Source organism: Megascapheus bottae, chromosome 31, assembly GCF_031878675.1.
Source record: "Megascapheus bottae isolate mThoBot1 chromosome 31, mThoBot2.hap1, whole genome shotgun sequence".
Taxonomy (NCBI): Eukaryota; Metazoa; Chordata; class Mammalia; order Rodentia; family Geomyidae; genus Megascapheus; species Megascapheus bottae.
In genome coordinates this window covers 8,583,036-8,713,858 of record NC_143539.1, presented here as the reverse complement: position 1 = coordinate 8,713,858, position 130,823 = coordinate 8,583,036, and the positions used below count along the sequence as shown (strand labels likewise).

The following is a 130,823-nucleotide window of genomic DNA, read 5'->3' as shown; positions in this document are numbered from 1 at the left end:
CAAGTGGTGTTATGGCTCAAGTGGTAGAGCTTTAGCCTTGAGAAAGCCCAAGGACAGTGCCCAGGCTCTGAGTTCAAGATCCAGGACTGGCAAGAAAAAACAAAAGCTGAATGTAATCCTAGCTACTCAGTTTTAAAGCCACCCCAGGCAGGAAAGGCCACGGTGTCTCTGTATAGTTGAGTTTGAAGTTTCCATCATTTGTGAGGGGGGCCTGGCCCTGTCAGGTGCCTGTGCAGAGTCTGGTATCTGCGTTCTGTTTCTGATAGGGAATGCTCTCTCTGCAAGGATTTATCCCAAGCCTGCTACACTTACTGCTGAGCCTCTGGAGAGAAATGTGTAGTTTCTCTTTCCTTGGTAATTACATTGTAAATAGGAACAACCACTGTGATTAACCAGGGGTGTGAAAACCATTAATTTTATATGCGGGAATAATCGTGGAGTTATGTTCAAATAGCAGTGTAGGCAAGGAGATGGATTGTAATTCCTGCATAAAAAAGCAGTCCTGTTTTAATAATGCACTTAACTAAATGAACCAGGCTTCTACCCTATGGCGACCAAACAAACCGCCCCAGATTCCAGCAGTGTAAAATAACAGCCATTTTATTAGTGCTTAATGGAGTCTGTGACCTTAGACAGTCCAACAGGGCTTGTATGCCTAGCCCATGGTGCCCAGTCTTCTTGAAGCCAAAAGGAGTGGTATCAAGAATCTAATACCTCAAGCCTGGCACCAGTGGCTCACACCTGTCATTCTAGCTACTCAAAAGGCTGAGATCATGGTTCAAAGGCAGCTCCAGCAGGAAAGGCCATGAGATTCCTATCTTAGTTAATCACCAGAAAACTAGAATGGGAGCTGTGGCTCACAGTGGTAGAAGGCCAGCGTTGAGGGAAAGTGCCCAGGGATGTGCCCAGCTGAGCCCCCGGGGGTCCCCAGCTCATCTGTGGGCTGAGTGACTCGATCTTCCTCCCTGAGCCTCCATCACAGCCACCCCAGGACTCCACAGCCAGTGTTCTGCACTCTCCACTGTGCCTTTCTCTCTCCCAGACTTAGCTTCTGCCAAGCAGTGCCTCTGTTTCTCCATCTGCTGATGGTGTGACTCAGGCACAGCCTGTGAGCCGGAGGGAGGAGACGGGGCAGGAACTGAGATCCTCATAGGCTCAGGGCACTTGGTACAATGTGGCCCACTGGGGAAGCTCGTAAGGCCATGTCACCTCCCTCCCTCCTCATCCCGCTTTTCACCCCCAGGCCTGGTCCAGGCTCAGCCAGATGGAATGGAACCAGATGGGGGGGAGGGAGAGGGCTCCCAGGACCCCTGACCCAGCATCAGTTCCAGGCAAATTCCAGCCTCCACCTTGTCCCTTTCTTTGAAGGGACACAGTCCACCCTGGGGCAAGTCCAGGGTCCATGGCTACCCCTGTAGAATTCAGGATGATCACCCTAGCAGGGCCAGGGGCATGGTCTCTACAGTATTGTTAAGGGGCGTGGCCTCCCCAGCAGGGTCAGGGGCGTGGCCTCTACAGTATTCTTAAGGGGCGTGGCTTCCCCAGCAAGCAGGGGCGTGGCCTCTACAGTATTGTTAAGGGGCGTGGCTACCCAGCAGGGTCAGGGGCGTGGCCACCCCAGCAAGGCCAGGGGCGTGGCCTCTACAATATTCTTAAGGGGCGTGGCATACCCAGCAAGGCCAGGGGCGTGGCCTCCCCAGCAGGGTCAGGGGCGTGGCCTCCCCAGCAAGGCCAGGGCCTTGGCCTCCCCAGCATCCTGGGAGACCGCCCCCCCCCCCCCCCCCCCCCCCGGCCTGGTCCTTCCCCTGCGCACCGCCCTCCCCCCAGCTTTCTTTTTTTTTTTTAATTTTTTTTATTTTTTTATTGTAATTAGTAAAAGGGTTACATGATATTTGCCAGATAGAAGGTGCATTAATTCACATACATTGATACCCTTTCACATGTCTTGGTACCCGTTTCCCTCCCCCCATCCCCCCAGCTTTCTTTTATTTGCTACTTACGGAAAACTTCGTCAGCCTGGAGCCTTCTTACATAATTAATATGATCAGAGTAGGTGTCTTGGCCCGGCTCCCTCAGTCGGGCCTCCGTTCCTGCGAGCCCCCCATCCCTCTGGGATGCTCCCCAAGGCTGGCTCCGCATCCAGACAGCAGGAGCGGCAGGTCACACCCACAGCCGCTCGGGGTTCTGGGCGGAAGGCCTTTGATCCGCTCTGTCTTCAGCCATGTCTGGCTGTGTCATCAGTGGGCAGTGTCATTCTACAACTGGCTCGCCTGATCCCGGCTCAGCCCCTGGGGACACTGCCTGGCAGAGGTTGCGGTGTCGTTTGCTGTGGCAATAGTACTGTCTGGTGCCCAAGGGACTAATGTCCACGTCCCCTGTCCTTGTCCTGCTGCCAGGCAGTCTGCCAAGAGCACAGGCAGTCTCCAACTCGTTTTTTTGTTTTTGTTCTGTATGTATGTGCGGGTCCTGAGGCTTGAACTTAGAGCTTGGGCACTGTCGCGAAGCTTTTTGCTCAAGGCTAGCGCTCTACAGTGCTACTTCCAGTCTTCTGGTAGTTCACTGGAGACTTTATGAGTCTCACAGACATTCCTACTTGCGCTGGTTTTGAACCAGGATCCTCAGATCTCAGCCTCCTGAGTGGCTAGGATGATAGGCCTGCGTCTCCAGACAGCACCTGGCTGACCACAGGGGGTTTTATTTTATTTACTTATTTATTTTTGTCAGCTGTGGGGCTTGAACTCTGCACAAGGTGTTCAAATGAAGTGTTACCAGCCTCGATGCCACATATGGCTCCCCAGGCATGGGTGCCCCTTTCAAGGCTGGTGGCTCGTGATCATTATTACCCGATGACAGATTTAAAGGCCTGGTCTCAGGGACAGAGCTGGGATTTGAAGCCAAGCAGCTGAGTCCCTGACCCATGAATGAATTCATGGCTTCCCTGTGCTAAGTGGCAGGCTAAAAACCATCTCTAACACTGTGCCAGGAGGTGGCCGGGATCGGGGAGAAGGGCTGGCTTGGAAAGATGCCGGAAGCCAGGCGCTGGTGGCTCACGCCTGTCATCCTAGCTACCCAGGAGACTGAGATCTGAGGATCGGGGTTCACAGCCACCCCAAACAGGAAAGTCTGTGAGATTCTGATCTCCAGCCAAACACCAGAAAACCAGAAGTGGCATGGTGGCTCAAAGGAAGAATGCTAGTCTTGAGCAAAAGAGCTCAGGGACAGTGCCCAGGCTTTGAGTTCAAACCCTACAACCTATCCAAAAAAGAAAAGAAAAGAAAAGGAAAAAAAAAATGAGGGCCAGGAGTTTGGCCTAGTGGTTAAAGTGCTTGCCTACCATGCATGAAGACCAGGGTTCGATTCCTCGATACCACATACATAGAAAAAAGCCGGAAGTGGTGCTGAGGCTCAAGTGGTAGAGCTCTAGCCTTGAGAAAGTCCAAGGACAGTGCTCAGGCCCTGAGCTCAAACCCAGGACTGGCAAAAAAAAAAAGAAAAAAGAAAAAAGAAAAGAAAAATGAGTGTGGAGACTCTGACATTGAGTCTGCCAGGGCAAGTCTTCGTGCAGAGCGCCGTTTACTTTGATGAGCAGCTCCAGGCTCTTCTCCAATGCCCCTGGCACAGGCATCACATGTCCTCTGTCCAGACTTACATCTGCAACCTCTGCAGGGCATGAGCCATTGTGTGCTAGGTGCCAGGCTGGCTGGTAGCCAGCTCTGCCTTACCCGGTGTCTGCCTGGCAGAATGGCAAAGCCAGCTGGGGTACAGAAGAGGCCTGTGCCTGCCTTCTCTCATGCCAGCTCCAACGAAGGACCCCATCCCTTGGCACGCTGAGATGCTCATCCTTTCTGGATGATCAGAACCCCTTCTTGCCCTGAAATTGTACTTACTTTGGAGGCAGAAATTGGAGGGTCATAGTTTGAGGTCACTGGGGGGAGAGGGGCGGGGATTTTTTTTTTTTTGCAAGACTCTATCTCAACTAATGGCTGTGCATGGTAGTGCATGCCTGTTACCCCAGCTCTGTGGGAAGCACCATGTGTGGGTACAATGACTTGCATCTGCTAGCCCCAGAGACACAGGAGGATCGTGGTCCAGGCGGACTCACAGGCACAGAGTGAGCTCTTACCTCCAATATAAATAATGCAAAAAATAAAAAAGCTGGACGCATGGCTCAGGTAGTACAATACCTGCCTAGAACGTGAAAGGCCCTGAGTTCAACGTGCCCCCCAACCAAGCAATCACAATCTCTCATTGCTAGGGGCACCTGGAGTCCTGCTTTGGGGTGGTGACCCCGGACTCGAGCTGGAATCAGGACCCTCATGAATCCCCTTATCCAGCCTCCCTGAATTTGGTCCTGAAATGCCTGCATTTCTGGTCCTGCACCTCCATGTACGTGTGGGTGATCAGTAGTGAGGCTTGAACTCAGAGTCACTGTCCCTTAGCTCTCCCTCTGCTCGAGGTTGGTGCTTTACCACTTGTGCCACACCTCCACTTCTAGCTTTTTGGTGGATAAGAATCTCATAGACTTAGCCGGGTATGGGCAGGATGGCTCTGTAATCCTAACTGCTCAGGAGGCTGAGATCTGAGGATCAAGGTTCAAAGCCTATCTCCAATTAACCTCTAGAAAACAGAAGTGGGGCTTGACTCAAGGGTAGGGCAGTTGCCTTGAGCTGAAGAGCTCAGGGACAATGCCTAGGCTGAGTTCAAGCCCCAAGACTCACAAAAAAGGAAGAAGAAGAAAAGAATCTCATAGGCTTTCCTGCTTCGGCCGGCTTTGCGTTGGGATCCTCAGATCTCAGCCTCCTGAGTAGCTGCTATTACAGGCACACCCCACTAATACTGACCATTAAGCAACATGTGTATCCTTTCCTCTCCGTGGGCCCCCAGCCACCACTCACTGGGACCCGGAAGTGGTCTTTCATTCCTCTTTTTCAAGAGCCATAAATAGATGACTTCCCTCTGGCCAATGCTCATAGCTGCCAAGCAGGGGGAGAGAGGATAAAATGGGGGCCCCCATCTCCTTTCTACTCTCCACCAGTATTTCTAATTACAACAATCTCCAAAGAATGTATCAGCCGTGATAAACTTCTGGGATGAGAACTTTTATTTCAGGGGTTGATCTATGGTGGTCACCCAAGAGCCCAGCTCACAAGAGTTCCTTTGTTACTTGTTAGAAAACACCCGCCCCCGCCCCTTCCATTCCACCCCCTTCCAGTAAGGGGAGCAGATCCCCAGTTAGTCACCCACACAATACTTCCCCACTGAATCTGAAGGCCCGCCCTGCCCTGCAATGGCTAATTATTACTATTATCATTATGTGCTGGTTGGTGTTGGAGCAGCCTGGGCGACGCTGTCCCTGAGCTTTTGCTCATGGCTGGGTCTTCTCTACCACTTGAGTCACAGCTCCGCTTCCAGCTTTTTGGTAGTTCACTGGAGATAAGAGTCTCACAGACTTTCCAGCTTGAGCTGGCCCCAAACTGAGATCCTCAGATCTCAGCCTCCCCAGGAGCTGAGATGGCCGGCTCGAGCCACCAGGCTTAATGGCTGGCTAATTGCTATGATTGCTCCTTTGCACAGACTGGAGAAACTGAGGCCCAGGAAAGGAACCTTGTGTGTTTGGAAAGGGGGGACGGTCACACACACAAACCCTCAATGGGGTCCCAGTGCCTTCTCTTCCCATCTGTGGACTATGTCCCTCAGCCACAGCGTAAGGACGAGCTGGCTGACCCAGGAGTTACAACACCTGTGGTTAAACGTTTCGAGCCCGGCACCTGTGGCTCGTGCCTGTCATTCTAGCTACTCAGGAGGCTGAGGTATGAAGGTCACAGTCCATGAGACTCTTATCTGCAATTTACCAGCCAAAAGCTGGAAGTGGAGCTGTGGTTCAAATGGTAAAACACCAGCCTTAGCAGCCTAGGAAGGAAAGGCCAAGAGGCTGCGCTGCAGTTCCAGGTTGCTCCAACAGAGGGCAGCAGCACACCACTGCTCCCAAGACCCCCCCTACTTGGGGTGGGGGGCCCCTAGGACATTCAAGCTTGAGCTGTCTGGCCAGGCACAAAGACCCCTTTTAAGCTGACTTGGGGTCCTCCCCTTCTTTCTTTCCCCACCCTTCCCAGGGTTTTTCCTTCCTGTGTTTTGATCTCCTTGGAGAGGGACTGACCCGTTCTTAAAGGGGGCAACTACAGGCCCTGTTCTTGTCTAGGGATGGGGTTGAGAAATTGCCTGCGGGTGGTTACAAAATAGAACCCAGTGGAAATGGAGGGGGGGGACAGGGGTGAGCTGTGCCTGCTTCGCCCTCCCTCCCTGCCAGGCAGTCTTCACCCCACCCAACCCCCTCTTCCAGCAACACTCACCCTCTCCTTGGCTGGGCTGCCCATGGCTGTTTCTCTGCCCCCACAATGCTTTTGGGGGGTCGTCTGGAATCCAGCTGGTGGCCAGCCCGGAGAGCTGCCCCTTTCTTGCCCCTGTCCCTCCCCGTGACCCCAGTGCTTGCCAGCCATTCAATGAGGCCTTGTTCTCCATCCAGCCCCAGGGACAAAAGCCCCTCTGTCTGAGAGGGCGAGATTGGGGGAAGCACCCTCAGTGGGGACACGCAGGGGCCAGCACAGACCCTGGCAGGAAGGAATGCCATGAGCAGGGCCCCACAAGGAGTCGGGCAGGGGCCTGGGGGCTCATCCAGAGTGAGGAGGCAGCCCCCACACAGCACCCCCCACCTTCCTTCCCCCCAACTCCTCCCCCCACAACCCCAGGAGCAGCAGCAGGCTGGGGATTCCTGCCTGGACCCTGGAACCAGTCCCGATCTCCACAGAACAAAATCGGGGCCGTGGAGGGGTCAGCGGACGCCCCCCCCCCCCCCGGCCGGCATTGACCCAGCCCTATTCAAGACCTACAGGCCCTGTCCCTCAGCTTTTTTTGTTCAAAGCTGGTGCTCTACCACTCTAGCCACAGCTCCACTTCTGGCTTTTTGGTGGTTCTGTGATGATGAGAGCCTCGTGAACTTTTCCTGTCCGGAGTTGGATTTGAACTGTGATCCTCTGGATCTCAGCCTCCCTGAGAAGCTGGGATGGCAGGCGGAAGCCAACATGCTGCTTATGGTTTTAGAGATCCAGATCTCATGTCCGGATCCCATTGCTGTCTTCTACCGGCTTTAAAAGAGTCTCAGCTTGCTGGAGGCAAACTACTCAGGAGACCGAGATCTGAGGATCACAGTTCAAAGTCAGGCCTTGAGTTCCAGCCCCAGAACTGGCACAAAGGAAAAAAACAAAAACCCCACAGAGGAAGTCAAAGAGGCTGGATCTCTACAGGGCGGCATTGGGCCCCGCTGCCAGGCAGAAGCCTGGCCCCCACAATCGGCCCAGGACCATGGAGGAAGCTGGTACTGTCTCATGGAGGCTGCCTGCTGAGCCTGTGGCTGGGGATGGGGGCGGGGGAGAGGCAATTGTCTCTATTTTTTTTGGCTCGTCCTGAGACTTGAACTCAGGGCGTGAGCACTGCCCTTGGGCTTTCTCAAGACTAGAGCTCTGCCACTTGAGCTGCAGCTTTTTCTGTGTATGTGATTCCTAGGAATTGAACCCAGGGCTTCATACATACTAGGTAAGCACTCTACCACTAGGCAAAACTCCTGGCTCTTGTCTCTTTTTTTTTTTTGGTGTCAGTCCTGGGACTTGAACTCAGGGCCTAAGAACTGTCTCTGAGCTTTTGTGCTCAAAGCTGATACTCTACTGTCGGGCCCGACGGTGGGGTCAGTGACCTTGGACCTGCACAGTTGAGTACACTAGGAAGTAAGCGGTTATCATGATGACTTTGGGCTATGTCAATTGCTTCTCATTTAACTTATTTGCCACTTGATGGCTGTTTTGTAGGAATGTAACCCCTGGAGGTGTCCTGGTTTTAAGAAAGGTATTTAAGGTTGGAACTTGAAATAAACTAGGCCACGGCCTTAGGCTATAGTCTTAAGCTCGCCTTAGGCTGGAGTCTTGGGCTCCCGACCCCATCTATTTTGTCTTCTTCTTCTCCCAAGGTCTGGAATCCCGGTTCGCTGCAGGCTGCCTCTGGCACTCTACCACTTGAGTCACAGCTCCATTTCTGGCTTTTTGCTGATTCATTGAAGATAAGAGCCTCTTGGGCTTTCCTGTTCCAGTTGGCTTTGACCCAGGATCCTGAGTAGCTGGACTGCTGGTGTGAGCTCCCTGTTCTCTCCCCCTTTCCTGGGAGCTGTCTCTTTAAGACAGGAATGGGGTGGGGGAGGCCCCGGACCTGCCCTTTACCTGCCCGGGTTTGCTTAGGGTGTGGCTGAGGGTAGTCTGGTCTAGGCCCGGGGTGACTCAGTCTCTCCAGAAGCAGCGGTCCGGCCTGGGAAGCCCCCATAGGTGAGCCCTCCCGCCAGCCCCCCTCAGCTCTCCCCACCCATCTCCCCCATCCGTGCACCCCACCAACCTCTCCACACAGAAGGCCTTTGGTTCAAGACTCTAGAACGTTCCAGCCTCAAGGTTCTGTGCTTCTCGAGGCTGAGGCTGGAGGAGGAGGGCCCGCAGTGCTGGGGGCCCAGGCCAGACATTGGGGGTGAGCCCTGAGCAGGCTGATGTGTGAGAGTGGCCAGGGGTGTCTGGATGTGGGGGGCTGTCTGGATGATGAGGGTATCAAGCGGACTTGGGGTATTTCAGGGCATTTGGGGGTGTGTGACTGGGTGAGAGGTAAAATTGGGTGTCTAGGGAGTGGGGATACCGGCGCTGGAGACTGCTAGGAAAAAGGGGTTCTGCCTGAGGGCCCTACGCTCGGGTGTGGGTTAGAATTTGGGGGTACAGAAGCAGCTCACCTCTGCTTATCCAGCACGAGGTGCCCGGGCACCGGGGCAGCCGGGACAGAAGAAGTGAAGTCTGATGGTGCTCACGCCTGCCGGCCTCGCTGAGTTCTGAGGACCGCGGTTCTAAGCCAGCCTGGCAGGGGGGCATCCTGGAGTCTCAGATCTCTAGTTCAAGCAGCAGAAAGTTGGACCTGGAGTTGTGGCTCACACAGTAGAGCGCCAGCCTTGAGCAGAAAAGAAGCACGGGGACAGCGCCCAAGGCTCCGAGTTCAAACCCCAGTATGGGCAGTGCGCGGGCGAGTGCGTGCACACACACACCCTTCAAGGATGAACAGGCCGAGGGAGGTTGAGGTGGCTGAGGGGCGCACACAGGGCACCCCAAGTGTGTGGCAAATGGGGGGCAAGATCTGAGCATGCCCAGGCTTTGCACACGGCCCAGCTGGCCCGGTGTCCTGCTTATCACGGGGCCCTGGCGGCAGCTGGGCAGACCCAGTGCCAGGCCCGGCTGGGAAGCAGGGAGGGGACCATCCAGGTGGACCTTGGGGGGCCTGGGTGGGGTGGAAGGGGGTTCAGCCTAGGCCCACCCCGGCCCCAGGCCTGAGGCACCAGTCAGACCCCAGCCAGAAGTTGTGCAAAGCCAGGCAGGCTCCAAGCTGTCTGTGGGAGACACACACACACACCCCAGAATCTGGGCCTCCTGCCACCTGGCTCCTTCCCTTCCCCCCAAAAAACACCCTGAGGCCCTGCTGGTCCTGAGCTAGCAGCTACCATTGGGGAGCCAGGCATGATAGAATCCCCCCATACACACCCCTTCCGGGCTCCCTGACGTGGGACAGCGCCCAGCTTCCCAGCCTTTGGGAAAAAGGGCGAGTGGATTCCTCTGGATTCCATTCCCAGAACCTTCCCACCACCCCGCCAGCTGTGCCAGCCGTTGCCTCAATGCCCCATCACCTACCAGCACCCCTCCACTACATGTTGGGGTTCCTCGTTATCTCTCAGCCCAGCGAGGCTGGTAAGGGAAGCGAGCCCCCCCCCCATGCTGCCAGCTCTGCGAAGGCTTAAGCTTGCGTTCTGGGTTCCTTTAGATCCACACTCTGCCATGCAGGAGGCCGCCCTGAGCTTGCTCTGCATCCTGGCAGGTGAGTGACGCCCACACCCCGTACCCCCCCCCAAAACAAAGCTGTCTTACCCCACCCCCCAGAGGGGAGGGAGGGGAATCTTCTCCATTTTCTGAGGCCACACAGAAGGTTTGCCCCACTCCAGTTCTACCTTATGTTTGTATGCCAAGGCCTCACCCTCCTGGTGCTCTTGCCAAGCGCGGTGGCTCTCAATCCTAGCTACTCCATGCTAGGCAAGCACTGTACCACTAGGCCAAACTCCTGGCCCCCCACTTCTCGTTTTCTAGAGGTTAATTGGAAATAAGAGTCTCAGGTCCTTTTGTGCCCGGGGTTTGAACCTTGATCTTCAGATCTCAGCCTCCTGAGTAGCCCACTTGTTTGTGTTTTTAATATAATTCCATGGAGGTAAACAAGATCACATCTTGCATACGAGGGGACTGAGGGTCAGGAGAGTGACTCATTTTGGAGGGGCCCAGCTAGCCTAAGCGAGAACAGGTGGGGTGTCTGTGAAGGTGGGGAAGGGAACAGATTCCCTAAGAATGGGAGCCATCTGTCCCCTGGAACCAAGCAGCAGGCTCAGATTGGCCGTGGGACTAGGAACAAATGGAACAAACTCACTACCTATTCCAGGTAGCAAAAAGCTGAGGTGACTCACCAGTATAGGGCTGGGGGGCATGTTGGGTGGCGCTGTGGCAGCTACTCTGTGCCCTGGAGGTAGTATCTATCCTGCTCTCCCCTCCTTCCGGGAGGCTCTCTGTGGAGGCTCTGCAGAGGCTGGCCTCCTCATTTCCCCTCCTTCTGCTTGTGGTCCATCCCTAGGTTTGCCTGCCCTGGATGCTAATGATCCTGAAGGTGAGTTTGAATAGTTTTCCTTTCTCTGGAATTTTCCCTTGGAGTTCCCCTCCCCCCCACCCCCATCACCCCCACCCCAGCTGCTGGATTCATGAGTTTTACTCATTTCTTTTCCTTGCAGATAAAAACAGCCCTTTCTACTATGGTGAGAATTTGTGCCCCTCCTGCCTCTTCCAAACCACATATTGTTTTTGTCTCAAGGGCTGTGGGTTGGCTGGGCTGGGCTGGGCTGGGCTGGGACTTGGGGTTGCCAGGGCCCTGGGAATGGGATTACTCACCAGAGGCCCAACGGGCCTTGAGGGAGAATGGATGAGTAGACACAGACTGGCAGGATGGGAGGCCAGGCCAGCAATAGCTGCGAGGTTCAAGTCTACAGCTAGGAGAACCGTAGACTTCAAGCTTCCGGTGGCCGGTGGCCTTGAGGAGCTTGCCAACTCCGCTTCTGCTCCCCACCCCAGGTTCCACTGATCAGCTCCTGAGGTTCCTCAGTCCCCACCCCCTCCCATGACCTCTGACCCGTGCTCCAGCCACCAGGACCTCCTGTGGGTCCAGCCCTCCACCGCTGACCTCAGGGCCTTTGTACATGCCAGTCTTCCTGCTTGAACTTTCTCCCCAATCTACCCAGGGTTCGTTTCCCGACCTCTGGCAGAAAGCCTCAAAGACTTCTTTCCAGAAGCCTCTGTCTTTACCTTTCCCCTCAAGCCTATTCCTTATCTGTACCTGACTGGACATGAAATACTTTTGTTTGTTTGAGGTGTAAACTTGCGTGTAAGCCCGGCTGGAGTTCGCGCCTGTGCTCTTCCTGCTGTGTTTCCCAGCAGGCCCTGGAGATTTTGTGTGTGTGTGGGGGGGGGGTTGTGGGGACTGGATTGACCTTGAAGTGTCCCCTCTGCCTGTTGTTTCTTTCTAGACTGGCACAGTCTCCGAGTGGGCGGGCTCATCTGTGCAGGGCTCCTCTGTGCCCTGGGCATCATCGTTCTCTTGAGTGAGTACAGCCGGGGTTCACGCCTGTCATCCCAGCTACTGGGGGCTGGGGGGGCTGAGAGCTGAGGATCGCAGTTCAAAGCCAGCCTGGGCACTAACGTCTGGGAGACTGTTATTACCACTAGAAAAGGAGAAGTGGGGCTGTGGCTCCAGGGGTAGGGCCCAGAGTCCAAGCCCCACCACCAACCCAAACCAAAGAAAACCCACGAACAAAACAAAAAACCCCAAAACAGAAGGGGTGCACGGGTGGTGGGGAGGGAGCCCCTCTCATGATCGCCCTTCCTTTCCCAACAGGTGGAAAATGCAAATGCAAATTCAGACAGAAGCCCAGGTAAGGTGGATTGTGGGTATGAAAGCTTTGCGCAAAATAACACTTCCTCCAAGTCCTGCACCACAGAGGGCTAAGAAAGACGGGGCCAGGAATGTGGCTTAGTGGTAGAGCACTTGCCTAGGATGCACAAGACCCTGGGTTCTGTCCCTCGGTACCACATTTACAGAAAAAGCCGGAAGTGGTGCTGTGGCTCAAGTGGTAGAGCTCTAGCCGTGAGAAAGCTCAAGCACAGTGCCTAGGCCCTGAGTTCAAGCCCAAGGACTGGCAAAAAAAAAAAAGAAAAATTAAGAGACAGCCCTGAGTTTAAGTCCCAGTTTAAAAAAAAAAAAAATGCCCAGAGGCTCCAACCCCGGAACTGCTTCCATCCCAACTCTGGGCAGCAGCAGTGGAAAAATAGCCTGTATGTAGATCCACTGAAAACCGCCTAGCCTTGAAGCAGCCAGGACAGGGACAGGACAGACAGACACATGGGGACGGAGATGGATTTGAACCTCTTTGATTTGATTTCCCCAGTCCTGGCACAGGAGATGCCCCACCCCTCATCACCCCAGGTAAGACAGCTTGGTGCTGACCGAAGCCGGAAGTGAGGAGCATGGCACTCATTTGCATGTGTGTACATGAGTGTGAGCTCATTTGCATATACGCTTGAGGATCTGCATGTGGCAGAGCACACGTGTGTGTGCTCATTTGCATACGGGTTGCGGCTGTGCTGTACGTGGTGTGTGTTCATTTGCATATGCATGAGCTCATTTGCATGTGTGCCCCGGGGGAGGTGGGATTCCACACACACCCTCCATCTCCTCCCCCAGGCTCCGCCCACAGCTGCTGAGGCTGGCCCACCAGAAACGTGTGCAGGGCCTCTGTCCCTGGTCCTGGCCTCACCCGGAAGTCCCCCCCCATCCAGGCTGGCGTGTCCCCTCCCCTCAGCTCTCCTGGGAGGGAGCTGTCTGTTGAATTTTTAATAAAACGTGATCTTGCTTTCTACACAGACTTTGTGTGCACTGGGGTGAGGCTGGGGTCCCACCACACCCCTTGACGGTGGCCACAGGGGATAGGAGACCACGGAACCTCAAGGCTCCTTGAGACTCCCCAATACGCAATGAAGACACCCCAATGTTCCCATGACCCACCTGCCCCTAGCCCCCCAATCTTTCAAAACAACTTCATTCCCAAAATATTCCCAACGATACCAGGAGACAGACAGACAAGACTTCAGAAAAAGGACGCACAGCCAGGCGCCAGTGGCTTTGGCCTGTCACCCCCAGCTACTCCGGAGGCTGAGATCTAGAGGGTGGCGGTTCAAAGCCAGTCCAAGCACGAAAATCTGTAAGTTTATCTCCGATGAACCATTCACAAGATAACCATTCACAAGACCCTCTGCCCCAGGGGTCCCTCCCAGAACTCCACAACCATGGGCAAGGTGATTCATTAAGTCTACACACCCTCTGTCCTTTCCCCCATATCTGGGAGGGGGTACCCAAGGCTCCATTCCCCAAGAGGCTTCTCTCTCTTCCTGCTGGGCCTGAGCCCCCAGAATGGTGACGTCATGAAGGCTCCTTGAAGGCCATTGGCCAGAACGAGTTCAGAGGCAAGGAATGCATTTGCTTTGTTGTGGTGGTTTTTGTGTCAATGGGTGCCAGTCCGGGGGCTTGAACTCCAGGCCTGGGCACGTTGTTCCTCAGCTTTTTCTGCTCAGCTGCTTGAGCCACAGCTCCACTCCTTCTGTTTTTTTTTTTCCTTTTTTCTTTTCTGGGTTCCTTGCAGAGAAGTCTTCATGGAGTTTCCTTGCCCTGGGATGGCTTCAAACCCCGATTCTTCAGATCTCAGCCTCCTGAGTAGCTAGGACTGCAGGCATGAACCGTGCCCCGCTGCCCTGCTGCTTTCACAGGGTAGAGCCCAGCTCCTGAGCGGAGCCTGGCAAATCCCCTGGCTGGCTGAGGCTGGATCTGTGGTTGATGATTGCTTCTGGCCTGCCAGGCCCCCCCTCCTGAGCTGCCTGCTCTCCTCACCAGCCCCCCCACACCAGCACTGTCCAGGTGTGTGGGGGGGACCTGCCGTGTCAGGCACTGAGGTCCAGCTCGTGGTGCTGGTAGATCTGTGTGGGGCCCTTGAAGCAGGCGGCGAAGAGGAAGCGCTTGCCGGCCAGGGCGACGTGGGCAAAGGCCCGGGGGGACAGCAAAGCGGGAGGGCCCAGCTCCTGCAGTGGCTCCAGGAGGCCCTTCTCAGGCTCGAGGCGGAAGACCTGGCTGAAGGCAAAGTCACTGCCCAGGATGGCCAGCTGGTCCTTGGCGATGAGCAAGGGCTGGAAGACATGGGCGCCTCGGGAAGGAAGATGCTGCAAGGGGCGGAACATGGCGCCGTCCCAGCGCATGACCTGCGGCGGCAGTGTGGCTGGGTCAGCTCCGGCCAGCCCGGGAGCCAGACAGAAGCCCCCCAATTCCCCTACATCCTTAGCTTTATACACATCACCATCCAGGGGCCGGGAGTGGGGCCTCGTGGTCGAGTGCTTGCCCAGCACGCAGGAAGCCCTGGGTTCAACTCCCCTGTACCCCATACCCAGAAAAGGCCGGAGGTGGTGCTGTGGTTCAAGTGGTAGAGCGCTAGCCTTGAGAAAGCTCAAGGACAGTGCTCAGGCCCTGAGTTCAAGCCTCACAATGGATTAAAAAATAATAATAATGTAATCCCGGGGGTCATATTTTAGACCCAACCAGGTTTGATGGGGTCACAGTGATGGAGGTGGGATAACAGTTCAGAGGCGACACTGGAAGGCCAGCACTGGTGGCTCACACCTGTCAGCCACTCAGGAGGCTGAGATGGGAGGATTGTGGTTTGAGGTCCAGCTGGGGCAGGAAAGTCAGATTCTGATCTCCAGTGAAAGCCCAGGGGCAGAAGAGCCAGGGAGCTCAGGGACAGCGTCCAGGCCTCGAGTTCAAATCCTCGGCCCAGCACCAGAAAGGGTGGGTGAGGGCGGCCAGCCGGCCAGCTCGCAGCCTTACCATGGAGTCCCCGATGAACCTGGTGAGGCAGAGGAACACCTGGCCGGCGGCGTGGAAGTGTCTCGCGGCGTACACGCCCTCGGCCTCGGGGATGTCCGTGCGGCGCTCGAAGCGGCCCCCGCGCCACTGGAAGAGGACGGGCCTCTGCGAGGCGGAGGCCAGCAGCAGGTGCGGCCGGCCGTCCAGCTGCAGGGCCTCGGCGTCCGTGTCCCGGCGCCAGGCGTGCAGGCTCTGGCGCGGGTAGAAGCCGGCGCCCTGGCGGCACAGCAGCGTGGTGGTGCCCGCCTTGGACGCGTCGGCCACCAGGAAGCACGGCTGGCCGTCCAGCCACAGCAGCTCCGCGTCGTTGGGCCGCAGCAGCCGCCCAGGGCCCAGGGCCTGCAGGGGGGCCAGGCGCAGCTCGGGGCCCGCGCGCCCCCACATCTGCGAGCCCCCCCACAGCCGGGCACACAGCACGAAGAGGCGGGGGCCCAGCACCAGCGGCTTGCAGGACACCACGGACGGCGCTGCGGGCGGCGGGCAGGGGGCGGTCAGCGGGGAGGGGTGGTCAGCAGGAAGGGAGAGGTCAACGGGGAGGGGGTGGTCAGCGGGGAGGGATGGTCAGCAGGGAGGGGGAGGTCAGAGGGAAGGGGGTGATCGGGGAGGAGGGGGTAATCAGGGAGGAGGGGGAGGTCAGCGGGGAGGGGGAGGTCAGCGGGCAGTGGGGTGGTCAGCGGGGAGGGGATGGTCAGCGGGCAGTGGGATGGTCAGCGGGGAGGGGGGCGCCAGCGTCAGGGGGGCAGGCAGGAGGCCTCAGAGCTCACCCGACACCTCTTCCTCAGGCCTGAAGCGCTGGAGGCTGTAGTCCCAGACCAGGATGAGGCAGCGTCCCACGAAGGGCTGTGCCAGGACCACGTGGGCTGCGCCCTGGTACGAGAAGGCCTCCACACTCAGGGCAGGGTCCTCGATCCTCTGGAACCAGGTCAGCTCTAAGAGGGGACAGGAGAGAGGCAGGCAGACCTGGGAGCTCCCCCCTCCACTCTCCCAAGGCCCAGCCGGGCACAGGGGGCTCACAGCCATCTACCTAGCTACTCAGGAGGCTGGGACGAGAGGATCACGGTTCGAGGCCAGTCCTGGCAGGGAGGGCGTCAGGACTCTTATTTCCCACGAACCACCATAGAGCCGGAAGTGGAGCGAGCTGTGGCTCAAGGCAGTAGAGTGAAATGAGCACAACCAACAATAACAACTGAAGAACAGGAACTTCTTTATTCCAACACCCCCGCTGCCTCAGTCAGCCTCCCGGAAGTCAGGTGCGGGCAGGTGAGGCTTAATGTTGGCCTTCTCCGAGTGTGTGGGAAAACAATTCATCTGGATTTTACTTCTTTCCTGGCCAACTCTAGATGGCCCCAGGGCCTTTGTCCCTCTCTGTGGAGTGCCCTTCCCTCTCTCTCACAGAGCTACATTCCCATCTGCCATCCCGTCTTCAGAGAAGTCTCCTGTGGCACCCCTGAAAAGAAGAGGGCGTGCTCTCAAAGTATCTCCCCACCTCATGTACTGACACCAGGCATAGAACATTATGCTAGTTTTGGGGCTTAAACTCAGGGTCTAGGCGCTGTCCTGCTTTTGCTCAAGGCACCACTGGCTTTTTGCTGGTCCATTGGAAATAAGACTTTCGTGGACTTTTCTGGCCTGGCTGACTTTGAACTGAAATCCCCAGATCTCAGCCTCCTGAGCAGCTAGGACGACAGGCGTGAGCCACCCGCATTCTCTTTAGAGCATTCTTCTTGGAGTCCTGTCTCTGTGTTTGCCTTTCTAATCCCCATAACTGTTTGTCCACGAGGATGGGGGGTGGAGTCACAGAGTAAAGTCCCCAGGCCTGGGGCCTGGCTGAGTGGCGGAGCACTTGACTGGGGGGTGGGGGTCCCGCAGGGCTCTGGCTTTACCACCTTGGCCTCAGAAGAAAACAAAATAAGGATGACCCCTTGTGCTTTGCCTCCTGTCCCCCAGAACCATCTGTGCACAGCTAGTGTGTGTGTGTGTGTGTGTGTGTGTGTGTATGTGTGTGTGTGTTCACCCTGGGACTCCAGTTCAAGACCTCAGCACACTGGCTCTTAGGTTTTTATTTATTTATTTTCACTCAAGGCTGGTGTTCTACCACTTGAGCCATACCTCCACTTCTGGCTTTTTGCTGGTTCATTGGCTATAAGAGTTTCCTGGACTTATCCTACCAGGGCTGGCTTTGAACCCTGATCCTCCGATCTCAGCCTCCTGAGTAGTTAGGATGCAGGGGTGAACCATGGGCCCCTGGCTTCATGTTCTTATTTTACAGGTAAGGAAACTGAGGCTGGGAGAGTGACACTGTGTGTTCAAGATCTCATAGGCTGGAAACACAGGACCAGAAATGAGAAATGAGGTCAGTGTCTCAGCCTGACTGCCAGTGTCTCTTACACCTCCAGCCCAGGGGCAGGGGGGAGACCCTGGCTCGGGTGGGGGGAGATCCTTACTTGGGGGGAGAAAAGCTGTAAGCTTTATTTTTCCTTTGGTCAGTCATGGGGTTTGAACTCTGGGCCTGGGCGTTGTCCCTGAGCGCTTCAGCTCAAGGCTACCACCCTAACCCTGGAGGCACAGTGCCACTTCCAGTTTTCTAATGGTTCATTGAAGATAAGTCTCAAGGTCTTTAGTGCCCAGGCTGGCTTTGAACTATGATCCTCAGATGTGGGGCTTGGGCTGTACCCCCTTTTATTTGTGCCAGTCTTGGGGCCTGACCTCGGCCACTTTTTGCTCAAGGCTAGCACTCTGCCACTCGAGCCACAGCACCACTCTGGCTTTTCCTGAGTATGTGGTACCAAGGAATGGAATGGAGGGCTTCGTGCATGCTAGGTGAACCCTCGACCACTAGGCCACGCTCCCAGCCCCGGGCCGTCCACGCTTACCTGCGGATCTGCACTTGAAGCTGGTGGGCTCCAGATGCTGCAGCTGCTTGCCGGCCAGGGCGGCGGGGCCGGCGCAGGCCCCCGACCCCACGCTGGCGTTCACCGAGGCCATCCACTGCAGAAGCCCCAGCACCCGGCAGTCACACTGGAAAGGGTTTCCCCGCAGGTCCCTGGGACCAAATGAGGGTCAGGGGAGGAGGCTGGGACCCAGTTTCCAGCCTGGGGAGGGTGGGGCTCCCCGAGCCCTCCCCCCCTCCCTATCCTCACACGTGTGTCAAGGTGTCCAGGCCTCGGAACAGGAATCTGGGCAGGACCTCCAGGTGGTTGTTGGCCAGGCTCCTGGGGGTGAAGGGGAAGGAAGGGGACCCCATCAGCTGTCTTGGGGAGGGAATGGGGGGGTCTCAGTGGTCATGGAGGGCGGGGGGGCACGCACAGGTGAGTGAGGGAGCGAAGGCCTCTGAGGGCGTTCTTGGAGATGGAGCCGATCTTGTTGTCCTCGATGAAGCTGTGGGGGATGGGGAGGCAGGGTGAGGGGTCCCACCGGAAGTGTTACCTTCAGGCCCTCAGCTCAGTGACTGGGAGAACCTGAAAAACCTCTGTGTGTGGCCGGTGGTGCTCTACCACTTGAGCCACGCCTTTACTTCTGGCTTTTTTTTTTTAAACTGGTTCATTGGAGATAAGCCTCCCAGGCTGGCTTTGAACCCTGATTCTCAGGTCTCAGCCTCCTGAGTAGCTAGGATGGCAGGTGTGAGCCACTGGCACCTGCCCAAATCTGCCATTTGTACTGCCATCATCAGCTCCTCTTCTTCCTCGGATAGCTGCGGTGTACCGGGGCGTCTCCTCCCAGGCCCACCTGCCCCAGCCCTGGCGCTGACTCACAGGTACTGCAAATAGGACAGGCCAGCGAAGGCATCATCTTCAATCACCGAGAAGGAGTTGGACGTGAAGAGTCTGAGAGAGGAGCAGAGTGGACATTTCTTCCCTCCTCCCTCCCTCCCTCCCTCCCTCCCTCCCTCTCTTTTTCCTTTTTTGTCCCACTGCCGGGGCTTGAATTCAGGGCCTGAACGTTGGTTCATTGATTTAATTCTTGCTCAAGGCTAGCACTTTACCACTTGAGCCACAGATTCGCTTCCAGATTTTTACCCGTTTATTGGAGATGAGTCTCACAGACTGTACTGCCCTGGCTGGCTTTGAACTGTGATCCTCAGAGTTCCACCTCTTGAGAAGCTTGGGATTCTAATACTGGGACTTTGCTCTCCACTCCCTCCCCACCTCCACATGCCTTTTGGTGGGTGTGCATAGACACAGGTGAGTTCATACTCGCATGCATGGGCCTAACATCCCCATGGGTGTGTGCACGTGTGCACACACACACACACACACACACACACACGAACAGGAATTCCTGTGCCCCAGGGCCCAGGCCTCACTCACAGCAGGTGCAGAGTCGGCATCCTGAGGAAGCTGCCGGCCTTCAGCTGGGGAACCCCCAGCCTCACAAGGGAGCTGGAGACATGGAGGGGGTCGGGAGAAAGCCACCACAGTGTTCTCATCCCAAACCTGAGCCCCCCCCCGCCCCTCCTGGAAACCTCTGGCTTCTGCCCCACCCCTCTTGGCCCTTGTCATTTGCAAGGACCCCCCACCACACTCCTGACTGTCTCATCCCAGGGCCCCCCTAATTCCCCCCCCAATACTGCCTTCAGAGCCCTCTTAGCTCTCTTCTGAACATCCCAAGATGCCCTGCTGCCCAAGTTCCTGCCAAGGAGAGGAAATCTGGCCCCCCCCCAGCATTCTGCCTCCACCCTTGGGGTGCCAGCCCCCCCCCACTTCCCCAGGCACTCACAGAGACAGAAGTGTTGGGGTGAAGCTCTCAGGCAGCTCTGGGGAGCCCTCACACAGGGCACTGTCTTTGGAGCAGGAACAGCGAGCAGGGCATTTCCCTTTCGGGGGTCTCCAGGCCACCCCTAACCTGGCCCCTGCCAGCAGCAGCAGCAGCAGAAGCCTGGCCCCTCCCATCCCCCTGCTCTTCTCCCCCCAGCCCCCCACTAGAGCCCCCACTACTTCCACCTGGCCGGGGGCCCAGTACACACTACATGGTGCCAGCCAGGCACCCCTCCAGCCAGCACCCCAGCTGCTGCCAGCCAGCCCGGGCCCTGCCCGGAGAGCTCAGCCGTCTGACTTGCTATGGGGTCTCTTTTCCTGTCTTGGCTCTTCAGTGTGGATCTCGATGCCTGTTGTGTGTCTGTCCGTCTGTCCAGGGCTCAGTTTCTTTGGGCCTGTGTGTCTGTGTGTCCCTCTGCATTGCCTGTGTCTCCTCCGCCTGCGCCCGTGCTCCCAGATGGCCTGAGATGAGTTCAGCTGGGGAGAGTGAGCGGGCCAGGGAGGGGAGGGGAAGAGGAGGGAAGGGGGGAGGGGGGGCCAGCGGTTCTCAGAACAGCAGCCTGGGGACCCAGGGAAGGGACCCTTGTCCTGGGAGGGGGGACCAGGCCACTTCCAACCAACCTCCATCCCAGATGCATCCATCCTGATGGTGGTCCCCAGGGCCGGATCAGGTGGCTGTGCAGATGGGACCGGGTGGGGGACACTGGCCACGCCCAGCTGGGGCCCCTTCTCCTGCAGGGTGTGGTGGGCGCGGTCACAGGGGATCTGAGGGGCCAGCGCAGGTCCGGCTGTGCCCTCTGGTGGCCGTACTGGGCACGGCCACTGCTCTGCTCCCCCACCCCCATTAACACTTAGAACCCCGCGGCCGTCCACTCTGGGTGAGGATTCCCCCCAAGGAGCTACAGACAAAAAAAAACAAAAAACTGTGGGCAGAGTTAGAATGACCAGTCTGAGGCAGAGGCAGGATGGGAACCCAGGCTGCTGGCTTCAAGACGTGTGTGTGTGTGTGTGTGTGTGTGTGTGTGTGTGTGCTGGTTCTGGAGCTTGAACTCAGGGCCCAGGCACTGTCCCTTGTATCTATTGCTCTACCACTTGAGCCACGCCTCCACTTTCAGCCTCTTGTTGGTTCAGTGGTGATAAGGATCTCACAGCCCTTTCTGCCCTGGCTGGCTTTGAACCAGGATTGTCAGACTCAGATCTCAGCCTCCTGAGTAGTTAGGAGGAGCAATTGAGACCGGAGAAATTAATTAATTAATTAATTAATTTACTTATTTACTTATTGTGGGTCATGAGGCTTGAACTCTGCGGCCTGGGTGTTGTCCCTGAGCTCTTCAGCTCAAGGTTACTGCCCTACTCCTGGAGCCTTATCCCCACTTCCTGTTTTCTAGTGGCTAAATGGAGATGAGAGTCTCAGGTTCTTTAGTGCCTGGACAGGCTTTGAACCAGGATCCTCCTGTCTCAGCGTCCTGGGTAGCTAGGATTCCAGGCGTGAGCCACCACGCCCAGCTGGGAAGTTGCATTATTTGCCCAGCATCCCACAGCTGGGGAATTCCCAGCTGCTCCACTAGGGGGCGGTTGAGGATCCCGAGTGAGAAGGGAGGAAGGGAGCTGGCCAGCTGCCCCCCTCCTGTTGGGGCCTTGGCTCCTCTGTCCTCCCCTTTGTGCTGTGTAAACATTAGGGTTATTATTAACCAGAAATGACTGGTGACCCTGGGGTGCAGGCCACCCAGGCCAGAGGCTGAGGGGGCTCAGAAATCAAGCACGAAGGGGCCTCAGAGCTACTGGCCTTCTCCAGGGCAAGGTGCATCGTGGTTGCCGGGCTATATTTGCCCCGGGTCCAAGTCTGGTCCCTACAGAGCAGTGCCTGACACGCAAGGCTGCGGCGATTTCTGTCCTTAATCACTACGGGGGAATCTCAGGAAAGTCAGCTGCCCTTGTCTGGAATTCAGTTTTCTCTTGAGACCCTATGCAGTGGCTCACACTTGTAATGCCAGCCGCTCAGGCGGCTGAGATCTGAGGATCATGCTTTTTCCCCCCGGCTATTGCTTAAGCCACACCTCCACTTCCAGCATTGTCATTGTCCTATTCTTCTTATTTGGTGGTTAATTGTGATTAAAAGTCTCATGGACTTTCCTGCCTGTGCTGGCTTTGAACCACGATTCTCAGATCCCAGCTTGCTTTCCTCCAGCACAGGAAATCCAGGGATGGAGATGTGCCAAGAGCTACCCAAAGTCACATAACTGGCAGGTAGAGTTTTGTCCTGTCCCGAGCTTCCATGTGACCAAGGCCTGTGAATTCAGATTATGTCCATGGAGGACACACACCCACGTCATCCGGGCCACATGCGCTCAGGGAAGGGAAAGTTCAAGGTTAAGTGTGTTGGTTGGTGGCTTTGTGCAGTATGATCACCTTGTGTCAGTCTGTGGCAATGTGGCCAGCCTTGTCCTTTTGTGTGTGTGTGTGTGTGTGTGTGTGTGTGTGTGTGTGTGCGCATGCATGTGTGTGTGCTAGCCCCTGGTGAATCTCACAGCAGCCACCACCAAGAGACAGCATATGCTCTCTCTCTCTCTCTCTCTCTCTCTCTCTCTCTCTCTCTCTCTCTCTCTCTCTCTCTCTCTCTCTCACACACACACACACACACACACTAAAAAATACCCTCCCCAAAAGAAACCAGCAGCTCCGGGGTTCTGACATGGGCTGCACAGAATGGTGCCGTCAGCCAGGCCCTGCAGCTCAGCCCTGTAATCCCAGCTACTGGCAGGCTGAGATCTGAGAATCAATGTTCAAAGCCAGCATGGACAGGAAAGTCCTGAGACTATTTCCAATGAAACAGCTGGACGTAGAGCTGTGATAAATGCTAGCCTTGAGCAAGAAAAAAAAAAAAAATAGGGACAGCTCCCAGGCTCTGAGTTCAAACCCCCCAAACCAGCACCAAAACAAACCAACAAGAAAACCTCCAAACCCCAAACCAAGAGAGAACATAGTGATCCGAAGTCGCTGGGCTTTCTCACCCTGGGCCTGCCTGCTCTTCAGACCCGGTGGGGCGCAGCGCCCCCCATCTTGGGGCAGAAGCTCCTCTCTGGGGCAGACCCCATGTGTACGACTGAGCCCTGCGTCTGCGGTGCAGGCCTTGAGCTGCGGCCTGTGGATCCCGTCTGAGCTGAGAGAGTTAACCCGAGTGGACAGGGGCGGTCTGGGCTGGGGGCCGCCCCCTGGCCCCCCTCCAACCCGGGCTCCAATTACAGCTGCTGGTTGGGGAGGGGAAGGGTGGGGCCAAGAGGGGAGCCTGCTAGGGGGTGCTTGTCTCCAGCACTGGACCAGGGGGTCTGAGGTGTCAGCCCCAGGGTCACAGCCCGGACATTTGGGGGACCTTCTTGCAGCAGGGAACAGCGAGATCAGGGTAAGTGTCTCCCCTGCTCCCCCCCATACGCCCTCTCCCCTGCCCTAGGCTGGGAGGCCTATTTTTGGGAACAGGAGTGGCCAATCCTGGCTCCCAGCAGGCCTGACCCACAGCGGGGAGGAAAAAACACAGACAGTGGGGTGCTGCAGGGTAGGGACAAGGGTGAGTCCGTGCTGTTGGGGTGTAGGTGTACACAGCTGCTCCTGTCACATGAAGACACCCCGTTCCCTCCAGCCAGCAGGGGGAGGGAGGGTGCTGTGGCCGCCCTTCGCCCCGCCCCGGGCTGGCAGCCCCGCCCAGCACATCTGTCTTGTGTCTCTAAGGCTCTCAGCTGGTGTTGACTTGCTTAGGAACGGGGAGTCACCCAGAGGTGGCCCCAGGGGCTTTTCTAGCAGAATCAGGGGTGGCTCAGCAGCTTGAGACCCATCAGGCTTTTCCCTCGTGGGCCTACGCGTGATCCCCCAAATCACACAAGGCGGCAAGGGAGAAAGGCTGTGGCTGGGTGGCCTGTGCAAATTCCTCTGGGGTGAAGTGGGAGATATTTATACCCCGGGTCAGGCAGAGACTGGCCAGCTGCCCAGAGCTAGAGAGCTGGGACTACAGGAGACACAGCAGAACCCTGGTGTGGGCCCGGGGGCCAGTGTTGTCTCTCACCCGAGGCATCGTGACCTCCTGCTGGGGTGGGGGTGGGAGAGGAGGGATCTCAACCTGCAGATGGGAGGTGGAGGCCCAGAGGGGGGGTGGGAGGTCCCTGTGTGCCCTCTGGTGCTTGCTGTCCCACAGTTGTGTGAGTTGTTTTGGTGACACAGCCCTATGAGACCAGCAGTGCCCCTGTTTCTTGGGCAACCAGGCTGAATGACTGACAATTGTGATTAAGCCCTGGCTGTGTAGGACTTAACCCCTTTGGGTTTGGGCCTCATTATGGGGGAGGGCCAGCGTTTCCTTCCTCTTTTTTTTTTTTGGTTGGTCATGGGGCTTGAACTCAAAGCCTGTCCTTGAGTTCTTTTTCTCAAGGCTAGTGCTCTACCACTTTGAGTCACAGTACTACTTCTGGTTTTCTGGTGGTTCATTGAAGATAAGAGTCTCAGGGCCGAGTAAGGTTGCTCACACCTGTAATCCTAGCTACTCAGAAGGCTGAGATCTGAGGATCAAGGTTCAAAGCCAACCCCAGCACCAAAGAATCTGAGATTCTTTTTTTTTGCCAGTCCTGGGCTTGAGCTCAGGGCCTGAGCACTGTCCTTGGACTTTCTCAAGGCTAGAGCTCTACCACTTGAGCCTCAGCACCACTTCTGGCTTTTTTTCTATATGTGGTACCGAGGAATCGAACCCGGGTCTTCATGCATGCTAGGCAAGCACTTTAACCACTAGGCCAAACTCCTGGCCCGAACCTGAGATTCTTATCCCCAGTTAACCTCTAGAAAACAGGAAGTGGGACTTGGCTCAAGGGTAGGGCCATAGCCTTGAGCTGAAGAGCACAGGGACAGTGCCCAGGCCAAGTTTATGCCTCGTGACCCACCAAAAGAAAAAAAGAAAAAAAAAATCTCGGGGCCTTTCCTGCCCAGGCTGGCTTTGAACTGCCATCCTCCAGATCTCAGCCTCCTGAGTAGCTAGGATGACAGACGTGAGCCACTGGTGCAGACCTTTCACTTACTGTTCTTGTTGCCTCAGGACAATGTCATCTGTCAGCCACACCCTGGTTCTCTGTGTTGGCCTCCTAGCCATGGCCAAGGCAGGTGAGTTGGAGAGGAAGGGAGGTAGGGAGACAGGACATTGGGGTCCCAATGACAGTTCCAGTCACTCAAAGGCTGGCATTTGGGAGGAGATCCTCTGGACCAGCTGGAGGTGGGAGTGGATGGTGGCTGGCTGGATGACACACTGTAAAATATCAGCATGGGGCATGGGGTTGCCCACTGGACTGCCCCCACCCCACCCCACGACAGGGCAGAGAGGGCAGTGAGGACCCAGAGCAGGTTGGGCAGTCTGCAGAGGGCCCCACAGTTCCCAGAAAGCCAGCCCAGGAGTATTAGTGGCCCCAAGAGGTCCTTCCCTGCTCCAGCAAGTCCAGGAGCCACAGCAGCAGCAGCCAAACTCTGGTCGCTCTCTGTCCCTCTCTGTCCATCTCTGTCTCTCTGTCTCTGTCTCTTACGTTTTTTTTGTTTTTGTTTTTTTTCCAGAAGCTCCACCGGAACACGACCCATTCACTTATGGTGAGGGAAGCTTCTACTTGGGGGAGGCCTTGTTTTCTTTCCCCTCTGCCTTTGTTCCTCTCTTTGACCCACACCCCCAACACTCCCCCTTTGACTCAAGCTCTCAAGTACCCCGTGGTCCATCTCCTGCTCCCCCCTCACGGGCTTATCCTCTCCCTCTGTCCCTCTCCCTCTCCCGAGTCTGCTCTCTGATCTCCTTTCTCCTCTCCCCCTGTCAATCCAGACTACCAATCCCTGAGGATTGGAGGCCTCACCATCGCGGGGATCCTCTTCATCCTGGGCATCCTCATCATCCTCAGTGAGTGTCTGCACCCACCCGGGCCCCACACCTCCCAGTCCCTGCCCTGCCCAGACCACGCCCATAGCCGTCATGACCACGCCCACCACTCCTTTCCCTGCCCTGCTTTCCAGCATGGACACAGCCGTGGCCCCGCCCAAATCCCGCCCCCAGCCTTAACCACGCCCAGACCACGCCCTCAAAATCAACGTGATCGTTAGGCCACGCCCCCGGTGCACAGTTCCACCGCCGCCGGCCTTCTTTACCTGCTCCCCTACCTCCAAACCCTGTCCTGGCCCCGCCTCACGTCCCACCCTGCCTCCTCCCCGTTCTGCCCCGCCCCTTCCAAACTCGCCCGGGCCACGTGCCCCCCGCCAGTCTAGCGTTGGCCCCGCCCACTTCGGCCCCGCCCACCTCGGGGCCTCCCAGGCCCCGCCCCGCCTCCCCTGGTCCTCGGCGGGAGCGGCCTGGCGGCACCCCTGGCCCGGCGGGGCGGGGCGCTCCCGGAGGGGACCTCAGCCTGGGCTCCCCCTCCTCACCCCACAGGCAAGAAATGCCGGTGCAAGTTCAACCAGCAGCAGAAGTAAGAGCTCCTCCGTCCTCGCCGGTTCCCCCGCTCCCCCCCCCCCGCACCCCGCAGTGCCAGGCGGGAGGCCACAGCCGCCGACCCCGCCGGGGTCCCGGGGGGTCCCGGAGCTGGGGAACGTGAGCTCACCGCACCTCGCGGCCCCGCTGGGATCCCAGCCCTGGGCCTCCCTCGGCTGTCCACGCGCGGGGGGACGAGCAGGAGCACCGCCTCCCGTGCGGTTCCGAGGCGGCACGCGGGCCCCCGGGCTCGGGCTCGAGGCCTGGCGCCGGCCCGCAGCCCGCTCCCCCGCGGCGGGGGCCCTGCCGCTGCAGCCGCGGCTCTGCTTCGGGCCCCGTCCCTGAGCTCTGTCCCCGGAGCCACGCAGACGAGCTCCACTGGCAGTTTTCTGGGGGTCTGTGGGCTTTCCCTGCCCGAGCCGGCTCGGAATCGCGATCCTCGGCTCTCAGCCTCCGGAGTCGTTAGGGTGACTGCCGGGCGTGATCCGGGTCTCCTGCGGCACCCCTAGGCTGCTTGAGGGGGTCCGCTTCCCGCGCCCCCGCCCCAGGCCCGCCTCTCCCCCCTCCCCCACGCGGAGGGGGACCCCCGCTCCGCCCCTGTCTTCCTTCGCAGAACCGGGGAGCCTGATGAAGAGGAGGGAACTTTCCGGAGCTCCATGCGTCGTGAGTGGGGGGGGCTGTGGGTGTTTCGGGGTGAAGGCTGGGTCTGAGAACCTTTGCCCGGCGCCCTGCCGTGGGCTCCCCGGCCTCTGACCCCCGGGCTGTGTGTCCCCCCCCTCCGCAGGTCTGTCCACCCGCATGCGGTAGAGAATCCCGACGCCCCGGAGCCCAGCGCAGCCCTGCGGCGCAGCCCGGGCTGGGGCGGGGGACGGAGCGGGGACGGAGGGCGGGGGCCCGAGTCGCCCTTCCACCCCTCCGGACCTGCCCGCCCGGCTGCCGTCCCCGAGCACCCCGGAACTCCAATAAAACGCGCTTTTCTCGCCAGCCGGTGTGGGTCTCGGTCCCTCTGCGTGCGGGAGGCCGGCGGCCCCCTCCTCCGCCCCGGCTTCGGGGAAGGGGCGGGGACGGCGGGGGGGCGGGGCGGGATCCCCGGGCTTCCATTGGCTGCAGCCCTCCCCCTCCCCACACACCAGGGCTCCCCCCGCCCCGCCGTGCCCCCCCCACATCGGTCTGTCCTGTCTCCAGCTGCTGCAGCCCTGTCTTCTTTGCCTCGACATTCTCAGCCCTGTTCCCCCCCTTTTGCTCGGGCTCAGCATCATGACCCCAACCCAGACCCCCACCATCGGTGAGTGTCACCCCCCTTAGAGAGTGGGTGCCGGCGTGCGCGGGGGTGCCGCATGGGAAAGAGGGCTGGCAACTGCGGGAAGGGAAGGGGTGAGGAGGGGATGTGGCTGATCTTGCCACGGGTGGAGACCTCTCTGCTGCATTCCTTGACACCCCCTCACCCCCTTTGGGTGGGGGGGGTCTCTAGAACATCTTCTCTTCTCCCCTCCCCCCGTACCTTCCTCCCCCACCACCACCGCGCTTCCATCCAGGTGCGGGACCTATGGTTAGAGAGGGCTGTCCCCGGGAGGAAGGATGCTCGGACAGGTTGCCATGGCAACAGGGGGGGAGGTTTGGTCCAGCACCGCAGCGCTAACCGAGAGGAAGGAAGCGAGATGGGAGCTAGAGGTTCTAGAGGATTTCAGCACCCTAAGGTGGGCCAGGGGGAAGGGTCCTCACGTCTTTTTATTTTATTTTATTCTGGTTCCCAGCACCCTTGTCTCTCGTGGTGGGTGTTTCCTGTAATCCCTGCCAGGCATGAGGGGAGAGGAGGGAGGCAGAGATGGATGTGGGGTGTGGCGACAGCCTGGGGCTGGGTGTGAACCACTGCAGCAAAGCCTCCTAGGGGTAGTGGGGTGCTGGGAACCCCCTTCCCTTTCCCTACCAGGTCCAATTCCAGACACCAGTTCTGGCAGGACCAGAGTCCCTTCTCCCCCACACCCAGCCACACAGCCACTTCCTCTCCACACTCATTAACCCACTTCTAGTGCCTGCTCCCTGCTGCCCTGAGCCCCAGACAGCCGGCTTGAATGGGGGGGGGGGCGAGGCCAGAGTCCCCCACCCTGCTGCCACCCCACTGAAGGCAGGAGCCTGGCAGAAGAAGGGGAGCCCCCCTCTGCACCCTGATCTCCCCTTCCCTTGCCTGCACTCCCCCAGCCCCAGCAGGCAGGGGCTGCGGCAGCAGCAGCAAGCCAAGCTTGTGCAGGGTGGGAAGCAGGGGTGGGGTTGGAGGGGGGGCTGCAGAGGTTGGAAACCACCCTAGGGAGGGGGGTTGGGAGGGCTGAGCCCGCAGGGTCTGGCTGGGGCCCAGGGCTTTTGCTTTTTCGCAGAGGTAGATGGGGAGCAGAATGGAGGAGGGCTGACAGGCAGAGGTGGTGGTGCAGGCGCCTCGACACCCTCCTCCCCAATTCCTCCAGACACACGAGGCAAGAAAGAGGGAGACCTCAGGTCTCAGGAAATCCCAGGAGGGTTGTGGGGATGGCTGGGTAGGGAGGGAAAAAAAAAGCCTGCTGTGTATTGAAGGAAGGGCATTAATGAATTATTGAGAGGGAGGTGAAGTGCCTTTTTTTTTGTCTCTCTGCAAAAAAAACCCCAAAACAAAAAACCAAGAAGGGAGAATTTAGGGGTGTACCAAAGACAGGTGCTTGAACACACTTGAAACCAGGGCTCTAAGAAGGACCCTGGGTTTGGTCAGAAGCCAGGTCTGCAGAGGGGGTGTGGGGAGGAGACTGGACCAAAGTCCAGAGAGAACCTGGGGCAGAGTGCTGGGGGGGGGGGAGCATCACCTTTCAAGATGCCCCGGTTGTCACAGCAACCCCCTCCTTGCTGAGCACTTCCTGGCAAGTGGCCAGGAGCTGGACACACATTCCTTCCTGGCCTCCTTGGCTCCTCCCTAGCCCAACCACACCCTAAAGCATCCAAATTTTTGCCAGCATAAAGCATCATGTGCACAGAACCCCAGTTCTGAGCCAGCAACTCCAGAGGATTTGGGGACAGGAGCTCACTGTAGGGGTCCTGAGAAAATTGGAGGAGGGTTTGCAGAAAACCAGATGTGAGAGAGAGAGTGAGAGAGTGAGACAGAGACACAGAGACACAGATAGTGTGTCAGTTCCAGTGCCTGTGACTCACATATGTCATTCTAGCTACTCAGGAGGCTGAGATGTAAGGACCAAAGCTCAAAGCCAGCCTGGATAGGAAAAATTCATCAGACTCTGATCTCCAATTTAGACACACACACACAAACACACACACACACACACACACACACACACACACACACACACACACACACACATACACAAGCCAGAGATGGAGCTGTAGCTCAAGTGGAAGAATTAAGGCCCCGAGTTCAAGCCTTGGGACTGACATCCAGCTCCCCGCCCTCAAGGCTAGTGCTCTACCACATGAGCCACAGCTCCACTTCCAGCTTTTAGGTGATTTACTGCAGATAAGAATCTTGCAAACACCCAGGCCCAGGAGTAGAGCTGTAGCCTTGAGCTGAGGAGCTCAGGAACAGTGCCCAGGCCAAGTTCAAGCCCCATGACCCACCAAAAAAAAAAAAAAAAAAAAAAAAAGAATCTTCCAGATGTTCCTCTCTGGATTGGCTCCAGGCTTTGATTCTCAGATCTCAGCCTCCTGCGTAGCTAAGGATGACAGGCTTGAGCCATGGCACACATCCATACTCAAAATGGTGAGCAAACAGTGCTGAAATCTTTTTCCTTCTCTCCATCTGTCTTCCTTCCCCAGGTCCTGAGGAGCCCGACCCATTTTACTATGGTGAGTGGTGGTGTTTTGGATAGATGAAGACGTGGCTGGGTGAGGGGGGTCATTACTGGAGTGGGGGGAGGGGTCAGACCTCCCTCTGAGCCTTAATATAAACTGAGAAGCCAGGCTGCTGGATTGGAGTCTTGCTTCCCCACTGTGTGGCTATGTGGCCTTAGACAAGCAACTTTGCCTTTCTGGTCCCTTCTATATTGAAGGGCAATGCTAATTCCCATTTGGGGGAATCTTCCTACTTGATATCCGACTATCAACTCATGGCATTCAAGCTCAACAAAGTTACCCCTAGGTCTGAGATCTGAGCCCAGTTTCCTGTGAAAGACACCTTTCCACCTCCCCCATCTTTGCTCAGTCATGCTGTTTCTCCAGTGGGCCAATTTCCTCCCTACCCCAGGGCCTTTGCTCTTGCTGTCCACTCTCCCTTCCCCCTCTCCTCGTAGTAGGCTGAGACTCCACTCCCTTCCTCTGGCTTCAGATCAAATATTGACTGTTCAGTGGCTAGCGGTGGCTCTGCCATGCTCTTCCCTCCACACTGCAGGCAGCCAGCCATGACTCAGATTTACTTAAGGTGAGCACTTTTTGTCACTACTAGCTGAAAGCCAGCTAGCAGCGGCAGAGCCCTGGCCCACTGTGGGTGATTACTGAGCTCCTGATTTGTGCCAAGCCATGTGGCAGGCACCCCAGTGACCCAGCCTGGAATCCTGCTTTCCTTGACTTGAGACCCAATGGAAGAGACTCCAGCGAACAAAATGAGATGTCTTAGGTGAGAATAATACTGCCAAGCCAGGCATCAGTGCTCACGCCTATAATCCTAACTACTCAGGAGGCTGAGATCTGAGGGAGCAGAAAAGTCTGGGAGACTTTTAGCTCTAATGAACCACCAAAACTGCTCAAAGCAGGAGCCGTGGCTCAAGTGGTAGAACACCAGCCTGATCCTAGGGTTCAAGCCTCAGTATTAGCACAAAACAAACAACATAATAAGTGTGTGTGTGTGTGTGAACATTCTAAACAGGACAGCCAGGGAAGACTGGTGAGGGAGGAGCTGTGTATTTAGAGGAAGAACTTTCAGGCAGCAGGAGCAGCATGTGCAAAGGCCTCGAGGCAGGTTAACATCTGGAAAGAATCCAGGAACTTGAGGGAGGTTGTGGGGCGGGCAGGAGGACTGCTGGGAAGGGTGGATGGGGTGAGGTCTAGGAAGGAAGGGAAGAAGGACAGCAGGCCAGACCACACATGGCCTCAAGGGCCTTGGTTCTCACGTGGCACGCACCAGCACCCCAGCAGGCTCTGAGGTGAGGCCCCAAAGTGGCTCCGACCTCTAGTCAGGAGAGGCAGCCATGGCGGACCACGACGGAGGAAGAGGCGTAGACGACGTTGATTCTTCGGAAAAGTGGGATCCAGAAGCACGGGGAGAGGAGCAGAGAGCAGAGGCCTGGGGAGTCCCGAGGAGCCCGTCCCCAGCGGGGCCCCTCACCCGCTGGACCTGGCTGGACTGGACGCGACTGCAGCAGGCCGCTGGGCTCCGCGGCGGGCGGGGGCGCAGGCCCGGGGTCACGTCCTGCCCTGTCGGCTTGTTTCCTAGACTACGCCACCGTGCAGACCGTGGGCATGACCCTGGCCACCGTCATGTTCCTGCTGGGCATCATCATCATCCTCAGTGAGTGCTCTGGCCATGCCGGGCCACGCCCTCCCACTGGGGCCTGGGCCCCGCCCCGCGCCGGGCCCGGGCCACGCCCTCCCAGTGGGCACCGCCTGGCCACGCCCCCACTGGGCCCGGGCCCCGCCCTCCCGCTGGGCCCCCGCCTGGCCACGCCCCCATCGGGCCCTGGCCCCGCCCTCTAGTTGGGCCCCGCCCTCCAGCCGGCCCCGCCCACCCCGCGCAGACGCTCCGCCCACCCATCCATTCAAGCAGTCATTCATTCTCCCCGTCTCTCTCAACAGGCAAGAAAGTCAAGTGCAGAAAAGCGGACTCCAGGTCTGAGAGGTCTGGAGGATGTGGGGAATGGAAAATGGGGGGGGGGTGTCGTGGAGGGCTCCTTTAACCCAGGGCCCAGGAAGAAAGTGGAACCTCTCTTATGTTCTCTGTCTCTCTCCTCTGCCTTCACAGCCCAACCTGTAAGTCCTGCAAGTCAGAACTCCCTTCCTCAGGTGAGGGCCGGAGCGCGTGTGTGGGGTTCTGGGGGGGGGGGGAGGCTGGGAGGTCTTAAAAGGGGAGTAGACTGCCCCAAACGGACCAGAGCGTATGGGGGATCCGGACGCATATTAGACAATTCCACAGGGGGCTGAGGGACACATCAACCCACAGCCAGCAGGGGAAAATGTCCTAAAGAGCCACAGAGGAACCCCCTGCCAACACCCTGCTCCCCAGCCTGGGGCTCACCCCTGTAATCTTAGCTAGGTTGAGATCTGAGAATTGAGGTTTCAAAGCCAGCTTGGGTAGGAAGGAAGGAAAATCTGTGACTTATTTATTGCCAATGGAGAGAGAGAGAGAGCGCGCAGGAGGGAGCGGGAGGGAAGGGAGAGAGATATCTGGGATTGGAGCTGTGGCTCAAGTGGTAGAGCACTAACTTTGAATGAAAAAAAAATAAAGGAGGGGCCGGGAGTTTGGCCTAGTGGTAGAGTGCTTGCCTAGCATGCACGAAGACCCAGATTCGATTCCTTGGTACCACATACATAGAAAAAAGCTGGAAGTGGTGCTGAGGCTCAAGTGGTAGAGCTCTAGCCTTGAGAAAGTCCAAGGACAGTGCTCAGGCCCTGAGCTCAAGGCCTAGGATTGGCAAAAAAAAAAAAAAAAAAAAAAATAGTCTCAGGTCTTCTGGAACCAGGAGTTTGACTTAGTGCTTGCCTAGCATGCACAAAGACCCAAAGACCCAGGCTCGATTCCTTGGTACCACATATACATAGAAAAAGCCAGAAATGGTGCGGTGGCTCAAGTGGTAGAGCTCTAGCCTTGAAAAAGCCCAAGGACAGTGCCCAGGCCCTGAGTTCAAGGCCCAGGACTGGAACACACACACACACACACACACACACACACACACACTCACACACACACAAATCAGAGGGAGGGAGGGGAAGAGCAATAAGGAGGGAGAAAAGGCTTAGGCTTTCGTACAACTATTCAAATACATAGCATAAATATTTTTAAAATTCACATTTAAAAGGCATCTGCGGAGGTTGCAAGTGTGGCTCAGGTGGTTAGAGCACCAATGAGGCCAAAAGCATCAGATATCAAGTTCAAGACCCAGTCCTGGATAAAAGAAAAAAAAGAAAGAAAAGAAAGGGACTATGTGGCTATGGGAGTGTGGGGATAGTGGTTCAAGACCAGCCTGAGCAAAAAAGGTCTCGAATCCCCTCATCTAGACAGTCTGTTTAATGTAGTGGTACACACCCGCCATCCCAGCTGTGGGACACATATACAGGAGGATCACAGTCCAGGCAAAACGTGAGACACTATCTCAAAAATGACCAGAGGGGGATGGGAAGCTGGCTTAGGGGTAGAGTGCTTGCCTAGCATGCCTGAAGCCCTGGGTTCCATTCCTCAGTACCACATAAAGAGGGGCTGTGGCTCAAATGGTAGAGTGCTAGCCTTGAGAAAAAAGATGTTCAAGGACAGTGTCCAGGCCCCGAGTTCAAGCCCCAGGACTGGAAAACAAAACGACCAGATCCTAAAGATGGTGTGGCTCATGTGGGTAGAGCACTTGCTTAGTAAATGCAAAGACCCGTGTTCAAACTCTGCCACCCTAAAAGCAGACTATGAGGGGCTGGGAGGAAGAAGGTGGGCAGTACAGAAGGTCTGAGGGTGAACGGGAGGTGGATAGGGGCGATGTCTTGCAGGGAGAGACATAGCTCAGTGCAGATGTGGGTGACGCAGGAGGGGTGGAGGGGGTGAAAGTTGCAGATGACACAGGAGGGGTGGGGGCAGGGTGGGGAGAGAGGGCTGGAGAGTGTGGTGCCTTGGGGTGTTCATGCTAATTATATAAAAATACCTTGACCTGATTTTAGTGGCTCTGCACCCTTCCCAGAGACTTGGGGGAGGGGGTCAGGGCTGGGGTTCTCTCTGCCTCTCACACAGTTATTCTGGGCCTTACCTGGGTTTGGACTCAGGGCCTGGACACTGTTCCTTCCATTTTTTTTTTTTTTTTCCTCCAAGACTGGCGCTCTATCACTTGAGTCTCAGCTCCACTCCTGGCTTTCTGGTGATTCACAGGAGAACAGAGTTTCCCAGACGTTTCTGCGGGGGTGGGGGTGGTTTTGAGCCGTGATCCCCGGATCTCAGCCTGGGGACCACGGGCGTGAGTCCCCAGGGCCCGGGTCTTTCACTGTCCCCCCCTTTCCCCAGCCCCTGGCGGCGGCGGCGGCGTCTAAGCTCGGCCCGGCAGCTTCCTCGGCTGTCCCTGCCCGGATCTGGGACCTGGACGACCCGGTGAAGGCGGTGGGGACCCCGGCCTGGTGCTGGGGAGCGCTCCCCGGAATGAGCCGCCCCACCCACCCCAAGGCTGGAGCCCCTGCACCCTGCTGTCCCTCCCCAGGCCTTGGCAGTACCCCGAAGAGCCCGTCTGCGCCCCAGACCCAGGGGCTGTGGCCTCCAGCTCCAGGCCCCCCGGGACCCGCACCTCACCGTCTCCTCCCGCGAGGCCCGCAGCCCCCTCGCCGCCCCGGCCTCCGCGTCCTGAGCTTAATAAACGTGCACTGGGTTCCCCGGCTGTGTGGTCTCATCTGTGGGCACGCAGGGAGGGGGAGCGGGGCCCCCTTCTCCTGCCCCGGGCCCCAGCGCCGCCCTCTGTCCCTCCCCTACCCCAGGGGCCGCCCCTCCTCCCAGCCCTGACCCCCAGATCCCCCACTCAGCCCCCCACTCCCTTCCCCCCTCCCCCTGCCCTCCTCTCCACCTGTCCCCCAGGTCCCTCGGTCCCCCTCCTCCCTCCCATCTCACCCTCTCCAGTCCCCGCTCCATCCCGCCCCCCAGGTCCCCTTCTCCTCCCGCCCCCACCCCGCCTTCTCGGGGTCCCCCACCCCACGCTGTCCTCCCCACGCCTCTCTCGCTCCCACCCCGCCCCACCTCCGGGCCAGGAAGCCGGAGAGGAAATGACTGACGAACGCACGCCGGACCCCACGCCCGCCGAGGCCCCGCCCACGCCGGGGCCACGCCCACCCGCTCGGTAGCCCGCCTATCAGGGACCCGCCCCGCGAGCCCCGCCCCTGGCCCCGCCCACGCGCCACGCCCCTTCGCGGCCACACCCTCGCCGCTCGCATCCTCCGACCCCTAGGCTGCGGCCCGGACCTATGCTCGGCTCCGAGGTAAACCCGGCCTCAGTCTCCCCTGCTGCCCTGCCCGCTCCGCCTCCCCTCCCCGTTCCTGGGCTCCCACCTGGGGGTCCTGGGAGGGTGGAACAACCAGGAACTTTTTGCTCCCAGGGGCCTTGTGTGCTGGACACTTTGGGGGGACCAGGTGGCCTGGCAGCTGCTTGGTGGCTTTTGGTCTTTGGGGGGACCCAGGTGGGAAAGGGGAAGCGGGGTGTTGGCTTGCTTGTCTGTCCCATTCTCCAGGACCCTCTTGCCTTGGCCCCAAAGGCCAAGGCTCCACCCTGGCTGGAGGTGGGGGGGGCCTTTGAAACTAGGGGTGTCTGCTTCAAGAAGGGATAAGCTGCAAGATCCCCCATCCTAGAGCTGCCCCAGGCTGCACCCCGCTGACCCGACCCCCTTGCCCCGCAGATGTGGTCCTCAGGTCGCCTGTGTGTCTTCATCCTGGTTGGCCTGGTTGTGCCCAGCAGAGGTAAGAGCCTGAACTGATGCTGCGCCTGCCTCCCCTCCTCCCTAGGCCCCACAGGAAGTGAGGACTGTTAGGCAGTTTCGGGGTGACACCCTGTTTGAACACCACAGAACCACAGTGGCGGTTCCAAAGAGTCTAGCCAGAATCTGGCCCACTGCAAGCCTTCTCCTTCCCCTCCAACCGGGATGAAGTTTGATTTGGCTCTGAGGTGTGGTGTCTATTTTCTACTTGGCAGCCAGGAGACTCAAAACTCCCAGCAAAATAATACTTGGTTCCTTAGACAAAGGGGGCTCACCTGGGACCAGGCCAAGTGGTTAAACCTGTTAAGCACTTTTCCAAGGTAGCAAGTGGTGGTGAGGGGGTGGATCTTTTCTTGTGGCTTCTCAAGTAGGTTCTGTACCCACATTTTGGATATGGAAACAGTGGCTCAGCCCTGTGGAAGAGCTCTGGCCAGAAGCTAGCGAGTTGGGAACTGGGATTGCTGTGGCTGTGTGTCCCCCTAGAGCCTCGAGCAGGCTCCCCGTCCACTCTGGTATTTCACAAGGGTGAACATGGAAAGACATCAGATCTTGGGCAAAGGCAGATAGACATCACGAGGCCAGTTCCTTGTAGACTATGCTAGATATTATCTGTGGCCAGGCGCCAGTGGCTCCAGCCTGCTACTCAGGAGGCTGAGATCTGAGGACTGCAGTTTCAAGTCAGTCAGGGCAGGAAAGTTTGTGAGTCTTATGTCCAGTCAGCCACACACACACCAGAATTGGAGTTGTGCCTCGAGAGGTAGAGCACCAGCCTTGGGGGGGTGGGGAAGGGAACCAAAAGATTGCAAGGCCCTAAGTTCAAGTACGGGTTTAAAAAAAAAAAGATTCAAGAAAGAAGCCAGAGACCCCCATCTTCTCATCGCTGTTTCTCCAGGACAGACATCGGACAATGCTGAATACACTGATGTGGTCGACCTGGCTGCCGAACACGCTTACACCACAGGTGGGGACAGAGAGGCAGATCTGCCAAGATCTCTCTGGCTACATAGCTAATCACACTGGGGTCAAAGGGAATGAAGGATTTGTGTAGTTATCAAGTCTTAGGGGAGAGCTTCAAGAATGGCTTGATCAAGGTGCTCAGTCTTGGCTTCCTGAGGAACAAGGGAATGCTGTTCCTAGGGGGAGATTCTGAGGGAGGGGATCCTGCCGGAACAAGTCCAGTTTGGAAGCTTTTGGAATGAGTAGCCAGGTGCATTTCTTTGGACAGGATCTCTCAGAGGGTTGGCAAGACCAGGGGGTACCCAGCCCTTCAGGAAGGAGGGCCTGTCCCATGTTTGGTGGAGGGGGGCTCCCTTGTGTGCGTGAACTCTGAAGCAGGAGCAAGCCAGTAACCCAACATCTCACACATCAGAACTGAGCTGCTTCGGGAAGCCCACCCCAAAATTGTCATCTGTGAGTCCTCTCTACCTCTCCCCTCTCTCCTCCTCTTGGTTTTTTTCTTGGTCAGTTGTGGGACTTGAACCCAGGGCCTGGATGGTGTACTACCATTTGAGCCACAGCTCCACGTCCAGTTTTTGACTGGTTAATTGGAGTTGAGAGTCTCCCAGGGACTTTCCTGCCCCACGTGGCTCTGAACAGCGATCCTCGGATCTCAGCCTCTTGAGTAGCTGGGATTACAGGCAGGAGCCACCACTGTCTGGTTTGTTTTGTTTTTTTTTAATGGTAGAAATTTTATTTTATTTTATTTTATTTTGCCAGTCCTGGGCTTGAGCTCAGGGCCTGAGCACTGTCCTTGGACTTTCTCAAGACTAGAGCTCTACCACTTGAGCCTCAGCACCACTTCCGGCTTTTTTCTATGTATGTGATACTGAGGAATCGAACCCGGGTCTTCGTGCATGCTAGGCAAGCACTTTAACTACTAGGCCAAACTCCCGGCCCCACTGTCTGTTTTATTTTAACACCTGATTTTCTCCCTACTCCAGATACAGCCTTTCTAGACGCTCCAACCATGAGTTACCCGTGGGTGAAGCAGACTGAAGGTGAAAGTCTAGGTAGCTGAGCCAGGCTGCAAGACTGACATTCCGTGTGTTGTCCCTCTTGTCTCTTGAGTTCTGGGGTGATGGCGCAGCCAAGACCTGACCCTTCTTCCCTTCCCTCCCTCCCTCCTCCTCCTCCTCCTCCTCCTCCTCCTCCTCCTCCTCCTCCTCCTCCTCCACATCCTGTGTTGGTTCTAGATCTTGAAATCGGGGTCACACCCTCTCTCTAAGCTTTATTGCTCCAAGACTGGTGCTCTACCACTTGAGCCACACCTCCTCTTCTAGCTTTTTGCTGGTTCTTTGGAGATAAGTATCTCACTGACTTTCCTGCCTGGGCTGGCTTTGAACTTGGATCCTCTAGGTATCAGCCTCTTTTGAGTAGCTAGGATTCCAGGTGTGAGCCCTGGTGTCTGGCCTCTCTCACTTCTCTCCCTTCTCCTCATTTCTCTCTTGCCCAAATAGAAATCACTACAAGCCAGTCAGAAACTGAGAGGGGGGAAATGGAGCCAGAGACTGAGACAGGGGTTGTCATGGAGACAGAGACGCAGGCACCTGCAGAGACCAATTCTCTCCCGGAGATGGAGTCAGAGAAGCTCCAGGGCAACCAGAGAGGTGAGACCCTGTGGCTGAGAACTGGAGTTTCCAGTTTCTGGGGAAGTCCTTCCCAGATCAGCCTTGCACTCCTAGGCACGTTTCTCCCTACACCTGTTTGCAGCCACGGAGGCCTCATGTTTCCAGGAAGTATTTGGTTTCTGGTGGAAGAAGCTTTGGAGAATGTAGCCGGGTGCTGTGGCTCAAGCCTGGAATCCCAGCTATTCAGGAGGCTGAGATCAGAGCCAGCCGGGCAGGAGAGCCTGTGAGACTCTTATCGCCAGTGAACCACAATGAAGACAGGAGAGCCTGCCTTGAGCAGACAAGCTCAGGGCCAAGGTCTTGAGTTCAAGCCCTAAGATTGACAAAACAAACAAAAAGTTGTATATGTGTGTGTAGTGTATCTTGAACTCAGGGTCTGGGCACTGGCCCTGCTCTTTTAGCTTTGTCCACTCAAGGTTAGTACTCTACCACTTGAGTCATGTCCCTAGTCTAAATTTCAACCTGTGGTCCTCAGATCTCAGCCTCTGAGTAGTTGGGATTCCAGGTGGGAGCCCCTGGCCTCCTCTGAAGGCCTCTGGGCCTGGGAGCTGTCCCTGAGCTCTTCTGCTCCAGGCCATGGCTCTACCCCTTGAGCCACAGCACCACTTCCAAAAGCCCTGTTTTGAATAAAGAGACTCTGACTCGAGTCCCTCCTCTCCCCCCTTCGACCCCCCCACCCCCGTGTGACATGGCAGGGTCCGGTTCCCCTTTGGCTCCTGGATTAGGAGTGGGGTAGCAGGGGAGGAGCCAGGCTGGGAGATGGGGCACTGCTGCCCGCCTCCTAAGTGCACAGATTTGGGGGAGAGCCTCCTCCCCCGCTGTTTGTCTACTCGGGGCTGGACCCCATCCTGCTGTCCCCATTCTCTGTCCATTTCCCCCACAGACACCCCGGCATTCTCAAAGGGAGACTCCCCAAGCAAACGTCCCTGGACTCCCAAGCCTTCAGGTCAGTCACACACACACACACACACACACACACACGCACACACACACGTGTTCTTCGGCTGGGCAGAGGAGATGGGATGGAATGGTGGGGACCTGTCTGTCACTCACTTATTCACTCAACAAACCTCTCCTGAACTCTGACCCCCCAAGTCCCCATTTGTGCCCAGCAGGTGAAGATGAGGCCAACCCCTTTTTTTATGGTGAGTGGCCCCCAGGAAGGCATGGGGGGAGGAATGGTGGAGGCCTGTGGACCTGACCCCCTGTGCCTGTCTGTCTGTCTGCCTGCCTGCCTGTAGATGAAAGCACACTGCGGAGACGGGGGCTGTTGGTGGCAGCTGTGTTGTTTGTCACAGGCATCATCATCCTCACCAGTAAGCCTGGGGGTCGGGTGCGTGGAGTCCCCGGAGGGGAGGCCTGGGTTGTGCATGGTGATTGAAGTGCCAGGCCTGGGACTCGAACTCAGGACCCAGGCGCTGTCCCTTAGCTTTTTTACTCCAGGCTGGTTGGTGCTCTACCCCTTGAGCCACAGCTCCACTTGAGGCTTTTCGCTGATTCCCTGGGAGAAGCGTCCCGGGGGTTCTCGGCCTCCGGACTGCGAGCCTCCAGGTCTCCCCTCCGCCACGCACCGTGGGTGCGCGCGCAGGGCCTCCGCGGGAGCGTTCTGCGCGTGCGCGTGTGTGTGTGTGTGGGGGGGGGAATCTCCGCGCGCTCGTTCTGCGCGTGCGCGGGGTCTCCGCGCATGCGCGGTTCTCAGTCACCGGCCAGTGGTGTCAGCCACGCGTGGAGCCCGAGGCTCACGCCCAGACATCCTGGCCACTCAGGAGGCTGAGAAATGAGGACCCGAGTCCAAGCCAGCCCAGAGGAGGAAAGGCTGTGACTCGTAGCTCCAGTTGACCAGCCAAAAGCAGGAAGTGGAGGTGTGGCTCGGGTGGTGCAGCGCCCGCCTGGGGCGTCCGGGCGCTGAGCTCCGGCCCGGACCAGCGCACGCGTGGGCTCGCGCGCATCCACACTCACTCGGGCACCCTTGGTTTCCTTCCTGCAGGCGGCAAGTGCAGGCAGCTGTCTCGGCTGTGCCGGCGTAGGTGAGTACACTGGAAGTGGGGGCAGTAACTGGACGGGTACCCCAGGCTGCAGCCCCTCCAGCTTCCCGCCGCCCCTCTTTGTCCCCACCAGAGCCTACAGGGTGGTCCGAACCAGAAGCCCCGAGCAGGAACAGACAGGTGCTGGAAGCCAGACCTGCAGCTGACAGCTGCGGCCTCCTCCTCCTCCTCCTCCACCTCCTCCTCTTTCTCCTCCTCCGCCCCTCCACCTTCCCAGTGCTGCCCCCCCTGTTCAGACAAAAAGATAATAAAGTTTGGTGGTTCATGCCTATAATCCCAGCTACTCGGGAGGCTGAGACAAGCACAGAGGCAGGCAGGCCTGTGCACCTTGATCAACCTCTACCTGAAGTACAACCAACCTCCCTATCCCATAAGCCAGGCCCCTGGTGAGCCATGGCTCAGGGAAAGTCCACCAGGCCCTTCATGTGTGTATGGAGGGGGGAGACACGTAGGCAGGTAGGGAGGCAGACAGGCTCCAGTGGGAACTTTGGGGTCACTCAACAGTCCACGGGGGGCCTGGGAGGGGCAGGTTAGTCTGATTCTTGCTAAACTCAAGAGAGAGGATCCTGGTCATGGCTGGTTGCATAACAAGTTACACAAACGTCACCCTGGGCTGTGGTGGCTGTGAGCCGCCCTAGTTGGTCAGGAAGCACAGGGGAAAACGGAACAAATCAGCAGAAGTAGAAGAAGAAAACATCCATGAATCATAAATAATATAATACATTAGCAGCTCGGTGCTGGTGGCTCACACCTGTAATCTCAGCCCCTCAGGGGGGTCGAGATCTGAGGATGGAGGTTCAGAGTCAGCCTGGGTAGGAAAGTCCTTGAGACTCTTATCTGCAATGAACCAGAAAACAGGCCCAAGTGGAGCTGTGGCTCAAGTGGTAGAGCACCAGCCTTGAGTAACAGAGCTCAGGGACAGCGCCCAGGTCTTGAGTTCAAGACCCAGGACTGGCACCCAAGCACACTCACACACAGAGATCAAATCCCTTTTTAAGTTAATTAATTGAACTGTAAGAGGTCCAGTCATGCATTGGAAATCAATACTGAGATACAAGCAGCAGGGAGCCATGGAAGGGAAAAAGAATCAGGAGTGGGCGTTAACCTCCCCCCCACCTACCACCCACGCAGGCCCTGGGCTCCCAGACCACCCCCACTCTGGCACCCATGATGACATGGAGGGTCCCTCAACGACATCAAATGGCTCAAAGCCAGGCTGAGCAGGAAAGTCCTTGAGATTCATATCTCCATTGAGCTTGCAAAAATCTAGAGTGGAGCTGTGGTTCAAGTGGTAGAGCACCAGCCCTGAGTGAAAGACAGCTTTGGGGCAGAGCCCAGGCCCTGAATTCAAGCCCCAGGGCCAGCTGCACATCCCTTTCCCATTCTCCCTCAGAAGCAGCCATTCTTCCTCCCAGGTTAGGCAATTTGGCCTAGATTGCACGTCTGCACACGTTATGTCCTGAATCCAGACCTGAGCCTGATATTGAAGACCAACGAGAGACGATGAATTGCAAACACAGTTTTCTATTGTAAGTTGCTGTTTTAGTAGCTGACTGGCTGAAGGGGCAAAAGATGTCTACCTTCAGAAGATGAAAATCCGTAAACACCCAACATCAGTATGAAGAAAAGCAAAGGGGTGTGTATGTGACAGAGACAGAGCCAGCACATTTTTTTCAGCACCTGGATTCAGCAATTCCTGAAATCCTCTCTCTCCTTGGACTGATAAGAACCAGTGAATCTCCTCTGTGCTTCAACATTTTTGCCACTTGGGACTGAAAGTTTGGTTGATAACAAAGATAGAGGCCAGAGGCTGAGTTCTGATGTCTTTCCTCCAGTGGGAGGCAGGCAGAGACCCCGCCCCCTCCAGAGGCCCCACCTGAGTTTCACTCTGCCAGCCAGGCACCAAAGCAGAATCAGGTCAGATTCAAACGGCTGCCAAGGCTGCGTGAGACTCCCCGGCACAGGAGCCGAGAGTTTGAATTATTGATAAGCAAATCCATTTTCTTTTACGCTGCTGTGTAGGCAGAGCCCTCATTTTATTAGTCTATTAACTGGGTGGGGGAAGCAGCCGCTGGTTGTGCATGATCTACACCTGCCATCCAGAGGATGGGCAAGGAGAGGTGGGGCGGGATGTGTAGGGGGAGGGGGTTCTGGGAGCTGCCTGGCAAATGAAAATGTCCTTCATCACAAGCAGCGCAGCTGAGTGCAGGTATGCATGCCTGTAATTCCAGCCACCACGGAGGCTGAGGGCTTCGTGTTGCAGTTGGAAGTCAGCCTGGGCAGATAAACCCTTTGATTGACCAGAAAAGAAGCAGAGTTGGCCAGGCACCCATGGCTCACGCCTGTCATCCCAGCTGTGCAGGAGGCTGAGATCCCAGGTTTCCAGTTCAAAGCCAACCCGGGTAGAAAAGTCTGTGAGACTCTCATCTCCAATGAACAAGCAAAAAACCAGAAGTGGAAACATGGCTCAAACTAGAGCATTAGCCTTGTGCAAATAAAGCTTACAGACAACACCAAGCCAGAGTTCAAGCCCCAGGATTCATACACACGCGCGTGTGTGTACACACACACACACACACACACACACAGCCAGAAGTGGAGGTGTGGCTCCTGAAATTATAGCACCAACCTTGAAGGGAAAAAGCTAAACAAATGCACAAGGCCTGAGTTGAAGCATTAATGCTGACACAATAAGGACTTTCCGCTCCAGGCTGGCTTCGAACCGCGATCCTCAGCTCTCAACCTCCTGAATAGATAGGATGACAGACGTGCTACTGGCTATGGGCTATTTTTTCTACCTCAAAAACAAACTGGAAGCTGGGCACTGGCGGCTCACAGTTTTCCATCTCAGTTGTCCAGGAGGCAGAGATCAGAAGGATCACAGCCCCAGACCAGCACTGGCAAAAAATGAACAAGTCCTCGAGACCTCATCGCAACAGAAAGAGTTGAGCTTGCCTGCACCTATCATCTCAGCCACGGCAGAGAGAGTGAAGAAGAGGATTACAGTCCCAATATGCCTGGGCAGAATGCAAGACCCATTTCAAAAATAACCAGGGTAGCTGGATGCCCGGTGCCTCAAGCCTGTCATCCCAGCAACTCAGGAGGCCGAGATTTGAGGATCACAGTTGAAACCCAAGCCAGGGCAGGAAAAGTCTGTGAGACTCATTTCCAATAAACTACCAAAAAAAAAAAAGGAAAAATCCAGAAGTAGAAGCGTGACTCACATGGTAGAGTGCCAGCCTTGAGTGAAAGAGCGCAGGAGCAGCACCCAGGCCCCAAGTTCAAGTCCCAGGACTGGCAGGAACAAGCAGACAAGCCCAGATGCAGCTGCCTGCAGCTGTGGTTGGAAGGCGGCTACTCTGTGGGATGGGGTTCCCCCAGTATTCACAGACAGTGACCCCCCCATGGCTGTGTCCCCCCCCCCCCCAGCAGCTCAGAGCACCAGGCCATGGGGCAGGCCAGGCCAGAAAAGCAAAGAAGAAATATATTTGGGCGTGCATGAATGACTGACATCGGGCCTCACCCCGGCCAGCCAGGTGGCACTGCCTTCCCCGGGGGCTCGGAAGTGGGTGGGCTGGGGGAGGAACCAGAGCTGTGTGCTCCGGAAAGGAGTCTGCTCAGGAATTCAGGCCTCCACTTCCTGGTGAGGAAGTGAGCCGAGAAAGGCATTGTGGGTAACCCCCAGGACACACACACACACACACACACACCCGTGGTACACACGTGAAAAGCCAGAGAAACCAAACTGCCCCAACCAAACCAAAATACGCCAGGCCCCAGATCACCTCCCAGCACAGTACAGGCCACTGCGGGCCTTGGAGGGGAGAAGGGGTGTCCAGGGAGGAGCTGGGGTGACAGGTGAGGATGGGAGGCTGGAATGGCGACCTTCTCTATCTCCCACTCTGTCTTCCATGTCCACAATCCCTAGAGGTAGAGATCTTCTCCTTGAGTTGAAGGATGTCGGTGGGGATTGGAAGTTCTGGAATATTCCACAGGATGCCATGCAGCCAGCCGTCCTAGCCACCCTTGAGCTCAGGCTTGAATCATCACAGCCCGGCAACAACAGGAAGCGCTGGGGTTGGTACCGCTGCTCTCAGAGTGACCTTTGCCCCTCCTCCAGACTGTAGCTGTGAGGGGTGCCAGGCACTCACCCCACTTCCCCTGGGGAGCTGGAGGCCCCCCGGAGGTACAAGCCACACACTTGTAACCCCAGCCAGTCAGGAGGCTAAGATCGGAGGATCACGGTTCCAGGCCAGCCCTGGAAAGCCTCTGTGATTCTTTATCTCCAGTGAACCAGGAATTGGAGCTAGCTTTGAGCAAAGAGGTCAGAGACAGCATCCAGGCCCCAAGTTCAAGCCCAGTGACTGACTAAAAAAAAAGAAACTAAGCCAAGAAAAGGTGTAAAAGCAAAGTGGTAACAGTGAAAGCATTGCTGGCCATATGCAGCCTTTGACTGGGAAAAGTCTTCCTGTGTTCAAACTCACCACACACCAGCTGTGAGGCTATTGTGCGGGTCCCCAGGCCTCTCCGAGCCTCAGTTTCCCCTCGGAGCCCTGCAGCTTAGCTCTTGTCGCCCTGGCCCAGCAGCAGGCGTGTACCCACCGCCCTTGGCAGGCAGATCAAAGGGTTATAAATAGCCATGTCTGGGTTTCTCATAAATGTGTTAAGTAGGCCCTGGCTCCAGCCCAAGCCTCCTTCCTTGAGGGGGGTGGGGGGGCGTTGGCATGGGGTCTATTGGGTAGTCAGTGGTGGCTGTATGCAAAAATGAGTGATGCCCGAGCCTCCTCCCTACTCCTTCCCTCTGCCTCCCCCCTTCCCAGGCAGAGGCTCTGGTCCCCAGCCAGCCCTGCTCAGTGACTCAGGCCTGGGGACACATTGGCCAGCTTGCCTGGCGTCACCCCACTCGCCTGGCCTGCATGAGGTCAGTCTTGTCTCCCAGGGATTTCTGGGAAGGCCATGCCAGGCAGCAGAGATGGGGAAGAGGAGGAGGAGGTAGACACATGGCTAGTTGCTTTGCCCACTGGCTCTTTCTGGAGGAACCCGCTCCTACCCTCCTTCTTGAAGTCCTCAGAAGCTGGCCCCTGGCACAGGACTGGGACTTCATGCAAATTTTAGAACCCAGGTGTCTTGTATTCGGCCTGATGCTTGCCAGCTACCTGTGAGGTTGGGAGGGCTGTGATTTGAGACTGAGCTGTTGAAAGATGCCTCATGCTCTCTGGAAAAGCATCTGCTTCAGGATGAAGGCCTTTGCTCAAGAAAGTGCAGTAGGGACATGTAGAAGGACTGGAGGGTTGGAGGGACTTGGCGTGAGCACCTGGATCAAACTGTGTCTGAAGCAGACAACATTCCTGAGATTCTCAATTCTAATAACCCCTGTATTCCTCCTGCTCCTAAACCCTGCAGAAAGTACACATTAATTTCCTCCTCCCCATACCTAAAATAAATGCCCATCTCTCACCAAGACATGGCATCTAGCCCAGGATAGTGTTTCATAGTTGGTGATCCCAGCTACTCAGAAAGCAGAAATCTGGAGGAACAAAGTTTGCAGCTAGTTGAGCAAAAGTTTAGGAAGACTCCCATCTGAACAAATAAGCTGAGCATGAAGATGTACTCAGCCACATCCCAGCCAGGCCACAGCTCCGGGCAGACCAAGCCCCTCCTAACAGACACACCCCAGTGACCCATTCCCTCCAGCCAAGTCCCGCTCTTAGTAGACCAGACTCCATTACCCACTTCCTCCAGTCAGGCCCTGCTTCCCAACAGATCAAACCCCCAGCCCCAGGGAGCCCACTTCCCAAAGTCAGGCCCCGCCTCCCAATAGACCACACCCTTAGTGACCCACTCCTCCAATCAGGCCCCGCCTCCTAATAGACCACACCCTTAGTGATCCACTCCTCCAATCAGGTCCCGCCTCCTAATAGACCACACCCTTAGTGATCCACTCCTCCAATCAGGCCCCGCCTCCTAATAGACCACACCCATAGTGACCCACTCCTCCAATCAGGCCCCGCCTCCTAATAGACCACACCCTTAGTGATCCACTCCTCCAATCAGGTCCCGCCTCCTAATAGACCACACCCTTAGTGATCCACTCCTCCAATCAGGCCCCGCCTCCTAATAGACCACACCCTTAGTGATCCACTCCTCCAATCAGGCCCCGCCTCCTAATAGACCACACCCTTAGTGATCCACTCCTCCAATCAGGCCCCGCCTCCTAATAGACCACACCCTTAGTGATCCACTCCTCCAATCAGGCCCCGCCTCCTAATAGACCACACCCATAGTGACCCACTTCCTCCAATCGGGCCATAGCTGCTAATAGACCACACCCTCAAGAAACCTACTTCTTCCAATCAGGACAAGCCGTCCAGTAGGCTACTTCCTCCAAGCAGGCCACACCTCCTGGTTGACTGCTTCCTCCAAAGGAAAGGAGGCCCGAGGCAGAAGCTGAAAAGTTTCCAGCATCTTCCAAAATGCCGTCAGACTGCAAATCCATCAGTGGCTGAACCTTTTGATTGGCTTCATGGCCTGAAGGTTGTAGAAAATGACATTTTGTATGCAAACCCCACCACCAGTTGAGGAAAGACCATGTACACTGATGTTATCTGAAACCACTGGTTTTGGGGTGCTTTGTATACAGCACTGGGTCATTGCCACATTGGATTCAACTATGCTTTGCACAAATCTGGGCCATGGAGGCCTCCCTAGCCCAGCCCCTGTCACAGTATGCTATTTCTTGGGCTGGCACTCCTGTAGCCTTGGCACTTGCTTATTGGGTCCCTTTGTGGACATGCCTGGGTTGTACCAGTCCTGGGGCTTGAACTCAGGGCCTGCGCACTGTTCCTGAGCAGCTTTTACTGCTCAAGGCTGGTCCTCTAGCACCTAAGCCACAGCTCTACTTCTGGTTTCTTGGTGCTAAATTGGAGATGAGAGTCTCAAGGACTTTCCTGCCCAGGATGCCTTTGAACTATAGGATTGCAGGTACGAGCCACCAGGCCTTTTTTGGGGGGGTGGGGTGTAGATATGGGCAGGCTTTTCAGTTTTTTAGCTGTAGGATCCATAGCTGAGATGTAAACCACACCAGAAAATCCAAAACTCTTGGCATTACTGCCTTAGTTATTTGTTGTCTTGACCTGCCAGGGTTTTAAGTGAGTTTAGGCGGAGTCTCCATCTCGGGGTACCCTGGAGTCCTAAGTGTTTGGTACAGGGAGCGGGCAGAATCCACCTTACTCTGCAGAGGCCTCTGTTTTGTGCTGGCGTCTTCACTGCTTCACATAGTGAAGTTTTAGGGTCACGAGTTTGAAAAGGTATTAATATTTCATTTGTCATTCTTGAATTCTGGGAACAGTGTGGCCTGGTGATTCCAAGCATAAGTCAAGGGTTGCTCTCTGCACCCCCCTGCCCCGCCCCCATGAGCCCCAGTGACCCTGGGGCTCAAGTGTGGTAAATTCTGTCTGGGCTCGCAGACCTGGAAACAACTGGGAGAGCAAAGGACAAATAGAGACTGCTTGGAGGGCACAGCCGAGCTTGGGTTCTCGGGTTTTGTCCTCTTGTGTCTTTCTTGTCCTTGAGACTGTTTTTTTTTTGTTTTTTTTTTTTTTTTGGTGGGTCATGAGTTTTGAACTCGGCCTGGGCGCTGTCCCTGAGCTCTTCAGCTCAAAGCTACCAACCCTAACCCTGGATCTGGATGTAGTCCTTGAGCTTTTCAGCTCAAGGCCACCACCCTACCCTTGAGCCAAGCCCCACTTCCCATTTTCTAGAGGTTAATTGGAGATAAGAGTCTCTGGTCCTTTTTGTCCCTGGGCTGGCTTTGAACCTTGATCCTCAGATCTCAGCCTCCTGAGTAGCTAATATTACAGGATGAGCCACCGTGCCTGGCTGACAGTGGGTTTAATAAAGAGGCTACACTCAGCTGGGTGCAGTGGCTCATGCCTGTCATCCTTGCTACTCAGGAGGCTAAGATATGAGGGCTGCAGTTTGAAGCCAGCCTGAGCAGGAAAGTCTGTGAGACTCTCCTTGCCAGTGAACCACCAGAAAACTAAAAGTGGCATTATAGTTCAAAACGGTAGAGTGCCAGCCTTGAGCAAAAGAGTTCAGGGACAGCACTCAGGCTCTGAGTTCAAGTCCCACCACTAACAAAATAAAACAAAACATAAAAACAACCATGAAGAACAGAGTGGTAGCCAGTGCTGAAGGCCCCAGGGCTCTCCGGCCCCTAGGGTTTATTTTATGTCACCAGCACAGCTGGATTGCTTCTTTGGCCCTGAGCAGGGCGAAGGATCTTGAACAGCAGACCCACTAAAGCCAGGATGGTCCCTGCACACAGGGCCAGCTTCAGCCCCTGGAGGACAGCATCTGCCTGCCCAGCCTGAGCCCCCACCTGGCCCAGCCTCCACCGCCCTGCCTCCTGGCTCAGCCTCCTGGCCTCCAGCCTCTCCAGACTGACGGGATTGAATTGGGCCACGAGTTCCTGCTCCACGAAGCACTTGTAGGTGGCCATTCGGAAGATCTGCAGCTGCTCGCCACCGGTGAGGGGGGACAGGAAGGTGAGGTTATTTTGGCCAGACAGCTGCTTCTGCCAAGTCACTGGACAGCCGTCCATCTCCCAGCGCACTGGCCTGCAGGAGGGAGGGAGATTAGCTCCACACTGTGAGGAGTAAATGGGGACTGCACAGGAGAGATAGCCCTCCCCCCACTTCTCTCTGGGGAAACAGCAAAGATAGGTCTCCCTCCATGGAGTGTGGGAGCAGGAGGGGAGCATGTGGTCAAATGGGGTGCTCTCAGGGCCCTGCCCTTTCTGGTTGGGTGGGGTAGGTTCTGATTTCCAGCTTATTTAGCATCACTGAAGTCCACCTCTGAGAAGGGAGACAGCAAGCCAGGTGAAGCCGCTCACTCCCGTCATCCCAGCTATTCACGAGGCTGAGACCTGAGGATCGCAGTTCAAAGCCCGCCCTGGCAGGAAAGTCTGTGACACTCATCTCCAATTAATCACCAGTAAACTGGAAGTGGAGCTGTGGCATAAAGCAGTATAGCACTAGTCTTGCTGCAGAAGCTCAGGGACAGCACCTAAGCCCCAGGTTCAAACCTCAGGACTGACAAGAAACAAAGAGACTAGCACCCAAGTTCAAGTCCCAGGACTGACTGGCACCAAGGAAAAGAAAAATTAAAAAAAAAAAAAAAAAAAAGAGAGAAGCAAGGAGCAGTGGGGGAGGAGGGAGGAGGGCCCGAGGTGGGGGGGGCTGCAGCCTGGCTGGTCACCTGTATATGGACGCCAAAGGGCAACTGAGCCACAGGTTCGAGGTCAGCTTGCCCAGTGGGTAAATGTCGAAGACGAAGAAGGGCTGGCCTGTTTCTTTGGGGAAGACACAGGGCGTGCGGCAGGCCTCCACCTGCAGCTCGGGCTGCGCGCGGCCGGGGGCCATCTTCTTGTCCCCCAGGTACAGCCCGCAGGCCGTGGGGGGGTCTTGGGGGTTCTTTATGTAGCAGTAGCCCAGGCGCTTGCGCTCCCCGGGCTCCCCGCACCGGTTGCAGTCCTGCCAGGGGCCCCACTGCGTGAACATCTCCACGGCCTGGTCCAGGACCAGCGTCTCGTTGGGGAGCGGGCTCTGGCCCAGGTTTTTGTGGGTGACGTGAAGATGGCTGACTTCCTGGAAATCGATCTCATATTCCACCAGCGGGGAGCCGTCCCCTTGCTGGCAACTGTAGAGCCCCGAGTGGAAAGCCTGGGGGTTTTTCAGCTGCAGGCTGCCCCCGGGGAGAGGGCTGAAATGGGACAGGGGGCTCAGCAGGGCCAGCTGCTCCCCCCAGATCGACGTGAAGAACCACTGGGTGACGTGGCCGTCACACTGGAGGACCACGTCGTTGCCGGACAGGAGCGCCCGCTGGCACAAGCTGGCCCGCGGGCATTTTATCAGAGTCTGCGTCCACACGGCGCCCGAGGAGAGGCTGAGCAGCCACAGCGCGGTGAGCTCGGCGAGCCAGGCCATAGCAGGTGAGGAGGCCCCGCCCCGCCGCTGTGACGCCACCCGCGGCCCCGCCCCGCCGCTGTGACGTCACCCGAGGCACCTGCGGCCCCGCCCGGCACGGTGGGCCAGGCCGCCGCAGGGGAGGAGGCCCCGCCCCGCCAGGGTGACGTCACCACGGCCCCGCCCAGGAGCTCAGAGGGGGCGGGGAGGGCTCCGGGACGGCGCGCGGGACCCGGGTTCCAGTCCCAGGGACAGGAAATTCCTGGAGACGCCACCTCCAGTTACGCAGCCAAAGCACGGGCTCGCGCCGGGGATGGGGTCCGAGCGAGTCCAGAGGCCGAGATCTGAGGATGGTGGTTGGAGGCCCGGGCGGTCCTGGGGCTCTGGTCTCCAGCGCACCCCCTGAAGCCCGAGTGATAGAGAGCCAGCCTAGAGCTGCAGAGCTCAGGGACAGCGCCCGGGCCCTGGTTCAAGATCCGCGATCGACCGAGAAATGAAAGTACGAAATTAAAAAAAAAAATGCCCTCCTCCTCCTCCTCCTCTTCTTCAGACCCCGGCAGGCTGCGGGCGTGGGGAGGAGGGCAGGGGCGCCGGGAGGGTCCCCGGGCGCGCTGGCCGGGCCGGACTCCGGTCCTGCACCCCCGCCCGCCGCCGCCGGGGGGCAGCCGCGCCTCGCCGCCGGCGTGGGGCGCGCAGGTGGAGCGGTCCTGGGAATGCGGGCGGAAGCGGATCCCGGGTCCGGAGGGGAGGGGGGAGGGGAGAGGGGGGAGGGCGAGGGCTCCCGGGCTCCGCGGGGACCGCGCGGTCTCGGAGGCCTGGGGGCGGGGAGGGAGGGGAGAAGTGGAGGCGGCCTTAGAGGAGGGGGGGGGGCTTCGGCCATTTACACCATCCAGTTAGGAGGACCGAAGTGAAGACCACAGCGCTCCCCCCGCCTCCCACCCTCCACCTCACCCCTCAATTAAAAGAATAAAAGTAGGAAATCCCGGCGCGCGGGCCCCGCCTCGCCGGGCGCGCACCTGGGCGGCTGCGGCACAGGTGTGCGGCCGAGCCCGCCCTCCCTGCACAGGTGAGCCTCGCCCGCTCCGTCCCCGATCGCGATCCCCTCCGCGGCCCCGGGACCCTGGGATGAACTAGGAGTGGCTGGGGGAGGCGGCCCGGGGCGGAGGGCGGGCCGGAGGGCGCGAGGGGCGGGCGCACCTGGGCAGACCCACTTCCGGGGCGGGGCCGAGAAGCCCGCCCCCCCTCCGCGCACCCCCCGGCCCAGCCCTTTTAGAGCCTTGTGTACCTGGGCCGGTCCATTTGCCCGGGAGGCGCAGGGGGTGCCGGCTCCTCCAGACCCCCCCCTCCCCGTTCCTTCCCCAACCCCCAAAACGATCTGGAAACTCGCGGTCGCCTGCGTCGTTTCCATTTGTTAAAAGTTTTTCCAGGGCGTCCAGAAGGGACGGGGGACCGGGACCAAGAAGGGAGGAGCTGGGCTCGCCTCTCCCAGCCTCGGTGCGCCCTTCCCGGGGCCCGGCCGGCCTTCCGCCCCCTAGCCGGCCGACCCCCCGCTTTCCTCCCGGTGCCCGGGACGCGTCCCGCAGGTGGCGATGGCGCCGCGGCCCGGCGCGCGCTCCTGGAGGCCCGGCTCCCGCCCGGCCGCCGCCGCCGCCCTGCTGTGGCTCCTGAGCACCTGCTGCCCAGGTACGGGGGTTCTGTGCCGGAGTGGGGGGCTCGGGGGGCGCGGGGACTTGGCACCTCGGATCTCCCCCCTCCGCCTCTCCCACGGTCCTCCCACAGGCTGCAGGAAGCTGGACGGTCCAGGGCTGTAACTCCGCATGCGGCCGGGCTTTGAGAAAGGGAAGTGGGGGGGGGGCTTTGTGGATAAGAAGTTGTGGGGTTCCCGGGGAGGGGGTTGGGGCGCACCCTGCTCCCAGCCTTCGTGCGCTGCGGTGGGAGGCCGCCAGCCCCACCCACCCGCGGCCTCCGCGGGCCTTCGCTGTGGTATCTGTGCGTCAGAGCCTCAGGACCTATGGACCTGAAACCCGCCCGCCCAGGCGGCTTGAGGGAGGGGGAGCAGGGGGAGCGGAGGGACATTTTTCTTTGTCTTCCAAAAATCACATCTAGGGGGGCGTTGGGGCTGACGTAGGGTCGGAAGAGGGGGGCAGAGGGAGAGGTTGGGGTGGGGTAAGGAACTCAGGAGCTGGGTTTGCCCGGATAGACCGAGGAGGAGAAGGCCCAGGGACTGGGTGTGTGTGTGTGTGTTAGATCCTGCTGTGTGCACTTGAGTGTGTGTGTGTGTATGTGTGCGTGTGTGCCAGTCTTGGGACTTGCACTCGGGACCTGGGCGTTGTCCTTGAGGTATTTTTTTTTTTCCTGCCTCTTGATCCACACTTTCACTTCCAGCTTTTTCCATGGTTCCTCGGAGATAAGATTCCCACACTTTCCTACTGGGCTGGTTTTGAACTGAGATCTTCGGATCTCAGCCTCCTACGTGGCTGGGATGACAGGCGTCAGCCACAGAGTCCAGACTTGACAGGCCATTTTTCAGCCCCCACGGGGACAATTGTGAGAACTGGGGATTAAGGAACAATGCGGTGCTGTGGAAAGTCATTCCCTCCTTAGTTGAGAGTCAGGGAGGTGACAGCAGCAGACAAGGTACCTTACTCACTGGTGATGAAGTAACTTCCTCTCAGTCTGCTTTGATGTTTTTCTTTCAGTTGGTCGTGGGACTTGAACTTGGGGCCTGGGCACTGTCTCTGAGCTCTTTTGCCCCAAAGCTAGTTCTCTACCACTTCCAGCCACAACTCCACTTGCAGTTTTTTTTTGTTGTTGTTGTTGTCGTCGGGTTTTTTTGTGGTTCTTTGGAGATCAGAATCTCATAGACTCTCCTGCTCTAGCTGGCTTTGAACCTCCATCCTCAGATCTCAGCTTCCTGAGCAGCTAGGATGACAGGCGCCATCACCAACGACGACCTGCCTGATATCTGTTTTGTTCTCAGCCCCCACCAGCGCCATCCAGGTGACCGTGTCGGACCCCTACCACGTGGTCATCCTCTTCCAGCCGGTGACGCTGCCCTGCAACTACCAGATGACCGCCTCTCTCACGGCGCCCATCGTGATGTGGAAATACAAATCTTTCTGCCGAGACCGCATCGCCGACGCCTTCTCCCCGGCCAGCGTGGACAACCAGCTCAACGCGCAGATCGCGGCAGGGAATCCCGGCTACAACCCCTACGTGGAGTGTCAGGACAGCGTGCGCACCGTCAGGGTGGTGGCCACAAAGCAGGGCAACGCGGTGACCCTGGGCGATTACTACCAGGGCCGCCGCATCACCATCACCGGAAGTAGGTGACACGGGGTGGGGTGCCGGCCTGCTGGACCCCAGCTCAGGGCTTGGAAATGGAGAGATCCCTTGTGTTCGTTTGATTGTTTGCTTGTCCTGGGCCTTGAACTCTGTCCCTAAGCTTTTATGTTCAAGGCTGGTGCTCTACCACTTGAGCCATACCTCCACTTCTGGCTTATTGCTGATTCATTAGGAAAAAAACAAACAAACAAAAAAACCAACCTCACAGATTTTCCCTACCCAGGCTGGCTTTGAACACTGGTCCGCACATCTCAGCTTCCTGAGTAGTTAGGATGACAGGGTGCCTGGCTCACCCATGCCAGAGGCCAATATGCTGGAGCCAACTCCCTGCTGAGCTTAAAACTGTAGCCTTGGGTTAAGGCTGGGTGCAAGCCGAGAGATAGGGGGTCCTGCGTTCTCTGGAGCCCTCAAAGGGCCTAGGTCTGCCTCACATGTGGGAGGGAGCAGCGCCAAAGGCCAGGCTAGGTAAACAGCCATTGTGTCTCTGCTCTTTCCGGAAACCCTGTGGCCATGATGCTTCCTCCTCTTCCACTTTGATTGTGGGGAGAGAGTCTGGGCTGCCTTCTCCCTGTTGTCCCTAGAATCGCCCACCATCCTGGCTTGAAGAGTGAAAGTTGCCCGTTATCCTAGCTATTCAGGGGACTGAGATGTGAGGATCACAGTTCAAAGCCAGCTTGGGTAGAAAGTCCGTGAGACTCTTATCACCAGTTAACCACCAGAAAACCAGAAGTGGTGCTGTGATTCAAAGTGATAGGCTTGAGCAGAAGAGCTCAGGGACAGCACTCTGGCCCTGAGTAGTTTGAGCCCCAGTATCATCCACTACAAAAAAGAAAATGCTCACCTAATTCCAGGAAAATCAAATAATGTCTTTCCACTCAGGGTGGGTCCTAGTCCCCCCACTTCTGTACTTGTGGGGTACTCAGGACATCAGAGGCGGTCGCTAGAGTAACCTTGGGACCTCTAAAATTATGGGGTCTGCCTTGCATGTGGAGGGAAGGAAACAGAGACTGGAGTTGAGAGGCCTTATTTCTTCTGTTCTTGCCTGGACCAGCATCTGTTCCCTGAGCTTAAAACAATTGCTTGTGAACTTCACAGGCTGCCGGGGGAGCGGGAACTGGGTGTCACCCTTGCAGGAAGGACGGGGGCCCAGGGCTCTGGGTGGAGAAATATTGTGTAGGCCAAACATCAATGGTGTGAGCCTTCCAAAACTATCACGAGGGGCCGGGAGTTTGGCCTAGTGGTAGAGTGCTTGCCTAGCATGCACAAAGACCCAGGTTTGATTCCTCCGTACCACATACATGGAAAAAAGCCGGAAGTGGTGCTGAGGCTCAAGTGGTAGAGCTCTAGCCTTGAGAAAGTCCAACGACAGTGCTCAGGCCCTGAGCTCAAGCCCAGGACTGGAAAAAACAGAAAACTATCACTTGACTTCCTTGCCTGGAGACTGGTTTCAGTCTGGCTTGTATCAGCTCTTACTGTCATGCTGGGGGGCAAGGCGAGGTGACCTTCTAAATCTCATTGTCACTCCTGCCTTAAGCTCCCCCCTTCCCCAGGGTGGGGGGGACAGAACAAGCTGTGGGCCTGTCGTGGCCCAGAAACTGGGCGATCCAGGCCATGGTGCCTGTGACAGACTGCAAGAGAACACAGATGGGCAATGAGGGGGCCGGGGGTGCTGCAGAAAATTCCGGAGTGTGGCAGGTGCCTGCGGCTCATGCCCACCATCCCAGCTACTCGGGAGGCTGAGGTCTGAGGATTGCTGTTCAAAGTCAGCCCGGGCACTAAAGACCATGAGACTTCTATTTCCAGTGAACCCCCATCAAGCTGGAAGCAGAGCTGTGTCTCAAGTAGGAGAACGCCAGCCTTGAGAGAAAACGCTCAGGGACAGCGCTCAGGCTCTGAGTTCAAGTCCCACCACTATCACCACCACCACCAACAAAAAAAGTTAAAAAAGAGAGTGATTATGACTTGGTGGAAATGGCTGGGGTAGTTTTGCGTCCTTCTGGAACCTGCCCCTGCCCCCTACTCCACCCTGGGCCTAAGGCAGAGTCACCAAGCTGATGCCCTCAGCCCTGGCTGGTGGGGTTGGTTTATCTGATTGGGGCGTGAGGCGTGGAAGGGAAGCGGATGTGCCGCAGGACTTCCATTAGCAGGGATAATGGGCAGGCTTGCCTGGCCTGGGGCTGCCGCAGCCCTGAGCGTCCCCCAAGCCCAGGATTGACCTAGAATGTGGGCACTGAAAGGGAGGGTGCAGCAGGAACTCGGAGAGACTCCCACGCTTCAACCCCCGCTGCCCTCTCCGCCCATCCTGGCATCTCCCTGTTATCTGGGATCTGACCTAGTTCATGCTGTCTCCTTGCTGGGAACTGCCTCCACCCCCCCCAAAAAAAAAATCAAAAAAACTAACTTGTCTGTGTGTGTGTGCCTGGGACTTGATCTCAGGGTCTGGGCACTGTCCCTAAGGTCTTCTGCTCAAGGCTAAGGCTCTACCACTTTGGGCTACTGTGCCACTTCTAGTTTTCACGTGGCTCAAAGGAGATGGGAATCTCATGGATTTCTCTGCACGGATTGGCTTTAAACTATGATCCTCAGATCTCAGCCTCTTGGGTAACTAGGTGTGAGCCACTGTCAAGTTCACTGTCTAGAAGCAAGCCTATTTGGTTCCCTATTTTTCATTTCCACGGGATTCATTTACTGTCAGGCCCCATCCTGCCTCTGTTTGTGTGTGTGCTGGGTGGGGGCTCAGGACCTGTTGGGGATTGTCGTTCCCCCCATCAGATGCCCTCACCCTGACTCCTTCCACCTCCAGATGCTGACCTCACCTTTGACCAGACGGCCTGGGGTGACAGCGGGGTGTATTACTGTTCAGTGGTCTCAGCCCACGACCTGATTGGGAACAACGAGGCCTACGCGGAGCTGATCGTTCTTGGTGAGTGGGGTGAGGGCCCTGGGGGGGGGTAGGGGGGTGGAGGCCTTCCTTCTGTCCATTCCTGTGTCCACTGTCCGTCCTGCAGCTCTCTCTCGCTTTGCTGCCCCTCGTAGCATTGCCAGTCACCAGGATTCTGTGTTAGCCAGCACTCCAGCCTGGCTCTGCCGCCGGCACTGTCATGGAGACTCTGGGGGAATCTCCCTGTCCCTTGCCATTTTATACAAACACATGATCAGAGTTGATCATTGGGTGGGGAGGGGGTTTGGCGTCCCAGATGCCTCAGTCCTCTGGATAAAATGGGGAAGGGTGTGGGTGCTGGGGGCTCATGCCTGTTATCAGCTACTCAGAAGCTGAGAATCTGAGGATGGTTGTTCAAAGCCAGCCAGGGCAGAATCCAGAAGATTCTTATCTCTCCAATTAAGCACAAAAAAGCCAGATGTGATGCTGTGGCTCAAGTGAAAGAGCGCTAGCCTTGGGCTATAAAAGCCCTAAATTCAAGCCTTGGCACAGAATAAGCAAAGAGGGATGGAGTAGGGCAGAGGAGCAGGGCATTTTTGTAGGACCTTGCAGAGATCCTTGGGGAACTTTGAGTCCCCTCTGTGGGTTCCTTTAATAGCCGATACAATGTAAATGCAAAGGAAGCTGGTATTACAATGTATTTCTGGAGGGGTGGGTGGAGCATGGCTCAGACAGGCAAGCCCTGCCTGGCAAGTATAAGGACCTGAGTTCCAATCCCACTACCCGCCCTGTCCCACCCAAGGAAAAGAAAAGCTAGGCCTAGTAGCTACTCAAGGCTGAGTTCTAGAAGACTGAAGTTCAAAGCTAGCCTAGGCAGGAAAGTCTGTAGGTCTACATCTCCGATGAACCAGCACTAATGCTGGACTAGAAGCATATCTCAAGTGGTAAAAGCACCAGATGTGAGGGAAAATGCTGAGTGCAAACATGAGGTCAGGCTCCTGTGCCAGAAAAGAAAGTTCGAGGCCAGCCTGGGCATAAGGAGACTCAGTGCTCCAAAAAGCCTGTGTGTGTGTGTGTGTGTCTGTGTGTGTACGCGCCTGTGCTGGGACTTGAACTCAACTTAGGGCTCTGTCCCTTAGCTTTTGTGCTCAAGGCTGGTGCTCTATCACTTGAGCCACAGCTCCATTCTGGCTTTTTGCTGATTTATTAGTCTTTATGGACTTTCCTCCTGGGGCTGGCCTTGAACTTCCATCCACTCGATCTCAGCCTCCTGAGTAGGATGAGAGGTGTGAGCCACCAGTGTGCAAAGTATTTTCATACACACACACACACACACAAACACACACACACACACCCCCGCACCTCCCCCAGCGGTGGAGGACTGAGGACAGGCCCCAGAAGAGGTGCACTGGCTTCTGCCCTGGCCCCAGAGGCACCAAGCACCCGGATGCATTCCGGGCCTACACACACAGCAGTTTTGTGTCTGTCTTCCCGGTCTGCTGCTGGATAGATTTTCAAATGCGTCTACAACAAGGCCACCTCAGGGTGGGGCGGGTGTCCTCCGCCACGGGTGAGGATGTGGGCCAGGGGCTCTGTGGTCAAGGGGTGAGCGCCATTCCCAGGTGTGAGTGAGGGGGGTAGTCCACGGCCACCATGGGGGTGGGGGACATGCTCCCCAGTGACCCTTGCCCCCAGAGCCTCCGAGGAAAAGGACAGTGCCCAGTAGTTTGTCCATTGAGGGAGTGTTTAGACCCCCAAAACCTTAGGCTTTCAGGTTTGGGTTCATAATTTTGGGGGGGTTGATTGTGCTGAAGGATTGACCCCCACCCTGCAATACCAGATATGTGCAGACTGCTTGACGCAGGCAGGGTGACTCCCTAAGCCTGGCTGTAAACATCTGGCTGGGGGCCCCACGAAAAGCCCCTCCCCCCCACACCTAATGACCTTTTTTTCCTCTCTTTTTTTGGCCAGTCCTGGGCCTTGAACTCTGGGCCTGGGCACTGTCCTTGGACACTTTTTGCTCAAGGCTAAGGGTCTGTCACTTGAGCCACAGTGCCACTTCCAACCTTTTCTGAGTGTGTGGTACCAAGGAATCAAACCCAGAGCTTCATGTGTGCTAGGCGAGCACTCTACCACCAGGCCATGTTCCCAGCCCTAATGGCCTTTTCAGTAACCTCTGCCTCCTTGCTCAGACCCCATGAAGCCTCCCATACACCCTCCCTTCCCTTCCCTTGGGAAGGCTGTGGTCCCTTACTGCTCCCCAAGAAACAGTCATCGCCTGCTTAGACTGAGTCCCACCTTTTCCTTTTTCCATTCTTCCCAATGTGTGCAAGTTGCCTAATATACTGGAAATCAAAAGAAGAGACCACGGGCATGGTGGCTCCGGCTGTCATCGTAGCTGCTCCGGAGGCTGAGCTCTGAGGATCCTGGTTCAGATCCAGTCTGAGCAAGAAAGTCCCTGAGACGCTTACTTAAAATTAAGCAGCAAAAAGCTGGAAGTGGAGCTGTGGGGGTAGAGCTCCAGCCTTGAGCAGAAGAGCTCTGGGACAGCACCCGGGTCCTCAGTGAAAGCCCCATAGCCGACAAAAAAGCATTCTTGATTTGGGACGGTGTTATTATTCTCGACACTTCATTATTTTATACTCATTTTTCCCCCTTCAGATTTTAAAACCAAAAAACGAACATGAGTGAGAGGGTTCCCTGCCATGCGTGTGTGCCCTCTGGGACAGGGCTGCCTCTGCCCCCTGGGGTAGAGCCTGTGGGAGAAGCCAGACCCAGCCAGACCCGGGGTCATACTATTGGGGATCCCCAGGGAATGTGTTCGGGGGCTGGGGGAGCAATGTGGTCTTTCCTCCCTGAGGCGGCCAGAGGAGGGGCGTGTCCCAGGGCGGGTCGCCGGGCTGGCTGTGGCCAGCATAATCTGTCTTTCTCTTTTGTCCCTCCAGGGAGGACCTCAGGGGTGGTGACTGAGCTCTTACCTGATTTTCAGGCGGGGCCCATGGAAGGTATGGGGGTGGGGGTGGGGTACGTGGCGTCTCCTAAAGTTGGATTTCTTTCTGGAGTCCCCAGAACATTCTATCTTTGGTATTCACCCCAGCTCCCATCATCTCTGCTCGCGGTGGACCCCCTCCCCCCTAACCACACCCCCATGTCTCCTGCCTGGCCGAGGCCCTGGGGTACTCACAGTTTCTTGAGTGACTGGCATTCCTCTACCTGCTGTGCACTCTTCTCCAGGGGTGGATGGGGCTGTGGCTCTCTGTCGCCCCCTGCAGGAGGGCTTCTCTTGTCTTCTGCTTTGTCCTCTAACATGCAGGCCCCTGGCCTGGGTTGGAAGGGGATGGGGTTTTAGTGGTGAGGGTAGCTTTGTAGTTAGTCCTGCTGGTCCTGTGTGTCTGTCCCTGGCCATTCCTGTCCCTTCTGCCCTGGTCCCTTTGCAGGATCTCTTGGATGAGGGCCCGCTCACTTCTCTCTACAGACTGGCTGTTTGTGGTTGTGGTGTGTCTGGGCGCCTTCCTCATCTTCCTCCTCCTGGCCATCTGCTGGTGTCAGTGCTGCCCACATACCTGCTGCTGTTACGTCAGATGCCCCTGTTGCCCGGACAAGTGCTGCTGCCCCGAAGCCTGTAAGTACCTGCCTCGCTGTCACCCTCTGTTTGGCCTTGGTGCCAGGTATCACGTCCCGCTCCTACTCCCTGCCTGGGGCTGGGTGGTAAGGTGAGTACAAGGAGGACCAGGCCCAGAGAAGGATCTCCTGGGCTTGGGGGGGCCATGGCTCAAGTGGTAGAGCACCTGCCTGGCAGGGGAAAAGTCCTGAGCTCAAATCCAAGGACTAAAAAATCTTCATTTTGGTTTTGAGTGTCTTTTTAAAATTTTTTTGGTCCTGGGGCTTGAACTCAGGGCCTGGACACTGTCACTGAGCTTTTGTGCTCAAGGCTAGTCTGCTACCACTTAAGCCACAGGCTCCACTTCTAGCTTTTCCTGTGATATATTGGAGATGAGAGTTCCAGCTGGGCATGGTGGCTTTTTTTTTTTTTTTTTTGCCAAGTCCTGGAGCTTGGATTCAAGGCCTAAGCACTGACCCTGAGCTTCTTTTGCTCAAGGCTAGCACTCTACCACTTGAGCCACAGCACCACTTCTGGCTTTTTCTGTGTATGTGGTACTGAGGAATTGAGCCCCAGGTTTCATGCATGCTACACACGCACTCGACCACTAAGCCACATTCCCAGTCAGGCCCTGTTCTTTTATTTTCTTTCCTTCCTTCCTCCTTTCCCTTCCTTTCCTTATCTTTCTTTCTTTCTTTCTTTTTTTTTTTTTTGTGGGTCATGGGGCTTGAACTTTGGGCCTGGGGACTGTCTCTGAGCTCTTCAGCTCAAGGCTACCACCCTACCCCCCTGAACCACAGCCCACTTCCCGTTCTCTAGTGAGTCTCAAGGTTTTGTTTTTGTTTTTGTTGTGCATGCCCAGGCTGGCTTTGAACCTCGATCCTCAGATCTCAGCCTCCTGAGCAGGTAGGATGACTGGTGTGAGCCACCAAGTCTAGTGTGTTCTTTTCTTTTTTTTTTTTTTTTTTTTTTGCCAGTCCTGGGCTTGAGCTCAGGGCCTGAGCACTGTCCTTGGACTTTTTCTCAAGGCTAGAGCTCTACCACTTGAGCCTCAGCACCACTTCCGGCTTTTTTCTATGTATGTGGTACCAAGGAATCGAACCCGGGTCTTCGTGCATGCTAGGCAGGCACTTTAACCACTAGGCCAAACTCCCGGTCTGTGTTCTTTTCTTTTAAGAGTATGATTTCAGCCAGGCACGGATGATGGCTCATCTCTTCCCCACGGAGAACACTAAATAAACAACAGCAGAGCACCTAGTACTGGTGGCTCACGCCTGTCGTCCTAGCTACTCAGGAGGCTGACCTCTTAGGATCATGATTCAAAGCCAGACTGGGCAGGAAAGTCCTGTGAGGCTCTTCTCTCCAATGAACCACCAGAAAACTGGAAGTGGAGCTGTAGCTCAAGGTGCACTAGGCTTGAGTACAAAAGTTCAAGGACAGTGCCCAGACCCTGAGTTCAAGCCCCATGACCACCACTACCACCAATAAAGACGGGTTGGAAAAGAATCTATCCAATGTGGCTTAGGAAGAGTGCTTGCTTAGCATGCATGAAACCCTGGGTTTGAGTCCTCAGTACCATGTGAACAGAAAAAGCTGGAACTGGTGCTGTGGCTCAGGTGGTTGAGTATTACACTGAGCAAAAAGAAGCTCAGCAACAGTTGTCCAGGCCCCGAGTTCAAGACCCAGGACTGGAGAAACCAACAAAAAAAAGCAACAGTGCTTGGGCCACAAGTGTAGCTTAGTGGTAGGGTTCTTGCCCAGCATGCATATGAAGCCTTGGGTTCAATTTCTCAGTACCACATACACAGAAAAAGCTGGAAGTGATGCTGTGGCTCAAGTGGTAGAGCACTAGCCTTGAGAAAGCCCAGGGACAGTGCTCAGGTCCTGAGTCCAAGCCCGAGGACTGGCAAAAAAAAAAAAAAAGTTTGCCAGCTGCCAATAGCTCACAACTGTAATCCTAGCCACACGGGAGGCTGAGATCTGAGGGCCATGGTTTGAAGCTAGTTTCTGAGCAGAAAGTATCTGTGAGACTTATCTCCAGCAACAAAGCTAGGCTAGAGGTGTGGCTCACGTGGGACAGCATGTGAGCCAAAGAGATGAGCAAGACTCATGAGTTCAAGTCCACACATACACAGTAATCTTTTTCCCAGGTAAGGAAGTTTATCGTCAAACCTAAGGCCAACTCTCACTTTTTTCACTCAGGGCTAGCACTCTGCCACTTGAGCCACAGCTCTACTTCTGGCTCCTTTGCTGGCTACTTGGAGATAAGAGGGTCTGCCTGGGCTGGTACTGCGATCCTCAGGTTCTCATCCTCCTGAGTGGCTGGGATCACAGACATAAGCCACCATCCCTCCCTGCTATTTCTAATACCCACAGGAAGTAGCAGCTATACCTCCTGTTAATTATACCATGAGATAATGAAGGTTTTCTCCTGGGTGGAGTTGGGCAACTCAGCTTCTAAATGAAACTATGGGTGCAGGGGAGTCTGGCTGAACCTCTAGAGAAAGTGACTTATGTAGGCCACTGGCCTTGTCAAAGTCCAGCCACCAGGAAAGACCCAACCTTGGGGAGGAAGGAACCAAGGCTTTGCCCTTGAGCTTGGGGAGGTTGAGGGGGAGGGCTGGGAGCTGATGGGTGCTTATGGGAGTGCAAAGGTTGACCTGAGAGCTTCCTTCCTGTCTCATGGCAGGGACCGAGGCCACCCCAGCAGGAGGACCCACAGGAGTGGGCGAGGCCACCTCTCAGATTCTTTAGATTGGGGTTCAGCTGCCCAGGAGGAATCCTGTTCCCAGTCTGTGGGGACAGTGTTGGTCCCAGCACAGGGGCGTTCACTGCAGAGGCAGCTGTGGCCTTGGTTCCCTAAAAGCATAGAGGCCGGGGACTCTGTCTTTTGATAATGTCTGGACAGTAGGAATTGCATGGAAAACTGTTTGACTAGCAAATGGCAGAAAGCCATCGGTGTCCAGCCGAAGTGTGTGAATCATACTGTGGGGGCTGTGGGCTCCTGGTAGGTACCCCACCCCCTTCTGAAAGCTCCAGGCATCACATAGGTGAGGGCTCTTAGCTTTAAGGGGTACTGCAGAAATCGGGGGCGAGAGCATATTCTCCAGATCACAGCACAGGACCTGAGCCAGTACTGTCGCTGCACCTCTCTGTGCTCAAGACCAGCACTCTACCACTTCCTTTTTTTTTTTTGGTGGGTCATGGGGCTTGAAGTAGGCCTAGGTGATGTCCCTGAGCTCTTCAGCTCAAGGCTACGATCCTACCCTTGAGCCAAACCCCACTTCCCATTTTCTAGAGGTTAAGAGTCTTATGGACTTTCCTGCCTGTCTGACTTCAAACTATGATCCTCAGATTTCAACCCTCTGAGTGGCTGGGATTATAGGCATGAGCCACCTGTCCCTAGCTAAGTTATTTTATTTTTGCCAGTCCTGGGGCTTGATCTTTGGGCCTGGGTGCTGTCCCTGAGCTTTTTGCTCAAGGTTGATGTTCTACCTTTTGAGCCACAGCTCCACTTGTGGCTTTTTAGTGATTCATTGGTCTTTCTTGCTCAGACTGGCTTTGAACCACAATCCTCAGATCTCAGCCTCTTAAGTAGTTAGGGTGACAGGCGTGAACCATGTGTGTCCAGCCTTCCTGGCCACCTCCCCATGCCCGTTGTGTGTCCTCAGTATACGCCGCCGGAAAAGCAGCCACATCAGGTGTCCCCAGCATCTATGCCCCCAGTATCTACACCCACCTCTCCCCGGCCAAGACCCCGCCCCCACCGCCAGCCATGATCCCCATGGGCCCCGTCTACAATGGCTACCCTGGAGAATTTGACCGCAACAGCTCAGGTGAGGCTTGGGGAGGGTGGTCGGGCCCTGGAAGGGGGCTGAGATTAAAGGGAGGAGAGGATGGAGGGAGGCTGGGCGTGGAAGGCTCTGCTGTGGCTGGAGCACCATCGGCAGCCATCCCCTCTCCCTGCAGTTGGCCATGGTTCCCACGTACCCTTGCTTCGAGACACAGACAGCAGCGTGAACTCTGGTGAGAAGCTGTGATCCTGAGCTCGTCTATGGGAAGGGGCTGGGACCCCAGCCACCCTCCCAAGCCAATCGTGTCACCCTCCCATCCCCAGAAGTCCGTAGTGGCTACAGGATCCAGGCTAACCAGCAAGATGACTCCATGCGTGTCCTGTACTACATGGAGAAAGAGCTGGCCAACTTCGACCCCTCCCGTCCTGGACCCCCCAATGGACGCGTGGAGCGGGGTGAGCAGCCCCTCAGCCCAGCCTGGGGTCTGGAGGAAAAAGGGGAGGGGTGTTTCTGTTACACACCTTGGGTAGAGCCCCTCCTTCCCTCCTGTGGTCCCAAGGGAGGACAGGAGGGGGGGCGGAGGAGAGGGAGGGGGAGTGTCATCCCTGCATAGTACCCCCCCCCCCCCCCCCCCCCCCGCCCCTTCAGTGACACCCACCCCTCCCTGACAGCCATGAGTGAAGTCACTTCCCTTCATGAAGACGACTGGAGATCCCGGCCTTCTAGGGGTCCTGCCCTCACCCCTATCCGGGATGAGGAGTGGGATCGCCACTCCCCACGGAGTCCCAGGAGATGGGAGCAGGACCCTCTCCCAGAGAGGGCAGGGCGGCCCCGGGCTCGGTCTGTGGACGCCCTGGATGACTACACCAGACCCGGCTCTGCCGAATCTGGGAGGAGGTCTCCCCCCAGTAGCGGGCGGAGAGGCCGGGCCTATGCCCCCCCCAGGAGCCGCAGCAGGGATGACCTCTATGACCCCGATGACCCGAGGGACTTTCCACCCTCGAGGGACCCTCATTATGACAATGCCAGGTCCAGGGATCGTCCTCAAGCAGACCTCAGGTCCCGTGGCCACCCCCGATCCCGGGAGGATGGCTCCAGGTCCGCTGACCCCCAGTACGATGGACGGCTAGTAGAAGACGCCTTGAGAAAAAAGGGGCCAGGGGAGAAGAGGAGGCCTTACAGGGAGGAGGAGGAGGAAGAGGAGGAAGGCTACTACCCTCCTGCTCCTCCTCCGTACTCGGAGACAGACTCTCAGGCTTCCAAGGAACGCAGGCTTAAGAAGGTGAGAGTTCCCCCCTCATCCCCCCCTCTGGCCCTTGGTGACACCCCCCATCCCCCTTCCCACCCAACTTACAACTTCTTTCTTTCTCCTTTGCAGAACTTGGCCCTGAGTCGGGAAAGTTTAGTCGTCTGATCTGATTTTTTTGTGTGTGCCAGTTCTGGGCCTGAACTCGGAGCCTGGGTGCTGTTCCTGAGCCTTTTTTCTCAGGTTGTGTTCCACCACTTTGAGCCACAGCTCCACCTCTGGCTTTCTGGTGGTTTATGGGTGTAGAGTCGCAGACGTGTTTTTGCTCAGGCTGGTTTTGAACTGTGACCCTCAGATTCCAGCCACCTGAGTAAGTTAGGATGACAGGTGTGAGCCATTGGTGCCTGGCACTTTTCTTTTTGTGTTACGTAGCTTTTGTATTTTTCTTTTTTTTGAGAACATTGATGAAATTCTTCACCTAAGTCAAATACAATTTATAAATCACAAGTCTCTTAAGTGTTGGTTTGATTGCACTGGGGGAGCCCCAACCCCTAGAAGCTGCTGTGAGTGTGCGATCCATGCCTGCCATGTCCAGTATTCTCTCCACAGGATATGGCGAGGGGGGGGGGTTCCCCAAAACAGGAGGACGACAAGCGCCTCCCCCCTCCCCCATTTGCTCTGCATGCATCCTGCCCCGGCTCTGCTCCGGCTCAGTGCGTACAGCGCTGCCCTGGTCCCGCCCCCCGGCGACGCCCGGGCCCCGCCCCAGCGTGCGCATGCGCAATAGCTTGCAAGCCCTCGGTGGCGCACGGGCACTTGGGTCATCGGGGGCGCGCAGGCGCGCTCCTCTCCTCCACCTAGTTCGCCCCTCCCCAGCCGACCTACTTTACTAGTTCCAAAACCCCGGATGTGCCGGCCACGGCTTTCCCGCCGGCACCTTTCCCTCCCCTCCCCCCCTGCGCTCCCCACTCGATTCTCGTCACCAACTCGAGGTGTCCCGGAGTTCCAGCCGGGCCCGCGTTCCAACAAGCAGGCAGCGCGCGCCGGACGGCAGGGGGGCAGGGGAGGGGGGGGGTGGAATAAGGCCCGGACGCGAGTCCTCGGGAGCCGCGACGGCGTGCGTGCGCGCTCCCGGAAGCAGCGGGGGGCCGCCCCGCCCCCGCCTGGCGCGCACGCGCGCACGTCCCGGCCCCGGGCTCGCGCCGCCGCCGCCGCCGCCGCCGCGCGCGCGCAGCTCCAGTCACAAGAAGGGAGGAAAAAAAAAAAAAAAAAAAAGAGAGAGAGAGAGGGGTGTAAAAAAAAATAGAAAAAAAAGAAAAAGAAAAAGGAGGAAAGGAAAGCGGCGGCGGCGGCGCAGGCTCTGCAGCGGCGATCGGCCCCGCGCGGCGCCGACCCGGGGCCGAGCCGGGGTGGGGGTTCGGGCGGTCGGTGCTCCCGGCGGCAGCGGCCATTCCAGGGCGGGCCGGGTGGAACACACACCGTGCGGCGGCGGCGGCGGCCTGGTGCGGGCGGCGGCGCGGGCGGCTCCGGGCCGTGCGCACGGGCGGCGGCGGCGGCGGCGGCGGCGGCGGGAGCGGCGGGAGCGGCGGCGCCTCACATGACCCCACTGTTTGTCCCCGTGATCAGCGCGAGCGGCTCCCGTGTCTCCTCCGTCCCCTCCTGCGGCGCGGCGTGAGCCGGGCTCCCCCCCCCGCCCGCCCCCTCCCCTCCCCTCCCTCCCCTCCCCCCGGGCCCCGCGCCCCCCCCGCCCCCACCCCCCCATGGACATGCTGGACCCGGGCTTGGACCCCGCAGCCTCGGCCACCGCCGCCGCCGCCGCCGCCGCCAGGTGAGGCCTCCCCCTCCCCGCCCTCCCCCCCGCGTCCCCCCCTCCGTGCCCGCCCCGGTCCCCCCCCCACACCCCCGCTTCACCCCGTGCAGGCTCGGGGCCGCCATGATCCCAAGCGGCGGGGCCCGGCTCAAAATGGAGGCCGCGAGGAAGGGGGGGGGGAGCCGCCCCCCTGCCCGCCCCCCCGCCGGTGCCTCCCGACCCCCCCCACCCCGGCTCCAGACAGGGCGGGGCCCCCGGGAAGAAGGCCGGGGGGGGGCGCCGCCGCGCCTGACCCCGGCGCCCCCCCGCCACCCCGCTTCCTGCCTCCTGTCCACCCCGCAGCCACGACAAGGGACCCGAGGCCGAGGAGGGCGTCGAGCTGCAGGAAGGTGAGGGCCGCTGCGGGGGGGCGCCGCGGAGGCCCCGGGGTCCCCCGACCTCCTGGCCTCCTCCGCCCCCCGCCGCCCCTCTCAACACTGTGCCCTCCGGGTCTCAGGCGGGGACGGTCCAGGGGCGGAGGAGCAGACGGCGGTGGCCATCGCCAGCGTCCAGCAGGCGGCGTTCAGTGACCACAACATCCAGTATCAGTTCCGCACAGAGAATAATGGAGGGCAGGTGAGCCGGAAATCGGGGTGCCAAGGTGGGCGCTCGGCCGGCCGCTCCCTCCCGGTTCTGAGCCCAGGGCCACCCCCCGCCCCCCAGCATCCCTCCTTGTCTCTCTACGGCCCCCTGCAGGTGACATACCGCGTAGTCCAGGTGACTGATGGTCAGCTGGACGGCCAGGGGGACACGGCTGGTGCTGTCAGCGTCGTGTCCACCGCTGCCTTTGCTGGGGGGCAGCAGGCTGTGGCCCAGGTGGGTGTAGATGGGGCCACCCAGCGTCCTGGCCCTACTGCTTCCTCTGTGCCCCCAGGTCCGGCAGCCCCCTTCCCCCTGGTAGGTGTCCAGTAATATCAGGGGTGGGCAAGAGGGAGGGGAAGGCATGGAGAAGGAGGCGCATTCCTTCTGTCATGGGGAGGCCCAGAGGGTGGGCAGGAATTGTGTGTACACACACACACACACACACGCATGCACGCACACACCTAGATCCAGAGATAGGCCCGCAGTCGGTTCCCTGTTGTATTTTGTGTGTGTGTGTGTGAGCCTGTCTTTGGGCTTGAACTCCAGACCTAGGGACTGTCCTTGGGCCCTCACCCCCTCCCTTAATTGGAGATAAGAGTTTCATGTATTTTGCACCCCAGACTGACTTTGAGTCTTAGATCCTAACCTCCTGAGTAGCTAGGATGATGGGCATAAACCATGTGTGGATTTTTCTTTTTTCACCTTTCTGTTGTTGTTGTTGGTTTTTTTTTTTTGCCAGTCTTAGGACTTGAACTCATGGCCTGAGCACTGTTCTTAGGCTTTCTTAAGGCTAGTGCTCTTCCATCTGAGCCACAGCACCACTTCTGGCTTTTTCTGTGTATGTAGACCCCCAGGCTTAGTGCATGCTAGGCAAGCACTCTACCACTAGGCTATGCTCCTGGCTGTTTTCTTCTTTTTAACATATGAAATGGGATGCTGTTTAGTAAGTGACAGCTGTGTATCTAACTAGCAAGGGCTAAGCTGTGGGAACAGAATGGACTTTCTCCTCCCCATAGAGAACACATTAAAAAAGCACCAAGCTGTGTCCTAGGTGTGGATGGCTCAGGCCTGTAATTCTAACTACTCTGGAGGCTGAGATCTGAGGATCAAGGTTCAAAGCCCAGGCACAAAAGGACCTGAGACCGATTAATATCTAGAAAAAGGGGAGTGGGCTTGGCTTAAGAGTAGGGTGGTAGCCTTGAGCTGAAGGGCTCAGGGGCAATGCCCGGGGCCCAGTTCAAGCCCCATGAACCCACAAAAAAAGTGGTAGGGTGCTAACCTTTCAGGGGAGAGCGCCCAGGTCCTGAGTTTAGGCCCCATGACAAGCAATGAATGCCATCTTTTTTTTTCTTCTGGTCAATGGGGCTTGAACTCTGCACCTGGGCTCTGTCTTAGACTCTAACTCAAGGCTTCCTGTCTACCACAGTGAGCCACAGGGCCACTTCTGGTTTTCTAGAGGTTATTTGGAGATAAGAGTCTCATGGGACTTTTGTGTCTGGGCTGGCTTTGAACTTCAGTCCTCAGATCTCAGTCTCCTGAGTAGCTAGAGTTACCTGCGTGAGGCACTGTGCCCAGCTCAGACGCCACCAATTTGATGCCCAGGAACAAGGGGAGATGGGACGGATGAGGTGATAAGAATGGTTGAGGATGGCCTATCTGACTGTCTGTCTCACTTGTCATCTGCAGGCTGTAATCCAAAACCCCTTTAGTAATGGTGGCAGCCCAGCAGCTGAAGCTGTCAGCGGAGAGGCAAGGTTTGCCTATTTCCCGGCGTCCAGTGTGGGCGATACCACAGCTGTGTCTGTACAGACCACAGACCAGAGCTTGCAGGCTGGAGGTGTGGAGAAGAAGGGGCTTCCAGGGGTGGGGGAGAGGAGCCCCCAGGCCCATGCTGACCTTTCTCCCTGTGTCTCTGTAGGCCAGTTCTACGTCATGATGACCCCCCAGGACGTGCTTCAGACAGGAACACAGAGAACAATTGCACCCCGGACGCACCCCTACTCTCCGTACGTGCAGTACTTTCTAGCCTAGGAGCAGAGGATGCTGGGAGGGCCCTGTACTGGGACTGAGGGAAAAGCGGGATGGTTTTTGGCCTAGAAGTTAACCCAAAGCAGGCACAGGCTGAATTTATTTCTCTTCCTTTCTTTTTTTTTTCCAGTCCTAGAGCTTGAACTCAGGGCCTGAGCGCTGTCCTTGGGCTTTCTCAGGGCTAGACCTCTAACTCTTGAGCCACAGCACCACTTCTGGTTGTGTATGTGGTACCGAGGAATCGTATCCAGGGCTTCGTGTATGCTAGGCTGGCACTCTACCACTAGGCCACACTCCTGGCCCTCTTTTTTTCCTCTCCTTTTCTTTTTCTTTTTTTTTTTTTCTTTGTGCTGGTGCTGGGACTTGAACTCAGGGCCTTGGTGCTGTCCTTGAACTTCTGTGCTCAAGGCTAGGGCTCTATCAGTTGAATCACATACAGCTGCATTTGGTTTTTTTGTGGTTAATTGAAGATAAGGGTCTCTCAGGTTTGTTTGACCTCCCTTCAAACCACGATGCTCACATCTCATCCGGTTGAATAGCTAGGATTGTAGCTGTGTGTCAGTGGTACCAGCCTGTTTGTGTGTGTGTGTGTGTGTGTGTGTGTGTGTGTTTAAACTGGGTTTTGCTTCTAATGAGCCAGTTTAGAAATTAATTGCCTGCTTGCATACACTACTTCTTGCTCTCTTGTCTGTTTCTCTCTGCCAGTCCTGGATCTGACCTTTTTTTGCTCAAGATTCATGTTCTACCGCTTAAGCCACAGCCCCACTTCTAGTTTCTTTTTCTTTTTTTTTTTGTCATTAGTCGTGGGGCTTGAACTCAGGGCCTGGGCATTGTCCCTGAGCTCTTCAGCTCAAGGCTATAACCTTATCCTTGAGCCACAGCCCCACTTCTTTTTTTTTTTTTTTTTTTGCTGGTCCTGTGGCTTGAACTCAGGCCTAGACACTGTCTCTGAACTTTTGTGCTCAAAGCTAGCACTCTCTACTTGAACCACAGCACCACTTCCAGCTTTTTCTGATTATGTGGTACTGAGGAATCGAACCCAGGGCTTCGTGCATGTCAGGAAAGCACTCTACCACTGAGCCACATTCCAAGCCCCCCAGCACCCCCACCCCCCGCCCCCTTCTAGTTTCCTGGTTTCATTGGAGATAAGTCTCATGGACTTTTCCTTCCCAGGCTGGCTTCAAACCAAAGTCCTCAGCTCTTACCCTCTTGAGTAACTAAGATTATAGGTATGAGCCACAGGTGCCACTTATCTCTCTGCATATGGGTTTAATTTGCCAACATAGTTGTCAAATCTGAGGAAATAGGCCTGAGATAATACATACGCATTTTTCCCCTTCTAGAAAAATCGATGGAACCAGAACGCCCCGGGATGAGAGGAGGAGAGCCCAGCACAATGAGGGTAAGGATGAGGCAGCTCTCAGGGCCCAGCCAGGGGCAGGGTGGCAGCTCGACCCGTTGCCTGGCATGCTGCAAGTGTTTTGAGAGGTGTTCATTGCAGGCGAGCAAGGTAGAAACAGAGGGGCGGGTGTAGGAAGACAGTGGGAAGTGGTTGGCAGGTTGTGACTTCCATGTGGCCACTTGTGTTGGTGGTACATGTCCGAAATGGCAGGCTTTGCCATCACATGTGGATTTCCTGTTCCTCTTGAAAAACTGGCTTGGTCTGGTTGTCCTGGACTGGCCTTGCATGGGAGTTTTTGTGTCTAGGTGCCCGTTCCCATGCCAGCTGCCCTCCAGTGGTAGCCGCTGTAAAGACGGAGCTGGAGCTGTGTACCTCTGGCTGGGCCTGGCCAGCACATCCCTCTCTCATCCCTTCCCAGACACCCAGTCCCCCCCCTGAGGTCTTTTGTCGCTGGTCTCCCTGTCTTGGTCATTTGCCATCATGGCGCGCACACAGCAGCCTGACACCCAAATAGCCAGCCCTCAGCAAATATTTACTGAACCTGGCATGGTGGAGCAGGTCCTGTGCCAGGTCTGCAGCCTGGCCTGGAACATCTGAGGCTCTGGGGAGGGGGCGAGGTGAGGCCACACACAGAGGGCCCAGGGTGGTAGGTGGAAGGCTTGGGGGCCGACACTGGCTGGGGGGGGGGGGGGGTCACAGGGTTTGAATGGCATGTTGAGTGCTGGGGATGTTGGATGTGGGGTAGGGGGTCTGCTCTGCTGTTCTAAGCTGCTTGTATGACACACCTGTGCGTCCCTCTCCTCTCACCGCCACCCCAGTGTGCTGATCTTGGGCTGTGTGTTGTGCGCATTGGGCTGTGTAGCTGGGTTAAAGGCATGATGGCTGCCTTTGAGGACCTCTTGAGAAGGTCCTTGAGCAAAGGCCTGGATGGGCCTGAAGAAAGCCTGGGGAGGAGCCCCAGGCCCAGAGTCCATTGAGGTCCTCCGTTATTGGTGGGACTCTGGGAATAGGAAGGGCCTGCCAGGTGAGCTCGAGGCTCCCCTGGCCAGCTGTCTGGTCCTGGAATGTTTTCTGGCGTGGCAGGAAGCCCACTGAGAGTTTGTGTGTAGAGTCTGCATTGACTTTTATCTACATTTAATATTTTATGCTGGTTCTGGGGCTTGAACTGGGGGTCTGATATTGTCCCTTTTTGTGCATTTAGTCCTTGAGCCACCACCCCACTTCTGGCTCTTTTGGTGTTTAACTGGAGTTGAGAGTCGCACAGGCTTGCCTGCCTGGTCTGGCTTTGAATCCACATCCTCAGATCTCAACCTCCTGAGTGGCTGGACGCTAGATTGTAGGTGGGGTTGGGGACTGCGAGACTCGAGGCTAGGCAAGCTGGAGGTGACCAGCAAGAGTAGAGTGCTGGGTGCTCTTCAGAGCCGCGGGGTCCGGGCCTGACATTGAGGGTGCGTTGTTCCCAAGAGAAAGGATGAGCTAGGGTTTGGTTAACAGGAACCTGGGGGAGTCTGGGGGAGTCCCAGATCCTGCCTGTTCCCCGGGTCAGTCCCCTCCCCCGCCCCCCCCACATACACCCCAACCTTGGCCCCAGCATCCAGCGACAAGCACGGCGGACCGCCGATCTGCCCCTTCCCTAGGTCCCCTGGCAGCCTGGCTCCACCAAATGTCACCCATGGTGACACATTGCCATACCTGCTGGCTCATCGTCCCTCTGTTTCACGAATGTTCTTACTGCTCTGCCCCCGCCCAGTCCCCCGTGCTCCTAACCTGTCTGCAGGGAACGGCCTCCCAACTTGCCTTCGTAATCTTATTGGCAGTCGGGGTGTCTAGGGCTCTCCCCTAGAAGTTTCTGGTGAGTCGATTTATAACTAGGGTACAAACTTCCTTGGTCACCGGATGGTCCCTAAGGCCTGGCCCTCAGCTGGCCACAGGGTGGCCCAAACTGGCAGCCCTCGCTCCTCAGGAGGCTGAGACCTGAGGATCATGGGTGGAAGCTAGGAAAGTCTGTGAGACTCATCTCCAGTAAAGTACTAAATTAATTAAATAACTCAAAACCAGAAAAGTGATAGAATATTAGCCTTGAGCAGAAGAGCTCAGGAATCTAAGGATCATGGTTCAAACGCAGAGCTGTGGCTCCACTGGTAGAACACTAACTAGCTTTGAGCAAAAAAATTTCAGGCCCTGAGTTCAAGCCTCAGAACCACCCCTCCCCCCACCTCTGTTCACACACATACAAAATTAGCCTCTACTGTAGGAATGAGAGCCTGTGTGTGACTCACAGAAAGATGACCCTGTCCCCGAGAACCTAGTCAAGTAGAAACCACCTTTCTCCTCCATCTTCCTCTCCTCCTCCATTCTCCCCTTCAGAGCTGTGCAGTCTCCACTCAGCTCATCCCAAACAGCTCCAGGCCCCTGGCCCGGCTTCTCCCTTCCACGCTGCAGACACATGCCCCCCCCCCCCCATCCCTGGACCCCTGTCACAGCCCAGGCTGCTTTGGGTGCAGCCCTCTTTCTCCAAGAACCCCATTCTGTGTTCCAAAGAGGCTCATGGAAGGAGCCTCTGGTGTGGGGAAGCAAGACTCTCGTGGACCAGGGTACGTGGATCTGTCCGCCTGTGGCTGGGGCAGAATTTGGGCTGACCAGGGCCATTCGATGCTAGCTAGTGCTCTACCACTTGAGCCACAGTGCCACTTCTGGCTTTTTGGTGGTTCAGTGGAGCTAAGAATCTCACAGACTTTCCTGCCTGGGCTGGCTTTGAACTGTGATCCTTAGGTCTCAGCTTCCTGTGTAGCTAAGGTGATAGGCGTGAGCCACCATGCCCAGCAGTTCTGCTTTTGAATCAGGGTCTCACTGTGTAGTCCAGACTGGCCTCCAGCTCTCCATCCTCCTGCCTCTGCCTCCCGGGTGCTAGAATGACACACACAGCCACTACACGTGGCTAGCATATCTGCACAAGCTGTGTTCCTGTTATTGCAGCATCTTTTCCTTATCACATAGTTTGCACTGTTTTCTGGTTCTCCTTGTGATTGCATCTTTAGCTCTTGGGTTATTTGGGAGTGTTGCTTAACGTACGTGAAGTTTCTGGCTGCCTTGGTTTATTGTTGTCCTTGTGGTTGTTGTCAGAACATGCCGTACTCTGCTTGTGAACCTTTGAATGTGTTGTGAGTCACCTTGACCTTGATAGTGTGAGCTAGGGAGAGCGTGTGTATGTGTTATGTGTATGTGTGTGTGTGTGTATGTGTGTGTGAGTGTATGTGTGTGTGAGAGAGAGAGTGCTCGCAGGGGTGTGGGGTGCAGGAGGGGGACCCCCTCTCTGTTACAGGCCACCTGACTGAATGTTGAGATGTCTGTCCTGGGTGATTTTTATTCAGTCTTACCTGTTGTGTTTTTTGTCTCTTGGGGGCTTGCCCTCGGGGTCTCCCCTCTCACTTGGCTTTTTTCCTCCCAGCTCAAGGCTGGTGCTCTGCCGCCTGAGCCACCCCTCCAGTGACTCCTCCCCTACGTTCACTAGACAGTTGCTGGAGGTGATGGGCTGCTGGTGTCAAATCCACTGGGGGATCGGCCGGTCCCCTCCGGGCTGCACTGGGTGCTGTGTCTGCCGCTACGTGCTTCTAGGGTGTGGATGCGACCTTGGCTTTCATCTTCCCAAGGCACGGGGTGACCTCGCAGGCCAGGCCTCGGGAGCAGGCCAGGCGCTCAGCCCAGGGCCGCCCTGTGCCGCGCTCACATCATTTCTGGGGTGCTGTCACATCCTCCTCTCAGAGGGCAGCCTCACCATTTCCTGGGCTTCCTCTGGAGATGGGCCCCTCCCCCGCCTGCCACCTTCCTGTCACTCGCATGGGGTCAGCGCCGCCTGGGGTCCTCTCCTTCCTTCTGGGCCTGACCCACCTGGCCTCCAGCCTGGTGCAAGGCACGCGGCTTTCCAGAAGTAAATGTAATCTGAAGTACACACACACACACACACACACACACAAGTACACACACAGAAGTACACACACACACACACCCCTGCCGCTGATGGCTGGGCCAGCCCTAGCAGAGCTGAATGGCACATACTTTTAGTGTTGGGCTCCGGGGGGGGATGGGGTCAGAGGTGGAGGGGAGCCCCCCTCTGACACTCAGGCTGGTGATGGGGGAACCTGGCTCAGCTGTAGAGGACAGACCAGGAGCACACAGCAGGCTTGGCTTGTTCATCCGCCCTGAGGTTTCCTTGAAGGAGTGAGGTGGGGTGCAGGGATAGGATGTGAGAAGGAAGCGGGTGCCCTTGTTTATCCAGAGTGCTCCTCCTCTAGTGCTCCCTGTCCTCTGTCTCAAGTCCCATCGGGTCATAGCCCTCGCCCCCCATACACACTGCATGTCAGGAGAATGGGGTGTCAGGCCCTCAAATAGGTCCCCAAGTTCTTGGGGACCAGGCAGGTGGCATGTGCAGGACATGGGGAGGGTGAAATGCTAGGTCCTGGGGGAGGAGCTTCTGGATCTTTCTCTTTCTTTCCTTTTTGTTGGTCGTGGAGCTTGAACTCAGGGCCTGGCGCTATCCCTTAGCTTCTTTGCTCAAGGCTGGTGCTCTACCACTTTGGAGCCTAAGCGCCACTTCCGGTTTTTCTCTGGGCTGGCTTTGAACCATGATCCTCAGATCTTAGCCTCTTGAGTGGCTGGGATTACAGGAGTGAGTCACTGGCACCAAGCTACTTCTGGACCTGTGTGGGTTTTTTTGTTTTTGTTTTTTTCTTTCTTTTCTTTCCAGTCCTGGGGTTTGAACTCAGGGCCTGGGCACTGACCTTGAGCAGTTTTGCTCAAGACTAGTGTTCTGCCCCTTGAGCCACAGCACCACTTCCGGCTTTTTCTGTGCGTGGTATCTAGAAATGGAAGCCAGGGCTTCGTGCATGCTAGGCAAGCTCTAGGTCACACTCCCAGCCCCGTTCTGGACCTTTCTCATCCCCCAAGACTGAGCGCCCTGCGTCCAGAGCTCTGTTAACTCAAGCCCAGAGATGGCCGTGCTGACTGCAGGTGGCTCTAGTTTACAAGTTGACTCAGGTGCTTGTGAGCGTGCTAGGCAGGTCCACGGCATGAACCTGGAGGTCCAGCTTTTCCTGTCTGCCCTGCTCCTGGAGGGTCAGGACTCAGCTGGGCAGCCTGTAGCCCAGTCACAATGCTGTCCACCAGGGGACCCACTGGGCCATGGGTCCCCGTAGCCATGGACGCTGCCATTTTCCCTGCAGTAGAGCGGAGGCGAAGGGACAAAATCAACAACTGGATCGTGCAACTTTCCAAAATCATTCCAGATTGTAATGCGGACAACAGTAAGACAGGAGCGGTGAGTGAGAGTCCCCGCTCCCTGGGGCCAGGCCTGGCACCTACTTCCATCGCTGCCCTGGGGCTGGGCTGGTTGGGCAGCGCTGGCGCTGATGCTCTTGCCCACCCCGTACCCCAGAGTAAAGGGGGGATCCTGTCGAAGGCCTGCGATTACATCCGGGAACTCCGGCAGACCAACCAGCGCATGCAGGAGACCTTCAAGGAGGCTGAGCGGCTGCAGGTGGACAATGAGCTTCTCCGACAGCAGGTGGGTGCCAGGCCTGGAGCCCGCTAGGACACCGCCGGCCGGGTCCCACCCCGCCTCACGTGGCCCCCATGTCACGTCTGCAGATCGAGGAGCTGAAGAACGAGAATGCCCTCCTCCGAGCCCAGCTACAGCAGCACAACCTGGAGTTGGTGGGCGAAGGCACCCGGCAGTGACGCAGGGTGGACCTCGGGTGCCCATCGCCTCGCTGCCCTCCCCAGCCCTTAGCACACAGAGGGGCGACGCCCCTCCCCCAGCTGCGATTTTTTTATAGTAGATTTTTAACAAACGTGGGGAGACATACATGCATTTCTGTGGATACATTGCCCACCACCCTCCTCAACTTGGAAATGAGTGTCCGTCCGTCCGTCCGTCTCTCTGTCTCTCTCCCTCCCTTCCGGTCTGCGCCAGGCGCCCCCCAGGAAACAGAGGCCCTGCCCCTCCCACTGCCTCCTTGGTCTCTTAGAGGTACTGAGACAGGGTGCTTATGGGAAGAAGGGAGTTTGGGGGGGCTCTCTGGGCCCTGGGCCAATGCAGGGAGACCTCGTCCCACCCCACCTCTTGTTTCTGGGTCCCTGCTCCCCTCTGAGTGTGTGTGTGTGTGTGTGTGTGTGTGTATGTGTATGTGTGTATGTGTATGTATGTGTGCGTGTGCGAGTGTGTGTGTTTTAATTTTCTTTATGGAAAAAGTGGACAAAAAAAATAGAGAGGTATTTAACTGCAATAAACTGGCCCCCTGTGGCCCCCGCCTTGTCTGTCTGTGTGTCTGGCCATCTTCGGGTGTGGGAAGGGGCGAGGTCCCGCTACCCCCCCCCCCCCCCCCCCCCCCCGTCCCCCAGCCACCAGGTCCCCAGTCTGCTGTTGGTGTGGATGGGGAATTCGAAGCCCTTGGGGTGAGATGCAGGACCAGGTAGGGAGCTGGGGTGGAGGTGGTGGAGTAGAGGCTGCCCCCCCCGCCCCCCCCCACCCCGTGCCAGCAGGTCTGGCTGCCGCCCTCCCCTCTGCAACAGCCAATGAAGGGGCCCGGCCTTGAGCCCCCTGCCCCCAGGAAGGGCAGGTGGCCAGGGAGCCCGGCTTGGCCCGGCAGCCTGTCGCCTCACAGCCGCGCCTCTGGCGCCTCTGCTGTGACCCCTGCCCCTGGCCGATGATGAAACCTGGCTGCCGGCTGGGGCGCTGGCCGGGCCCCCCAGGGAAGCCCCTGGGCCCCAGCCCGCACCTCTGCTCACCCTGCTGCCTCACTGAGTCCCCTGCCAGCCCCATCCTGCAGCAGCTCCCTTGGCCTTTCCCCTCCTGGAGCCCCATCTTTGTGGTTCATGCACCCATGGCAGGAAGTACCCTGTGGCACCCCAGGCTCCAGTAACGGTAACCTTGGGGTGCCGTGGCCATCTCATTCAGATTTGGGGGTACGCCAGGCCACATGTACTGAGGTGGTCCCTGTGAGCAGGTAAGAGGGAAGGCATCACGGTAGCAGCTAAGAAACTTAAAGCCAGGCAGTTTGCTCACACCTGTACTGCCAGCTCTTCAGGAGGCTCAGATCTGAGGATCATGGTTCAAAGCTAGCCTGGCCAGGAAAGTATGAGACTCCTCTCCAATTTACCACCAAAAAGGTAGAAATGGAGGTGTGACCAAAGTGGTAGAGCACCATTCTTGAGCAAAAAGTGAATAGGGGACAGTGTCCAGGCCCTGAGTTCAAGCCCCAGTCCCAACACACAAAACACCCTAGTTGCATATGTGCCAATTCCTGTCATGTAAACATGCCCACCACTGCCAGCCTCAGGTGCCAATATGGTGGCACCAAAGAGTTGGGGTGAGGGCCACAAACCTGCTCTGCTGAGCTAGCTCCCCGCCCCCCTTGTTTATAGTGGGAATCAGAACAGCTTGATGACAAACATCACATGACATGGTGTCAGAGACCAGGGTCCTGGGGTCATTGGTTTGGAAGGCAGCCAACCCCCTAACACTTCTAGCAGAACCACAGATTGAGGGGGCTGTGTGGACGCTGGTGTGTAAAATATTGTCACCAGGTACAGGCTGAGAGGATTCTTGTCAAAATAGAGCCGAGTTCTGGTCCTTGGGACCCCCCAATGGACATAGGATACTAGCTCCTCAGGCATCTGGTACCCAGTATCTTGACCAATGGGTTCCCCTCCTCCCCTAGTATTGCAGGCCTCTTCTAAGGGGTGCAGAAAGCACCGTGAAGTGATCTCAGAAACGGGGTCTCAGGAGGCTAAGATCGGACAATCATGGTTCAAAGCCAACCCCAGGAAGAAAAGTTCACCTCTGTGAGACTCATTTCCAACGAACCACCAGAAAACCAGAAATGGAGCTTTCACTCAGTGAGCAAAAGAGCTCAGGGACAGTGCCCAAGCCCCAAGTTCAAGTCCCACAATTACTACCCCCCAAAAAAATTAAAAAAAAAAAAAAGTGGAGGGGCCAGGAGTTTGGCCTAGTGGTTAAAGTGCCTGCCTAGCATGCATGAAGACCTGGGTTCGATTCCTTGGTACCACATATATAGAAAAAGCCTGAAGTGGTGCTGAGGCTCAAGTGGTAGAGCTCTAGCCTTAAGAAAGTCCAAGGACAGTGCTCAGGCCCTGAGCTCAAGCCCAGGACTGGCAAAAAAAAAAAAAAGTGGACTAAGGGGCTGGGAGTTTGGCCTAGTGGTAGAGTGCTTGCCTAGCATGCACGAAGACCTGGGTTTGATTCCTCGGTACCACATACATAGCAAAAAGCCAGAAATGGTGCTGTGGCTCAAGTGGTAGAGCCCTAGCCTTGAGAAAATACAGGGACAGTGCTCAGGCCCAGAGCCCAAGCCCAGGACTGGCAAAAAAAAAAAACAAAAAGTGGACTAATAGGTACCAGGCCTTTCAGCAGCAAGAAGGGAATTTTCTAAGATAACAGGGTGACATCATGCTCAGGAAAAGGGGGGCTTCCCAGTGTCATAGGTGTCTGAGGCCACCCATGGCCTCCCCCCCACCCCCGACACACCTCCCTGGGGATGAGAATGACACAATCCCTTTGTCACCATTCCCGCTTATCTCTCCAGCCCTATTGGCGCCACTACCTTCTTAGAAATGAGTCAGGGAAAAGGGGTGGGGGCTCCGACCGCCGCCCCCCACCCCTCCTCCATCAGCCACTAGCATAAAAGTCCACAGACGGTGCCTCCGACACCCAGAGCGGATACTGGACCCACAGCAGGCCAGCCAAGCACACAGACTGGACGGCACCATGTCACTGTCCTCTCGTGTCCCAGCCGCCTGCCTCCTGCTGCTCCTTCTCACCAGCCTGGCCAGTGGTGCTGCCCTCCAGCAACAGGTAAGAGTCCTGGGGAGATTGGGGGGTGCTGGGGTCCCCACACACATCATGCACAACAGCTGGGATCCACAACCAGCAGCTAAAGGACTAGCAGTGGTTCACAAGAGGACACTGCCCTGATGACATGGCTGTCATTGAGGGTCATTTGGGGTCAGTCTCACTGGGGCCGGCAAGGACAGATAGAAGGGAGAGTTTGTTCTTATTGAAACATGTATCCTGCAGTGCCTTGGTGGCTCATACCTGCCAGTCCAGGTACTCAGAAAGCGGAGAGCTAAGGATGATGGTTCAAAGCCAGCCTGGGACAGGAAAGTTTGTGAGATTTTGTTTTTTTTAAACATACTTGTGAGATTTTTCTGTCCAGTTATCCACCCAAAATGCCAGGAATGGAGCTGTGGCTCAAAGTGGTAGAGGACTAGCCTTGAGAGACAGAACTGAAGGCCAACACCCAGGCCCTGGGTTCAAGCATCAGAAATGGCACACAAAAAACCAAACTTGCATCCTGCTAGGAGCTGCTGGCTCCCTCCTATAACCCCAGCTAGTCAGGAGGCTGAGGTCTGAGGATCCCAGTTCAAGGCCAGCCCTGGTAGGAGAGTCTGTGAGCTGCTTACCTCCTATGAACCAGCAAAAAGCCAGAAGTGGAGCTGTGACCCAAGTGGTAGAGTACCTGCTTTGAGCCAAAAGGCTAAGGGATAGATCCCAAGCCCTGAGTTCAAGCCCAAGTATTGGCAAAGTAGAAACAGAGACAGCGAGACAGGGTAACAGATCTGGCAACATTTTTAGGAAGCATTGATTGGTGGGGGGACTGAGCAGGAATCATGATGATGAGATTTTCCTGGAGGGTCTCCCGGAGGGAGAAGGATGGGGAGGATCAGATAAGGAGGACCAGCCTGAGCACTGGGGTCCCTCTGCCATCTGTGTCCCTTCTGCCTTTCAGACAGGAGAGCTCGCAGTCGTCCAGCCCCAACACATGGCGGAAGCCAGGATGGGCTTGCAGGTGAGAGTAATTCACCTGGCTCCCTAAGTACCATGCCTTTGTGTGCGCAGCTCCCCCCTCCCTCCCCCAGACTCACCCCCTCTTCTTTCTTCCAGCCTGTGCCCCAGAGGCTAAGAAAGCGAGACACGCACATCCCCATCTGTACCTTCTGCTGCAACTGCTGCAAGTTGAGTTCAGCCTGTGGCTTCTGCTGCAGGACTTAGGGGGGACCCTACCCCACTCCCTGCCTCAGCCTCTCCCCCCCCCTTATTTATTCCTGTTACTCTCTCCCTAGTGAATTTGGAATAAAATGGTTGTCTGTTATTTTTCAAAAATGAGTTATGGTTGTCCTTTCTCCACTGAGCCAAGGCCAGTGGCTACATTCGAACCCCCAGCCTGACAAGGACCCAGAGCTGAGTATGGTGCCCAGTTGCTGGCCAATGAAAATTTCTGGAAAGGTTCAGCCAGGTGTGGTGGCTCAACGCCTGTCATCCTAGCTATTCAAGAGGCTGAGATCTGAGGATCAAGGTTCAAAGCCAGCCCAGGCACAAAAGGACCTGAGACTTTTATCTCCAGTTAGCCTCTAGAAAATGGGAAGTGGTGCTGTGGCTCAAGGGTAGGGTGGTAGCCTTAAGCTGAAGAGCTCAGGGACAGCGCCCAGGCTGAGTTCAAGCCTCATGACTCACAAAAAGAAGAAAAAAAAAAAGCATCTCATTTCTTTTTGTGCCAGTCCTCAGGCCTAAAGTTTCTTTGTTCTTATTTATTTTTATTTATTTTTTGCTCATGGCTAGTTCTCTACTACTTGAACCACAGCTCTGTTTCCAGCCTTTAGCTGGCTCACTGGGGATATGAGTCTTTTCATTTCCTGCCTGGACTTACTTTGAACCTGGGATCTTTAGATCTCAGCTTCCTGAGTAGATAGGATTATAGGTGTGAGCCACAAAGCTCTGTGTGTGTGTGTGTGTGTGTTGGTACTATGGCTTGAACTCAGGGCCTTATTCTTGCTTAGTTTTCTTGTACACAGCTAGTACTCTACCACTTAAGTCAAGCTTCCAGCCTTACAATTGTTGTTGTTGGTTAATATATGGAGAAGGAGTCTATCAAATTGCCTGGTTTTGAACTCTAATCTTTACAGATCCCCACCTCCTGAGCAGTTTGTTGTTGTTGTTTTGCCAGTCCTGGGGCTTGAATTCAGGACCTGACCACTATCCTTGGGCTTTCTCAAGGATAGAGCTCTACCGCCTGAACCACAGCACCGCTTCCAGCCTTTTCTATATATGTGGTACGGAGGAATCGAACCTGGGTCTTTGTGCATGTTAGGCAAGCACTCTGCCACTAGGCCAAACTCCCGGCCCTCCTGAGCAGTTTGGATTACAGGCATAAGCCACTAGATCCTGGCTCACCTTCAGAGGGGTTTGTTTTGTTTCATGCTGGTCCTAGGACTTGAACTTGGGACCTAGGCACTGTCCCTGAGCTTTTGTGCTCCAGACAGCACTCTACCACATGGAACAACAGCACTGTTTCTGGCTCGTTGGTAATTAATTGGAGACAAGAGTCTCGTAGACTTTCCTGCCTAGGCTGGCCTCGCACCGCAATCTTCCAGCTCTCAGCTTCTCGAGTAGCTAGGATGACAGTCGTGGGCCCTTCCTTAGCGGCTGGCTTCAACTTCTGAGTTTGAAACCCCTGGAGCAGTGATGCTTCACGCTGTTGTGAAGTCCAGGGATCGAATCTCAGGAAAATCCATCAACTTCACAGGTAGGTGGGGGGCGTGAGTCTGATTTCTCAGCCCTCTGTCACCCTCACTGGAGCCTCCTCTCAAGACCCCCCTCCATGGCAGAGCTGGGCCACAGCTCCCAACGCAATGCGGGGTGCCCACCTTCAGTTCACGTCCAGAAAGGACAAGTCACCCCCCAGCTCCTCACTGCTGAAAAAGATGGCACCCAAGGCCAGCTGCCCGTCAGATGGAAAGCTAGGACACAGAGCGGCCCACAATCTCAGTGTTCACTCCCAAAGCCCAGGCACCAGGTCTCACTCTTCTCTGGGATGCGTGGGGCCGCCCCACCCCACAGTCAATGGGCTATTGTGCCCACTGGGAGGCACGGGCAGAGGCTGACCTCATGAGGCCTGGGGGGTGGGGGGGGCCCCGCACTTCCCGACTCCAACGATGCATGCTGAGCCCAGGGATTCCCCACTCTCCCTGCAGACCAAGGACCTTCCCTCCCTCTCCCCCTCCCTTCCTCCTTCCTACCCTCCCCCACTTGCCACTGCCCTGGCCTTGCAGAGCAGGAGGACAGCAGGACTTGCTCTCTCCCCCCTCCCCCACTTACCTGTCCAGGACAGGAGCTGAAGTGGTGATTGAATTGAATCTTTGGGGTACCCACAAAACCACAACAGAAGAGCCCCCCTCACTAGCCTGAACAGCCCTGTAGTAGTCTTATTCTAGGATAGGACACAAGCTATACCAGATAGACAGACAGACAGACAGACAGACAGACAGACAGGTTTTGGCTCACACTCTGAGATGCCAGTCTAGGGAAATAGCTTTGCCAGAGGGCTAACTGGCATGTCACAACAAGCCCAATGGAAGGAAGATTCAGCATTTAAATAAAAAAGGTAGAGTCTAGGTGTAGGGTACCTCTCTGGAATCCCAGCTACTCAGGAGGCTGAGATCTGAGGATCACAGTTCAAAGCCAGAAAAGCAGGAAAGTCCCAGAGACTCTTTTCTCTACAATGAGCCAGCAAAAGGCCACAAGTGGAAGTGTGGCTCAAGTGGCAGAGTGCCAGCCTTGAATGAAAAAAGCTAAGGACAGCATTCAAGTCCTGAGTTCAAGCCCTGGTACTAATGCAAAAGAGTGGGAGCAGGGGAAAGAGGGAGGGAGGAAAATGAAAATGAAATGAGAAGGGACCAGACCTGGTGGCTCAGGCCTGTAATTCTAGCTACTCAGGAATCTGAGATCTACGGATCACGGTTCAAAGTTAGCCCAGAAAATCAGAAGTGGCACTGTAGCTTAAAGAGGTAGCACACTAGCCTAGAGCAAAAGAACTCAGAGACAGCACCCAGGCCCGGAGTTCAAGCCCCAGGACCAACCAAAAACAAACAAACCAAGACCAAAAGCAAACTCAATGAAAACAGAAAAGATAAAGATAAAAAATGAAATTGAAGGGCCAGAGTGCGGCCTAGTGGTAGAGCATTTGCCTAGCATGCATGAAGCTCTGGGTTCGATTCCACATACACAGAAAAAGCTAGAAGTGGTAGAGTGCTAGCCTTGAGCAAAAAGTACTCAAGGACTGTACCCAGGCCCTGAGTTCAAGCCATAGGACTGGACAAATAAATAAATAAATAAAAGTTAAAAGAAAATCTTACAAGCAAAGAAAGGAACAGCGGACAAGATAGGGCTACAGCCAGAGACATGGCACCCAAGCCTAGGAGATGAAGAAGCCTAGGGATGGCGTCTGCTTTCCAGGAAAGAGCTGTCCAGGGTATTTCAGGGCATTTGAAGAATCCATCCAGTCCCCCAACCCCACCTCACAAGCAGGACTGCCCAGAACGAGGCAGGCAAAGGCCTGGCCTTTGAGCTGGGGTGGGGTGGGGGTGGAGAATTGTGTTTTCAGAAGAATCATTTGGTACTTAAGATCATTCTGGATGACAAGAAAAATAGGACGAGCTGGGTGTCAGGGACTGATGCCCCTAATCCTAGCTACTCAGGATGCTAAGATCTGAAGACTGCGGTTCAAAGCTAGCCTGGGGCAGGAAAATCTGTGAGACGCTTCTCTCTCATGAACCACCAACAAAAGACAGAAATGGAGCTGTGGCTCAAGTGGTAGAGCGTCAGCATTGAGCCAACAGCAACGAAAGAAAAAAAAAAACAACTCATGGCCAGGGCCCCGGCCCTGCGTTCAAAGCCCCAGGACTGGCATAAAAACAAAACGATGGTGTGTGCCTTCAATTTGGGACTGACAGATGAGCCTTCCTGTCCCCCCCCAGTCCCTGAATTGGGGTGCACAATGAGAGTGGAGGGCGAAGAGTGCAGCAGCGCCCGGTCCCAAGTCAGGCTGCCAGGCTCACAAGGGCCCTTTGTGCCTGTCCTGGGGCAGGGAGGAGCTGGGCCCTGGAGGCAGGCGGCCCCTGGCACCCAGGGGCAGGGAGGGGCTGGGAAGTGGGGGGCTAGGGGCCACTGTGAGCCTGGCTAGCAGAGCAGAAGGTCAGAAGCCACAGCACCCCGTGAGTACCACAGTAGCATAGTGGGGGGCCGGGTGCAGGGCCCAAGAGGGCTGAGAGGGGGGAGCTTGTGCAAGGCCAGGTGTCCTGAGCCCCCGGGAGCGGATTCTGGGGGACTCTCCAGGCAGCCCTGGGGCTTTGGGAGGAGATTCCCTGGAAGAGAGGTTCTGAGAGACGGCTCTCTGGGGCTTCCAAGTTTGGGGTACAGGAAGTGGCAGCAGTCTTGGGTAGGGCAAGGAAAGAAAGTGGGTTCAGGTGTGAGACATCTGTATGCTGTCATCTAGGAGGTGGTTGAGCGCCCTTGGCTGGGAATGAGAATGTTCTAGAACCTGAGTGCACAGCAGGTATGTGTGTGTGTGTGTGTGCAAACATCTGTGTATCCAGATGCTTGCTGCTTTCTTCTTCTCCTTCTCCTTCTCCTTCTCCTTCTCCTTCTCCTTCTTCTTCTTCTTCTTCCTCCTCCTCCTCCTCCTCCTCCTCGTCTCTTATTTCTTCTTTTTCTTTACCCTGTTTGTATTAATTTTGTGGGACTTGAACTTAGGACCCGATGCTGTCCCTGAGCTTTTTTTCTTTCTCTCCTCTCAAGGCTGGTGCTCTACCCTTCAGCCACAGCTCCACTCCTGGGTTTTTTTTTTTTTTAATGTTTTTTTTTTTTTTTTTTTTTTTTTTAAGCTCAGGGCCTGAGCACTGTCCTTGGATTTTCTCAAGGCTCGAGCTCTACCACTTGAGCCTCAGCACCACTTCCGGCTTTTTTCTATGTATGTGGTACCAAGGAATCGGATCCGGGTCTTCGTGCATGCTAGGCAAGCACTCTACCACTAGGCCAAACTCCTGGCCCTTTTTAAATGTTTTTTAAAAAATAGTTTTAGTGGCAAAAAGAGTCTCATGCACTTTCCTGGCTGGCTTTGAACCTTGATGCTTCAAATCTCAGGCTCTTGAAGAGCTAGGATGGCAGGTGCAAGCCTGTGCTTATCTCTGGGTCCTTCCTTCAGAAGTGGATAAGGACAGCAAGCTACCTGGACTCACATTTGACACTGGGCTCTTTTGGGGGGACCACAAACAGTCAAACTAGGATCGTTTCAGGCCCCACCCCACTACCAGATTTCACCCCCCCCCAGCATAGAGTATTCACATTCTACATGTCATTGAACTCGTGGCCGGTCCTTACCTGAGTCTACCTGTGGTACCTGCCTGTCTCCAGGGCCCGAGCTGGAGTTGCTATTAGATGTGCATGGGTGTACAGGACTGTGTGTGTACACTGCTGTGCCACTCCATGCATGCCAAAGAAAAGGCAGGACTGCCAGGTGCCAGGGGCTCGTTCCTGTCATCCTAGCTCCTCAGCAGGCTGAGACCTGGAGGTTTGCAGTTCATTCTCATACAAACCCCCCAAATCCAGAAGTGGAGCGCTAGCCTTGAGTAACAAGAAGGAAAAGGAAAAGAAGCTCAGGGACAGTGCCTAGGCCCTGAGTTCCAGCCCCAGGACTGGCACACACACACACACACACACACACACACACTCAGGACTTAAAACACACGGGCACCTTCTTCACACGTGGGCCAGAGCGTGTCCTGCCTGCCCACATGCAGCCGTAGCTCGTGTCTGAGCATGAGTCTGTGTCCGTGGGAGGTGGGGAGGCCCTGGTCGGGCTAAGTGGCTACTTGGAAATCCCGGTTTCAGCCCAAAGCAACCCACAGAGCATCTGGGTGGCCTCGTAGGGGGGCCTCACTCCTGGACCCCTGGCCGCACGCTGAGCCTCCTCAAAAACACCCAACCCCTTACGGATGACCCGGGGGTCCCCCAGCCCCCCGAGGGAACAGAACAGGCCTCTTTTTGTGCTAGGCCCCGGGCTGTGGGGCGGGTGGGGATGGCCGGGCCGGCTGGGTGGCAGAGGGCGGCAGGAATTCACACGGCATGTGGAGAATGCTGATGCTGTGAAACCCGCTCATTGATGGGGTCCCTGCCTTGCCACCCCCAGGCCCTCAGGGGGTGACACATCTGCTCCTTCACCCCATTCACCACTGCTCCTGGCCTCCCCTTCCACCACAGCCCACGGCTGCTATCCCCCCGATCTCTTCCCCACGGCTCTCCCACGTGCCGGGCATCCAGTTGGACAGGAGAGGGTGGTGGCTTCTGTCCTCTCCTGGCTGGGGGTGGGGTGGGGAGGGGAAGGTCATGGTTCCCACTGGGGCGCTTACAGCGAGCCCACGCAGATGACAGACGAGGGGCCGTGAGTGCTCATCCCCCAGGCCCCACCCTGGCACCTGTCTACACTCTTCCTTCAGGTGAACTGGCTGGCACCTTCTGGAGGTCAGGCGATATTGCCAACTCAGGGAGAATAAGGTAAGGGGCCAAGGTACTGCCATTCTCCCCTCCTGTTATTTTCTGACTTTCCTGTTTCCTGCTGCTGACCCAGGTCCTGCTTGCTCTTGATCTATCCAGGGACACAATAGCGTTCACAATTATAATCCACGTGTCATTCATTACCAAACAGACACAGGACAGTGGGGTGGCTGAGACTAAAGGCCAGTCAAACATCACTGGTGGGCTCATGGCCGGTTTCTCACGAGGTTGAGATCTAGAGGATCACAGTTCAAAGCCAGCCTGGGCAGGAAAGTCAGTGAGACTTATCGCCAATGAACCACCAGAATACTGGAAGTGGAGTTGTGGCTCAAGTGGTGGGTAGAACGTTAGCTTGGGGAAGAGTGCCCAGGCCCTGAGTTCAACCATCACAACTAACTAAAAACAGCAGAAAAAGAAAAAGTTAGTGAGATACCCACACCCCAGCTCAACCAACAAGCTGGGTGGGGCAATCATATCCCTAATCACAGCTATGCAGGAGGCTTAGGTGAATTGCCTTGGGAGGCAGCCGGGATAAAGAAGGCCAGGTCCCCTTCTGAAAGATACATGACAGCAGATAGGGCTGGGGGCTTGGTTCGAGTGGTAGAGTGCTTGCATAGCAAACACATAGCCCTGAATTCAAACCCCAATATATTAAAAAAAAAAAGTATATAAATGAGAGCAGCAGCTACTGCTGCTCATCTTTGGGCCTTTCTGAAGCTTCGTTTGTCACTTTCCTGGCTTAACCCATTCATTTTTCTTTGTCCCCAGCTCGGGCTCGCTGGTGTGCTATCCAAAATGATATTCCTCACAACACTACCTTTATTTTGGATTATGATTTCAGGTAACAAACGAACAAACAAAAAACTGGGGAGATGGGGCTGCTGGAGTCCTGATGTTATATCTTATTATTATTATATTCTTATTAATTATTTTGATTCTACAATCCCCATGGCAGGTGATGGGAACTGGAAGTTGAACAGTCAATGGGTGGCGGAGCTGTCACTCAAGCCCCTCTGCCCCTCCCTCAGCCCCACGGCCATTGATTGGCAGGTGATGGGCGCTGGCGGTTGGTCATTCATTGGGTGGGGGAGCTGTCACTCAGCCTCTGCGCCTCTGCCCCGCCCACAGCTTCCCGAGGCGGCCACTGGAGCGCGTGGATGCCCACGTCCATCTCGGCCTTCGAGGGCACCTGCGTCTCCATCCCCTGTCGCTTCGACTTCCCGGACGAGCTGCGGCCGGCGGTGGTGCACGGGGTCTGGTACTTCAACAGCCCCTACCCGAAGAATTACCCCCCGGTGGTCTTCAAGTCCCGCACGCAAGTGGTCCACGAGAGCTTCCAGGGGCGCAGCCGCCTGCTGGGGGACCTGGGCCTGCGGAACTGCACGCTGCTGCTCAGCACCCTCAGCCCGGAGCTGGGGGGCAAGTACTACTTCCGAGGGGACCTGGGGGGCTACAACCAGTACACGTTCTCGGAGCACAGCGTCCTGGACATCATCAGTGAGTCCCCGGGGCCGGGGGGCGGAGGGGAGCCCCCACACACGCACACGCTGGCAGCCCCCGGAGGGTAAGGCTCAAGACCCAGGCTGGCTTCGAACCACGATCCTCAGCGCTCAGCCTTCTGACGGGCCCCAGTTAGCAGTCCCTAGTGAAATGTTTGCTTTTCCTCTGGGAGTGTGGAGCGCTGTCCTGGGCCGCGCGCACGCGCACACACACACACGCACGAGGACAGAGTGTACAGCTTGGTGAGTGAGTGCCTGTCCAGGGCTGCTGCCTGCGCCTGGCACCAGGCGCCCAGCTCGAGCTAGCAGACTGCACGCCACTCCGCCGGGCCATTCAGAATTCACAGGAAACAAGATGGTGGGGCCTTCCATGTATTCTCAGGCTTTCCCACCGGCGGCTGTTTAACATGTAAATAGTCACACACACCCATTTACACCTACGCATGCGTGCCCATGTGTGCACATGGGTGTGGCTGTGCATAGTTTCCCGGGCTGGGCTGTAGCTCCGTGGTAGAGGATTTGCCTGGCGCGTGCCAGGCCCCGGGTTCCATCCCCAGCTCTGCCAGGAGTTCAGCGGCAGGGAGCAAGGCGCCAGGATCACGGCGGTCACGGTGGGGGTGACCCCTAATGCAATACCGCTTCCTCCCCTTCTCTTCCTGCGCCCCACGCAGACACCCCCAACATCGTGGTGCCCCCCGAGGTGGTGGCCGGCAAGGAGGTGGAGGTCAGCTGCATGGTCCCGGATAACTGCCCGGAGCTGCGTCCGGAGCTGAGCTGGCTGGAGCACGCGGGGTTGGGGGAGCCCACCGTGCTGGGCCGGCTGCGCGAGGACGAGGGCACCTGGGTGCAGGTGTCGCTGCTGCACTTCGTGCCCACCAGGGAGGCCAACGGGCACCGGCTGGGCTGCCAGGCCGCTTTCCCCAACACCACCCTGCAGTTCGAGGGCTACGCCAGCCTGGACGTCAAATGTGAGCCTGGGGGGCGGGCCGGGGGCGGGGCCAGGCCGCTGTGTGGGTGGGGCGCAGGGGGCGGGGCCTCTGGGACAGGGCGGGGCTAAGTACGGATAGAGGCGGGGCTGGGCGGGGCTAGACCAGGGAGGGCTCGGCGGGCCCAGCGTGGAGGTGGAGTGGGTGGGGCCTGGAAGTGGTCTGGGCATGGCTAAGTACGCGAGGAGGTGGGCTAAGATAGGAACGGGGCGGGCATAGCCTTGTGATAGATGGGCAGGGTCTGTATGGGCGGGGTTAAGCAGGAGTGGGCGGGGCTTCTGCGAGGCTGGATCTGGTCGGGGAGGATCTGATTACAGACAGAGGCAGCGCCCGGGCGGGACTAAATGAGGACCTGGGAAAGGCTGAGGGTGGGGGGCGGCCTGGACGGGGCTGCAGACCCGGACTTAGCTGGACTGAGCGGGCGCTTGGAGTGGGACCTAGGAGCGGGGCGTGGCTACAGTGGAAGAGGGCGTGGCCACACCACGAGGGGCGTGGCTTAGCTGGGACTCTGGACGGGGCGGGGCCGGACGAGGAGTGGGTGTGACTACATGCGAATGGGCGGGGCTTGCGCCCGGCTCTGGCGGGCCAGGACGAGACCCCGTAAGGACATGGGCGTGGCTGTGACGGGTGAGGGCGGAGTCTGTTCTGGGGACGGGACTTCGGGGGGGGGAGGTGGGAGATGGGCGGGGCTAGCCATGCGTCCACCAATGGGATGGCCCACTCCGGTATCCCCGCCCCCGGCCTCAGACCCGCCAGTGATCGTGGAGATGAACACCTCGGTGGAGGCCATCGAGGGCTCCCAGGTCAGCCTGCTTTGCGGGGCTGACAGCAACCCGCCGCCGCTGCTCACCTGGATGCGAGACGGCACGGTGCTCCGGGAGGCCGTGGCTGAGAGCCTGTACCTGGAGCTGGACGAGGTGACCCCGGGGGAGGACGGCGTCTATGCCTGCCTGGCCGAGAACGCCTACGGCCAGGACAACCGCACCGTGGAGCTCAGCGTCATGTGTGAGTCCGCACTGCGCGCAGGGGGGCAGGGACCCCTCGGGCCAGCCAGGCGCAGGAGGGGGGACGCTCAGGGGCCCCCAGGACCAGCCACAGAGGCCAACATGGAGAAGAGGGTGCAGGCCCAGGTCCGTCCTTCCTTCCTCCCTCCCTTCCTCCCCCCCCTCCTTCCCTCCTTCCCTACCTGGCGCATGCCCGCTTAGCACTACTCTTAACTGGGGGCACAGAGTAAACGGCCATGGATTAATTTGGTGCCAGTGAGATGACAGTTCCTTCCTGGCTAGCCTATGGGTGGCTCTGGGCCTGACCAGAATTCAACTTTTAGCTTAATCTTTAAGCGCCACCATGGAACTACTTAGCCCCAGCCTGTGGCTACAATCCATCCCATCTGTGTTATAAAATAAATCCAAGAGTCAAGCACACGTGGCTCTTAAACACCAATCATCATAGCCACTCAGGAGCTGAGATCAGAGGATCTAAGTTCTAAGGTAGCTCTGACTGGAAAGTCTGCCAGATACTGATCTCCAAAAAATCAGCAAAAAGCCAGAAGTGGGAGCGTGGTTCAAATGGTACGACACAAGCCTTAAGTGGAAAAACAACTAAGTAACAGCACTCAGGCTATGTATTCAAGACTTAGTCCCAGCGGGGTGGGGGGAGAGGAGTGAGTGACACTGGGGCTTGAACTCGAGGCATCACGCTTGGTAGGCAGGCGTTCTACCACTTGAATCATACCTTTAGCCCTTGTTTTTGCTTTAGATTATTTTTCAGATAGGGTTTTTGCCTGGGGTCAATCATCCTACTCTGTGTCTTTCAGAATTGGGCCACCATGCTAGGCTTGGCTGTTGAGGTGGAAATCTGGCTAACTTTTTGCCTAGGCAGGCCTCAAATTGCAGTCCTCCTATCTCTGCCTCTGGGGAGCTGGGGTTACAGGTTTACACAACCATGCCTGGCCTTTGAGTGGTTGTAGTTCTAGTATGAGGTTCATTTATTTATTTATTCATTCATTCATTCACATACTCACTCATTCATAAATAGCTAGTAAATAGCTCTTTAAGCAAAGTGCCCCGTTTTGGGGCTCATCACAATAGCACAGCCCACATTTATCCAGCACTTATGGAATGCTTTATGTGTATGCACTTTTCTCAGGCTCTCCTCCCTCCTCCCCTATCCCCTGCTCCCGTTCCCACCCCCCAAGCCTTCCTTCATTTCCATGTTTCTAACCCTGGAGGCCCTGATTCCTCTCCCTGCCCTTTGTTTTTCTTACCCCTGAGTTGGAAATGCATTTGATTTTATTCTACAACATCTCATGTAGACCTTGCTTAAGCTCACAAAGTATCTGTTACTAGGCAGGTTCTCATCAGGTGAGTAATAATAACTTGAAGTTGGATTTGTGCAGGTGTGTGTGTGTTTCATGCCAGTACTAAGGCTTACACTCAGGGCCAGGCTGCTGTCCATTAGCTTTTTCACTCAAGGCTTGGGCTCTATCACTTGAGCCACAGCTCCATTTTCTGACTTTTTCGGACCCTTTTGTCCAATTAACTCACAGGAAAAAAGTTGGAAGTGGCTCTGTGGCTCAAGTGGTAGAGCACTAGCCTTGAGCAAAAAGGAGCTTAGGGACAGCGCCCAGGCCCAGAGTTCAAGGCCCAGGACTGGAAAAAAAAAAGTGGTAAAGATTTTCCTGTGTGGACCATGGTCGTCAGATCCCAGTCTCCTGAGTAGCTAAAGATTACAAATGTGAACCTTACAAGAGGGAGCTCACTTGTGGGATGGAAATCGTAGAAGCCCAGATGGGAAAAGTGAGATCCAGGGATCCACAGTGGTCTGCACAGAGACAGGAAGGGGTGACTAGCTCTAGGACCCTAAAAAAGACAAGCTGCCAGGCTTGGCATAACCGTTTGTATGAATAAAACCCTCCGGGCTGGGGTTCTCCTGGGGTTCCCCCTCTGGAGAGTTTAGGGTGTCAGGGGTCACATGTGAGGGTGGGACTTGATGGCTTTTCCCCCCTCCCCCCCATCCAGATGCTCCCTGGAAGCCGACAGTGAATGGGACGTGGGTGGCCGTGGAGGGGGAGACGGCCACCATTCTCTGCACCACGCAGAGCAAGCCCGACCCCATCCTCACCATCTTCAAGGAGAAGCAGATCCTGGCCACGGTCATCTACGAGAGCCAGCTGCAGCTGGAGCTGCCCGCAGTCAGCCCCGAAGACGACGGAGAGTACTGGTGTGTGGCCGAGAACCAGTATGGTCAGAGGGCCACGGCCTTCAACCTGTCTGTGGAGTGTGCGTACCTTCTTTTCCCTTCCCCCTGACTCCCCGGGTGCTGATCTGTGGTTCTGGGGGAGAGCTAGAGGTGCCCCGGGGCCTGAAGAGCAGGATGGGGTGGTCAGGGAAGCAGGCAGTCCCTTGGGAGTTTAGGCCCCCTGGCTGCCCTGTCCATCTTGGCATCTGTGGAAGCTGAGAGACCTCACCAGCCACTGGAGAGCAGAGCTGGCACCCACATCGAGGCTTCACCAGCCCAGTCTCTTCTTTGTACCCTGGTGTTTATTCTAGAAGGGTGTATGGATCTGGGGGGGGGGGGTCCAGAGATCTCTCGGCCTGCCGGCAAATCTACAAACTGCCCGGTGCATGTGGCTGCTCACGCCTGTAATCCCAGCTGCTCAGGAGGCTGAGAGCTGAGGATCGCTCTTGCTCTCCACCTGGCAGTCGCTCCCATGATCCTCCTGGAGTCGCACTGCGCCGCAGCCCGGGACACGGTGCAGTGTCTGTGCGTGGTGAAATCCAACCCCGAGCCGTCCGTGGCCTTCGAGCTGCCATCCCGCAACGTGACTGTGAATGAGACGGAGCGGGAGTTCGTGTACTCCGAGCGCAGCGGGCTCCTGCTCACCAGCATCCTCACCCTGCGTGGCCAGGCGCAGGCCCCGCCCCGGGTCATCTGCACCTCCAGAAACTACTATGGCACCAAGAGCCTGGAGCTGCCATTCCAGGGAGCCCGTGAGTGAGGGGGTCTGGGGGTGAAGGGGAGCCCCAGGAAGGAGTCCTATCCCTGTCCTCCCTCTAAAGCTGCTCATGAGCATCTGGTTAAAGATGCCTGACGCCGGCACTTACACTTGTCATCCCAGCTGCTCAGGAGGCTGAGATCTGAGGATCTTGGTTCAAAGCCAGCCTGGACAGGAAAGCCTCTGAGACTCTTATCTCCAGTGAGCCACCAGAAACGCCGAAGTGGGGCTGTGGCTCGAAATGGTAGAGCATCGGTCATGAGCAAAAGAGCTCAGGGACAGCACCCAGGCCCTAAGTTTAAGCCCCATCTCACACACACACACACACGCACACACTCACATGCACGCACCAAAGATGTCCTTTCTGTCCAGTGGGTTGAGACTGCTCTCAGCTTGTCTGCTTCTCATGGGGGGGCCCCCGCCCCCAAGCCAGCAATTATAAGGACAACCTGAAGTCTGGAGTCTCGCACCCAATCAACCCTGCCCAACTGGCTCAATATAGATGTATGTATGTATGTATATGTATGTGTGTGTGTGTGTGTGTGTGTGTGTGTGTGTGTGTCTGTGTGTCTGTGTATTGTCTGTCATGGAGCTTGAACTCTGGGCTTGAGCACTGTCCCTGAGCTCTTCAGGTCAAAGCTAACACTCTACCATGTGGAACCCCAGCGCCACTTCTGGTTTTCTGGGGGTTCATTGGAGAGAAGAGTCTCAGGGCCTTTTGTGCCCAGGCTGGCTTTGAACCTTGATCCTCAGATCTTAGTCTCCTGAGCAGCAGGGATGGCAGGTGTAAGTCGAAATCTGGCAGAGCCTGGCCAGCCTTGCAGGCGGAGGGCTGTCCCTAAGGGCAGATGCCCCAGAACCTCCATGTCTTCTCCGTCCTCAGATCGGCTGATGTGGGCAAAGATTGGGCCTGTGGGTGCAGTCGTGGCCTTTGCCATCCTGATTGCCATTGTGTGCTACATTACCCAGACCCGCAGGAAGTGAGTGGAGATGAGCATCTGCCCAGAGGCCTGGGTGGCAAGTGAGGCCGCCTGTCTGGGGTGGGGGGTGGAGGAGGGGAAGGTCTGCCACTGGGCCAGCCATTGCCATAGATCTGCTTTATCCTCCTAGCTCGGGGAGGGTGGGTGAACCAGCCCCTCTGGAGAGGGTCTCTTGCACAATTGTGTGTGGGGGGGAGTGGTTAGGGCACAAAGTATTAAGATAGATGGGGGACAGAAAGGGTGGGGAGAAGACGACTGGGGAGTCACCGGGGGCTGCTGTGCCCTGCAGAAAGAACGTGACAGAGAGCCCCAGCTTCTCCGCAGGGGACAACCCCCACGTCCTGTACAGCTCTGACTTCCGCATCTCTGGGGCACCGGACAAATACGAGGTAAGGGTCGGGGTCATGTGACCACGCATTCCCTGGAGAACCCCGTGGCAGTGGGGGTGGGGCGGGGAGGGAGTTGGGTGTGGGGGGGACAGGAAGGCATTGTGGGGGCTCCGCCTCTGGCTGAGGCTGTGGCAGGGATTCCAGGAGGGAGGTGCCTAGCGCCGCCATAACACTCACTGCTGTCTGTCACTGAATCTCCTTCTCCAATAGTCCAAAGAGGTCTCTCCCTTGGAAAGTCACTGAGAGCCCTGAGGTAGGTTCTGGGCCTCAGTGTGCCGACCCCAGGGCCCTGGCTGGGCGTGTGTGTGTCCTTGTCAGCTTAGTGGTCATCTGATCCTGGGCTTCGCCGCCCAGCGGACCCAGCCCTCTGTCACTCTGTGCACTCTGTCCACTTTGCTGTTTGCCTTACTGTCTGTGGTCTCTTGTCCCCGTGTGTCCAGGGCGGGTGGGTGGGGGGTGGAAAGCTTGAGTGGGCAGCGGAGGCCTTTGACAGGATCTCCTAGGGAACGGGAGGAATTGAACCCGGGACCTGCACGCTGAGGTCTGATCATGAAGACCAATAGAGGAGGGCATTCTGGGTTGCTGTGAACGACCCTCTCTTGAGGAGGCTTCTGGAACAGCCTGGCATCTCCTGCCTGTAACCCCAGCCACCCCAGGCGGCAGAGGTTAGGAAGGTGACAGCTGAAGGCAGTCTCCAGACAAATGTACAAGACCTGATCTGAAGAAAAAAAAATAGTCAAGAAAAAGATGGGATTATGGCTCAAACCATAGAACCTTGAGCCTGGCAAGCTCAAGGCCCGGAGTTCAAACCTCAGTACTCCTGAACCAAAAAAATACATTCCACTCCCTTCCCCCCAAAACTTTAAAGTCATCTCTGGCAAAGATCCCAGAATGGGGTGTCACTCAGGACAGACTTGGGGAGAGGGCTTTGCTCATGAGTCCTCCCCACCCCCCAACCTCTACTTGCACAGAGTGAGAGGCGCCTCGGCTCAGAGCGGAGGCTGCTGGGCCTTCGGGGTGAACCCCCAGAGCTGGACCTAAGCTACTCCCACTTGGAGCTGGGAAAACGACCCACAAAAGACAGCTACACCCTGACAGAGGAGCTGGCTGAGTACGCCGAGATCCGTGTCAAGTGACGAGGCCAGAAGCAGTTCTCGGTCTCCCTGGCCTCCCTGGCCGGCCTCCCTTCCTCCTGAGTGTGTGTGCATGAGTGTGTGTGTGCGTGTATGTGTGTGTGGGGGCCGGGGAGAGATGGGGTAGGAAGGGCCTGAGGCAGGGGGCAGCAGAATCCTGGGGGTCCTTCCTTCCCTGCTGCCCCCCTGCCAGAACCCCACCCCCACCACAGCACCCCTCAATCCTCCTCTAACCTCGTCTGTCTGAGGGGGGGCTCTGTCCATCTGTGTTATTTATTGCTACTCCCACCTGATTTTCTGCCCTCCACCCACCTGACTCCGGGACTTCTACACAAGGGACATGAAATAAATAAATGGCTTCCATGCCTGTTTAGATGCTGGTGTGTGTGTGTGTGCGTGTGCGCGCGTGCGCGTGTGCATGCACATGCTGGTCCTGGGGCTTCAGCTCTGGATCTGGGCACGGTCCCTGAGCTTCTTTGTACTCCTTGAGTCACAGCACCACTGGTATTGTCCAGTAGCTCACTGGAGGTGGGAGTGTCAGACTTTCCCGCCAGGGCTGGCTTTGAACTTTCATCCTCCTAATCACAGCCTCCTGAGTAGCTAAGGATGGCAGGCGAGAGCCACTGGTGTGAGAGGGCGCTGACCTTCAGTTGAGCCTCCCCTGGGCCTGCCACTGAGAAGGGGCTTCACCCCGGGATGGACGGGTCCCTCAGTGGGTCCTGGGGTGCTGTTGTAGACCCTGAACATGGGAGGTGTGAGATGAGTCAGGAGCTGGGTGGGGGCTCTGCCCCTGGAGCCTGGCATGGAACAAGAAGGAAGTTTGCCCCCGCCCCGCACACCTGGATCACAGAGCCCACCCTGCCAACTCCACCCAAATTCACCCTGCCAGTTCACCCTAAGAGACTGTCCCTGAGTTCGGGGGTGCTGACCTTGGCTTCCCTGTGTTAGGACTTGGGCCCCCGAGAGACACACAGGAGAGGTACAGTGCCCTCCAGGCAGCCATTTTTTCATCTAGTCTACAGCACGAGCAAAGGAAACTGGCAAACCAGATTGGTGATGTGTGTGTATGTTGTGTGTGTGTGTGTGTGTGTGTGTGTGTGTGCACATGCATGTGTGTGCCAATATTGGAGCTTGAACTCATAGCTTCAGCCTCTTGGCTTTTTCTGCTTCAAGGTGGTGCTCTACCACTTGAGCCATGCCTCCACTTCCAGCTTTTGGCTGACTTAGGGAAGAAAAGGGGTTCACAAGCTTCCTGCCCAGACTGGTTTTCAACCAAGGTCCTTAGATCTCATCCTCCCAAGTAGTTCGGATGATGTGTGAGCCATGGGTGCACTATGTATGCATCTATCTATCTATAACTACAGTTATCTACAATATAGATACGATAGATCATTTATAGAATAGATAATTTTAAATTTTTCTTTTTCAACTTGCTATTTCGAAATAATTATAGACACAGGAAGTCCTAAAGATAGAACAGAGCCCATGTGCTTGGCACCCTGACACAGTTATTTTACATAATTATAGCACAGCATCAAACCCAGGAGCCTGATGTGGACGTGGGCACAAGTCTGCGCTATTATTTTTTTTTATCACCTTTTGAGTTCCTATATACAGCAGCAAGCCACGTGAAGCATTATGTACTCCCCTGAACCAGAGTCTGTGCCGTGCCCCTCCGTCCCCCGACTCCAGCCATCTCCCCACCGCCTGCCCCTGAACCAGAATCCATGCCACAGTGACTCTCCCCAACCCGTCCCACCTCTACTCAGCCATCTCTCCACCACCTGCCCCTGCAGGCCCCTTATCGCAAGAACTCACAACCTCACAACTTGGGACTGTTTTTGTTTTTGTTGTTGTTGTTTGGCTAGTCCTAGGCTTTGAATTCAGGGCCTGGGCACTGTCCTTGGGCTTTCTCAAGGCTAGTGTTCTACCACTTGAGCCACAGCACCATTTCTGGGTTTTTCTATGTATGTAATACTGAGGAATTGAACCCAGGTCTTCGTGCACGCTAGATAAGCACTCTACCACTAGGCTAAACTCTCGGGCCCCAGCCTGGGACTCTTTAACACTGGCTTTTGTGTGGGTATGCCAGGAACTGGAGTTCTCACATGCAATCCCAGCTACTCAGGAGGCTCAGATCTGAGGATCAAGGTTCAAAGCTAGCCCAGGCAGGAAAACCTTCCGTGAACCAGCAAAACACCAGAGGTGGATGAGCTGTGGCTCAAGTGGTAGAGCACCAACTTTGAGTGAAAAAGCTCAGGGACCTAGTTTAAGTCCTAGGACTGGTATCTCCCACCCCCACAAAAACGTGTAGAGACTGGGACAGGTGCATCATGTGGCCACTACATCCGGCTCACTTTCTAAAGAAACAGACAAAACATACTAATATACATTCACACCATCATCAGCAGGATTATCAACGCCACCTTCATCTGCATCTACATCTACTTCATCTTTCTAGAACTTTCTAAAGTGGTGTGAACTCAGGGTCTTGAACTCAGGGCCTGGGCTCTGACTCTGAACTCTTTAGCTTAAAGCTAGCTCCACTTCCGGTTTTCAGGTAGTTCATTGGCAATAAGACTTTCATGGACTCTCCTGCCTGGGCTGGTTTTGAACTGGGATCCTCAGATCTCAGTCTCCTGAGTAGCTAGGATGACAGGCGTGAGCCACTGGCACCCGGCCTGAAGCTCCTCTCCCCTGACTCTGCCCCAGTACCCTCCTGGTGGCAGTGTTATGAGAGATTTCTCACAGGCTCCTCCCATCGACTGCAGGATTTGCATAGCCGGCTGCTAATTGGTTCTGCTGTATCCCAATCAGCAAGAAAACAAAGGATGCCACAATTACTAAGCCAAATTACAGAGTCTTTATTGTGGCCTTCCCAGGCTGGCAGCTGCACGGAAGTCTTTTTTTCTTTCTTTTTTTTTTGGTGGGTCATGGGGTTTGAATTTGGCCTGGGCGCTGTCCCTGAGCTCTTCAGCTCAAGGGTACCCGCCCTCCCCCTTGAGCCAAGCCCCACTTCCTATTTTCTAGAGGTTAATTGAAGGTAAGAGTCTCAGGTCCTTTTTGTGGCCGGGCTGGCTTTGAACTTTATCCTCAGATTTCAGCCTCCAGAGTAGCTAGGATTTACAGGGGTGAGTTACCATGCCCAACTAGAATGAGTCTTTTTGTTTTAATCTTTAAATACTATCTTTTAACTTCAAAATATTAAAACGTTAAATAAAATCAGTGTTGCAAAATTTTCTATTCATCTTCCACTGTAACTGTCTAGAATCATCCAAAAGTTGCAATTGATTGTGGAGTCATAAACTTGAGTGTTAAACTCATGCAAGAAAGTAACTAAGATACCAGGCAACTATGTTTTGCTGATCAGTAAAAAAAACTGTGACTGTGTCATAAGCACAACACAAGCTCCCCAGCACCCCCGAGGTGGTTAATCTTCATCACCAGCCGGACTGGAGGGAGAGGCACCAAGGAGTCTTAGAAAGCCCCACTGCAGAAAAGACTGACTGACAGGGCAAGTCCCGCCTTCTGTGGACGAGGCCCTGCTCTCTGGCTGGGCCCTGGAGCAGAAAATTCCACACCACTCATCAACGAGCTCTGCCTTGGAATCCCCAGGACCAAAAGAGCCAAGGACAACGGACAGACACCTGTGAAAGCAGGACCTCAGATAAGCTTTTGTTCTGTCAGATATCTGGTCACAGTCACAGAAGTTCTGAGTAACACACCAGGACACTGCGCTTCAAATGAACATTTCTTTCTCACCCCGCAGAGGCCGGCAGTTGGGGCTAGAATGAGTCTTTTAAAGACAAAAACCATGTCCTTTTTGGCAAACAATGTATAGGGCTTTTTTTTTTTTTTTAAGCATGTATAGAAGACAGATTTTTTTTTTTTTTTGGCCAATCTTGAGGTTTAAACTCAGGGCCTGAGCACTGTCCTTGGGCTTTCTCAGGGCTAGAGCTCTACCACTTGAGCCACAGCACCACTTCCAGCTTTTTCTATGTATATAATACTGAGGAATCGATCCCAGGTCTTCGTGCATGCTAGGCAAGCACTCTACCACTAGGCCAAACTTCCAAGCCCTTTTCTTTTCTTTCTTGCTTTTTTTTTTTAAAGCAGCTACTGGGGCTTGAACTCCAGGCCAGGGTCCTGTCCTGAACTCTTGCTCAAGGCTAGTGCTCTACCACTTGTGTTAGCATTCCCTCCAGTTCAGGTCCTCAACCCCTCCCATTCTTTCACAAAGAACTCTTGAGATAGGTGGGCACTCTCCCCATCTCCTCTCCCCCCTCTTCCTCCCCCACTCTGCCCAGACCTAGCAGAATCTGTTGAGTACTTCCCTGTCTAGCCCTGGAGGTAGAAGGATTCACCTGGATGAGCAGGCACCATATTCCTCCCCCTCCATGAGGAAGGTGGGCGCTCTAATAAAACTTGTAAGTCTCCTTCTCCTGTATGTGACTGGCTCTCATGGTCTCCTGCAAGGGAAGGAGTCTGGAGGCACAGCTCTGCTTCTGGCTTTTTGGTAGTTCATGGGGGGTGGGGAGGAGGTCTCGTGGGAGCTGGGCACAGGTAGCTCATCCTAGCTACTCAGGGGGTTGAGATCTGAGGATCCTGGTTCAAAGCCAGCCCTGGCAGAAAGGTGCTTGAGACTCTTCTCTCCAATGAACTACCAGAAAACTGGAAGTGGTGCTGTGGCTCAAAGTAGAAGAGTGCTATCCTTGAGCTTGGGACAAGGTCCAGGCTCTGAGTTCAAGCCCCATGACCCACCAGGAAAAAAAAAAGTCTCACAGTTCTTCCTGCATGAGTCTGGCTTTAAACACTGATCCTCAGAACTCAGCTTCCTGAGAGGTGTGAGCCTGGCCACCCCGCTGCCTCTGAGACCCCCCATGACCTGGTAAGAGTGCTGAGGTTTCAATCTCAACACTTTCTCACATCCTTCAGCTTCCTTAACCAAGCTGCTTCCTTTACTCCTGCACCCCAGAGCTTTCCAGTCCCAGAGGGGCTGTGTCAGGGCTGCCCCTGCCCCAATTCCTCCTTCAAGCCAACCTTCAAGGAGGTCAGTTTCTCCTCCAGCTGTTCTGCCTTGAGTCTTCAGCATTTCCTGAGAGCTGCGAGACTCCATGAGTCTCTGAGGTCTAATGAACCACATAAAACCCGGAAGTGGCGCCGTGGCTCCAGTGGCAGCTTGCTACCCTAAAGCAGAAGACTCAGGATAAGGCCCAGGCCTTGACTTCAAGCCCCAGGACCAGCAAGAGAAGAAAAAAAAGAAAAGAAAAATATCTCCAAACTCAGGGCTGGCGGAAGATGGGGCCTAGTGCAGGGTTCACCCCACACCCCGGGGTCACCATGCAGGGGGGCATCCCTCAGAGCCATGAAGGAAGGGGTGTGGCCATGCGTGGGCCGAGTCTTCCCCAAGGCCCTGCTCTTCCCCTTTTCACCCTCAGACCCTGCTGGGAGCCGTCAGAGCGAGGGCCAGGGAGGCAAGTACGAGATGCTTGACTTCTGTGTCTGTGAGTGTGCTTGTGTTTTTGCTTTGTTTTCTTTCTTTTTGTTTTGTTTTGCATTCCACAAACAAATATGGGATGGTCAGGATTGGGGTGGGGGGTATCTCCCTCTGTCCCTTTGGTATAGGTACAATAAGTTGGTTCTCTCTCTCTCTCTCTTTCCTCTCTCTCTCCACATACATGTATATATGTGTGTATATGTGTATATATGTGTGTGTGTATATACATTTTCTCTTTTGGTGCCAGTCCTTGGGGCTTGAACTCAGGAGCTGGGCTCTGTCCTTGAGCTTTTGTGCTCAAGGCTGGTGCAATACCACTTGAGCCATGATTCCACTTCCAGCTTTTTGCTAGTTCCATAGAGATGAGCCTCTTGGGCTTTCCTACCTGGGCTGGCTTTGAATCCTCCTCCTCCAGATCTCGGCCTCCTCCGTATCTAGGATAAAGGGCGTGAGTCATGGGTGCCTGGCTTTGTTTAACTTCTAAATTCAATTGAAGACTTTACTGTGGCTGAAACATGGTTTGCCTCTGCAGAGCTGAAGCAGGTTCCATCTGAGATAACGCCATGGTCCTTCAGGCTGTCTGCCTACCCAGGGACAGGCACAGCCCTGCACCCCCTCTCCTGCTTTTAGCCATGGCCTCCCGTCCATGCCAGGGCTCCCAACAGCCCCGTGCATGCCCCGTGGCCCTGGGGCCACACAGGCAGAGCCCAGGCAGCTCATGAGAATGGGATGTGGTGGCAGGGTCTGCTGACACCGGAGACACACTCCAGTCGGAAGGCACATCCTGCCTGCTCCCCTGGGGCCTGCTGGCCCCCCAAATGCTGCGAAGAGTTCAGTTTCACTCTGTAAATTTAGCTCTATGTAAAAGGGTGGTTTATGCCCATCATCCCAGCCGCTCAGGAGGCTGAGATCTGGAGGATCGCTGTTCAAAGCCAGCCCGGGCAGCAAAAAAGCTGAAAGCAGAGTTGTGGTTCAAGTGGTAGAGCACTGACTAGCTTAGAACAAGGAGGCTTGGGGACAGTGCTCAGGCCCTGAGTTCAAGCCCCAGGACCAGCCCACCTATATGCACTTCAGTTCACAGCTATGATCCAGTGTGTATCTGGATTTTTTTCTTTCTTTTCTTTCTTTCTTTCTTTCTTTCTTTCTTTCTTTCTTTCTTTCTTTCTTTCTTTTTTTCTTTCCTTCTTCTTTCTTCTTTCTTTCTCTCTCTCTTTCTTTCTTTCTTTCTTTTTTTCTTTCTTTCTTTCTTAATTTTTATTTATTTATTGCCAGTCCTGGGCTTGAGCTTAGGGCCCGAGCACTGTCCTTGGACTTTCTCAAGACTAGAGCTCTACCACTTGAGTCTCTGCACCACTTCTGGCTTTTTTCTATGTATGTGGTACCGAGGAATCGAACCCGGCTCTTCATGTATGCAAGGCTCTATCTACCACTAGGCCAAACCCCTGCCCCCACCTTTTTTTTTTTATTTGTTTAATTCCAGGAAGGCCTCAAAGATAATCCACGTCCCCCCCTTCCCCCAGCCCTCATCCACACAGGACGCCATGCTTGTCCTTCTCCTTTGGCTCCTTCTCCTTCTGGGTAAGGACTGTGGGCTCCAGGCAGAAGCCTGGCTGGTGGGGGGGGGCTGCGGGCGGGGTCAGCGTTCATGGGGATCGGTGTTCACTTGTTTGTGCCTGGCCTCTCCGTGGTCCCCATCACTCCTCCTGACTTTCTGATCACTGTTTCAGTGCACCTGGCTTGGTTTGATTCAAATGCCAAGCAGATTCCACAGTCATGGAAGTTTGAGCACCCCAAAACCATCTACGCCTGGGAGGGGGCGTGCGTGTGGATTCCATGCAAGTACTCCATCCCCCAGTACAGGTCAACCTTGGATAACCTGACCCTGTTTCACAATTTCAAGTACAGTGAGCAAGCCAAGGAGTTCATCGGGGAGGTCCTCTACAGAAACACGGAAATTGGGGTGTTTCCTCCCCATCAGGGGCGGGCCCACTTCATGGACGTTGAAAAGAAAAACTGCACCCTGCATCTCAACCCCGTGCTGGCACAAGACAGCGGCGAGCTGGGGCTGAGAATGACGTCAGGGCCGATATTAAAATGGATGGAGAGAATCGATCTCAACGTCTCCAGTAAGCCTCTCAGGCGGAGGAGGGTGAGGGGGGGCTGTGCCCGGGGGCGCTGGTGGCTCACATTTGCCATCCTAGCTACTCACTAGGCTGAGATCTGGAGGACTGCAGTTCCTAACCAGCCCTGGATAGGAAAGTCTATCAGACGCTTGTGTCCAATGAACCACCCAAAAAGGTGGCAGTGGCACTGTGGCTCAAGTGGTACAGTACTTTGAGCAAAAAGAGTTCAGGGACAGAGTCCAGAGCCCTGAAGAGATCTGGCTCTAGTCTTGAGCAGAAAAAGCCAAAAAGCAAGTGTGAAGCCCTGAGTTCAAGTCCCAGTATTGTCACACACACACACACACACACACACACACACACACACACACACACACAATTAGGGGTGATAGGAGGGGGGATTTTGAAACAACTCAGAAGAGACACAACAGGACCAAGTCAAGTATCAAAATCACTGCCAGTAAGGCCAGGAGGCTAGGCAAGCAATTGGGGTGGCCTGGAATGGGGATCCCCTGAAGCCAGGACGTGGCAGAGTGGAAGTGAGAATTTAAAGCCCATGTGGATGCTTCCTCTGCTGCGCCATTTTTAGCCGCCCCAGGCCTCCAGCCCTGCCCTTCTACCTTTTTTTTTTTTGTCAGTTATGGGTCTTGAACACTGTCCCTGAGCTTTTTCAGCTCAAGGCCAGCGCTCTACCACTTGGAGTCCCAGCACCACTTCTGGTTTCCTGGCAGTTCAGTGGAGATGAGTCTCGTGGACTTTCCTGTCCAGATTGGCTTTGAACCAGGATCCTCAGAGCTCAGCCTGCTGAGTAGCTGGGATGACGGATGCAAGCACCAGCGCCCGGCCCCTGCCCTTCTGTCTTGTAGAGACGCCTCTCCCGCCTCGGATCCAGGTCCCTGAGGAAATCCTGGAGTTGCACACCATCCATGTTTTGTGCCGGCTGGAGTTTGCCTGCCCAGGGTATCCTGTCCAGCTGTCATGGTCACAGGAGGGCTCTGCCCACACCTCCATCGTCCTCAACACGCAGTCCATCTACACCCTCAGCCAGCTCACCTTCCAGCCCCAGTGGACTGACCACGAGAAGACGCTGACCTGCCAGGTGAAGAATTCCTCCACCGTCCTGTCCGAGGACTCCGTGAAGCTGCGTGTGAAGCGTGAGTGTCTCCCCCTCCCCGGGTCCTGGCCGATCCCCAAGCTGTTTCATAGCCGCTGCAGCCTCTGCGGTGGCCTCCGAATGGGACAATCTCATGCCAGGTATGGTGGTAGAGCACCCAGGCCCTGAGTTCAAGTCCTGGAGGACCAGGGCAGTGGAGAGGGGGACCCTCGTGGAGGACTTCCTGTCTCCTCACCATCCTCTCCCACAGACACCCCGAAATTGAAACTCGAGGTCAGCCCCAGTGAAGCCACGGTCAAGGAGGGGGAGTCGGTGACCATGACGTGCCACGTGACCAGCAGTCACCCCATGTACACGGCCCTGTCGTGGCTGAAGGATGGGGTGCCCCTGAGGGAGCAGGAGAGCCTCACGCTGGCCCTGCCCTCCGTCACCAAGGCCATGGGCGGAAAGTACCTGTGCCGGGCCACCAACAGTGTGGGCTCGGGGGTCTCGGAGGAGCAGGCCCTCAGCGTGCTCTGTGAGTGGGGATGGGGAGGGGGGTGGGGAGGGAGGGGGAGGGGGTCCTCACCCCCCTAACTTGTCTCTGCCTCTTCTCACAGATGCTCCAGAACAACCCACCGTGGACATCCACGCCTCACCGGCTAAGGAGAGCACGTCGGTGGAGCTGGTGTGCGCGGCCCCCGCCAACCCCCCTGCCAGGAATTTCACCTGGTTCCACGATGGGGAGACCCTGGCCGGGGAGACGGGGGAGAAGCTCCATTTCCCCAGTGTCCTCCTCGGCCACGCCGGGTCCTATGCCTGCCAGGCACTCAACAGCCTCGGCACTGGACCCGTGAGCTCCCCAGCCGAGCTGGACGTGCAGTGTGAGGCACTGGGGGTGCAGGGATGGGGGGGGAGCTGGGAAGATGGTGACATGGGGTCCCAAATGCATGGATGAAGAAGAAAATACAGCCAGAGCCCCCCAACACACCCTGTGTGGGCTCACAGGTGTGTGGTAGGTGTTGTCTTTTCCGGGCGTCAGTCCTAGGGCTCGAACTCAGGGCCTGGACACCATCCCCGAGCCTCTTCATGTTCAAGGCTAGTGCTCTACCACTTGAGCCACAGTGCCATTCCTGTTTAGGAGTGGTTCATTAGAGATAAGAGTCTCCTGGACTTGCCTGCCTGGGCTGGCTTCGAACAGCAGTCCTCAGATCTCAGCCTTCTGAGTAGGGTGTGACAGTGTGAGCCACCAGGGCCTAGCTAGATATATGTTTGTGGAATAAGTGAATGAATGAATGAATGAATGAACTGCCAGATGCCAGGGCTCAACTGGGAGCTCCTGGTGAATGAGTCCCTCCTCCACTCTTCCTTAATACGGTCCCAGGGTGGACTTGGACATGAACTCAGGACACGGAGACCTCCTACTTTTGATCCTCAGACCCTTAGATGACATCCCGAACCCCCTAGAAACAAACCCCAGGGGGCAGAGAAACCCACCCTGCAGGCCTAGACAGAAGCCCAACCTTCTCCTCCCAAGTGGAAGTTCTCGGAACCTGCTTGACAGATGGGTAAACTGAGGCCTGTCAGCAGGGCTATCCATGGCAGGCTGCAGCCTGGCCTGCCAGGGAGACCCTGGGCGAGCTGCCATTGTTGGGATAAACTCGGGGAACCATATATGTTGGGGTGGGGCGGGGGGAGTGAGGGAGGAAGCGAGGCAAACCAGTCCCCGTTCACGCCTGGCCTCCCCATTCTGTTCCAGATGCCCCTAAAATGGTGGAAACCGTGATCGAGACCACTGCTGTGATCCGGGAAGGGGACCCCGTGACCCTGTCCTGCCAGTACAACTCCAGCAACCCCCAAGTCACCCACTATGAGTGGCGCCCCCGTGGCCCCTGGCAGGAGCATGCCCCGGGCATGCTGACCATTCCCAGGGTGGCGTGGGACACAGGGCCGGTGGCCTGTGCCGCATGTAACCAGTGGTGTACGTGGGCCGCCTCGGTCAGCCTGGACGTGCAGTGTAAGTGCCCGGGGTCGGGGCTCACTGGGGTTTGGGTGTCGGGGTACTCATCTTGAAGCACACAGCTGAAGCCTGGTATCGGTGGCTCCCCACATCTGTCATCCTAGCTACTCAGGAGGCTGAGATGGGGGATGGCGGTTCAAAGCCAACCCGGGCAGAAAAGTCCATGAGACTCTGATCTGTAGAGAACCACCTGGACACCGGAAGTGGGGCTGCAGCTCAAGCGGTAGAGAGCTAGCCTTGAACATGAAGAGGCTCGGGGATGGCGTCCAGGCCCCGAGTTCAAGCCCCAGAGCCAGCACACATACATAAAACCAGATGGCCACGAGAGAGAAAGAGACTGGAAGAGATGCGGGAGAAAGAGAGAAAGAGAAGGGGGGAGAGAGAGAGTTGGAGAGAGCGAGCACTCGGGGGGTGCAGGCCATTCTGGCCCTGGGGTGCAGGAGGGGACCCTGCAGGAGGTGACGAGGCCCTGTCCCCCCCTGTCCTCGTCTGCAGACGCCCCGCGCAGGGTGGAGGTGCAGCAGAGCCCCCCGGGGGAGCTGCGCGAGGGCCAGCGCGTGCTCCTGCACTGCAGCGTGGCGCAGGCCCGGCCCGCGGCCACGCGTGTGCTGTGGATGAGGAATGGCAGCCACGTGGCCGAGGGGCCACAGCTGGTCCTGGCTTCCATAGCCCCCGAGGACGCGGGCACCTACAGCTGCGAGGCCAGCAACACCATGGGCCCCACACAGTCCCCGGGCCACGCCGTCCAGGTTCTGTGTGAGTGAGGGGGACTCAGCCTAGGAGGGCAGGAAGGGGCCTGGCTCAGTTTCCCCTCTCTCATGCCCCCCCTGGGTTGCAGCACCCTGACTCAGTTTCCCCCTGCAGATGCCCCTCGAAGGCTGCGCGTGTCCGTCAGTCCCGAGGGCGGCGTGATGGAGGGCAGGAAGGCCTTTCTGACCTGTGAGGGCGACGCCAACCCCCCCATGTGGCAGTACGCCTGGTTCCGCGGCCAGGGCCAGGATCTCCAGTTCTCCGGCCCCACACTCAGGCTGGAGCCAGCCCAGGTCCAGCACTCGGGGCCCTACTGGTGCCAGGGTGCCAACAGGCTGGGGAACAGCCGCTCGCCCCCCCAGACCCTCACTGTGTACTGTAAGCACGCTTCTATTCTTGGGGTTCCCTTTAGATTAGACTGCTCATGGGGTTCTCATGTTGTATGCTTATTAATATATACCAATTAGGGGGCCGGGAGTTTGGCCTAGTGGTTAAAGTGTTTGCCTAGCATGCACGAAGACCCGGGTTCGATTCCTCGGTACCACATACATAGAAAAAAGCCGGAAGTGGTGCTGAGGCTCAAGTGGTAGAGCTCTAGCCTTGAGAAAGTCCAAGGACAGTGCTCAGGCCCTGAGCTCAAGCCCAGGACTGGCAAAAATAAATAAATATATACCAATTAGGGCTTATCATAATCTTTGAGCCACAGTGCTTTGTGCTGGGTCATTGGCGAGAGGAGTCTCAAAGGATTTTCCTGCCTGGGCTGGCTCAGAACCGGGATCCTGAGATCTCAGCCTCTCCAGGGGCTGGGATGACAGGATCCCTCTCTCCACTAGATAGCCCCGAGACCATCGGCAGGCGCGCGGCCATTGGGATGGGGAGCTGCATGGCTCTTCTCATCCTGGCCAGCTGGGGGATAAAACTCCGGCACAGGTGACGTCCTCCCGCTGGCCCTGCTGCCCTCCTCCTGCCCCCGAGCGTCTCCCCCTGCTCATCATTCCATCCCGGCATCCATGGCCTTCTGCTTCCCTTCCCTGACCCCATCCTCCCTCATGAAGCTGTTGTTTTGCAGATGGAAAAGGAGCCAGAGCCAGCAGGGGCTTCAGGAAAGTTCCAGCACTCAGAGCTTCTTCGTGAGGAATAAGAAGGTAGGCTGGGGGCGGGGGGCTGGGGGTGCAGCACGGTGGGACACGCCTGAAATCCCAGCTACTCGGGACCCATCTGCACATCATGATTCAAAGCTGGGGCGGGAAAGACTACGAGGCGCGTCTCTTCAATGATCCATCCAGAAGGTGGCAAGTAGAGCTGTGGCTCAAGTGGTAGAGCACCAGCCCTGAGTGGAAAACAACCTCAGAGACAGCATCCAGGCCATGGGTTCAAGCCCCACGACTGGCACACACACACACACACACACACACACACACACACACACACACACACACACGGGAGAGCTCGGAAGTCAGAGGCTGCAGAGGGGAGCGGGGCGGGGGGACCCCCAGCTGCAGCCTGTTGTCCCCTGCAGGTACGTCAAGCCCTCCACTTGGAAGGCCCCCCATCCACGGGCTGTTTGAACCCCATGTTGGATGACACTGTCAGCTACGCCGTCCTGCGCTTTCCTGAGGCCGACACACCAAGACAGGGGTGAGTATTGAGTCCCCGATGTTGGGGGGGGCGCGTGGTACCAGCGTCCTCTCTGCCATCTTTGTGCCAGGCGCCCTGGGTTCTGCCCTTCGCATCCCTCCAGGTCGTTAAACAGCCCTGGAACAAGCGAGACGCCTGTGGGTTCAATACCACACTTTGTGTGTGTGTATGTGTCAGTCTTGGGACTTGAACTTATGGCCTGGGGACTGTCCTTGTTTTTCCTTTTTTGTTCAAGGCTGGTGCTCTATCATTTGAGCCATGCCTCTACTCCAAACCTTTTTTTTTGCTGGTTCCTTGGAGATCAGAGTCTCACTGGTTTCGAACCTCTAACCTTGATCCTCATATCTTGGCCTCCTGAGTAACTAGGATGACAGCTTGGCTCAGCTGCATTTACATCCAGCTTCTCCCGGGGCCTCTGGTAGCTGGCGGACACCCAGGGTTACCCCTCCATCTCTTCTCCTTGCAGAGACCCGGGCACCATGGACACTGAGGGCCGGGGCCGTCTCCTGGGCGGGGATGAGACTGTCACGTATTCTGTGCTCAAGAAGCCTGTGGCAGTAAGGGGGGCTGGGTGGGGGGGCCAGGTGGGGGAGGAGAGGGGCCCGGTCTGGGTGGAGTGGGGGGCACCCGTGCTGGCTGGCAGCTCAAGTTGGATCCGGTTGGGGACTCCGGTTTTTGGGTGGGGATTTTGTGGAGGTTCTGAAAGGGGGACCATAGAAGGGGGACCCTAAGTTTGAGGGGCTGGACACCACGGGGGCTGACCAGAGGTCCCTGCTCGGGCTTGGGGGCAGCCAGTGGAGTTGTGGGGGCCAGGGTGACCGGCAGGGGGGCCGTGGCCGCCCAGCTGACCTTGACCCCGGGCTGTGGTGTGTGCAGGGAGACTACGAGAACCTGGTGGAGGCATGCGTGCAGGAAGACGGGGTGCGCGTGCAGGAAGACGGGGCGTGCGTGCAGGAAGACGGGGCGCGCGTGCAGGAAGACGGGGTGCATTACTCTGAGCTAGTGCTGTTTGGGGCGGGTGAGCGGCGTCCATGCCCCAAGGAGGTGGATTACGTGACCATCGCCCAACGCTGACCCCGCTGCGCCTGTGGGGCTGACTGCACAGGGGCTGCAGCCATGTCCACGCGTGCAGACCCACACGTGTAAACATGGGCATAATATGTGCATGCACACAGGCACACTCACGTACAAGTGCATGAGCACGGCGTGCACACCTGTACCGTGCATGCACATGTATGCATGTGTGTACTTGGCATAACGCACGCACACACACGTGAACACACATGGGTGGACATATGCACACAGCACACATGTACACACGCATGCATTCACAAATTCACACACACGCGCACACACATGTACACATGAATGTGCAATCCACACGTGCTCAGCACACACACATGTACACACATATTCACACAAACACACATGTGTATGCAGGGTCTGCACACGCATGTACATGCATTTCCACATGCATGGTACATGCATGCCTGTGTTCACACACTCATAGCACTCCCCAGCCTGAATCCCAGACTGTACAACTTCCTGTGTCCCCCTAAAACCCTAATCATCCGCCCTCCAGATCGCACCCCAGCAGATTTCATCCTGGATGAAATCAGCTGCTTAGGAATTGTGCCACTGAGCCCTCTGCCTCCCGGTCACTTTATTCTTTTCTTGATGCCAGTCCTGGGGCTTGAACTCAAGGCCTGAGCACTGTCCTTTAGCTTTTTTTTTGCTCGAGGCTGGAGGCTGGAGCCACAGCACCACTTCTGGCACTGAGGAGCGTATCGTGCTGACGCTCACGGACTTTCCTGCCGGGCTGGCTTCAAACCACGATCCTCAGCTTTCAGCCTCCGGAGTAGCTAGAATGATGACATGTGTGAGCGACCAGGTGCAACCCCAGTCACAAACTCACCGTCCAATTTCTGCCCCGGGGGAGTCCCCAGCTGCCTTCTCTTCTTCCAACAAGCAAGCTGGGCCTTGGGCGGGGGTAGGAAGGAGGGCCTAGCTGCTCAATAAACATGGACACACAACTCCTGAGAGCCAGAGGTGTCTTTCCTGTCTGTGGGGTAGTGGCATGGGGCCGGGCGGGGGGAAGTCATGGTGATTTCTTTGCTCAAATTAGTCAATAAGATAGTCCTGTCTCCTCCTCCTCCTCCTCCTCCTCCTCCTCCTCCTCCTCCTCCTCTTCCTCCTCCTCTTCCTCCTCCTTTTTCTTTTTCTTGGTTAGTCGTGGGGCTTGAACTCTGGCCCAAGGCATGGTCCCCATGATTAAAGCTTTACCACGTTGAGCCACACAGCTGCACTTCTAGCTTTTTGCCAGGTCGGTCATTGGAGATGAGAGTCGCATGGATTTTCCTCCCCAGGTTGGCTTTGAACTGCAGTCCTCAGATCTAAGTTTCCTGGGTAGGTAGAATATTACAGATAGGAGCCAATGATGCCTGCTTTAAGAGCTTTATTTTGTTTATTTGGACTCTTCTGCTAAACCAGGCTGGGCTGGACACACACACACACACACACACACACACACACACACACACACACACACACACACGCGCGCGCGCGAGTTCCAGTCTTGTGTGATCTCTAGTCTGGGGTCCCTAAAGCTTTACAGGGCAGGGCCCTCTTGCAGAAGCCCTAGTGCCCGCTGAGAGCCAGCCTGGCTTCCTGGCAGCAGTGGCGCCTGTTCTCCAGGCTGCCCTGGGTGGGGCCAGCGCTGGCTCTCAGGACCCAGTGGCCACAGGGAGTCAACTGTTTTTTTTTGCAAAGCAAAGAGCAGATGTCCAGGAAACTCGGGCAGGGGGGGCAGGGACTCCCCAGCACAGTGGATCTCAGGGGGGGCAAGTGAACCCCAATGTAGGACAGCTCAGCCCTCAAAGCTCTAGCAGGAGGACCAGCCCATGTGATGGGGCGGTGGGCGGGTGTGTGTGGGGGGAGAGGATGGGAAGGACCAGGAAGCAAGGTACAAATAGAGGTGGAGCACAGGAGATGGGGTATGGGGAGGCTGCCATGGGGGTGACAGAAGAGCGGGGACCTGAAGAGCAAGGAGGCCAGTAAGAATTAGCTTTGCAGTAGGTCATGCCTGTAATCCCAGCTACTCAGGAGGCAAAGATGGGAAGGATGGGGGTGTGGGGGGGTGAGGCCAGCCTTGAATGTTTCCTGTCCCTCCCGATTTCTTCTCTGGCTATTTGGGAAGAGGAAAAAGGATGGGGGAGGGGCAGAAGGAGCAGGCAAAGGGACAGAATGCATCATGGGGGTTTTTGGTAGACTGTAGGGCTTGACCTCAGGACCTGGGCGCTGTCCCTGAGTCTCTTCATGTTCAAGGCTAGCACTCTACCACTTGAGCTACAGCTCCACTTCCAGTTTTCTGGTGGGTCACTGGAGATAAAAGATCACAGGGATTTTTCTGCCTGGGCTAGCTTTGAACCAGGATCCAGAGGTCTCAGCCTCCTGAGTAGCTAGGAGGACAGGTGTGAGCCAACTGTCTAGAAACTGCAATTAAAAAAAAGAAAAGGAAACAAAAAGGGGTGTGGTACAAGCCAGGTATGGTGGCTCAAACCTGTAATCTTGACTACCTGGGAGGATCAGAGTTCAAGGCCAACTGAGTCAAAAAACAAAAAAATAACAACAACAACAAAAAAATCCGGCAACAATCCCCACCCCCCAATAAAATTCACAAGACCTCATCTCAGCCAATGAAAATCGGGGCGCAGTGACTGGCACCGGGCATGGCAGTGAGAAGGACGGGTCCAGAGGAGGATCACGGTCAAACCAGCCAGGTCTAAACACAAAACGTGGTTGGAAAAATTTGTAAAAAGGGTGTGTGGCCTATGTGGTAGAACACACAGGTAGCAAGTGCAAAGCTCTGAGTTTCAAGCGCCGGGTATAGTGGCTCATGCCTGTAATCCTAGCTATTCAGGAGACTGAGCTCTGAGGATCAAGGTTCCAATCCAGCCTGGGCACAAAAAGACCAGAGAGAGAGAGAGAGAGACAGACAGACAGACAAAGAGAGATCGGGCAGGGAAACCTCCACATGACCCCTGGAATGGTTCTTTCTTTGTCCTGTGTGTAACTCCCCAAGCTGAGATCGGCCAGCACAGTTCAAAGGCATCCCAGGCAGGAAAGGCTGTGAGACTCTAATCCCCAAGGAACCGCCTCAAATCAGAAGTGGAGCTGTGGCTCAAGTGGTGGAGCACCAATCTGAAGCACAAAAACTCAGGGACATCACCAGGCCCGGAGTTCAAGCCCCAGGATCCGCAAAGAAGGAAAAGGTGGAATAAAGAAGCCCAGAACTGGCAAATGGAGAGAATCCAGCCCTCTCCCCCATCCCTGCCTCCCCACCACACCCCTGCTGCCTTGTAGGCATGGGCTGGGTGAGGGAGGAAAGCTGGCCTTGGGCCCAAAGCCCCCACTTTCAGGTAAAGCCTGGCCACCCTAGACCCCCTCCCCACCCTCTCCTGCCCCTCCCTCTCTTCTCTGCTCTCCCACTCCTCCCTCCCCCGTCCTGCTCTCCTGTCCACCTGCCTGCCTGGAACACCCCATTAGGTGCTCACTGGAGCTGCTGGCCAGGTCGGGGCTAAGGGCCACCATTCAAGCCCCTGGTGACAGGATACTTGGAGGCCAACCCCAGGCGGGCCATGGTGGGCGTACCCAGGACACAGGCAGGGGCCCCCTGGAAAGTAGCCTCCCCGCTTGGGCCTGGGGTGGCCAGAAGGCAGGCAGGGGAGAGAGGTGTGTATGCCTGCCGGTCCTTCTGATTGTCTACCCCCCCCACTGCCCCCCGTGGGCTGCTGTTCCGCGACTCTGGAGGGGAGGTGGGGCTGGCGCCAGCCTGTGCTCATCCTTAGAAAGCACCCCAAAGAAGATCCTCTGAGTCTGGAGAGAAGAGTGGAGGCCAGAGCAGTGTGGAGGCCTCTGTCACGCGGTCGTGTGACCGCAAGGTGGAGGCACAAGAACAGAAAGTTGGTGACAGTGGCCCTGCTGAAGAGCTCATCTGTGTTAAGGCACTCAGAGGGGTGTGTGTGTGTGTGTGTGTGTCTCTGTGTGTGTGTCTGTGTGTGTCTGTGTGTGTGTGTGCACAGGCACGCGTCTTGGGGAACTCATAACCTGGGCACTGTTCTGGAGCTTTTCTGCCCAGGTTACTGATTTATAACTTGAGGCACAGCTCCACTCTGGCTCTTTGCTAGTTCACTGGTGATGAGTCTCCTGGAAGCCGGGTGCCAGGGGTTCAGACCTGCCATCCTAGCTACTCCAGGAGGGTGAGATCTGAGGATCAGGGATCAGAGCCAGCCCAAGCAGAAAAGTCTGTGAGACTCATCTCCAATTAACCACGCGAAAGAAAGTGATGCTGCCAGCAATGACCATGAGATTCTTATCTCCAATTAACCACTAGAAATCGGGATGTGGAGCTGGCTCAGTGGCTCAGGTCTGTAATCCTAGCTACTCAGGAGGCCGAGATCTGAGGATCGAGGTTCAAAGCCAGCCCAGCACCAAGGGACCTCAAAGTCTTATCTTCAATTAACCTTTAGAAAAATGGAAAGTGGGCCCTGGCTCGAGGGTAGGGTGGTAGCCTTGAGCTGAAGAGCTCAGAGACAACACCCAGGCTGAATTCAAGCTACATGACAAAAAAAGAGAGAGAGAAAGAAAGAAAGAAAGAACGAAAGAAAGAAAGAAAGAAAGAAAGAAAGAAAGAAAGAAAGAAAATGGGAAGTAGGGCTGTGGCTCCAGGGGTAAGGAGGTAGCCTCGAACTGAGGAGCTCAGGGACAATGCCCAAGCCCAGAGTTCAAACCCCATGACCCACAAAAAAAAAAATTGAAAGTGGCACCGTGATGTCAGGCGGTAGAGTGCTAGCCTCAAGCAAAAGTGCTCAGGGCCAGTGCCCAGGCCATGGGTTAAACCCTACAACTGAAAAAAGAAAAAAAGTGTCTCAAGGATTGACCTCTCCCTGTCACTGGCCGTGAACTCTGTTCCTGAGCTCTTTTGCTCAAGACTAGCACTCTGTCACTTTGAGCCACAGTGCTACTTCTAATTTTCTGCTGGTTCACTGGAGATGAGAGTCTCATGGATTTTTCTGCCTGGGCTGGCTTTGATTGTGATCCTCAGATCTCAGGCTCTTGAGTAGCTGGACCACCCGCACCCAGCCTAAAAGTGTTCACGGTTATACTTTTTAACAACCTTGTGGAGAGGCAATGTGCCTCTCCAGGTGATATTCACCTGACCTGGGCTCAGAAAGGTGCCAGCGATTCTGAGAAGATGGTGTCATTCTAGAACAATCCACCCGCCCAGTACAATCCCTTTTATTGCTCTTGTTATGTTCATTTCCACACCAGGTTCCCAAGACAACCTCTAGCTCTTAAAAATAAAATTTGCCTATTCTGTGTGGTCATGTAAATGAAATTATATAGATTGCATTGCCTTTTGGGTCCAGCTGGTTTTGTTAGCTGCCTTTTTTTTTCACTTGGAGGGGGGTGGGAGTCTGGTATATTGTATTACCAGTCCTCCCCCCCTCTCTTTCTCTCTCTCTCTCCCTCTCTCCTTCCCTCCTCCTCACTTTTTTTTTGTGGGTCACGGGCTTGACTTGGCTTGGGCCCTCTCCCTGAGGTCTTCAGCTCAAGACTACCATCTACCCCTGGACCTGGAGTTGTTCCTGAACACTTCAGCTCAAGGCTACCACTCTACCCTTGAGCCAAGTCCCACTTCAGTTTTGCAGAGGTAACTGGACATAAGAGTCTCAGGTCTTTTTGTGCCAGGGCTGGCTTTGAACCTTGATCCTCAGATCACAGGCTCTTGACAGGATTACAGGTGAGAATCACCATGCCCAGCTCTCTTCCTCCCTCTTAATCTTTCTCTCCCTCTCTTTCTCCTAGTATTAGGTCTTGAACTCAGGAATTGGGTACTGTCTCTGAGAATTTATTTATTTATTTATTGGTCAGCCATAGGGCTTGAATTCTGGGCCTGGGTGCTGTCCCTGAGCTCTTTAGCTCAAGGCTAGCGCTCTACCACTTGAACAGTGCCACTTCTGGTTTTCTGGTGGTTAAATGGTGATAAGAGTGACACAGACTTTAGCGCCTGGGCTGGCATTGAACTGTGATCCTCAGATCTCAGCCTCCTGAGTAGCTAAGATTACAGGGGTGAGCCCAGCTCTCCCTAAGGGTTTTTTTTTTTTTTTGCCACTCAAGGCTGGGACTCCACCACTTGAACCTCAAGTCCACTTGCAGCTTGTGATGGTTCCTGGGAGATAAGAATCTCATGGACTGTCTTTGCCTGGTCTGGCTTTGAACCTCCATCCTCTAGGTCTCATCCTCCCGAGTAGCTTGAATAGCAGGCATGAGCTCCACACTGGGCTTGGCTGTGTCCACTATCATCTCGGAGACTGTCCAGTGATGCCCGTGGGCTCTGGAAAGCGGAGAAGACACCAGGGGGCTGGGAGGGCGCAGGCCTGGTGGAGGCACCCTGACATCTTGGCTGCAGGAGCCCTGAGGTGGAATTTGCTCTCCCCTTTTGCATATGGACGGATGGAAGGGGCCGGTGACAGTGTGGCCAGCATCTTCTCTGCCCTCTGCTCCTGGGCGGTGGCATCGGGCTCTGAGTGGATAAATAGGCCAGGGGAACAGGGAGGCAGCGATGCTCAGTCTCTCACCAGGTGTGTGAGGCGGGCAGCGCAGAAGCCAGGAGGCCAGGCCGGCCTGCTCGGGAAGGTGAGTGACTTCTGTGGGCTCCAGCAGGAGCTGACTCCTGGCCAGTGATGAAATACTCTCATGCATTTGCTTGTTTTGATAATTATATATAGATATATATATAGAGAGATATAATCCTTTATTTTTTCCTAGTCCTGGGCTTGAGCTCAGGGCCTGAGCACTGTCCTTGGACTTTCTCAAGGTTAGAGCTCTACCACTTGAGCCTCAGCACCACTTCTGGATTTTTCTATGTATATGGTACTGAGGAATCGAACCTGGGTCTTCGTGCATGCTAGGCAAGCACTCGACCACTAGGCCAAACTCCCAGTCCCCCCCCTTTTTTTTGTGACTCAATGTTGGCACTCTACCAGTTGAACCCAGCTCCTTTTCCAGCTTTTTGGGTTTTGGGTTCATAGGAGATAAGTGTGTGAGCCACAGGCCACCATGAGGGAAGCCTCCTTGTGAGCCCTAGGCCAAAGGGACCCCCTACCCCAGTTTCCACCCAGAGAACCGCACCCCCTTTTCTCTCCGCCCCTTGTCTGCAGCGTCTGGCGTCATGGGGTCTCGCGAGGCCGGGGTGTATTTCGTGGGTCACCACTGGCTCTACTTCTCCGTGTACCTCGTGGCCTTCCTGGTGGGCCTCCCGCTCAACCTGCTGGCCATGGTGGTGTTCGTGGGCAAGCTCCGCCGGCGCCCCGTGGCCGTGGACGTGCTCCTGCTCAACCTGACGCTGTCCGACCTGCTGCTGCTGCTCTTCCTGCCCTTCCGCATGGTGGAGGCGGCCTGTGGTCTGCGCTGGCCTCTGCCCTTCATCCTCTGCCCGCTGACCGGCTTCCTCTTCTTCACCACCATCTACCTCACCTCGCTCTTCCTGGCCGCCGTGAGCGTCGAGCGCTTCCTGAGCGTGGCCTACCCACTGTGGTATCGAACCCGGCCCCGGCTGGGCCAGGCGGCCCTGGTCAGCGTGGCCTGCTGGCTGCTGGCCGGCGCCCACTGCAGCGTCATCTACGTGGCGGAATTCTCCGGAAACTCCTCGGAGAGTCAGGGCAGCAACGGCACGTGCTATCTGGAGTTCCGCGATGACCAGCTGGCCGTGGTTCTGCCCGTGCGTCTCAGCATGGCTGTGGCGCTTTTTGGGGTGCCCCTGCTCATCACCAGCTACTGCTACGGGCGGCTGGTGTGGCTGCTGGGCCGGGGGGCCAGCCGACGCCGGAGGACCCGGGTTTTGGGGCTCCTGGCCGCCACGCTGCTCAACTTCCTGGTGTGCTTCGGGCCCTACAACGTGTCCCACGTGGTGGGGTTCGTGCAGGGGGTGAGCCCAGCGTGGAGAAGCTACGTGCTGCTGCTCAGCACCCTCAACTCCTGCGTGGACCCCCTCGTCTACTACTTCTCCTCCTCCCACTTCCAGGCTGACTTCCAGAGCCTTCTGTGGAGGCTGACAGGAGGCCGGGTCCCCCTGGGTGTGACCAGTGGCCTGGAGCTGAAGAGGAAGGGTGGAGGGGGGCAGAGGCAGGCCTGAGGGGAGCTCCCCCGCCCCCCAGGCCTGGGAGATGGAAGTGGGGTGTCCAGGAGAGCACATAGCTCAACTCAGGCAGGCAGGACCCCATGGTGGCAAACTGGGTGACTGCAGGCGCAGGTGACCCATTTCTTACTTCTTGTGTGTGTGGGGATAAAGGTGAGGGCTATTGGGAGTTGAACTTGGGGCCTTGCCTTTGTAAGCAGTTGCTCTACCACGTGAGTCAGGCCCTCTCTTTCCAGCCCCTTTTGTGCTTTAGTTTAATATTTTGGATAGCTTTTTTTTTAATTGGTCGTGGGGCTTGAACTCAGGACCTGAGCACTGTCTTTGAGCTTTTTACTCAACGCTAGCATTCTATGACTTGACCCACAGCTCCACAGCTCCTCCTCCTCCTCCTCCTCCTCCTCCTTCTTCTTCTTCTTCTTTTTTGTGGATTATGGGGCTTGATCTTGGCCTGGGTACTGTCCCTGAACTCTTCAGCTCAAGGCTAGCACTCTACCAACTCCTGGGCCTGGCACTGTCCCTGAGCTCTTCAGCTCAAGGCTGCAGCTTGAACCAAGCCCCACTTCCCATCTTCTAGATGTTAATTGGAAATAGGAATCTCAGGTCCTTTTGAGCCCAGGCTGGCTTTGAACCTTGAGCCTCAGCTCTCAGCCTCCTGAATAGCTAGGGTTACAGGCCTGAGCTCCTGTGCTCGGCTCACATCCTTCTTTTTGCGGATTAATTGGAGATAAGACTCTCACAGATGTTCCTGTCTGGGTTGGCTTTGAACCATGATCTTTAGATCTCAGCCTTGAGAGTAGCTGGAATTACAGGCCTGACCACCAGCCCCCAGCTTGACAGGGACTTCATGCTGTTTGTTTTCTTTTTCATTTTTCCTGGGGCCAAATTTGGACTGTGATCCTCCTATTTATGCCATCTTATTGACATGGGGTCTTAATAACATTTTGGTTTTTGTTTTAGCCTCTGGGGCTGACCTGGAACTGTCATCCTCCCATTCTGGTCCCTCCTTCTCCCTCCCAAGCCCCCACATGTAGCTGGGGTTAAAGGTGTGTGCTATCACTTCCGGCCCTCACACCCTGATTTTCTCCAGTTGTCCCTGCCAGGCCAGTCCTTGACTTCCTGCTTTCCCTCCCTTTCTCATTCTCCTCAGGTCCCCGATGGGGAGAGGGGCCATCTTGGAGGCACAGCAGCAGGCTACTCCCTGTCATTCCTGACTTTTGGGGGTGTCGGGGGGCAGAGGGAGATGCAGAAGCTGCTTAGTGGTTTAGGACAGGAGAGGAAGGCCAAAGTCCTGCTCCTCTCAGCACCAGAGGGAGATGGTAGGGGAAGGGCCTGGGGAGGCCAGGATAAGGCAGCCATCTTCCTGTCATGGAGTCTTCTAGAAAGTTCTCAGTGCTCAAGAAATTCAGATGGGACAATGGTAGACAGTAAGAGAAGAAAAATGCACTCCAATAAACAGGCTAGCAAACCAAAAAGGACGTGTCTTTCTTTGCTTTGTCTCCCGTGGACATGGCAACATGGCAGGGACACATGGGCTTGGTTCAGCCAAGAGGCCTGCAGTGGGCAGAGGGCTCCACCTGAGTGAAAAATCCAAGCAGAAGACACACAATAGCACTGGGTGGTACTGAGATTTGAACTCAGAGCTTCATCCATTCCAGAGGCAATGGAGAGAACAAAGCCAGGTAATGGTGCCTGCCCAGAAAGACCCTGATCAACAAACTTTCCTTTCCTTTTCTTTGTCAGTTGTGGGTTTGAACTCAGGGCAGGGGGCCTGTCTCTGAGCTTCTTTTTACTCAAGGCTGGTTCTCTACCATGTGAGCCATAGCTCCATTTCTGGAGCTGTAGAATAACAGATATGAGCCACTGATGCCTGGCTTAAGTGTTTTAATCTGGACTCATCTGCTAAACCAGGCTGGGCTGGACACACACACACACACACACACACACACACACACACACACACACACACACAGAGTTTCAGTCTTGTGTGATCTCTAGTCTGGGGTCCCTAAAGCTTTACAGGGTGGGGCCCTCTTGCAGAAGCCCTAGTGCCCGCTGAGAGCCAGCCTGGCTTCCTGGCAGCAGTGGCGCCTGGTCTCCAGGCTGCCCTGGGTGGGGCCAGCGCTGGCTCTCAGGACCCAGTGGCCACAGGGAGTCAACTGTTTTTTTGCAAAGCAAAGAGCAGATGTCCAGGAAACTCGGGCGGGGGGCAGGGACTCCCTAGCACAGTGGATCTCAGGGGGGCAAGTAAACTATAGGAGGAGGTCCAACCCATGTGATGGGGCGGTGGGTGTGTGTGTGGGGGGGGAGAGGATGGGAAGGACCAGGAAGCAAGTTGCAAATAGAGGTGGAGCACAGGAGATGGGGTGTGGGGAGGCTGCCATGGGGGTGACAGAAGAGCGGGGACCTGAAGAGCAAGGAGGCCAGTAAGAATTAGCTTTGCAGTAGGTCATGCCTGTAATCCCAGCTACTCAGGAGGCAAAGATGGGAAGGATGGGGGTGTGGGGGGGTGAGGCCAGCCTTGAATGTTTCCTGTCCCTCCCGATTTCTTCTCTGGCTATTTGGGAAGAGGAAAAGGGATGGGGGAGGGGCAGAAGGAGCAGGCAAAGGGACAGAATGCATCATGGGGTTTTTTGGTAGACTGTAGGGCTTGACCTCAGGACCTGGGCGCTGTCCCTGAGTCTCTTTGTGTTCAAGGCTAGCACTCTACCACTTGAGCCACAGCTCTACTTCCAGTTTTCTGGTGGGTCACTGGAGATAAAAGACTCACAGGGATTTTTCTGCCTGGGCTAGCTTTGAACCAGGATCCAGAGGTCTCAGCCTCCTGAGTAGCTAGGAGGACAGGTGTGAGCCAATTGTCTGGCAACTTAAGAGTTTCCTTTTCTTAAAAAAAAAAAAAAAAGTAAAAAAGGTGTGTGGGGGAAACAAGGCAGTATGGTGGCTGAAACCTGTAATCGTGACTAACTTGGAGGATCAGAGTTCAAGGCCAACTGAGGCAACAACAACAGCAACAACAAAAAATCACAAGAGCTCATCTCAATCAGTAAAAATCGGGGCCCAGTGACTGGCACTGGTCATGGCAGTGAGAAGGACGGGTCCAGAGGAAGATCATGGTCAAACGAGCCAGGTCTAAACACAAAGCTCGGTTGGAAAAATATGTAAAAGCGAGCAATCAAAAAAAAAAAATAGGGTGTGTGCCTATGTGCTAGAGCACACAGGTAGCCAGTGCAAAGGCCTGAGTTTCAAATCCTACTGGCACACACAGAAGAGAGAGAGAGAGTCAGGGAGACACAGAGACATAGTCAGAGAGAGAGAGAGAGAGAGAGAGGGAGAGAGAGAGAGAGAGAGAGAAAGAGAGAGAGAGAGAGAGAGAGAGAGAGCGCCAAGAACAATGGCTCATGCCTGTAATCCTAGCTATTTAGGAGACTGAGATCTGAGGATCAAGGTTCCAATCCAGCCTGGGCACAAAAAGACCTGAGATTCTCATCTCCAGTTAACCTGTAGAAAACAGGAAGTGGGGCTTGGCTCCAGGGTAAGGTGGTAGCCCATCTAGGCCCAGGGGAAAGGAGGTGGCCTGGAGGTGAAGAGCTCTAGGACACGTCCCAGTTGGACTTCAAGAACCAAGTAAGATCCACAAGAAAGAAGAAGGAGGGGGGGGAGGAACCTCCACATGACCCCTGGAATGGTTCTTTCTTCGTCCTGTGTGTAACTCCCCAGGCTGAGATCGGCCAGCACAGTTCAAAGGCAGTCCAGGCAGGAAAGGCTGTGAGACTCTAATCCCCAAGGAACCGCCCCAAATCAGAAGTGGAGCTGTGGCTCAAGTGGTAGAGCACCAATCTGAAGCACAAAAGCTCAGGGACATCACCAGGCCCGGAGTTCAAGCCCTAGGATCCGCAAAGAAGGAAAAGGTGGAATAAAGAAGCCCAGAACTGGCAAATGGAGAGAATCCAGCCCTCTCCCCCATCCCTGCCTCCCCACCACACCCCTGCTGCCTTGTAGGCATGGGCTGGGTGAGGGAGGAAAGCTGGCCCTGGGCCCAAAGCCCCCACTTTCAGGTAAAGCCTGGCCACCCTAGACCCCCTCCCTGTCTTCCCTGCTCACCCCCTCTCCCGTGCCCTCCCCTGTCCTGCTCTCCTGCCTACCTGCCTGCCTGCAACGCCCCATTAGGTGCTCACTGGAGCTGCTGGCCAGATCGGGGCTAATGGCCACCCCCACCCTTCCGGATCACCACCCTGCCAGGGTGCTCTGAGGCAGCCGGGGACAGGGGACAGTGCACCCCACAGCCGCCCCACAGCCCCAGGTGAGTGTCCATGGCTCTTCACGCCTCCCCCAGCCCTACCCCATCCTCTCAGCCCCCCTGGTCTACAGGGAGTCCCCAAGAAGCTTGTCCTTAGAGCTCTTCCCTGGGGTCCCCCCTCGCTGCCTCTCTGCTGCTCCCCACACCCCTCTTTCCTTGTGGGCCATGTGTGCCTGTCGTGGGGGGCTCCCTCTCGGAGGCCGAGGGTGTCTGTGCTGAGCTCTCTGCCCCTGCTCTTCTCTCTGAGTGTCAGGGATGAAGTGAGAGCCCCCTGCTGCCCTTTCCAGGGCTGCACCTGGACTTTTTTTTGGGGGGGTTTCTCACATGGTCCTCTCTTGCAGCCTTGATCTGAAAAAGAAGAAGCGACCTGAGAGACCACAGCCCGGGGGGGGGGGGGGAAGAAGAGGAGGAGGAGGAAGAGGAGGAGGAGGAAGAGGAGCAGGAGGAGGAGGAGGGGGAGCGCGACGACCTCCCCCACCACGACAGGGACAGCCACACCCGGGCCCGCGCGCCCCGGCCCCGCGTCGGATCCGGGCCCCGGGCGCCCCGCGCGCGCCCCGCCGCCGCCATGGAGCTGCCCCCGCCGCTGTCCTGCGCCCTCTACGCGGCCGCCTTCGCGCTGGGCTTCCCGCTGAACGTGCTGGCCCTCCGGGGCGCGTGGGCCCCCGCGCGCCGCCGCCTCACCCCCAGCCTGGTGTACGCGCTGCACCTGGGCTGCGCCGACCTCCTGCTGGCGCTGACGCTGCCCCTGCGCGCGGCGGAGGCGCTGGCGGCCGGGCGCTGGGCGCTGCCCCGCGGCCTGTGCGCCGCCTTCGCCCTGGCCCACCTGGCGCCGCTGCACGCGGCCGGGGGCTTCCTGGCGGCGCTGAGCGCCGGCCGCTTCCTGGGCGCCGCGTTCCCGCTCGGGTACCAGGCGCTGCGCCGGCCCCGCTACTCCCGGGGCGTGTGCGTGTGCGTGTGGGCGCTGGCGCTCGGGCCGCTGGGGCTGCTGCTGGGCCTGGAGCCCCCGGGCGCCGCCGCCGCCAACGCCTCCCGCGCCTGCCTGGACGCCTGGGCCCCGGCCGCGCCCGCGCGCCTCGGCGCCTCCGTCCTGCTCTGCCTGGTGCCGCTGGGCGTCGCCGCGCTCAGCTACGCCGGCTGCCTGCGCGCCCTGGCGCGCTCGGGGCTCAGCCGGCGGCGCAAGCTGCGCGCGGCCTGGCTGGCGGGGGGCGCCCTGCTGTCCCTGCTGCTCGGCCTGGGCCCCTGCCTCGCCGCGCACCTGGCCGACCTCCTCCACCCGGCGCGGGGCGGCCCCTGGAGGAGGCTGGGGCTGCTCACCGGGGCCTGGAGCGTGGTCCTCAACCCCCTGGTGACCGGGTACCTGGGGGCCGGCCCCCGGCGGGCCACGGTGGGCCTGCCCCGGACGCAGGCAGGGCCCCCCCCAGAAGTAGCCGCCCCGCGTGGGCCTGGGGGGGCCAGGAGGCAGGCAGGGGAGAGAGGTGTGTGTGCCTGCCGGTCCTTCTGATTGTCTACCCACCCCCCACCGGCTCTGGAGGGGAGGCGCGGCTGGCGCCAGCCTGTGGTTGTCCTTAGAAAGCACCCCAAGAAGATGCTGTGAGTCTGCAGAGAAGAGGGGAGGCCAGAGCAGTGTGGAGGCCTCTGTCATGCGGTCGTGTGACCGCAAGGTGGAGGCACAAGAACAGGTGACAGTGGCCCTGCTGGCCGTGGTTCTGCCCGTGTGTCTGACCGCTTTTTGGGGTGCCCCTGCTCATCACCAGCTACGGCTGGTGTGGCTGCTGGGCGGGGGGGGGGGGGGCAGCCGGCGCCGGAGGACCCGGGTTTGGGGGCTCCTGGCCGCCACGCTGCTCAACTTCCTGGTGTGCTTCGGGCCCTACAACGTGTCCCACGTGGTGGGGTTCGTGCAGGGGGTAAGCCCAGCGTGGAGGAGCCACGTGCTGCTGCTCAGCACCCTCAACTCCTGCGTGGACCCCCTCGTCTACTACTTCTCCTCCTCCCACTTCCAGGCTGACTTCCAGAGCCTTCTGTGGAGGCTGACAGGAGGCAGGGTCCCCCTGGGTGTGACCAGTGGCCTGGAGCTGAAGAGGAAGGGTGGAGGGGGGCAGAGGCAGGCCTGAGGGGAGCTCCCCCGCCCCCAGGCCTGGGAGATGGAAGTGGGGTGTCCAGGAGAGCGCGTAGCTCAACGCAGGCAGGCAGGACCCCATGGTGGCAAACTGGGTGACTGCAGGCGCAGGTGACCCATTCCTTCTTGTGTGTGGGGATAAAGGTGAGGGCTATTGGGAGTTGAACTTGGGGCCTTGCCTTTGTAAGCAGTTGCTCTACCACTTGAGTCAGGCCCCCTCTTTCCAGCCCCTTTTGTGTTTTAGTTTATTATTTTGGATAGGTTTTTTTTTTTATGTTGGTCGTGGGGTAACTCAGGACCGGGGTAAACAGTACTCCAATAAACAGTCTAGCAAACCAAAGAGTATGTGCCTTTGCTTTGTCTCCCGTGGACATGGCGACATGGCAGGGAGACATGGGCTTGGTTCAGCCAAGAGGCCTGCAGTGGCCAGAGGGCTCCACCTGAGTGACAAATCCAAGCAGAATACACACAATAGCACTGGGTGGTACTGAGATTTGAACTCAGAGCTTCATCCATTCCACAGGCAATGGAGAGACCAGAGCCAGGTAATGGTGCCTGCCCAGAAAGGCCCTGATCAACAAACTTTCCTTTTCTTTGTCAGTTGTGGGTTTGAACTCAGAGCAGGGGGTCTGTCTCTCAGCTTCTTTTTACTCAAGGCTGGTTCTCTATCATGTCAGTCACAGCTCCATTCCTGCCTTTTTTTTTTGCTGGGAATTGGAAGAGTCACACAGACTTTTCTGCCCGAGCTGGCTTTGAACCCAATCCTCATATCTCAGCCTCCTGAGCAGATGGGATGTCAGGCCGTAGTCACCGGCACCAGGCTCATCAGTTAATTTTCTTACTTTATGTCCTTCCCATTTTCTGGGCTGGGGAGCCTTGGCCCAGCAAAATTGATGGCCCTCATTTGCATATCAGCACTCTTTGAAAGGACACCAGCCATTGTTGGACACATTAATATCTATGTATAAATTTTCAATTTCAATGTTTGGGGGTGTGTAAGAAGGTGTGTGTAACATCTGCCAAAAGGAAACTCCACGCAATTCAGGAGAAGAGGGTTTGTTGGGTGAGGAGAGAGCCGACCTCCTGCTGCCCAAGATAGAGTCGGACAGAGCAAGAGAGCTTATGGTGGAAAGTGAGAAATTATATAGGGGGAGGGGCGTGGCCACAGTGAAAGTGGATGTGATCTCAGAGTTCGGGGAAATACCTCAGACTGGGGGACCTCCCACTGCCCTCAGGCGTGCCAGCTGCCAGGGTTACAGGTACTGGGCGGGGATTTCCAAGGTGCAGGGAAACCAAGGGAAAAAGTCATTTCTTCCAGGCAGACCTACCATCCCTGCCTTCTGATAGTTGTAAAGGGGCACCGACTCTTTCAGGCCACTTTCTGCTGACAAGGGGCATTGACATTGGGGATAGAAGGCAGGATGTTGTCCATCCAGAAGGAGCAGTAACAGTTCCATGGTAGTAAACGTGCATATGGTTCCTTGGATGAAATCCAAAGGACGTCTTAAGAGGCAGGGGGGCCATCTTCTTCAGGGATGGAAGACACCTTGAAGTCATAGAAAGGGCAAGAGCAGGAGCCTTTTTCATTCTTGATAGAAGAAATCCCTGTGGCTGTCCATTGAGCTAAACTGCAGTGGGAGTTGGTCAGCAGGACCACTTAGGATATAAACCAGACAGATTAAGGGTCTTGAGAAAGACTTGATCCTCAGGCAATATTGAGGGAGAAGGAAAAGTGCTTGGCGGGGCTGAAAGAGCCTTAGATATGGGACTGTGGGATAAGATTAGAAAGGAATGTGAAAAAGGAAAGTTATCCAACAGCAGCCAGGAGCTGGCAATTTTTCCTTTTATGGGCAGCCTTATCAGCTTTTTCCTGTTCCTCCCTGTTGTTAACCTTAAAGGCCATGCTCACCAGATCTCCTTGGGGGGTTTGAGGGCCATCCTCAACCTTTTTAAAAAAATATATCGGGGGCTGATTGGGAAATAAAATGGATATTAAGGACCACTGGGTCCAACTTTGTATAACACTGGCGTGCCACTGTGTGGTGATGGAAAAATTCGGCCAGGTTTTCAGTGGGTCTCTGGGTAACCGCCTTTAGTTTATCGTAGTTGACTGCATGGTGGGCTGCCTTTTGGAGGCCAGCTACCACACAGGTTACATCCTATTTCTGCTAACCCTTCCAGGAGCATTATTTTGGGGTCTTCCCTGGGCACAGCCATTGCTCCTATGGGGAAAAGAATTGTCTAGGTGGCGGGTTTCATCAGCATGTGTCTGGGCGGCAACCCAAACCCTTTCCTTTTCCTCAGAGGTAAGGCTTAAGGACAGGACTGTATACAAGTCACGCCAGGTGAGGTCATAGATCTGAACAAGGTATTTAAACTCCTTGGTCTAATTATTAGGGTCTTGGGAGTAAGATCCCAGTCGCTTCTTGATCTGGGAAAGATGGGTCATTGAAAGGGGGGGCCTGCGCATGAAAAACTCCGTCCACCCCTGCCACCTCTCGCTGAGGAAATAAGGGGGCTCCTGGAGGCTGTGAGAAACTGGTGCAGGATTGGGTGTGAGCTTCAGGAGGTGAGGAAAAAAAGGAGATGAAGGGGGAGGAGAAGGAAGAAAAGGTTCAGCTTGGGGAGGAGGAGCAGTCTTCAGTGTTGAGCAGGGGATCAGGCACTTTAGGTTTAGGAAGAGACTCCAGGCTCTTAGGTGATTTGGCAGGGACAGGATGCCCCTGTGCCAGGAGGATAGGTGAAGTTGAGCAGGATTGGTGGAGAGAAGGGCAAGCATGGAGAGCAAAGAAAGCCTGAACATATAGAACCTCTGGCCATTTACCATTGCATCAGCAGAAACTGTCTAAATTCTTGAGAACAGTCCCATTTGGGGGCCATTGAGACCAATTGTCTAGCCTATACTTTGGTCAGACTGGATTGCAATAAAAGATGAGACAGGAGGACGACAGGGGCGGAGTGACTGAGAACGTCAGGAGGTGGAGTCAGTGAGGATGTAGAACAGGAAAGTAGAATATAGGGGAAGGGGGAATCCAATCTCACCAGAACAGATTGGGGGTGGGGGGGAGGGCTTAAACTAGACCCACGGAGTGATCCCTAGGCAGAGGTGGGTTGAATGAGACAGAAAGAGAAGGCCTAGAGTCATTCACCATGTGCAGACAGGAAACACTGAGGCAAATGCACAGCCAGCAATAGGAAAGGCAGAGGTCCGGGAGTGGAGTTTCCTTTTTCAGGTTTGCAGGGGGGCGGGGCAGAAGGTGGCTTGACCCTCGGAGAAATGGCGGGGATTCAGCGACTCCTGACTCTCTCCCCCATCCGAATCAGGGCACCAAAGGTAAGATCTGCCGAAAGGAAACCCCATGCTGTTCAGAAGAGCGTTTATTGTGTGAGGAAAGAGCAGACCCCCCTACCTCCCAAGAATTATGTACAGCAAGAGAGTTTATGGTGGAAAGTGAGAGATTATACAGGGGGAAGGGTGTGGCCATAGGGGAAGAGGATGTGGTCTCAGAGGATGAGGAAACACCTCAGACTGGGGGACCTCCCACTGCCCCCAGGCATGTCAGCTGCCAGGGTTACAGGTCCTGGGCAGGAATTTCTAGGGTACAGGGCGAGAGAGCCAAGGGAAGAAGTCATTTGTTCCAGGTGGACCTAACAGTGGGAGCCTAGCCTAGTGGTAGAGTGCTCTCCTAGCATGCACGAAGAGCCCGGTTTGATTCCGGAAGTGGTACGGTGGCTCACGTGGTAGAGCTCTAGCCTTGAGAAAGCCCAAGGACAGTGATCAGGCCCTGAGTTCAAGTCCCAGGACTGGCAAAATAAAAAAAAAGGTGTATGGGCCATACAAATCCTGGGTCCCCCACAGGTCAGCAGCCAAGCTGACCCCCTGGTTGAGTGAGCATCCCCCCCAAGACAGGTGTTTGGCTGGTGGGGGAAGAGCCAGGCTTCTAGAAGATTCCAGGTGAGGGTGAAGGGAGATGAAATGAAGTAAGATTCACCTGAATCTCTGGGACTGAAGAGACGGAAGTGAGGCTTTGGCAGTGTAAGCACTGGGAAGAGAAGCCGAGGGCCTGCGCTGACACCTGCCATCCTGGCTACTCAGGACCCTTAAGATCTGAGGACTGTGGTTCAAAGCCAGACTGGGCAGGACAGTCTGGTGGTGGTGATGGTGGTGTCCTGGGGCTCGAATTCAGGGCTTGGGTGCTGTCCTTGAGCTTTTTCACTTAAGGCTAGCACCCTACCATTTGAGTCACAGCTCCACTTCTGACTCTTTGGTGGTTCTTTGAAGACAAGAGTCTCGTGGACTTTCCCGCCCATGTTGGCTTTGAACTGTGATCCTCTGACTTCAGCCTCTGACAGTGCTATGACAGGTGTGAGCCATCAGGATATTTTCATTTTCTTTGAAGTTATTTCAAGGTTATACATAGAGAGGGCAGGGCATGGTGACACACGCCAGTCATCCGAGCAACCCCACAGGCAAAAATAGGAGGATCAAGGTTTGACACTACCTTAAGTAAAAGCATGAGACCCTATGTGAAAAAAACAAATGGCTCGTGCCTGTAATCCTAGCTATTCAGGAGGCTGAGATCTGATGATCACGGTTCAAAGCCAGCCTGTGCACTAAAGACCGAGAGACTTATCTCCAGTTAACCACTAGAAACCCGGAAGTGGCATAGGGGGTAGGGTGATAGCTTTGAGCTGAAGAGCTCAGGGGCAGCGCCCAGGCCAGACAAGTCCCATGACTGACAAAAAAAAAAAAAATCCAAAAGGCCTGAGGGGTGTGGCTGAGCAAAATACAACAGCAAGAACTCAGGGAGATTGCCAAGTCTCGAGTTCAAGCCTCAGTACTGACAACAAAAGAACTGTGGGCACAATGGCTCATGCCTGTAATCCTAGCTACTCAGGAGGCTGAGATCTGAGGATCTCAGTTCAAAGCCAGCCCAGGCACTAAAGACTGTGAGACTCTTATCTCCAATTAAACATTAGAAAACAGGAAGTGACACTGTGGCTCCAGGAGTAGGGTGGAGGCCTTGAGCTGAAGAGCTCAGGGACAGTGCCCAGATCCAGAGTTCAAGCCCCACAACCAGCAAAAAAAAAAAAAAAAAAAGAAGAAAAGAGAAGGGTGGGTTGTTAATAAGAATGTTATCAATGATAGGAGAGGATGTTAACTTAGCCAGGTACCAGTGGGCCAAGGGCCACTGAGAAATAAAGACTGGAGGGAAACAGTACCAAACTTAAGTACGGTTTCGGCTACCAAGCAGAAGGGGCTGGGCTGTTTCAGGGAGGAGGGCAAGGAAGAGACGGTGAGAGACAGGGTTTTACTAAGAGCAGTGCCCTTCTGACTTCCATGTCTTCTTTGCCACACTGAGGGAGGCCAGCCACAGAGGAAAGAGGCTGGG

The 130,823-nt window shown here is 56.2% G+C and overlaps 13 protein-coding genes and 1 long non-coding RNA gene across 22 annotated transcripts; 11 read left to right on the top strand and 3 right to left on the bottom strand.

Moving 5' to 3' along the window:
- Positions 1–9,533: 9,533 nt before the first annotated feature.
- Fxyd3 (FXYD domain containing ion transport regulator 3) lies at positions 9,534–13,122 on the top strand. 2 transcript variants are annotated; one of them, XM_090322175.1, is made up of 6 exons: positions 9,534–9,939; positions 10,738–10,770; positions 10,892–10,915; positions 11,681–11,755; positions 12,049–12,085; positions 12,599–12,680. In XM_090322175.1, exons 1-6 carry the CDS (start codon positions 9,837–9,839, stop codon positions 12,654–12,656), a joined length of 330 nt encoding a protein of 109 aa, XP_090178301.1. In that variant the 5' UTR covers positions 9,534–9,836; the 3' UTR covers positions 12,657–12,680. The 2 variants fall into 2 exon arrangements, with proteins under 2 accessions (XP_090178301.1, XP_090178300.1); XM_090322174.1 differs by lacking the exon at positions 12,599–12,680 and adding an exon at positions 12,895–13,122 and having other exon boundaries at positions 9,536–9,939.
- Positions 13,123–13,805: 683 nt separating this feature from the next.
- On the bottom strand, positions 13,806–20,009 carry Lgi4 (leucine rich repeat LGI family member 4). The gene is made up of 9 exons (XM_090322173.1): positions 19,837–20,009; positions 19,428–19,499; positions 18,873–18,944; positions 18,427–18,498; positions 18,261–18,332; positions 17,994–18,163; positions 15,885–16,049; positions 15,082–15,587; positions 13,806–14,459 (listed from the first exon to the last, which is right to left on the bottom strand). Exons 1-9 carry the CDS (start codon positions 20,007–20,009, stop codon positions 14,145–14,147), a joined length of 1,617 nt encoding a protein of 538 aa, XP_090178299.1. The 3' UTR covers positions 13,806–14,144.
- A 39-nt stretch (positions 20,010–20,048) lies between these two features.
- LOC150043991 (uncharacterized) lies at positions 20,049–23,034 on the bottom strand. Its single transcript, XR_016533430.1, has 3 exons — positions 22,886–23,034; positions 20,496–20,606; positions 20,049–20,351 (listed from the first exon to the last, which is right to left on the bottom strand). It is a non-coding gene; the product is annotated as an uncharacterized LOC150043991 (long non-coding RNA).
- Positions 23,035–23,141: 107 nt separating this feature from the next.
- Fxyd1 (FXYD domain containing ion transport regulator 1) lies at positions 23,142–27,327 on the top strand. The gene is made up of 7 exons (XM_090323081.1): positions 23,142–23,274; positions 24,943–25,007; positions 25,449–25,481; positions 25,705–25,779; positions 26,305–26,341; positions 26,957–27,006; positions 27,128–27,327. Exons 2-7 carry the CDS (start codon positions 24,947–24,949, stop codon positions 27,148–27,150), a joined length of 279 nt encoding a protein of 92 aa, XP_090179207.1. The 5' UTR covers positions 23,142–23,274; positions 24,943–24,946; the 3' UTR covers positions 27,151–27,327.
- A 153-nt stretch (positions 27,328–27,480) lies between these two features.
- Positions 27,481–34,865, top strand: LOC150043989 (FXYD domain-containing ion transport regulator 7). The gene is made up of 6 exons (XM_090323082.1): positions 27,481–27,628; positions 30,133–30,162; positions 31,745–31,819; positions 32,104–32,146; positions 32,270–32,310; positions 34,502–34,865. Exons 1-6 carry the CDS (start codon positions 27,601–27,603, stop codon positions 34,525–34,527), a joined length of 243 nt encoding a protein of 80 aa, XP_090179208.1. The 5' UTR covers positions 27,481–27,600; the 3' UTR covers positions 34,528–34,865.
- A 538-nt stretch (positions 34,866–35,403) lies between these two features.
- LOC150043988 (uncharacterized) lies at positions 35,404–40,799 on the top strand. Its single transcript, XM_090322548.1, has 10 exons — positions 35,404–35,457; positions 35,872–35,932; positions 36,842–36,910; positions 37,890–37,958; positions 38,406–38,555; positions 38,659–38,684; positions 39,316–39,721; positions 39,818–39,892; positions 40,564–40,603; positions 40,695–40,799. Exons 1-10 carry the CDS (start codon positions 35,443–35,445, stop codon positions 40,765–40,767), a joined length of 984 nt encoding a protein of 327 aa, XP_090178674.1. The 5' UTR covers positions 35,404–35,442; the 3' UTR covers positions 40,768–40,799.
- Positions 40,800–48,803: 8,004 nt separating this feature from the next.
- On the bottom strand, positions 48,804–50,621 carry Fam187b (family with sequence similarity 187 member B). The gene is made up of 2 exons (XM_090322748.1): positions 49,880–50,621; positions 48,804–49,239 (listed from the first exon to the last, which is right to left on the bottom strand). The coding sequence occupies exons 1-2, from the start codon at positions 50,605–50,607 to the stop codon at positions 48,849–48,851; spliced, it is 1,119 nt and encodes a 372-aa protein (XP_090178874.1). The 5' UTR covers positions 50,608–50,621; the 3' UTR covers positions 48,804–48,848.
- Positions 50,622–51,466: 845 nt separating this feature from the next.
- On the top strand, positions 51,467–65,960 carry Lsr (lipolysis stimulated lipoprotein receptor). 2 transcript variants are annotated; one of them, XM_090322745.1, is made up of 11 exons: positions 51,467–51,652; positions 52,170–52,269; positions 53,567–53,911; positions 56,735–56,854; positions 59,758–59,817; positions 60,288–60,434; positions 64,085–64,249; positions 64,383–64,439; positions 64,531–64,662; positions 64,879–65,489; positions 65,586–65,960. In XM_090322745.1, exons 2-11 carry the CDS (start codon positions 52,176–52,178, stop codon positions 65,619–65,621), a joined length of 1,767 nt encoding a protein of 588 aa, XP_090178871.1. In that variant the 5' UTR covers positions 51,467–51,652; positions 52,170–52,175; the 3' UTR covers positions 65,622–65,960. The 2 variants fall into 2 exon arrangements, with proteins under 2 accessions (XP_090178871.1, XP_090178872.1); XM_090322746.1 differs by lacking the exon at positions 59,758–59,817 and having other exon boundaries at positions 51,468–52,269.
- Positions 65,961–66,765: 805 nt separating this feature from the next.
- Positions 66,766–77,626, top strand: Usf2 (upstream transcription factor 2, c-fos interacting). 3 transcript variants are annotated; one of them, XM_090323020.1, is made up of 10 exons: positions 66,766–67,281; positions 67,606–67,652; positions 67,760–67,878; positions 67,999–68,199; positions 69,571–69,721; positions 69,803–69,890; positions 71,256–71,314; positions 76,534–76,628; positions 76,770–76,874; positions 76,958–77,626. In XM_090323020.1, the coding sequence occupies exons 1-10, from the start codon at positions 67,214–67,216 to the stop codon at positions 77,045–77,047; spliced, it is 1,023 nt and encodes a 340-aa protein (XP_090179146.1). In that variant the 5' UTR covers positions 66,766–67,213; the 3' UTR covers positions 77,048–77,626. The 3 variants fall into 3 exon arrangements, with proteins under 3 accessions (XP_090179146.1, XP_090179145.1, XP_090179147.1); XM_090323019.1 differs by having other exon boundaries at positions 76,746–76,874; XM_090323021.1 differs by lacking the exon at positions 67,999–68,199 and having other exon boundaries at positions 76,746–76,874.
- Positions 77,627–80,031: 2,405 nt separating this feature from the next.
- On the top strand, positions 80,032–81,491 carry Hamp (hepcidin antimicrobial peptide). Its single transcript, XM_090322267.1, has 3 exons — positions 80,032–80,183; positions 81,118–81,177; positions 81,273–81,491. The coding sequence occupies exons 1-3, from the start codon at positions 80,097–80,099 to the stop codon at positions 81,378–81,380; spliced, it is 255 nt and encodes an 84-aa protein (XP_090178393.1). The 5' UTR covers positions 80,032–80,096; the 3' UTR covers positions 81,381–81,491.
- A 3,835-nt stretch (positions 81,492–85,326) lies between these two features.
- Mag (myelin associated glycoprotein) lies at positions 85,327–97,073 on the top strand. 5 transcript variants are annotated; one of them, XR_016533417.1, is made up of 13 exons: positions 85,337–85,378; positions 85,660–85,719; positions 87,659–87,716; positions 88,485–88,557; positions 88,845–89,213; positions 89,887–90,183; positions 90,949–91,206; positions 93,222–93,482; positions 93,906–94,193; positions 95,082–95,178; positions 95,503–95,567; positions 95,778–95,820; positions 96,539–96,583. XR_016533417.1 is itself a non-coding variant. In XM_090322610.1 (13 exons), exons 4-12 carry the CDS (start codon positions 88,512–88,514, stop codon positions 95,808–95,810), a joined length of 1,749 nt encoding a protein of 582 aa, XP_090178736.1. In that variant the 5' UTR covers positions 85,337–85,378; positions 85,660–85,719; positions 87,659–87,716; positions 88,485–88,511; the 3' UTR covers positions 95,811–95,820; positions 96,539–96,626. The 5 variants fall into 5 exon arrangements, 4 of the variants coding, with proteins under 4 accessions (XP_090178735.1, XP_090178736.1, XP_090178734.1 ...); XM_090322610.1 differs by having other exon boundaries at positions 95,468–95,567; positions 96,539–96,626; XM_090322608.1 differs by lacking the exon at positions 95,778–95,820 and having other exon boundaries at positions 95,468–95,567; positions 96,539–97,073.
- Positions 97,074–103,681: 6,608 nt separating this feature from the next.
- Cd22 (CD22 molecule) lies at positions 103,682–111,210 on the top strand. The gene is made up of 13 exons (XM_090322139.1): positions 103,682–103,775; positions 103,925–104,323; positions 105,184–105,471; positions 105,682–105,948; positions 106,031–106,294; positions 107,170–107,427; positions 107,926–108,186; positions 108,295–108,558; positions 109,014–109,110; positions 109,250–109,325; positions 109,700–109,818; positions 110,285–110,375; positions 110,695–111,210. The coding sequence occupies exons 1-13, from the start codon at positions 103,739–103,741 to the stop codon at positions 110,890–110,892; spliced, it is 2,619 nt and encodes an 872-aa protein (XP_090178265.1). The 5' UTR covers positions 103,682–103,738; the 3' UTR covers positions 110,893–111,210.
- A 6,841-nt stretch (positions 111,211–118,051) lies between these two features.
- On the top strand, positions 118,052–119,014 carry Ffar3 (free fatty acid receptor 3). The gene has a single exon (XM_090322547.1). The coding sequence runs from the start codon at positions 118,052–118,054 to the stop codon at positions 119,012–119,014; it is 963 nt and encodes a 320-aa protein (XP_090178673.1).
- Positions 119,015–123,879: 4,865 nt separating this feature from the next.
- Ffar1 (free fatty acid receptor 1) lies at positions 123,880–125,425 on the top strand. The gene is made up of 2 exons (XM_090322545.1): positions 123,880–124,750; positions 124,884–125,425. Exons 1-2 carry the CDS (start codon positions 123,880–123,882, stop codon positions 125,423–125,425), a joined length of 1,413 nt encoding a protein of 470 aa, XP_090178671.1.
- Positions 125,426–130,823: the final 5,398 nt, after the last annotated feature.

Excerpts from the sequence above, each read along its gene's own strand:
- Fam187b (XM_090322748.1), bottom strand. The coding sequence starts at position 50,607 with ATGGCCTGGCTCGCCGAGCTCACCGCGCTGTGGCTGCTCAGCCTCTCC. Across the intron at positions 49,240-49,879 it reads CCTTTGGCGTCCATATACAG|GCCAGTGCGCTGGGAGATGG; the intron begins GTGACCAGCCAG and ends TCCCTCCTGCAG.
- Fxyd1 (XM_090323081.1), top strand. The coding sequence starts at position 24,947 with ATGTCATCTGTCAGCCACACCCTGGTTCTCTGTGTTGGCCTCCTAGCC. Across the intron at positions 25,780-26,304 it reads GGGCATCCTCATCATCCTCA|GCAAGAAATGCCGGTGCAAG; the intron begins GTGAGTGTCTGC and ends CTCACCCCACAG. Across the intron at positions 26,342-26,956 it reads AAGTTCAACCAGCAGCAGAA|AACCGGGGAGCCTGATGAAG; the intron begins GTAAGAGCTCCT and ends CTTCCTTCGCAG.
- Fxyd3 (XM_090322174.1), top strand. The coding sequence starts at position 9,837 with ATGCTGCCAGCTCTGCGAAGGCTTAAGCTTGCGTTCTGGGTTCCTTTA. Across the intron at positions 10,771-10,891 it reads GGATGCTAATGATCCTGAAG|ATAAAAACAGCCCTTTCTAC; the intron begins GTGAGTTTGAAT and ends TTTTCCTTGCAG. Across the intron at positions 10,916-11,680 it reads AAACAGCCCTTTCTACTATG|ACTGGCACAGTCTCCGAGTG; the intron begins GTGAGAATTTGT and ends GTTTCTTTCTAG.
- Cd22 (XM_090322139.1), top strand. The coding sequence starts at position 103,739 with ATGCTTGTCCTTCTCCTTTGGCTCCTTCTCCTTCTGG. Across the intron at positions 107,428-107,925 it reads GGTCAGCCTGGACGTGCAGT|ACGCCCCGCGCAGGGTGGAG; the intron begins GTAAGTGCCCGG and ends CCTCGTCTGCAG. Across the intron at positions 108,187-108,294 it reads CCACGCCGTCCAGGTTCTGT|ATGCCCCTCGAAGGCTGCGC; the intron begins GTGAGTGAGGGG and ends TTCCCCCTGCAG.
- LOC150043988 (XM_090322548.1), top strand. Across the intron at positions 39,722-39,817 it reads GGCCAACCCCTTTTTTTATG|ATGAAAGCACACTGCGGAGA; the intron begins GTGAGTGGCCCC and ends GCCTGCCTGTAG. Across the intron at positions 39,893-40,563 it reads AGGCATCATCATCCTCACCA|GCGGCAAGTGCAGGCAGCTG; the intron begins GTAAGCCTGGGG and ends TCCTTCCTGCAG.
- Ffar1 (XM_090322545.1), top strand. The coding sequence starts at position 123,880 with ATGGAGCTGCCCCCGCCGCTGTCCTGCGCCCTCTACGCGGCCGCCTTC. Across the intron at positions 124,751-124,883 it reads CCCAGAAGTAGCCGCCCCGC|AAAGCACCCCAAGAAGATGC; the intron begins GTGGGCCTGGGG and ends GGTTGTCCTTAG.
- Usf2 (XM_090323019.1), top strand. The coding sequence starts at position 67,214 with ATGGACATGCTGGACCCGGGCTTGGACCCCGCAGCCTCGGCCACCGCC. Across the intron at positions 69,722-69,802 it reads CCAGAGCTTGCAGGCTGGAG|GCCAGTTCTACGTCATGATG; the intron begins GTGTGGAGAAGA and ends GTGTCTCTGTAG. Across the intron at positions 71,315-76,533 it reads GAGAGCCCAGCACAATGAGG|TAGAGCGGAGGCGAAGGGAC; the intron begins GTAAGGATGAGG and ends TTTTCCCTGCAG.
- Mag (XM_090322609.1), top strand. The coding sequence starts at position 88,512 with ATGATATTCCTCACAACACTACCTTTATTTTGGATTATGATTTCAG. Across the intron at positions 89,214-89,886 it reads CAGCGTCCTGGACATCATCA|ACACCCCCAACATCGTGGTG; the intron begins GTGAGTCCCCGG and ends CGCCCCACGCAG. Across the intron at positions 91,207-93,221 it reads CGTGGAGCTCAGCGTCATGT|ATGCTCCCTGGAAGCCGACA; the intron begins GTGAGTCCGCAC and ends CCCCCCATCCAG.
- Lsr (XM_090322745.1), top strand. The coding sequence starts at position 52,176 with ATGGCGCCGCGGCCCGGCGCGCGCTCCTGGAGGCCCGGCTCCCGCCCG. Across the intron at positions 52,270-53,566 it reads CCTGAGCACCTGCTGCCCAG|CCCCCACCAGCGCCATCCAG; the intron begins GTACGGGGGTTC and ends TTTTGTTCTCAG. Across the intron at positions 56,855-59,757 it reads CGCGGAGCTGATCGTTCTTG|GGAGGACCTCAGGGGTGGTG; the intron begins GTGAGTGGGGTG and ends TTGTCCCTCCAG.
- Lgi4 (XM_090322173.1), bottom strand. The coding sequence starts at position 20,009 with ATGGGAGGGGCCAGGCTTCTGCTGCTGCTGCTGCTGGCAGGGGCCAGG. Across the intron at positions 18,499-18,872 it reads CTGTCCTATTTGCAGTACCT|CTTCATCGAGGACAACAAGA; the intron begins GTGAGTCAGCGC and ends CATCCCCCACAG. Across the intron at positions 14,460-15,081 it reads GGTTCATCGGGGACTCCATG|GTCATGCGCTGGGACGGCGC; the intron begins GTAAGGCTGCGA and ends CTGCCGCCGCAG.
- LOC150043989 (XM_090323082.1), top strand. The coding sequence starts at position 27,601 with ATGACCCCAACCCAGACCCCCACCATCG. Across the intron at positions 31,820-32,103 it reads GGGCATCATCATCATCCTCA|GCAAGAAAGTCAAGTGCAGA; the intron begins GTGAGTGCTCTG and ends CTCTCTCAACAG. Across the intron at positions 32,311-34,501 it reads GTCAGAACTCCCTTCCTCAG|CCCCTGGCGGCGGCGGCGGC; the intron begins GTGAGGGCCGGA and ends CCCTTTCCCCAG.
- Ffar3 (XM_090322547.1), top strand. The coding sequence starts at position 118,052 with ATGGGGTCTCGCGAGGCCGGGGTGTATTTCGTGGGTCACCACTGGCTC.
- Hamp (XM_090322267.1), top strand. The coding sequence starts at position 80,097 with ATGTCACTGTCCTCTCGTGTCCCAGCCGCCTGCCTCCTGCTGCTCCTT. Across the intron at positions 80,184-81,117 it reads GTGCTGCCCTCCAGCAACAG|ACAGGAGAGCTCGCAGTCGT; the intron begins GTAAGAGTCCTG and ends TCTGCCTTTCAG. Across the intron at positions 81,178-81,272 it reads AAGCCAGGATGGGCTTGCAG|CCTGTGCCCCAGAGGCTAAG; the intron begins GTGAGAGTAATT and ends TCTTTCTTCCAG.